This window comes from Balaenoptera borealis (genome assembly GCF_965194805.1).
Source record: "Balaenoptera borealis genome assembly, chromosome: 1".
In the NCBI taxonomy this organism is placed as follows: Eukaryota; Metazoa; Chordata; class Mammalia; order Artiodactyla; family Balaenopteridae; genus Balaenoptera; species Balaenoptera borealis.
Genome location: NC_138860.1, coordinates 96,939,583 through 97,083,761, shown reverse-complemented (window position 1 = coordinate 97,083,761; position 144,179 = coordinate 96,939,583). Strand labels below are relative to the sequence as shown.

At 39.0% G+C, this 144,179-nt stretch overlaps 3 protein-coding genes and 1 long non-coding RNA gene across 23 annotated transcripts; 2 read left to right on the top strand and 2 right to left on the bottom strand.

Annotated features, from left to right (window-relative positions):
• Nucleotides 1-44,127: 44,127 nt before the first annotated feature.
• Nucleotides 44,128-66,992, bottom strand: DRAM2 (DNA damage regulated autophagy modulator 2). Of its 4 annotated transcripts, none has more exons than XM_082366107.1 (9): nt 66,361-66,463; nt 65,608-65,733; nt 59,386-59,530; nt 55,868-55,935; nt 53,867-54,006; nt 47,237-47,414; nt 46,645-46,727; nt 45,569-45,661; nt 44,128-45,060 (listed from the first exon to the last, which is right to left on the bottom strand). In XM_082366107.1, exons 3-9 carry the CDS (start codon nt 59,514-59,516, stop codon nt 44,953-44,955), a joined length of 801 nt encoding a protein of 266 aa, XP_082222233.1. In that variant the 5' UTR covers nt 59,517-59,530; nt 65,608-65,733; nt 66,361-66,463; the 3' UTR covers nt 44,128-44,952. The 4 variants fall into 4 exon arrangements, with proteins under 4 accessions (XP_082222233.1, XP_082222234.1, XP_082222235.1 ...); XM_082366108.1 differs by having other exon boundaries at nt 65,608-65,730; XM_082366109.1 differs by lacking the exons at nt 65,608-65,733; nt 66,361-66,463 and adding an exon at nt 66,812-66,992.
• Nucleotides 66,437-102,841, top strand: CEPT1 (choline/ethanolamine phosphotransferase 1). Of its 5 annotated transcripts, none has more exons than XM_082366060.1 (9): nt 66,437-66,527; nt 73,338-73,747; nt 78,339-78,486; nt 80,426-80,567; nt 93,683-93,767; nt 100,093-100,224; nt 100,696-100,854; nt 101,341-101,466; nt 102,064-102,841. In XM_082366060.1, exons 2-9 carry the CDS (start codon nt 73,409-73,411, stop codon nt 102,181-102,183), a joined length of 1,251 nt encoding a protein of 416 aa, XP_082222186.1. In that variant the 5' UTR covers nt 66,437-66,527; nt 73,338-73,408; the 3' UTR covers nt 102,184-102,841. The 5 variants fall into 5 exon arrangements, with proteins under 5 accessions (XP_082222186.1, XP_082222185.1, XP_082222189.1 ...); XM_082366059.1 differs by lacking the exon at nt 66,437-66,527 and adding an exon at nt 66,972-67,087; XM_082366063.1 differs by lacking the exons at nt 66,437-66,527; nt 93,683-93,767 and adding exons at nt 66,972-67,087; nt 86,848-86,932.
• Nucleotides 96,216-123,575, bottom strand: DENND2D (DENN domain containing 2D). 13 transcript variants are annotated; one of them, XM_082365972.1, is made up of 12 exons: nt 123,112-123,575; nt 118,145-118,367; nt 117,150-117,262; nt 116,025-116,094; nt 115,236-115,313; nt 114,016-114,156; nt 112,627-112,775; nt 110,077-110,254; nt 107,221-107,262; nt 106,727-106,811; nt 106,160-106,399; nt 105,155-105,679 (listed from the first exon to the last, which is right to left on the bottom strand). In XM_082365972.1, exons 1-12 carry the CDS (start codon nt 123,558-123,560, stop codon nt 105,603-105,605), a joined length of 1,845 nt encoding a protein of 614 aa, XP_082222098.1. In that variant the 5' UTR covers nt 123,561-123,575; the 3' UTR covers nt 105,155-105,602. The 13 variants fall into 13 exon arrangements, with proteins under 13 accessions (XP_082222108.1, XP_082222110.1, XP_082222107.1 ...); XM_082365974.1 differs by having other exon boundaries at nt 118,145-118,320; nt 123,112-123,305; XM_082365973.1 differs by lacking the exon at nt 123,112-123,575 and adding an exon at nt 118,893-122,152 and having other exon boundaries at nt 118,145-118,320.
• Nucleotides 117,270-136,114, top strand: LOC309616006. Its single transcript, XR_014237209.1, has 4 exons — nt 117,270-117,823; nt 122,234-122,297; nt 127,003-127,072; nt 131,119-136,114. It is a non-coding gene; the product is annotated as an uncharacterized lncRNA (long non-coding RNA).
• Nucleotides 136,115-144,179: the final 8,065 nt, after the last annotated feature.

The following is a 144,179-nucleotide window of genomic DNA, read 5'->3' as shown; positions in this document are numbered from 1 at the left end:
CATACATATCGATAATTACCTTAAACGTGAATGGATTAAATGCTCCAACCAAAAGACACGGGCTTGCTGAATGGATACAAAAACAAACCAATATATATGCTGTCTACAAGAGACCCACTTCAGACTTAGGGACACATACAGACTCAAAGTGAGGGGATGGAAAAAGATATTCCATGCAAATGGAAATCAAAAGAAAGCTGCAGTAGCATTAGTCATATAAGATTAAATAGACTTTAAAATAAAGAATGTTACAAGAGACAAGGAAGGACACTACATAATGATCAATGGATCAATCCAAGAAGATATAACAATTATAAACATATATGCCCCCAACATAGGAACACCTCAATACATAAGGCAACTGCTAACAGCTATAAAAGAGGAAATCGACAGTGATGCAATAATAGTGGGGGATTTTAACACCTCACATACACTAATGGATAGATCATCCCAAAAGAATATTAATAAGGAAACACAAGCTTTAAATGACACAATAGACAGATAGATTTAATTGATATTTATAGGCCATTCCTCCAAAAACAGCAGATTAAACTTTCTTCTCAAGTGCACATGGAACATTCTCCAGGATAGATCACATCTTGGGTCACATATCAAGCGTCAGTAAATTTAAGAAAATTGAAATAATATCAAGCATCTTTTCTGACCACAATGCTATGAGATTAGAAATCATTACAGGGAAAAAAAACCTAAAAAACACAAACACATGGAGGCTAAACAGTGCGTTACTAAATTACCAAGCGATCAATGAAGAAATCAAAGAGGAAATCAAACAATACCTAGAGACAAATGACAATGAAAACACGACAATCCAAAACCTATGGGATGCAGCAAATGCAGTTCTAAGAGGGAAGTTTATAGCTATACAAGCGTACCTAAAGAAACAGGAAAAATATCAAGTAAACAATCTAACCTTACACCTAAAGGAACTAGAGAAAGAAGAACAAACAAAACCCAAAGTTAGAAGAAGGAAAGAAATCATAAAGATCAGAGCAGAAATAAATGAAACAGAAACAAAGAAAACAATAGCAAAGATCAATAAAACTAAAAGCTGGTTCTTTGAGAAGATAAACAAAATTGATAAACCATTAGCCAGACTCATCAAGAAAAAGAGGTAGAGGACTCAAATCAATAAAAGTAGAAATGAAAAAGGAGAACAAGAGACACCGCAGAAATACAAAGCATCCTAAGAGACTACTACAAGCAACTCTATGCTAATAAAATGGACAACCTGGAAGGAATGGACAAAATCTTAGAAAGGTATAACTTCCCAAGACTGAACCAGGAAGAAATAGAAAGTATGAACAGACCAATCATAAGTAATGAAATTGAAACTGTAGTTAAAAATTTTCCAACAAACAAAAGTCCAGGACCAGATGGCTTCACAGGTGAATTCTATCAAACATTTAGAGAAGAGTTAACACCCATCCTTCTCAAACTCTTCCAAAAAATTGCAGAGGAAGGAACACTCCCAAACACATTCTATGGGGCCACCATCACCCTGATAGCAAAACCAGACAAAGATACTACAAAAAAAGAAAATTACAGACCAATATCACTGATGAATATAGATGCAAAAATCCTTAACAAAATACTAGCAAACAGAATCCAACAACACATTAAAAGGATCATACACCATGATCAAGTGGGATTTATCCCAGGGATGCAAGGATCTTCAATATATGCAAATCAATCAATGTGATACACTGTATTAACAAATTGAAGAATAAAAACCACATGATCATCTCAGTAGATGCAGAGAAAGCTTTTGACAAAATGCAACACCCATTTATGGTAAAAAAAACTCTCCAGAAAGTGGGCATAGAGGGAACCAACCTCAACATAATAAAGACCATATATGACAAACCCACAGCAAACATCATTCTTAATGGTGAAAAACTGAAAGCATTTCATGTAAGATCAGGAACAAGACAAGGATGTCCACTCTCACCATTATTATTCAACATAGGTTTGGAAGTCCTAGCCACGGCAATCAAAGAAGAAAAAGAAATAAAAGGAAAACAAATTGGAAAAGAAGAAATAAAACTGTCACTGTTTGAAGATGACATGATATTATACATAGAGAATCCTAAAGATGCCACCAGGAAACTACTAGAGCTAATCAATGAATTTGGTAAAGTTGCAGGAGACAAAATTAATGCCCAGAAATCTCTTGCATTCCAATACACTAATGATGAAAAATCTGAAAGAGAAATTAAGGAAACACTCCCATTTACCATTGCAACAAAAAGAATAAAATACCTAGGAATAAACCTACCTAGGGAGACAAAAGACCTGTATGCAGAAAATCATAAGACCCTGATGAAAGAAATTAAAAATGATACCAGAAGCTGGAGAGATATACCATGTTCTTGGGTTGGAAGAATCAATATTGTGAAAATGACTATACTACCCAAAGCAATCTACAGATTCAATGCAATCCCTATCACCAATGGCACTTTTTACAGAACTAGAACAAAAAATCTTAAAATTTGTATGGAGACACAAAAGACCCCGAATAGCCAAAGCAGTCTTGAGGGAAAAAAACGGAGCTGCAGGAGTCAGACTCCCTGACTTCAGACTATACTACAAAGCTACAATAATCAAGACAATGTGGTACTGGCAAAAAAACAGAAACATAGATCAATGGAAAAAGATAGAAAGCCCAGAAATAAACCCAAGCACCTACGGTCAACTAATCTATGACAAAGCAGGCAAGGATATACAATGTAGAAAAGGCAGTCTCTTGTATAAGTGCTGTTGGGAAAACTGGACAGCTACATGTAAAAGAATGAAATTAGAACACTCCCTAATACCATACACAAAAATAAACTCAAAATGGATTCGAGACCTAAATGTAAGACCGGACACTATAAAACTCTTAGAGGAAAACATAGGCAGAACACTCTTTGACATAAATCACAGCAAGATATGTTTTGATCCACCCCCTAGAGTAATGGAAATAAAAACAAAAATAAACAAATGGGATGTAATGAAACTTAAAAGCTTTTGCACAGCAAAGCAAGCCATAAACAAGACAAAACAACAACCCTAAAATGGGAGAAAATATTTGCAAATGAATCAATAGACAAAGGATTAATCTCCAAAATATATAAACAGCTCATGCAGCTCAATCTTAAAGAAACAAACAACCCAATCCAAAAATGGGCAGAAGACCTAAATAGACATTTCTCCAAAGAAGACATACAGATGGCCAAGAAGCACATGAAAAACTGCTCAACATCACTAATTATTAGAGAAATGCAAATCAAAACTACAATGAGGTATCACCTCACACCAGTTAGAATGGGGATCATCAGAAAATCTACAAGCAACAAATGCTGGAGAGGATGTGGAGAAAAGGGAACCCTCTTGCATGGTTGGTGGGAATGTAAATTGATACAGCCACTATGGAGAACAGTATGGAGGTTCCTTAAAAAACTAAAAATAGAATTACCATATGACCTAGCAATCCCACTACTGGGCATATACCCAGAGACAACCATAATTCAAAAAGACACATGCACCCCAATGTTCATTGCAGCACTATTCACAGTAGCCAGGTCATGTAAGCAACCTAAATGCCCATTGACAGATGAATGGATAAAGAAGATGTGGTATATATATACAATGGAATATTACTCAGCCATAAAAAGGAACGAAATTGGGTCATTTGTAGAGATGTGGATGGATCTAGAGTCTGTCATACAGAGTGAAGTAAGTCAGAAAGAGAAAAACAAATATCGTATGTTAATGCATGTATGTGGAACCTAGAATCATGGTACAGATGAACTGGTTTGCAGGACAGAAATTGAGACACAGATGTAGACAACAATCTTATGGACACTAAGGGAGGAAAGCAGCAGGGGGTGGGGGTGGTGTTGTGATGAATTGGGTGATCGGGATTGACATGTATACACTGATCTGTATTAAATGGATGACTTATAAGAATCTGCTGTATAAAAAAAGACATAAAATTAAATTTAAAAAAAGAACTATAATTGATATTATAAGAGAGGAGACAAGTGAAATAATATAAAATGTTCAATTAAAATTGCAAAGGGTAGAAAAAGAGTGGAAGATAAAAATGTGGACAAAGGTCAAGGGCAATGAATAGAAAACAGTAACAAATATGGTAGATATTAATCAACTATATCAATATTCGCTTTAAATGTCAGTGGTCTATGTATACCAGTTACAAGATAGAGATTGTTGGTGTTAAAATCAAATATAAAATAAAGACCAGGCTTGAAAGTTTCCTGAGTAGACAAACCCAATTAAGCTATATAAGCAACACTTAATTTAGCTTACTGTGTGAAACAAGTGAAACTTAACTTGAGCCTCTTCTTGTAAATAGTTCAGAAAATCATAAATGAGGTTTAAGCTGTTCTCCAAAATTGGCAAGAAATAACTATTTATAACCAATCCCTTATCAGGAGGAAAACTTTAATGCTATAACCAATTATTGTAAAGAATAAACATCTTCTGCATTTTCACAATCTAAGCTTTCTTCTAACAATATTCCTCTAAGCCTCACTCCACTGTCAATTTGATAGTTCTCAGTTCATGAAATGTTTCTATATGCACAATAAACTCTTACTAATCACTAATTTAGTGATTTAGTAGTTTTGCTTTTGCTATTTCTGGATTTTTGGCATCAGAGTAAATATAAAAATCAAGACCTACATGTTACCTATGAGAAACCCAGTTTAAACATAAGGACACATGTAGATGAAAAGTAAGAGAAGGAGAAAGATATATCATGATAACACTAATCAAAAAAAATCTGTAACAGTTATATCAACCTCAGACAGGGCAGGTTTCAAAACAAGGAAAATCATCAGTTATAAACTGCAGCATTACATAATGATAGAGGAGTCAATTTTCCAAGAAGATACAACAATCCTAAACATATACATGCCTAGCAACAAGGCAACAAAATACGTGAGGCAAAAAGTAACAGAATGGCAAGGAGAAATGGATGAATCCACTAATATATTCAATCCACACTTGAATATCAGAAATGGACAGATCCAACAGGCAGAAAATCACTATGGACATAATTGAACTCAACAGCACCATCAATCAACTGGATATAATTGACATCAATAGACTAGTAATCCAACAGAGGCAGAGTACTCATTCTTTTCAAGCTCACATGGAACATTCACCAAAATAGACCACATTCTTAGATATAAAATAAACCTTGAGAAATTTACAAGAATAGAAATCATACAATGTATGCTCCCAGACCATAATAAAATCAAACTATAAATTAATTGGCAGGAAGATAGCTATAAAATCCCCAAATATATGGAGATTAGATAACATACTTCTAAATAACACATGGATTAAAGAAGAAATTTCAAAAAAAATTAAAAAAAATTTAAACTAAGTGAAAATACAATTCATCAAAATTTGTGGAATTCAGCAACAGCAGTTGTCTTAATTTCGTTTCTTTTTATGGCTGAGTAATATTCCATTGTATATATGTGCCACATCTTCTTTATCCATTCATCTGTCGATGGACACTTAGGTTGCTTCCATGTCCTGGCTATTGTAAATAGTGCTGCAGTGAACACTGTGGTACATGACTCTTTTTGAATTATGGTTTTCTCAGGGTATATGCCCAGTAGTGGGATTGCTGGGTCATATGGTAGTTCTATTTTTAGTTTTTTAAGGAACCTCCATACTGTTCTCCATAGTGGCTGTATCAATTTACATTCCCACCAACCGTGCAAGAGGGTTCCCTTTTCTCCACACCCTCTCCAGCATTTATTGTTTGTAGATTTTTTGATGATGGCCATTCTGACCAGTGTGAGGTGATACCTCACTGTAGTTTTGGTTTGCATTTCTCTAATGATTAATGATGTTGAGCATCCTTTCATGTGTTTGTTGACAATCTTTATATCTTCTTTGGAGAAATGTCTATTTAGGTCCTTTGTCCATTTTTGGATTGGGTTATTTGTGTTTTTTGATATTGAGCTGCATGAGCTGCTTGTATATTTTGGAGATTAATCCTTTGTCAGTTGCTTCATTTGCAAATATTTTCTTCCATTCTGAGGGTTGTCTTTTCGTCTTGTTTATGGTTTCCTTTGCTGTGCAAAACCTTTTAAGTTTCATTAGGTCCCATTTATTTTTGTTTTTATTTCCGTTTTTCTAGGAGGTGGGTCAAAAAGGATCTTGCTGTGATTTATGTCAAAGAGTGTTATTTGTAGTGAGGTGGATGGACCTAGAGTCTGTCATACAGAGTGAAGTAAGTCAGAAAGAGAAAAATAAATACCATATGCTAACACATATATATGGAATCTAAAAAAAAAAAAAGTGGTTCTGAAGAACCTAGGGGCAGGACAGGAATAAAGACGCAGACATAGAGAATGGAATTGAGGACACGGGGAGGGGGAAGGGTAAACTGGGACGAAGTGAGAGAGTAGCATTGACATATATACACTACCAAATGTAAAATAGAAAGCTAGTGGGGGGACTTCCCTGGTGGCGCAGTGGTTGAGAATCTGCCTGCCAATGCAGGGGACACGGGTTCGAGCCCTGGTCTGGGAAGATCCCACATGCCGCAGAGCAACTGGGCCCGTGAGCCACAATTACTGAGCCTGCGCGTCTGGGGCTTGTGCTCCGCAACAAGAGAGGCCGCAATAGTGAGAGGCCCATGCACTGTGATGAAGAGTGGCCCCCACTTGCCAGAACTAGAGAAAGCCCTCGCGCAGAAACGAAGACCCAACACAGCCATAAATAAATAAATAAATAAATAAATAAATAAATAAATAAATAAATAAAAGAAAGCTAGTGGGAAGCAGCTGCATAGCACAGGGAGATCAACTCGGTGCTTTGTGACCACCTAGAGGGGTGGCATAGGGAGGGTGGGAGGGAGATGCAAGAGGGAAGGGATATAGGGATATCTGTATACATACAGCTGATTCACTTTGTTATACCACAGGAACTAACACAACATTGTAAAGCAATTATAGTGCAATAAAGATGTTTAAAAAAACAAAAAAAGCAGTTGTTGCCTTAGTGCATTCGGGCTGCTATAACAAAATACCACAGATTAAGTGTCTTATAAACAACAAACATTTATTTCTCACAGTTCTGTAGACTAGGAAGTCCAAGATAAATTTACCAGCTGATTAATTGTCTTGTGAGGGCCCAATCCTAAGCTCACAGATGGCTGTCTTTTTGCTGTGTGCTCACATGGCAGAAAGGGAAAGGGAGCTCTCTGCGGTCTCTTTTACAAAGGCACTAAGCTCATTTATGAGGGCCCTGCCCTTGTGACTTAATCAACTCCCAAATGCCCCACCCTTAGTTACCCTCACATTGGGAATAATTTTAATCTATGAGTTGTTGAAGATGAGGGAGAGGGCAAACATTAAGTTTACAGTAGTAGCTCTTAGAAGGAAATTGAGAGCTTTGAGTGCATATATTAAGAAATATCTAAAATCAATAATGTGAGATTCTTCTGTAGGAAACTAGAAAAAGAATAAGACTTTAAATTGATTGTAAACAGAAGACAAGAAATAATAAAAGTCAAGGTAGAAATCAGTGACATTAAAAACAAGAATTCAGGGCTTCCCTGGTGGTGCAGTGGTTAAGAATCCACCTGCCAATGCAGGGGACACGGGTTCGAGTCCTGGTCTGGGAAGATGCCACATGCCATGGAGCAACTAAGCCCGTGCACCACAACTACTGAGCCTGAGCTCTAGAGCCCACAAGCCACAACTACTGAGACAGCGTGCCGCAACTACTGAAGCCCACACACCTAGATCCCATGCTCCACAACAAAAGAAGCCACCACAATGAGAAGCCTGTGCACTGCAATGAAGAGTAGCCCCTGCTCACTGCAACTAGAGAAAGCCCATGCACAGAAACGAAGACCCAGCACAGCCGAAAATAAATAAAATAAAATAAATTAATTAAAAAAAATAACAAGAATTCAACAGAGAAAAATCAATGAAACTAAAAGTTTGTGCTTTGAAAAGATCAATAAAATTGATAAGCTTCTAGCCACTAAAAAAAAGAGAGAACACAAATTACTAATATCAGAAATGAAATAGAACCGTCACCACAGACCCCATGGACATTAAAGTATAATAAAGAAATACTATGAATAAGTCTATGACCACAAATTTGATAACCTAGATGAAATGGACCAAATGAAAGACTCAATCTGGGAAAATTCACACGAGAAAAAATAGAAAATACAAATAGGCCTCTATCTATTAAGGAAATTGAATCAATAATTAATTACCATCCAACATAGAAAGCACCAGGCCTAGATGTGTTTATTAGTGAATTCTACCAAATATTTAAGTTAGAAATTATATAAATTCTCTATAATTTATTCCAGTAGATAGAAGAAGGAGGAATACTTCCTAACTCATTGTATGGGGCTAGCAATACCATAATATCAAAACCAAAGACATTACAAGAAAAGAAAACTACAAATGAAGTCTTGGACCATTCCTCCCCTGCCACCACCAACACATCAAATAAACAACAATGCATGGACAAATTTGCTTTGTGAGAAATCCAGAAACTATATGAAAGGCTCCTGCACTCCATGTGACTGCAAACACAAACTCACCAAAAATGGTAATGAGATTCAGGACACCCTCTCCCTGGAGTCCTTGCCCCGGTACACTGTCATATGATCAGAAGGAGACCTCTTAACTCCCAGCTTCTACCAGGGGGGAAAGAAGTTGGTTCACATGTATAGCTCCCCAGCATTTCCCAGGGGGTTCCACCAGGGAATGACCTTCGTCCTGCCAAGACCTTGGAACTTGGATGTCACCACAGGCTGTCAGCCTTGGGAAGAATAGAGAAGGTAACTTGGAGTCATATACATTGTAACTACCTCTCCTTCCCAGCACAGAGCAAGTGGACAAAGAAGCCCACCTCTTAGATTCCCTCTGAGGAGGGAAAGAGTAGATCCTTGAGTACAATGACCGAACTTCTCAGAGAGGGTTCTTCAGAGTACTAACCTCTGTTCTGCCAGTCGTGGAGTGGCACGTGGCTCTGTAACAGTTTAGCAGTCTAGGGGATAATGGAGACCACAGTTTGGGCTCAAAGACACTATTGGCTCACCCTCCTGTTTAGCACAACCCAGATATCAGCTTCCCCTTGGAGAATAAAAGATTAGTCATGTTTACAATGACCAATCTTCCCTTAAGAAGATCAATAGAGGACTGATCTCAGTCCTGCCAGTCTTGGAATTCAGAAAGGTCCACCACAGTCTACCAGTCTGGGAGACATCAGAAACAGCAGCTTGGCCTGGCAGATACTGCAGCTCACCCTCCTGACTCACCACATAGTGACCTGACAAAAACCAGAGGTGCCTGTTTTTACCTGGTGAGGAAAAAGTGTTGATAGAGGCCCCCAGAATCTCTAGTAAGCTGATTGCTGAGCGTCCTTTCTAGTATCATACAAGCCAGTCCATGAAGACTGAGAGAGGTTCCTGCTTTGTTTAAGGTGAAGACATCAACACAGAGAGTCAAAGAAAATGAAAAATCAGTCACAGATGTTCTAAACAAGTAACAAGACAAAATCTCCAGAAACTAACCCTATGAAACACTGGTATACAAATTATCTGACAGAAAATTCAAAATAGCAGTCATAAAGATGTTCACCGAGGTCAAGAGAAAAATGCATGGACAAATCAAGATTTTCAACAAAGAGACAGAAGATATTTTTAAATTCCAGCAGAAATTGGGTAGCTAAAGAACACAATAATTTAACTGAAAGGTTCTCTAGAGGCATTCAACAGCAGACTGGATTAAGAAGAAGTGAATTCAAAGACATATTATTGGAAATAAATAAATCAGAGGAACAAAAACAAAAAAGAATAAAAAGTTATGAAAGCTTATGAGACTTAAATAACTCCAGGAGGAGGACCAATATACACATTATCAAAGTCCAAGAAAGATAAGGGTGGGGAGATCAGAAAGCTTATTCACAGAAATAATGGCTGAAGAAATGGGCATCCAGAAAGAGATGGACGAATACACACAAAAAATTCACACCAAGATACATTATAATCTGATTGGAAAAAGTCAATCACAAAGAGGGAATTTGAAATCCGCAAGAGACACAATAATCATTACATACAAGGAACCCCCTTAAAAAGATTATGAGTGGGTTTTCCAGAAAAAACCTTGAAGGCCAGAAGAGAATGGGATGATATATTCAAAGAGGTGAAAGAAAATAACTGCAACTAAAAATATCATAGCTGGCAAAACTCTCCTTCAAAAAAGAAGATGACTTAAAGAAATTCCCAGACAAAAGCTGATGGAGTTCATCACCAATACACCACCTACCTTACAAGAAATGCTAAAGGGAGTCCTCAAAGTTGAAATGAAAGGGTATTGAACAGCAACATGATAGCATAGGAAAGTATGCTATCATTAGTAACTCATTACTAACTTGTTAATAATGGTAAAAATAAAGACAAATTTAAAATAATGTAATTACTGTAATGGTGATTAGAAAGATAATTACTTTTAATTCAAATATATAAGTAAAAGACAAAAGAACTATAACTATATAACTACATATATGTTTAAAGATACATAATATGAACAGAGGTAAATTGTGACCACAACTAACATAAAGTGGGGGAGAAGTTAAAGTGTAGTGTTTTTTGTATGCAACTGAACTTAAGTTGTTAACTTAAGTTAGACTGTTATAACTATGCAACATGGTAACTGAGAGAACACAAAAACAAAACTATGGAATGTAAATAAAAGAAAGATAATGTATCAATATAAAAAAATCAACAAAACAACAAGGAAGACAGCAATAGAGGAAATGACAGACAAAAGTACTACAAAACTAACATAAAACAAGTAACAAAATGGCAATAGTATATTATTTCCTATAGATAAGCACTTTAAATGTAAATGGATTAAACTCCCCAATCAAAAGAAATAGAGAGGCTGAATGGACAGTAAAAAAAAAGTACCAACTAAACGTTGGCTACAAAGAATTTATTTTTTCCTACAGTTTTATTGAGGTAAAACTGAGAAATAAAATTATATATATTTAAAGTGTACAATGTGATGATTCCATATACATATTCATTGTGAAACTATTACCACAATCAATTTAAAACATCCATCACCCCACATAGTTAACGTTTTATTGTTGTTGCTGAGAACACTTAATATCTACACTCTTAGCAAATTTTCAAGTATACAATGTGGTATTATTAACTACAGTCATCATGCTGCACATTATATCTTGAGAACTTATTCATCCTATAACTGAAAGATGCTACCCCTTGACCAAAACCTACCCATTTCCCCCCATTCCCCCCTTCCTGGCAACCACCATTCTACTCTCTGAATTTGTAAGTTTGACTTTTTAAAACATATTCACATATAAGTGCTAAGATATAGTATTTATCTCTCTCTTTCTGACTTAATTCAGTTAGCATAAAGCCTACCAGGTTCATCATGTTGCAAAGGGCAGGAATTCCTCCTCCTCCTCCTCCTCCTCCTTCTTCTTCTTGGTTGAATATCCTATTGCACATATGTACATGTGCACGTGCGTGTGTGTGTCTGTAAATATATATATATACACACACACATGCAGATACATATATCATCCATTTATACATATATATGTATATATGTATATCTTTACCCATTCATCTGTGTGTATCTGTGTATATATGTACATACATACACACACATAGACACACACACACATATATATCTATAGATAGATAGATAGATAGATAGATAGATAGATAGATAGATAGATAGATAGATGATAGATAGATAGATGATCAGGCCTCATTTCCTCACCTCCTGCTTCCAAAAATGTAGATTCCTGAGAAAGAGATTTATTTAAATAATTGGCTTACATGATTGTGAGGCTGGCAAGAATTTTGTTTTGACAGAATATTTTTACCTCACTTTTTAAAACTAGAAACATGTTGTTCCTAAAAAGCATCTTGGAAACACTTCTGGAATGATAGAGTAAAGACTTCTGAAAATCCATGAAAAAAAAAAAAAAACGAGAAAGAGAGAGAGAGAACACTGGGAAAATGGACAACAGGTTAACATCAACTTTTTCACAACTCTGGAAATTAATCAAAGCCTACAACAATCTGGAGAGCATTTCTTCAAGAAAAAAAATAAACTCAAGCTCAGTAAGAACTGTGAGCTCTTAGGATGCTTTATTCCCATCTACCTCTCCACAAATCAGTGGCAGTCTTGAAAACTAGAGGCCTAAGAACAAGAGTAACTATGAAAAAACAGTGTAGCAGTTACTGAACGGAGAATGAATTTGGAAGCCCCCAAAAGTCCATCACCAGAGAATTGTTACTGTTTAACCTGTATGGAAGCTCTCTGGAAAAGCCTCATTCACAGGGTTTTGAACTGACTCAGAATTCATGCAGTGAGAAAAACCTTGGTTGTTAGTAAAAAACAATTACTGGCAATTATTTAACATTGCAGCTGCCTGCCTGTTGCAGCAAATCTAGTTAGGGCAAAACAAGAATATGGCCAAAAATAATTACATAGGAAAATCCCGGAAACAAATGTCCACAGATGGCAATGAAAGGCTACTATTCCTAGAGGTCTAGATGGCAGAACACATATGAAGGATGTGTGTATGCTTAGAAAGATATGAAAAGACCTTAGTCTTTCATGTATAGTAACACTGAATTATTGCACTAGCAGGAAGGAAAAGCTAAGAGTTGTAAACTGCATTGAAGACATACTGTAATATATACACAGAGCTTCCTGGTAAAGAGTAGGAGTTATCTGCTTTAAGACATTTAAGAAAGTCTTCACCAATCACTAGCTGAGTATGATGTTAATCAAACACTTCATTAGCTTTTCACAATAAAGGATATAGACTTTATGGGATTGATCCAAGAAAGTAATCAAATAGCAAAAAAACAACAATCTTTGGGAAATGGAGGAGTGAAGGGAATGGGACTGATTTTCAGAGTTTCCATATATTACATAAAATAACCAGTTTTCAACAAAAAAATTATAAAGCATGCAAAGAAAAAGGAAAGCATGGCCCATACAAAACAAAACAGAGCATTCAATAGTAACTGTACCCAAGGAAGCTCAGATGTTCGACTTACTAAACTAAGATTTTAAAAAATCTATTAAAATATAGTCAATAAACAAAAATATAGTCAATAAACAAAACAATAAACATGTTTAAAGAATTAAAGAATGAAAATAATATCTCACCATATAAAAAGTATCAATAAAGGAAAATCATTTAAAAAGACCAAATATAAGTTCTGGAAAGAGAAGTTTAATAACTGAAATGAAAAAGCCAGTAGAGAAGCTCAACAACTGATTTGAGCTGGTAAGAAAAAAAAAAAATCAGTGAACTTGAAGATAGCTTAATTGAGATTATCCAAACTGAGAGATTAAAAATAAGAATGAAGAAAAATAAACAAAGCCCCAGTGACCTTTGAAACACCATCAAGGGCACCAACAACATGCATTAAAGGAGTCACAGAAGGAGAAGAGAAATGGGCTGAAGAAATAATCCCCAAAAGTCAAATACATCCCAAATTTAAAGGGAAACATTAATCTACATATCTAAGAAGCTCAATGAACTTCAAATATGATAAAGTAAAAGAGATTCACACCTAGATACATCAAAGTCAAACTGTCAAAAGGCAGAGTTTTTTTTTTCCAAAAAAGGTTGAAAACAGTAGGAAAAATGACATTATATGAGGAATCCTCATTTAGATTACCTGCTGACTTCTCATCAGATACCATGACGGCCATCAGGCAGTCAAATGACATTTTTAAAGTGCTGAAAGAGAAAGTCTGTCAACCAAAAGCACTCTATGTCCAGAAAAACTATCCTTCAAAAATGAAGGTGAAATTAAGATGTTGCAAGACAAGCAAGAACTGATAATATGGCGCTAGCAGGCAAGACCTATAATAAATGCTAAAAGAAAACTTCCAGGACAAAATGAAAGGACACTGGAGAGTAACTCAAATGCACACAAAGAAATAAAGAGGACTGCTAAAGGTAAATACATAAGTAAATATAAAACACAGTATAAATATCTTTTGGTTTGCAACTCTTTTCTTCTATTTGAGTCAAAAGATAACTGCATAAAACAATACTTATAAAATTGTGCTGATGGACTTAAACTGATGGTCTTATAAATGTAATATATATGAAAATTGTAGCATAAATGCATGGGGGAGATAATATAGCTATACTGAAGCAAAATGTTTGTATATGATTGAAATTAAGTGGGTACTAATATGAACTAAAATTGTTTAAGTTAAAATGTTAATTATAATGTACATTGTGATCAGTAAGAAAGTAACTGAAAAATACTCAAAAATATAAGAGAACTAAACTGGTAGACTAGAAAATATTTAATATGGGCCCTTTCAGTTAAGAGAAGTCAGTAACAGAAAAATAGAGAAAAAATGGACATGGAGGTGTAGAAAACAAGGGATTATATCATGGTAAGTGTACAAAAAGAAGCTTCAGGAATCCATCTATCCAGGAAAACAATTACAGAGATGACAAAAACTGTCAAAATCAACTATTTTGGAACTCTGGAGTCTAGCTGAAAACTTGCAATGACCAGTGGAATACTTGTAGAAGAAAGAGGCTGGTAAATATTGGTAAATTTCTATGCTTGACATAGTAGTTATTGTCCTCCAGTCCTAGCCCAGCAGCAGCCAGCCATGGGTATAGTGGTACATATCCTGGTGGGGTTTCTTAACTCCAGGCAGTCAGTAAGGACTTTATCCTCCAAAAGTCAAGTTTGTATATTTTGATCTGACTGGCAGTTCACTGAAGAAACAGCACAGATATTGGTCGTTTCAAACTCCTTAGTCAGAATTGATTTCCAGGTGTCTAAAGAATTCAAAGTGATGAAACAATTTTCTTTTATTTTCCCTTTGGATCCAGTATTTAAGGAAATCTCTTTCAGGTCATTGGTTGATCATGTAGATAGGGAAACAGAGATGTCAGTAACCACACATGACAAGGAATACAGTCTTTTAAAAATAGTTCAAAAAGACACTAAAGACCCAATAATTTTGGTCCTCATCAACCAACAATAAAACTCCCTGGGCAGGGGGAGAATCTGGTTTCCAGATTCAACACATTACAATATTCAATATGTCTAGTTCTCAACAAAAATATTTTACAAAGCATTCAAAGAAACAGGAAAGTATAGTTCATTCAAAGGAAAAAAGAAATTGACATAAACCATGCCACAGGAAGCCTAGACATTAAACTTAACACAAAGACTTTAAATTAATTAAATGTGCTAAAAGAGGTGAATAAAACAATGCACAACTAAAGGAAATCAGCAGAACAATCTATGGGCGTATCAAGGAAAAGAAAGAAATTTTAAAAAGTAACCAAATATAAATTCTGGAGCTAAAAAATATAATAGATAAAATGAAAAATTCTCTAGAGGGATTCAACAGCAGATTCAAACAGGCAGAAGAAAGAATCTGATAACTTGAATATAGAGCAGTTAAAATTATGTATTCAGAGAAGCGGAAATAAAAGAGAGTAAAGAAAAATGAACAGAGACTAAGGGACCTAGGGGGCAACATCAAGTGTATGAACATACATATTATGGAAGTCTCAGAAGAAGAGAAGAAAAAAGAAGTAGTTTTCCTCTACTTCAAAAAAAAGTTTGAAGAAATAAAGATAAAACTTACCAATTATGATAAAATATATGAGTCTACACATCCAACAACCTCAACAAATTCCAAGCAAGATAAACTTAAACAGATTCACACCAAGGCACATTTAATCAAACAATCAAACTGTTGAAAAACAAAGTCGAAGAAAGTATCTTAAAAGCAGGAAGGAAGGGAGAAGCAACTTATCATGTAAAGAGATCCTCAACAAAATTAACAGCTAATATCTTCTCAGAAACAAGTAGAAAAGAAAGTAGTAGAATGATATATTTAACAAGCTGAAAATAAAAATCTGTCAACCAAGAAATCTATAACCAGTAAAACTATCCTTCAGAGATTAAGGAAAAATTAAGATAGTCTCACATAAACAAAAGCTAAGGAGTTTGTCAATAGCATACTTATGATAAAACACGAAAGGGAGTCATTCAGGGTGAAATGAAAGGACAATGGGTGGTAACTCAAATCCTTTCAAAGAAATAAAGATAACCAGTAAGGGTAATTACACTGGTAAATATAAAAGATAGTATTATTGCTTTTCTAGTTTGTAAATCCTCTTTTCACACCCAATATGTTTCAAAGACAAATGCATAAACATTAATTATAAATCTATGTTAAAAGATGTAATTTGACAAAAACATAAAAGAGAAGATAGAGGGACTTCCCTGGCAGTCCAGTGGACTCATACTGCAGGGGGCATGAGTCCGATCCCTGGTCGGGGAACTAAGATCCCGCATGCTGCGTGGCCAAAAAAAAAACAAAAAGAGGGGATAGAGCTGAATAGGTGAAGCATTAATATATACTTTGAAGTTAAGTGGGTATCAATTTAAAGTATAGTTTTTAAAAAATTTAGTATGTTACCTGTAATCCCCACAGTAACCACTAGAAAAATAAATATGCAGGAAAGGAAATGAAGAGAGAATTAAAATTCTACACCACACACACAAAATCAGTTGGATACATAAGAAGACATCATTGGAAAGAATTGAGAAAGAAAAAAGGTATAAAGCATATAGAAAAAAATAGTATAATTACAGAAGTCCTTAATTGTCAATAATCACTTTAAATTTATTTATTTAAAAAAAATTTTATGTTTTTAATTCTTTTAATTATAGATTTTTTTGGAGTATAGTTGATTAAAAATGCTGTGTTAATTTCAGGTGTACAGGAAAGTGATTCAGTTATACATATACATGTATCTATTCTTTTTCAAATTCTTTTCTCATTTAGGTTATTACAGAGTATTGAGCAGAGTTACCTGTGCTATACAGTAGGTCCTTGTTGTTTATCAATTTTAAATATAGCAGTGTGTATATGTCGATATGAAACTCCCAATCTATCCGTCCCCCCAATCACTTTAAATTTAAATAAAAATCAGAATTAAATGACAGAGATTGGCAGATCCAATTTAAAAAATCCAACTATATGCTACTTTCAACAGACTAACTTTAAACCTGTAGATAAATATCTTGAAAGTGGAAGAATGAAAAAAAAATATTCCATGCAAATAATAGCCAAAAGAGAGTTGGGTGTCTATACTAATATCAGAATAAATAGACTTTAAATTAAAAACTGTTACAAGAGATAGAGGTACACTATATATTAATAACAGGATAATTCACATCAAGAAAAAAAATAAACATATATGTACCAAACAATGGAGCTCCAAAATATGTGAAAAAATATTGACAAAATTGAGGGAGACATAGATAGTTTCACTTCAATACACCACTTCCAAATATGGATAGAACATCTAGACAGATCAGTGAGAAAATAGAAGACTTGAAGAATATTATAACCAACTAGACTTAACAGACATATACAGTAACCTCCATCCAACATCAGTACACATTTTTCTCAACTACACATGAAACATTATAATGATTAGACCATGTTAGGACATAAAACAGTTCTCAATAAATTTAAAACAATTAAAATCATATAAAATGTCTTCTCTAAACACAATGGAAATGAACCTAGACATCAATAACAAGGAAAACTGGAAAATTCAGAATTGTGTGGAAATTAAACACACTCAAAAAACAAATGGGATAAACAAATCACTATGGAGATTAGAAAATAGTTTGAGATAAATAAAAATGAAAGAAACATACCAAAACTTATGTAATAAAGTAAAAGTTTTGCTTGGAGGGAAATTTTTATCTGAAAATGCCTCTATTGAAAATAAAGATCTCAAATCAACAACCTAACTTTACACCTTAAAGAACTAGGAAAAGAAAAAGGAGCAAACTATCCCAAAGCCAATAGAAGAAGGAAATAATAAAGATTTTATAACATATATAAATGAAATATAAAATGGAAAAACAAAAGAGAATCAATTAAACCAAAAGCTGATTCTTTGGAAATAACAAGAAAATTGACAAAAGTTTACCTAGACTGAATAGGAAAAAAAGAAGATTCAAATAACTGAAGTTAGAAATGAAAGTGGAGACATTACTAACAACCTTAAAGAAATTTAAAAGATTGTAAAAGAGTACTACAAATAATAACATACCAAAAAATTAGATCATTAGATGAAATGGACAAATTCCTAGAAACACAAAAATTACCAAAACTGACACAGGAAGAAATAGAAAATCTCACTAGATCTATAACAAGGGATTGAATCAGTAATCAAAAACCTTCCAAAGAAGAAAAGCAGATAGCTTCACTGGTGAATTATGCCAAACATATAAAGAAGAATTAAGGCCAATCCTATTCAAACTCTTATCAAAGCTTACAGAGAAAAACAGAAGATTCAAGCTACTAAAATAGGAATAAAAGAAGGGATATCTCTAGTAATAAGAATATGAAGAGGAAATACTATGTACTGCATGCCATGTTCCTAGAAAGACAGAAACTACCAAAACTGACTCATAAAGAAATAGAAAATCTGACCTATAACAAGTAAAGAGATTGAATTAGTAGTTTAGAAAACGTTTGCAAAGAAAATCCCAGGTCCAATTGGTCCAATAAGTGTTTCTGAAAAATTACAATCAATCTTTCACAAACTTTTCCGAAAAATAAAAGAGTTAAAACTTCCCAAATTATTCCATGAGGACAATCTTACTCTGATAACAAAGTCAAACAAAGATCTCACAAGAAAAGAAAAATACAGACCAATATCTGTTAGGAATATAGATGAAAAATCTACACAAACTACTAGCAAATGAAATCCAGAACACATAATAAAGGTTTAAACAACAGGACCAAGTGGGAGTTATGACAGGAATTCAAGGCTATCTAACATCTAATATTCAATGTTATATATATTATCAATAAAATGAAAGACAAAAATTACAAGATTATCTCAATAGACACAGAGAAAGAATTTGACAAAAGTCAATAACCTATCATAAAATGTTAATATTCAACAAACTAGGAATAGAAGGAAAATTTTCCACCTGATAAGACACATCACTGAAAACTTTACAGCTAACATCATACTTACAGTAAAAGGGTGAATTCTTCCCACCTAAGATCAGAAGGAAGAAATGTCCTTTATCAGGGATGTCCACTTTGTCACTTCTATTCTACATTATACCAGAGGTTCTAGCTGAGGCAATTAGGCAATAAAAAAGGGAAAAAAGTCATCCAAGGTGGACAGGAAGAAGCAATACTATCTTAGCTCATAAATAACGATTTTGTATTTAAAATCTTAAGGAACCAGTTGTTATTTCATGTTTTTCATTTCTTATTTTATTTATTTGGATCCTCTCTCTTTTCTTCCTGGTGAGCCTAGCTGGAGGTTTGTTGACTTTGTTTATCGTTTCAAAAAACCAGCTTTTGGTTTTACTGATCTTTTCTACTGTTTTACTGATCTTGTTTTTTTTTAATCCAATCTGCCACTCTACGTCTTTTGATTAGAGCATATAGTCCATTGACATAACGTAATTATTGATAGATGTGTACTTACTGCCATTTTAAACCTTGTTTTCCAGTTGTTTTTGTGGTTCTTCATTTCTTTTTTATTTTTTTTTTGTGATTGGATGGTTTTCTTCTGTAGTATGCTTGAGTTCCTTTCTTTTTGGTTTTTGTGAATCTATTGTATGTTTTTGATTTGTGGTTACCCTAGATTTCAAGTATGTTGACCCATAACTATACCTATTTGCTTTAAACTGATAGTTGTACAAGTTCAAATACATTCTTAAAAATCTACATTTTATACTCCCCTCCCCCACATTATGTGATTTTGATGTCCTATTTCGCATTTTCATGCTTATCCTTTTGCTGTTCATTGCAGTTATAAACGCATTTACAAATTTTTTATTGTTTTTTTACTCTATGTACTGCCTTAAGTAAACGTCAACCCTTTAATATACTTCTGATTTTCCCATTCCTATAGATTCTCGCTTCTTTTCAATTAGGGTAGATCTTTCAACATTTCTCTTAGGTTAGGTTTAGTACTGTGGAATTATTTTAGGTTTTGCTTGTCTGAGAAATTCTTTATCTCTGCTTCTATTCTAAATTACAATCTTGGACTTCTCTGGTGGTGCAGTGGTTAAGAATCCGCCTGCCAATGCAGGGGACATGGGTTCGAGCCCTGGTCAGGGAAGATCCCACATGCCATGGAGCAACTAAGCCCCTGCATGACAACTACTGAGCCTGCTCTATAGAGCCCACATGCCACAACTACTGAGCCCATGTGCCAAAACTACTGAAGCCCGTGCACCTAGAGCACATGCTCCACAAAGAGAAGCCACCGCAATGAAAAGCCCATGCACCCAACGAAGACTAGCCCCTGCTAACCACAACTAGAGAAAGCCCACTCCCAGGAAAAGAAGACCCAATGCAGCCAAAAATAAATAAATAAATAACAATTTTGCTAGGTAGAATATCCTAGGTTGTACATTTTTTCCTTTCAGGACTTTAAATATATCATACCTCTCCCTTCTGGCCTGCAAAGTTTCTGCAGAGAAATCAGCTGATAACCTTATGGGGTTCCCTTGTAATAGACTCTTTGTTATTCTCTTGCTGTCTTTAGAATTCTCTATTTTTTTTAAATTTTTTAATTTTATTTATTTTTTTATACAGCAGGTTCTTACTAGTTATCCATTTTATGCACATCAGTGTATACATGTCAATCCCAATCTCCCAATTCATCACAACCCCCGCCACTTTCCCCCCTTGGTGTCCATACATTTGTTCTCTACATCTGGGTCTCAATTTCTACCCTGCAAACTGGTTCATCTGTACCATTTTTCTAGGATCCACATATATGCGTTAATATACAATATTTGTTTTTCTCTTTCTGACTTCACTCTGTATGACAGTCTCTAGATTCATCCACGTCTCTACAAATGACCCAATTTCGTTCCTTTTTATGGCTGAGTAATATTCCATTGTATATATGTACCACATCTTCTTTATCCATTCATCTCTCGATGGGCATTTAGGTTGCTTCCATGACCTGGCTATTGTGAATAGTGCTGCAATGAACATTGGGGTGCATGTGTCTTTTTGAATTATGGTTTTCTCTGGGTATATGCCCAGTAGTGGGATTGCTGGATCATATGGTAATTCTATTTTTAGTTTTTTAAGGAACCTCCGTACTGTTCTCCATAGTGGTTGTATCAATTTACATTCCCACCAACGGTGCAGGAGGGTTCCCATTTCTCCACACCCTCTCCAGCATTTGTTGTTTGTAGATTTTCTGATGATGCCCATTCTAACTGGTGTGAGGTGATACCTCATTGTAGTTTTGATTTGCATTTCTCTAATAATTAGTGATGTTGAGCAGTTTTTCATGTGCTTCTTGGCCATCTGTATGTCTTCTTTGGAGAAATGTCTATTTAGGTCTTCTGTCCATCTTTGGATTGGATTGTTTGTTTTTGTAATATTGAGCTGCATAAGCTGTTTATATATTTTGGAGATTAATCCATTGTCCATTGATTCGTTTGCAAATATTTTCTCCCATTCTGAGGGTTGTCTTTTCGTTTTGGTTGTAGTTTCGTTTGCTTTGCAACAGCTTTTAAGTTTCATTACGTCCCATTTGTTTATTTTTGTTTTTATTTCCATTACTGTAGGAGGTGGATCAAAAAGATCTTTCTGTGATTTATGTCAAACAGTGTTCTTCCTAGGTTTTCCTCTAAGAGTTTTATAGTGTCCAGTCTTACATTTAGATCTCTAATCCATTTGGAGTTTATTTTTGTGTATGGTGTTAGGGAGTGTTCTAATTTCATTCTTTTACATGTAGCTTTCCAGTTTCCCCAGCATGACTTATTCAAGAGACTGCCTTTTCTCCATTGTATATCCTTGCCTCTTTTGTCATAGATTAGTTGACCATAGGGGCATGGGTTTATCTCTGGGTTTTCTATCCTGTTCCATTGATCTATATTTCTGTTTTTGTGCCAGTACCATATTGTCTTGATTACTGTAGCTTTGTACTATAGTCTGAAGTCAGGGAGTCTCATTCCTCCAGCTCCGATTTTTTCCCTCAAGACTGCTTTTGATATTTGAAATTTTTGATATTTCCCTCAAGACTCCTTTTCCCTCAAGACTGTCTCCATACAAATTTTAAGATTTTTTGTTCTAGTTCTGTAAAAAATGCCATTGGTAATTTGATAGGGATTGCATTGAATCTGTAGATTGCTTTGGGTAGTATAGTCATTTTCACAATATTGATTCTTCCAATCCAAGAACATGGTATATCTCTCCATCTGTTGGTATCATCTTTAATTTCTTTCATCAGTGTCTTATATTTTTCTGCATATAGGTCTGTTGTCTCCCTAGGTAGGTTTATTCCTAGGTATTTTATTCTTATGTTGCAATGGTAAATGGGAATGTTTTCTTAATTTCTCTTTCAGATTTTTCATCATTATTGTATAGGAATGCAAGAGCTTTCTGGGCATTAATTTTGTAACCTGCAACTTTACCAAATTCATTAATTAGCTCAGGTAGTTTTCTGGTGGCATCTTTATGATTCTCTATGTATAGTATCATGACCTCTGCAAACAGTGATAGTTTTACTTCTTCTTTTCCAATTTGTATTCTTTTTATTTCTTTTTCTTCTCTGATTGCCGTGGCTAGGGCTTCCAAAACTATGTTGAATAACAGTGGTGAGAGTGGGCAACCTTGTCTTGTTCCTGATCTTAGAGGAAATGTTTTCAGGTTTTCACCATTGAGAATGATGTTTGCTGTGGGTTTGTCATATATGGCCTTTATTTGGTTGAGGTAGGTTACCTCTATGCCCACTTTCTGGAGAGTTTTTTTTTTTTTATCATAAATGGGTGTTAAATTTTGTCGAAATACTTTTCTGCATCTATTGAGATGATCATATGATTTTTATTCTTCAATTTGTTAATATGGTATATCACATTGATTGATTTGCATATATTAAAGAATCCTTGCATTCCTGGGATAAATCCCACTTGATCATGGTGTATGATCCTTTTAATGTGCTGTTGGATTCTGTTTGCTAGTATTTTGTTGAGGATTTCTGCATGTATATTCATCAGTGATATTGGCCTGTAATTATCTTTTTTTGCAGTATCTTTGTCTGGTTTTGGTATCAGGGTGATGGTGGCCTCGTAGAAAGAGTTTGGGAGTGTTCCTTCCTCTGCAATTTTTTGGAAGAGTTTGAGAAGGATGGGTGTTAGCTCTTCTCTAAATGTTTGATAGAATTCACCTGTGAAGCCATCTGGTCCTGGACTTTTGTTTGTTGGAAGATTTTTAAACACAGCTTCAATTTCATTACTTGTGATTGGTCTGTTCATATTTTGTATTTCTTCCTGGTTCAGTATTGGAAGGTTATACCCTCCTAAGCATTTGTCCATTTCTTCCAGGTTGTCCATTTTATTGGCATAGTGTTGCTTGTAGTAGTCTCTTAGGATGTTCTGTATTTCTGTGGTGTCTGTTGTAATTTCTTTTTCATTTCTAATTTTATTGATTTCAGTCCTCTCCCTCTTTTTCTTGATGAGTCTGGCTAATGGTTTATCAACTTGTTTATCTTCTCAAAGAACCAGGTTTTAGTTTTATTGACTTTGCTACTGTTTTGTTTCTATTTCATTTATTTCTGCTCTGATTTTTATGACTTCTTTCCTTCTGCTAAATTTGGGTTTTGTTTGTTCTTCTTTCTCTACTTCCTTTAGGTGTAAGGTTAGATTGTTTATTTGAGATTTTTCTTGTTTCTTGAGGTAGGCTTCTATTGCTACAAACTTCCCTGTTAGAACTGCTTTTGCTGCATTCCCTAGGTTTTGGATTGTCGTGTTTTCATTGTCATTTGTCTCTAGGTATTTTTTGATTACCTCTTTGATTTCTTCAGTGATCTCTTGGTTATTTAGTAACGTATTGTTTAGCCTCCATGTGTTTGTGTTTTTTAAGTTTTTTCCCCTGTAATTGATTTGTAATCTGATAGAGTTGTGGTCAGAAAAGATGCTTGATATAATTTAAATTTTCTTAAATTTACTGAGGCTTCATTTGTGACCCAAGATGTGATCTATCCTGGAGAATGTTCCATGTGCACTTGAGAAGAAAGTGTAATCTGCTGTTTCTGGATGGAATGTCCTATAAATATCAATTAAATCTATCTGATTTATTGTGTCATTTAAAGCTTGTGTTTCCTTATTCATTTTCTATTTGGATGATCCGTCCATTGGTGTAAGTGAGGTGTTAAAGTCCCTCAGTATTATTGTGTTACTGTCGATTTCCTCTTTTATAGCTGTTAGCAGTTGCCATGTGTATTGAGGTGCTCCTATGTTGGGTGCATAAATATTTACAATTGTTTTATCTTCTTCTTGGATTGATCCCCTGATCATTATGTAGTGTCCTTCTTTGTCTCTTGTAATAGTTTTTATTTTAAAGTCTATTTTATCTGATATGATTATTGCTACTCCAGCTTTCTTTTGATTTCCATTTGCATGGAATATCTTTTTCCATACCCTCACTTTCAGTCTTTATGTGTCCCTAGGTCTGAAGTGGGTCTCTTGTAGACAGCATATATACAGGTCTTGTTTTTGTATCCATTCAACTAGTCTGTGTCTTTTGGTTGGAGAATTTAATCCATTCACATTTAAGGTAATTATCAATATGTATGTTCCTATGACCATTTTCTTAATTGTTATGGATTTGTTTTTGTAGGTCTTTTTCTTCTCTTGTGTTTCCCACTTGGAGAAGTTCCTTTAGCATTTATTGTAGAGCTGGTTTGGTGGTGCTGAATTCTCTTAGCTTTTGCTTGTCTGTAAAGCTTTTGATTTCTCCATCGAATCTGAATGAGATCCTTGCGAGATAAAGTAATCTTGGTTGTAGGTTCTTCCCTTTCATCAGTTTAAATATATCAAGCCATTCCCTTGTGGCTTGTAGTGTTCCTGCTGAGAAATCAGCTGTTAACCTTATGGGAGTTCCCTTGTATGTTATGTGTCATTTTTCCCTTGTTGCTTTCAATAATTTTTCTTTGTCTTTAATTTTTGCCAATTTGATTACTATGTGTCTCAGTGTGTTTCTCCTTGGGTTTATCCTGTATGGGACTCTCTGCATTTCCTGGACTTTGGTGGCTATTTCCTTTCCCATGTTAGGGAAGTTTTTGACTATAATCTCGTCAAATATTTTCTTGGGTCCTTTCTCTCTCTCTTCTCCTTCTGGGATCCCTATGTTGCAAATATTGTTGCATTTAATGTTGTCCCAGAGGTCCCTTAGGCTGTCTTCATTTCTTTTCATTCTTTTTTCGTTTTTCTATTATACAGCAGTGAATTCCACCATTCCATCTTCCAGGTTACTTATCGGTTCTTCTGCCTCAGTTATTCTGCTATTGATTCTTTCTACTGTATTTTTCATTTCCGGTATTGTATTTTTCTTCTCTGTTTGTTTGTTCTTTAACTCTTTTAGATCTTTGTTAAACATTTCTTGCATCTTCTCAATCTTTGCCTCCATTCTTTTTCCAAGGTCCTGGATCATCTTCACTATCATTATTCTGAATTCTTTTTCTGGAAGGTTGCCTATCTCCACTTCATTTAGTTGTTTTTCTGGGGTTTTATCTTGTTCCTTCATCTGGTACATAGCCTTCTGCCTTTTCATCTTGTCTTTCTGTGAATGTGGTTTTTTTTCCATAGGCTGCAGGATTGTAGTTCTTCTTGCTTCTGCTCTCTGCCCTCTGTTGGATGAGGCTATCTAAGAGGCTTGTGCAAGTTTCCTGATGGGAGGGACTGGAGGTGGGTAGAGCTGGCTGTTGCTTTGGCAGGCAGAGCTCAGTAAAACTTTAATCTGCTTGTCTTTTGCTGGGTGGGGCTGGGTTCCCTCCCTGTTGGTTGTTTGGCCCAAGGTGACCCAACACTGGAGCCTACCAGGGCTCTTTGGGGGGCTAATGGTGGACTCTCGGAGGGCTCACACCAAGGAATACTTCCCAGAACTTCTCCTGCCCATGTCCTCATCCTCACGGTGGGACTCAGACACCCCCTGCATCCACAGGAGACCCTGCAACACTAGCAGGTAGGTCTGGTTCAGTCTCCTATGAGGTCACTGCTCCTTTCCCTAGGTCCCGATGCACACATTACTTTGTGTGTGCCCTCCAAGAGTGGAGTCTCTGTTTCTCCCAGTCCTGTCAAAATCCTGCAATCAAATCCTGCTCGCCTTCAAAGTCTGATTCTCTAGGATTTCCTACTCCTGTTGCCACACCCCCAGGTTGGGAAGCCTGATGTGGGGCTCAGAACCTTCACTCCAGTGGGTGGACTCCTGTGGTATAAGTGTTCTCCAGTTTGTGACTCACCCACCCAGCAGTTATGGGATTTGATTTTATTGTGATTGTGCCCCTCCTACCATGTCATTGTGGCTTCTCCTTTGTCTTTGGATGTGGGGTATCTTTTTGGTGAGTTCCAGTGTCCTCCTGTTGATGACTGTTCAGCAGTTAGCTGTGACTCCGGTGCTCTCGCAAGAGGGAGTGAGAGCACGTCCTTCTACTCTGCCATCTTGAACAATCTCTCCTTCTTTACCTTTAAATTTTGCCATTTTGACTATGATATGTCTTGGATTCATCTTGTTGGGACCCTCTGTTGTTTCCTGTACGTGAATATCTGTGGATATCTGTTTTATCCTTTAGGTTAGTAAGTTTTCAGCCATAATTTCTTTAAATACATTTTTGATCCCGTTTTCTCTCTCTTCTCTTTCTGGAACCGCTATTATTCGTAGGTTGGCACACTTTATATTATCCCATAGATATTGTATGTTGCTTTCTTTTTTTATAATTTGTCTTTCTGGCTGCTATTCTGATTGGGTGATTTCCATTATTTTATCTTCCAGATAACTTTTTCATTCTTTTCACCATTTAGTCTGCTATTCATTGCTTCTAGATTGTTTTTTATCTCAGCAATTGAATTGAGTAATTTTGATTGGTTCACCTTTATAGTTTCTAGGTCCTTGTTACAGTGATCTGTATTTCTATCGATGATTTTTCTTAATTTCTTTAGCATTTTTATTACCTCCTTTTTGAACTTGGGGTCTAGTAGACTGGTGAGGTCTCTTTAATCATTTCTTGTTTCAGGGAATTTGTCTTGTCCTTTTAATTGAGAGTAGTTCCTCTGTATTTTCATTTTACGTAACTTTCTCCTTCTCTATGAATTTAGGAAAAATGGTTATCTAGTGTGGTCTTGAAGGAGTGTTTTTATGTGGGAGTACCCCTGTGTAGAGTGTGTGAGTTCAATATTTTTGGTGTGAAGGCTGGTTTTGGTATGGATGCCAGCTGCATCTTTCCTCAGAGTGTGCTGGCCATTATTCCCTTGACAGAGGGCGGAATTTGTGTTGTGGTATTCCGAGCATGTGCTGGATGCGGGGTGGAGCCTCCTCTTTGCTCTGTGGCTGTCAACACCCTAAGGTAAAAATGGCCATACTATTCAAAGCAATCTACATATTTAATGCAGCCCCTATCAAAATACCCATGACATTTTTCACAGAACTAGAATAAATAATATTTTTAAATACCATTTTTAAAGGTTACTTTCATTTACAGTTACTACAAAATACTGGCTATAGTCGCTGTGTTGTACAATACATCCTTGAGCCTATCTTACACCCAATAATTTGTATCTCCCATTCCCCTATCCTTATATTGCCCCTACCTCATGACTGGTAACCACTATTTGTTCTCTGTATCTGTGAGTCTGCTTCTTTTATGTTATATTTACTAGTTTGTTGTATTTTTTAGATTCCACATATAAGCAATATCATAGAGTATTTACCTTTCTGTGTCTGACATTTCATTTAGCATGATGCCCTCCAAGTTCATCCATGTTGCTGCAAAGGGCAAAATTTTGTTCTTTTCTATGGCTGAGTAGTATTCCATTGAATATATATGCTACATCTTCTTCATCCATACATCTGTTGATAAACACTTAGGTTGTTTCCATGACTTAGCAATTGTAAATAATGCTTCTATGAACACTGGGGTACATGTATTTTTTTGAATTAGTGTTTTTGGTTTTTTTGGTTACATACCCAGGAGTAGAATTGCTGGGTCATATGGTAGTTCTATTTTTAGTTTTTGGAGAAGCCTCCCTACTATTTTCCACACTGGCTGGACCATAGAACAAATAATCATAATTTATATGGAACCACAAAAGACCCAGCATTGCCAAAGCAATCCCGAGGGAAAAGAACAAAGCTAGAGGCATAACCCTTCTGGACTTCAGTCTATATGACAAAGCTACAGTAATCAAAACAGCTTGGTATTGGCACAAAAGCAGACATGTGATCAATGGAACAGATTAGAGATTCCAGATATAAACTCACACACCTACAGTCAATTAATCTATGACAAAGGATGCAATCATCTACAGTAGAGAAAAAACAGTCTCTTCAACAAGTGGTGTTGGGAAAGCTGGACAGCTACATTTAAATCAGTTGTAATTAGAACACTCCCTCACACCATATACAAAAATAAACAAAATTGTTTAAAAACCTAAATACAGGACGTGACTCCATAAAACTCCTAGAAGAGAACATAGGCAAAACATTCTCTGACATAAATTGTAGCAATATTTTCCTAGATCAGTTTCCCAAGGCAAAAGAAATAAAAGCAAAAATAAACAAATGGGACCTAATTAAACTTAAAAACCTTTGCACAGAAAAGAAAATCATCAACAAAATGAAAAGACAACCTACAGAATGGGAGAAAATATCTGCAAATGATGTGACCAATAAGGGATTAATATCGAAAATATACAAACAGGTCAGGTAACTCAATATTGAAAAAACAAACAACCCAATCTAAAAATAGGCAGACGACCCAGATAGACATTTCCCAAAGAAGATATACAGATGGCCAACAGGCACATGAAAAGATGCTCAACATCACTAATTATTAGAGAAATGCAAATAAAAACCACAATGAGGTATCACCTCACAACTGTCAGAATGGCTATAATCAAAACGCCTACAAATAATAAATGCTGGAGAGGGTGTGGAGAAAAGGGAACCCTCCTAAGCTGTTGGTGGGGAAGTAAATTGGTGCAGCCACCATTGAAAACAGTATGGAGGTTCCATTAAAAACTAAAAATAGAGCTACCATATGACCCAGCAATCCCACTCCTGGGTATATATTCAGAAAAGTCAAAAACTCTAACTCAAAAAGATACATGCACCCCAATGTTCATAGCAGCACTATTTACAGTAGCCAAGACATGAAAACAACCCATGTGCCCATCAACAGGTGAGTGCCTTAAGAAAATGTGGTATTTATGTATCTATCTATTTACAATGGAACATTACTCAGCCATAATAAAGAATGAAAAATTGCCATTTGCAACAACATTGATGGACTTAGAAAGTGTCATAACAAGTGACGTAAGCCAGAAAGAGAAAGAGAAATATTGTATGATATCAGTTACACGTGGAATCTAAAATATAATACAAATGAATCTATATATAAAACAGAAGCAGGCTCACAGACATAGAAAATAAACTTATGTTACAAAAGGGGAAGGAAAAGGGGGGGAGGGATTAATTTGGAGTATGGGATTAACAGATACCAACAACTATATATAAAATAGATAAGCAACAAGGATTTACTGTATAACACAGGGAATTATATTCAGTATCTTATAATAACCTATAATGGAAAATAATCTATAAACTATATATATAATTGAATCACTTTGCTGTACAACTGAAACTCACACAGTACTGTAAATCAACTATACTTCAATTTTAAAAAATCTTAAGGAATGCACACAAACTGTCAGAAGTAATAAATAAGTTCAGCAACTTTACAGGATAAATTTATAAAAACAATTGTATTTTTATACAGTAGCAATAAATAGCATAACATGAAATTTAAAAAACCAGTTCCATTTATAATTGCATCAAAAATACTTAAGAATAAATTTAACAAAACAAGTGCAAGACTTATGCACAGAAAACTACAAAACATTGCTCAAAGGAATGAAACAAAACCTAAATAAATGGAAATGTATCTTATGCTCATGGGTTGTTAATGTGGCAGTGCTCCTGAAATTGATACACAGATTCAACACAGTCCTTATCAAAATCCCAACTGTTTGTTAGCAGAAATTCACAATCTGATTCTAAAATTCATAAGTAAATGCAAGGGACCCAGAACAGTCAAAACAATCTTTAAAATAAAGAACATAGTTGGAAGACTCACACTTCTCAATTTTAAAGCTTACTACAGCTACAGTACTCAAGAAAGTATGGTACTGATACGGGGATTATCTATCTATCTATCTATCTATCTATCTATCTATCTATCTATCTATCTATCTGTCTGTCATCTATCTATCTCACTGGGAATAGAATTAAAAGTAGAGAAATAAACCCATACATGTATCATAAACTTATTTACAATGGGGAAGCCATGACCACCTGATGAAGAAAGAGTAGTCTTTTCAACAAATGGTGCTTAGACAACTGGATATTCACATGCAAAGGAATGAATTTGAACCTGTACCTCACATCATATACAAAACAATTATTAATTTTGCATGATAAAATTTAAGAGCTAAAATTATAAAATTCTTGGAAGAAAATTTAGAAATCAATCTCTGTAACTGGGTAAGGCATTGATTCCTTAGAAATGACACCAAAAGGGGCTTCCCTGGTGGCGCAGTGGTTGAGAATCTGCCTGCCAATGCAGGGGACACGGGTTCGAGCCCTGGTCTGGGAAGATCCCACATGCCGCGGAGCAAATGGGCCCGTGAGCCACAATTACTGAGCCTGCACGTCTGGAGCCTGTGCTCCGCAGCGGGAGAGGCCGCTACAGTGAGAGGCCCGTGCACCGTGATGAAGAGTGGCCCCCGCTTGCCGCAACTAGAGAAAGCCCTCGCACAGAAACGAAGATCCAACACAGCCATAAATAAATAAAATTAAAAAAAAAAAAAAAAAGAAATGACACCAAAAGCATAAGAGACAAAAGAAAAAAAATAGATAAAATGGACTTCATAAAAATTAAAGACTTTGTGCGTTGAAGAATACCATTAAGAAAATGAAAATAATCCACCGAATGGTGAAAATATTTAAAAATCACATAACTAATAAAGGACTTGTATCTAGACTATATGAAGGATTTCTACTGCTCAACAATAATAAGGACAACTCAGTCTATAAATGGCTGAAGAACTGAAATAGACATTTCTCCAAAAAGATATACAGATGGACAATAACCTAATGATAAGATATAATACATCACTACTTATTAGGGAAATGCAAATGGGATACCACTTCACATTCACTAGAATGATTTGTTTTAAAAAGGCAGATAATACAAGTGTTGAGGAGGATGTGGAAAAATTAAGATCCTAATTTATTGTTAGTAGAATTGTAAAATAATGTAGCTACTTTGAAAAAAAAACTTTGGAAGGTCTTAAATATATTAAACATGCTTACCACATAAACCAGCATACCTTAGTTGTATACCTGAACAAAGAAAACATACATCCACAAAAAAAGTTGTATTCAAATGTTCATAGCAGCATTATTTATAATAGCTCCAACATGGAAACATAGATTTCCATCAAGTGATAAATGGATAAACAAATGTCTTATATCTATACAATGCAATATTGTTTGGCTAAAAAATAAAAGAAAGAGATGAAGTAATGGGTCATGCTATCTATGACACGGGTCCCAACTTCTCCACAGCCTTATCAGCAGTTTGTTTTCTTTCTTTCTTTTTTTTTTTTTTTTTTTTTGGTCATGCAGTGTGGAGTCTTAACCACTGGACTGTCAGGGAAGTCCCAGCACATTTTGTTTTCTGTTTTTTGTTAGTAGCCATTGTAATAGGTCTGAGGTGGTATCTCACTTAAATTTCCCTAATGATTAGTGGTGTTGAGCATTTTTTCCTTGTTTATTGAAAATATCATATTTCTTCCTTTGAGAAATGTTTATTCAGGTCCTTTACCCATTTTTGAATTGAGTTATTGGTTTTTGTTGTTGAGTTTTAGGAGTTCTATATATATTCTGGATATTAACCCCTTATCAGATATATGACCTGCAAGTATTTTCTAATATTATGTGCATTGTCTTTTTACTCTGTTGTTAGTGTCTTCTAATGCATTATTTTTTTGAAAAAAAATTTAAGAAACCCAACTGGTCTGTTTTTTCTTTTGATACCTGTGCCTTTGGTGTCACATCCCAGAAATCATTGCCAAATCCAATGCTGTGAAGGTTTTGTCCTGTTTTCTTCTAAGAATTTTATGTTTTAGGTCTTACATTTAGGTTCTTGATACATTGTAAATTTTTGATATGGTGTTAAGGGTCCAACGTTTTTCTTTAATATAGGGATATCCAGTTTTCCCAGCACCATTCATTGAAAAGACTGACATTTCCCCATTGAATGGTCTTAGCACCCTGTCAAAAATCATTTGACCATATATATAAGGATTTATTTCTGGGCTCTCTCTTCTGTTATATTGGTCTGTAAGTCTGTCCTTATGCCAACACAGCACTGTTTTGGATTACTGCCACTTTGTAGTAAGCTTTGAAATCACTGACTTTGACTTGTTCTTATTTTTAAGGATTGTTTTGGCTCTTCAGGGTCCCTTGAGATTTCATATTAGTTTTAGAATTGGTTTTCCTATTTCTAAAAAAAAAAAAGAAAGAAAAGAAAAAGAAAAAAGTCATTGGCGTTTTGATAGGGATTACACTGAATCTGTAGATCACTTTGGGTGGTATCAACAATTTAGCATAGTAAGTCTTCCAATCCATGGATTATAGGATGTGTTTCCATTTATTGATGTCTCCTTTATTTCTTTCAGCAATGTTTTGTAGTTTTCAGTGTACAACTCTTTCATTTTTTGGCTACGTTATTTACTAAATATTTTTTTAATGCAATTTCAAATGGAATTGCTTTTGTAGTATCCTTTACAGATTGTTCATTGTTAGTGTTTAGAAATGCAACTGGTTTTTAGGTGTTGGTTTGCACCCTGTTCCTTTGCTAAATTATTAGTTCTGAGTTTTTGTGGAACGTTTAGGGTTTTCTATACATTAGATCATGTAATATTCAAAGCAATAATTTTACTTTCTCCTTTCCAATTTGGATACCTTTTATTTTTTATCTTGCCTAATTACTCTGCTAGAACTTCCAGTACGATTTTGAATAGATGTGTTAAGATGTGTTGTTCCTGATCTTAGAGGAAATGCTTGTAGTCTTTCACCAATGAGTATAATGTTCACTGTGAGTTTTTCATAAACGGCTTTTATTATGTTAAGGTAGCTTCCGTCTACTCCTAGTTTGCTGAGTGGTTTTATCACGAAAGGGTGTTGAGGGACTTCCCTGGCAGTCCAGTGGTTAATATTTCTCTTTCCAATGCAGTGGGTGTGGGTTTGATCCCTGGTTGGGGATCTAAGATCCCACATGCCCTGAGGCCAAAGAAACAAAACAAAAAACCCAAAACATAAAACAGAAGCAATATTGTAACAAATTCAATAAAGACTTTAAAAATGGTCCACATCAAAAAAATCTCTCAAAAAAAAAGGGGGGTGTTGAATTTTTTCAAATGATTTTCCTGAATCAAATGAGATATTCATGTGGGCTTTTTCCCTTTCAGCCTGTTGATATTGTGTATTACATCGATCAGTTTTCATATGTTGAACATCCTTGCTTTCCAGGAATAAATTCCATTTGCTCATGGTGTCTAATCCTTTAAATATGCTGCCAAATTCTGTTTCCTGGTACTTCGTGGAGGATTTCTGTATCAATGTTCATAAGGGATATTGGCCCATAGTTTTCTTGTAGTGCCTGTCTTTCTTTGATATAAGGGGAATGCTGGCCTCACAGAATAAGTTAGTTAGTATAGTCTTCTATTTAATTTTTTTGATAAGTCTGAGAAGAACTGCTGTTAGTTCTTCAAGTGTTTGATGAATTCACCAGTGAAACCATCAGGTCCAGGGCTTTTCCTTTGTTGGGAGATTTTTGATTACTGATTCAATCTACTTATTACTTTTAGGTCTATCCAGATTTTGTTTCTTCATGATTTAGTCTTGGTAGGATTTTTGTTTCTATGAATTCGTCCATTTCTTTTTTTTTTTAAATTTTTATTGTAGCATAGTTGATTTACAATGCTGTGTTAACTTCAGGTGTACAGAAAACTGAATCAGTTATACATATACATATATCCACTCTTTTTTAGATTCTTTTCCCATATAGGCCATTACAGAGTATTGAGTAGAGTTCCCTGTGCTATAGAATAGGTCCTTATTAGTTATCTATTTTATATATGGCAGTGTGCATATGTCAATCCCAATCTTTCAATTTATCCCTACCCCTCCTTACTTTCTGGTAACCATAAGTTTGTTTCCTACATCTGTGACTCTATTTCTGTTTTACAGATAAGTTCATTTGTCCATTTCATTTAGGTTATCCAATTTGTTGGCATACAATTTCTCATAGTACTCTCTTATAATCCTTTTTGTTTCTGAATCAATAGTAATGTCCCCATTTCATTTCTGATTTTAGTAATTTTAATCTTTTCCCTTTTTTTCTCAGTCCATCAGGATAAAGATCTGTCAACTTTGTTTTGATCTTTCCAAAGAACTGTTTTATTTTCTCTATTGGTTTTCTATTCTCTATTTTGTTAAGCTCTGCTTAAATCTTATTTCATTTTGCTACTTTTGGATTTAGTTTTTTTTTTTTTTTCTAGTCTTTACATTGTAAAGTTAGATTGTTGATTTGTTTTAATAGAGTACTTTATTACATTTTATAATATAAACACTCACAGGTATAAATTTCTGTTAGCACTTCTTTTTCTGGGCCCCATAATTTTTAAAAAATTTATCTTTATGTGTTTTCTAATTTCCCCTGTTGACTTCTTTGTAGACCCATTTTTAAAAAATTATGCTGCTTAATTTCCACCAATTTGCAAATTTTCATTTTCCGTTATTAATTTCTAACATCACCCCATTGTGGTCAAAGATACTTTGGATGATCTCAGTCTGTGGTATTTTGTTATGTCAGCCCTAACAAACTAATACAGATTTTAGTACCAAGAAGTGGAGTATTTCTACAACAAATATCTAAACAAAAAGTGGCTTTGGAACTAATTAATGAGTGGAAGCTTGACGAGGTTTGAGATTCTTGTTAGAAAATGCCTAGATTGCTTTGAAAGGACTACTGATAGAAATATGGATATTAAAGGTATTTGTAAGGACTTCCCTGGTGGTGCAGTGGTTAAGAATCCGCCTGCCAATGCAGGGGACATGGGTTCGAGCCCTGGGCTGGGAAGATCCCACATGCCATGGAGCAAGCAAGCCCATGCACAACTACTGAGCCCGCATGCCACAACTACTGAAGCCCGTGAGCCTAGAGCCTGTGCTCCACAACAAGAGAAGCCACTGCAATGAGAAGACAGTGCACTGCAATGAAGAGTAGCCCCCGCTCGCTGCAACTAGAAAAAGCCTGCACGAAGCAACGAAGACCCAACGCAGCCAAAAATAAATAAATAAATGTATATATATAAAAAAAGCTATTTCTGAGACCTCTGATGGAAATAAGGAATGTTATTATACTGAAGAGAAAAGATGATTCTTGTTATAAAGTGACAACATCTTGGCTAAACTGTTTTCTAGTGCTTTGTGGACAGTAGAATTTGTAAGGGATGAACTTGGATATTTACCTGAGGAGATTTCTACTCAAAGTGTTGAAGTGGGCTGGTTCCTCCTTATGGCTTATGGTAAAATGTGAGAGGAGAGAGATAAATTGAAGATGAAGTTGATAAGCAAAAAGTAACCAGAACTTGATCATTTTGAATATTCTCAGCTCATCCATATTGCAAAAACAAAAAACAAAACAAAAAAAAACAAGCACGTTTTGAGAGAACATTAAGGGTATGGCTGAACAGTCATTTGAGAAAGAGATTACAGGTGTGCTACAGAGTGAGTGCTTGTGTCAACCCAAATTCATATGCTGAATCCCCAACATGATGTATTTGGAGTTAGAGCCTTTGGGAGGTGATTAGGTGATGAGGGTGGAGCCTTCATAATGGGATTGGTGTCGTAAAAAAGACACCCCAGAGAGCTCCCTTCCCCCTTCTGCCATGTGAGGACACAGCAAAAGGACAGTCAATTATTAATCAGGAAAAGGGTCCTCACCAGACACCCAAACTGCTGGCACTTTGATTTTGGATGTCCCAGCCTCCAACTGTGAGAAATCATGTGTGTTATTTATAAACCATCCAATCTATGGTATTTCTGTAGCAGCCTAAATGGACTAAGAGCACCAGTGTTATTCATGGATCCAATTAGCTACCTCAGCAGAAGTCAGGAATAGAGATGGGGTTACACCCAGAAACACTGCTAGCTTGGACTAAGGAGGACAGAGATGGGACAAAATGAAGGCAGGCTATCAGACTTCTGGGATACTACAGAATTGGACAGAACTGTACATCTGTGAACATGTTTTATCCTTCAAGAAAAGGGAAGAATGACTCTGAAGGTAACTCAGAAATCAGTACAGGGCTGCCACTGCCACCACGGGATCATAGGGTACAGGTCCAGGTGCCAAGGCTGTTTCCTCTTTGATTACAAATGGCAGAGCCACCTCCAGGGTTTCAGTAGGCCAGACTGCTGCCCAGGGTTGTAAGGGCAGGGCTGATACCTAAGGCCTCAGGCTGGACTACCTCCCCAGTGGGCCTGGAAGACAGAGCATTGAGACAAAAAAATTATTCTCTAGTCTTAAAAATCTAATGGAATGTTCCCTGCTAGGTTTTCAACTCCCTTGGAACCAATGACTCCTGTCTTCTGATTTCTCCCTTTTGGAATAGAAATGTCTATCCTATGTCTGTTCCAGCACTGCATTTTGGAAGCAGATCTTATCTGATTTCACAGGTTCACAGCTGGATAAGAATTTTGCCACAGGATGAATCATACTTTGACTCTTGCCCACCTGATTTAGATGATATTTAGATAAGACTTGGGACTTAGAGTTGATGATGGAATGGTTAAGACTTTGGGCAGTTGTGATGGGGATGAATGTATTTTGCCTATGAGAACATGATTTTCAGGGGTCCAAAGAGTCGAGTGTTATGAGCTGAATTCTGTATCCTCAAAATTCATATGAAATCCTAATCCCCAGTTCCTCAGAACATGACTGTTTTGGGATACAGGTCCTTCAAAGAGGTGATTTAATTAAAATGAGACTATTAGTTTGGGCCCTAATCTAATTTGACTGGTTTCCTTATCAGGAAATTTGGACACACTAGGAGACACCACTGATGTGAATGCATAGAGAACATGTGTGGAGACACAGCAAGAAGGCAACGAACTGGAAGCCAACGACAGAACTCAGAAGAAACCAAACCTGTTGATACTTTGATCATGGACTTCTAGCCTCCAGAATCGTTAGGAAAATAATTTGCTGTTCAAGCCACCTAATCTGTGGTATTTTGTTATGGAAGCCCTAGCAAACTAATACAGGAGTGTATGTCTCTATGTTATACCTCACACAAAATTTTGGTTATTTTATTTTTCTATCAAAATAATTAACACATAATGTTGAGGTTCTCTATTCTACAGAAATTGGTTGGTTTAAATTTTCTATTTCAAAATAGATCAATTTTGATAAATTATATATTTTTGAGAACTGCTGAAAATATCATTTATTTCTATAAATTTATATATTCTCATTACTTAAAATTTTTGCTTTTTCAACTATTTCTCCTTAATAGTTCTCATTTTGTACATTTGTGCTTTATTTTTAAAAAGGTTAGCTAAAATTTTATCTATTTCACTGACTTCTCCCCAAAGCATCAGCTAATTGTCTTATTTGTTGTTTTTCTATTTTCTTCTTTTATCTTTTCTTAATTAAAATAAAATAAAGGCATGTAGATCTTAAGTGTTCAGTATAATGAACTGAAAACTGTATACACCTATCACACACATCTACTTCAAGATGGAGAATGTCTGCATCATCCCCAGTAAAATTATTATATTAGTTTGCTAGGGCTGCCATAACAAAGTACCACAGACTAGGCGGCTTAAACAAATTTATTTTTTCATAGTCTTGGACACGAGAAGTATGAGATCAAGGTGTTGGTAGGGTTGGTTTCTCCTAAGACCTCTCTTTGGTTTGTGGATGGCCGTCTTCCTCCTGTGCCATCCTATGGCCTTCCCTCTGTATATGTCTATGTTCTAATTTCTTCTTATAGAACACCAGTTGTATTGGATTAGGCACACCCTAATGACCTTATTTTAACTTAATCACCTACTTAAAGACACCCTCCACATATTCATATTCTGGGGTGCTAGGACTTAGAACTTCCAACATATAAATTTTGGAGGGATGCAACTCTGCCCATGATAATCTCTTATGCCCCTTTCCAGTAAATCTTTCCCATAAGGATAACTTTCTGACTTCTGTCACCATAGTTTTTGCCTGCTCTCGTGCTTCAAATAAATAGAATTATACTTTATATATTTGTGTCTGTGTGTGTGGCTTCTTTTTCTCAATACAATGCTTTTCTGATTCATCCATGTTGTTGTGCGTATCTGTAGCTCATTTCTTTTTACTGCCAAGCAGCAAGCCGTTACATAAATACACCTCAACTTGTTTATCCATCTTCATATTGATAGTCACTAAGGTTATTGCCACACTCGAACTATTACTAAGATTGCTGGAAAGATTCTTGTTAGTCTTTTTGTGAACATGTTTTTATTTCTCTTAAGTAAATTCCTATGAATGGATTTTTCAGGGTCACTGAGTAAATGTAAGTTTAACTTTAGAAGAAACTACCAAACCATCCTCCAAACTGGTTTATCAGCAAGACAAAAGGTCCAGTTTCTCATAGTCTTATCAACATTTGGTGTTGTCAGTCTTTTATTATAACCATACTAGTGAATATGTAGTGGTTGTGGCATTTATTTCCATTACTCTGATGTTGTACATCTTTTTCAAGTCTATTTGTGTATTTTATTTTGTGAACTATCTGTCCTTTGCACACTTAATTGAACGTGGACTTATTTTTGATTTGTTGATGTTCTTTATATATTCTGTATACAACTTCTTTGTAAAATATACATACTGTGAATATGTTCACCCAGTCTGTGGTTTGCCTATTCAGATTCTTAGGAATATCTTTTGATAAACAGAAATCTTAAATTTTGAAAAAGTCCTTAATATCATTTTCTTTGGTGTTTCTAAGAAAGTTTTGCCTCCCCTGATGTCACAAAGATATCCTCCCAGGTTTTCATCTAGAAGCTATATGGTTTGGGATCTTTCTTGTAGGGTTGTGATGAACCTCAGTTATGTCTGTACAGGACTCAGATAAATGTTGCAGCTCATTGTTTGGATATTCTGCTGTAAGAGCATCAGCTGTTGAAGACTTTTTCTCATTGAATTTTCTTGGACCCTGGCTGAAAATAAATTGACTATGTATGTTTGGCCTATTTTAGGACTCTATCCCATTCCACTGGTGTATTTATCTATCTTTATGTCAATAAATACATTGTCTTGTTTATTTTAATATTATAATACATCTTCAGATAGTGTAAGACATGCAATCTTTTCAAGACTGCTTTGACTATTCTAGATGCTGTGAATTTCTAAATTTTATAATCAGCTTGTCAATTTCTTCAAAATATCCTGCTGGAAGTTTGTTAGGGGTTACATTAAACCCACAGACCAACAAATAGAGAGTGGGCACCTTAACTATATTGAGTCTTCTGATATATGAACACGGCAAAAATGTTTCAGGATTTTAAAATTCTTCACAGCAACTTTTGTAGCATTCAGTGTAAAGGTCTTATACATCGATCATTAGATTTATTCTGAGGTATGTGACTTTTATGCTATTGTAGATAGCATTCTTATAATTTTCAAGTGTTCACTGTTAATATAGAACTGCAGTTTATCATTATTATTGAACTTCTAACCTGTGACCTTTCTAAATTCAACTATTAGTCCAAAATTAGTTTTGAAAATTACACAGGATTTGCAAATATACAACCATTTTTCCTTGTCTCTTAATCATTTTCTTGCCTTTTTGTATTAACTAGGGCTTCTATTGCAATGTCAAATAAAAGATTGCCTTCTTTCCAATCCTAAGTGAAAGGGATTTAATATTAAACCATTAATTATGTTATTAGCTGTTAGATTTTCATAGATGTACTTTATCAAGTGGTGGAATTCTATTTCTAGTTTGCTGGAAATTTTTAATAAGAATGTTCAATTTTGTCATTTTTTTGTGTCTGTTTTTCTCCTTTATGTTAATGTGGCAAATTATATTGCTGGAATAAACCCCACTTAGTCATGCTATCTTTTTTTTCATTGCTAAGTTCTATTTCCTACTATTTTATTAAGTATTCTTAACATCAATATTCATGAGAGATATTAATCTTTTTCTTTTCTCATATTTGGCAAGTTTTTTACCAGGGTTATGTTGGCTTCATAAAACAAGTTGAAAAACTCTCTATTTCTTGAAAGAATTTGTGACCTTAATATTATTTGTAACTTAAATATTTGACAGAATTCAACAGTGAAATAATCAAGGCGTGGAGTTCCTTTTGGGAAAGATATGTAATTATAAATTCAAAATTTTAATAAATATGGAGCTTTTTTAGATTTTCTTTTTCTACTTGCATCACTTTTGACAAGTTACGGTTCAAGAGGCTTTTGTTCATTTCATAAGTTGTTGAATTTATTGGCATAAACTTGTCCATAACATGCTCTTCCTATCTTTAATGTCAATAGGCTATGTAGTGATGTCCTTTTCATTCCCAATATTAGTCATGTGTTTTCTCTTTTTTATTTTTAATTTTTTTAAAGCCTCCTAGGATGTCATGACAAGTCACCATAAAGAGGGTGGCTTGAAACAAAAGAAATTTATTCTCTCACATTTCTGGAGGATAGAAATCCAAAATCAAGGCTCCCTCTAGAGACTGTAGTGAAGGATCCTTCCTTGTCTCTTCCTAGTTTCTGGTTACTGGCAATCTTCGGCATTCTTTGGTTTCGGGCTGCATAACTCTAATCTCTGCCTCTGTCTTCATTTGGCCTTCTTTTCTGTTTCTTTGTTTCTATGCAGCCTTCTTATAAAAATACAAGTCACTGGATTTAGGGGCTCATTCTAATCTAGTATGACCTCATCACAACTAATTACATCTGCAAATGTCCTACTTCCAAATAAGGTCACATTCTGAATTTCTGGATGGACATGACTTTTGGGGGAATACTATTCAACACAATGTATTAGTCTTGCTAGATGTTTATCAATTTTATAATTTCCAAAACCTCAGTTTTGATTTTGTTGATTTTCTGTTAATTTCCATCAATTCTGCACAAGATCTCAGTCAATATCTTTCAAACATTTCTTCAATACCATTCTATCCTCTTCTTCTGAAACACAATTATAAGATTAAGACCATTTAATTTTGTCTTCAAAACTCAGTCAATTCTTTTTATTTTCATTTTTTTCTCTGATTTCCAGTTTTTATACTTTCAATTGCCATCTTCAAGTTTATCAATCCTTTCCTCTGCGTAGTCATATTATATTCAATTCTAGAATTTTCTTTTTTGTTTTTCAAAATCTACATGTCTGCTGAAATTCTCCTTTTCATGCATGTTTTCCACTCTTTTTATTAGCTCCTTCAGCATTTTTATCATAGTTATCTACCTCTGATAACTGCAACATCTGGGCAATCTCTGAGTTTGCTTCTATTGACTATTTCCTGTCTGGATCAAATTTTTCTGCTCCTTTGCATGTCTTTATAATTTCTTACTGTTTGCTGCATATTTTCTATAAAAGAACAGTAGGTATAAAAATAATAGTTGCCTCTCAAAAGGGTCATCCCTATTTTTTGTCAGGTTTATAGAATGGGAGGCTGAGTTAATACGATTTGCAGTTGAGGTGGAGATGAGCTTTGTTGTTGCTCTAGTTTGATTCACTTTATTACTTGCTTCAAACATTTGAAGTGAATAGGATTTCCTTTCAGCAGGGATTGGGATCTGGTCATTGGTGAGATTCTACTGGAACCTTCGTGCTTTTCAGTTGAGCTGCCAGCTATCCAAACATGGGGAATTCCCCTCTGTACTACATTCCAACTGCATATTTTAGAATTTCTGAGGTATTCTCTTTTTATACTCCGATAAGGCCTTCTGAGTAGGTGAACTCTCAGGTGAACTCTATTTCAGATTACCATGCCTTTTGGAGGATACAACTGTTTACACTGTTAAGACCCATAATGCCTCAGAAAGTTTTCCTTTGTTTTGGGTCTATTCTACATTCTTGTCTTCTTAATAAATGAGTACGTTGTTTCTAAAACCAGCACTCTGGCTGGTTGAAAAAAGGCAAGAGTAAGGACAGTAATCCAACATTTACTCAACTTCATTTCACAGTGAATCTGTACAGAACACTGCACAAGAGACAAGAAAAGTTGTCTTTCTCATTCATAAATCCATTGAGCATTTACAATATGACACTATTCTAGAAATATACAATATAATCTTAGGAATTAGGATAAATAAAAACAGAGTTCTTAAATTATGTTAGATCTTTAGTTTGGTATTCTAAAATCTGATTAAAAGTGGACTACTTCAAGCTCCTACGTGTGATTCTGCCATCTCCTAAAAATCTTGTTGTCATCAATATACAAATGGTGTAAAGAGAAAAAACTAGGAAAGAGCATTCCTGTTTTTCAAAACCTTAATACGAAAATAGCAAACACATCCAATTAATTTACATTTCACTGGCTAAAATTTGGTCTTATGCCTATACTTAATTAAAAGGGAAATGTAGTCTTGCTGTGTCTCCAAGGACATAGGAAATATCTGCTAATTTTGCCAGCTTAAAACCTCCTATTCTTAAAGCTAAACATTCAAAACAAAATTGATTGAATTGAACTACCTTATCTGTTTATCTAAGCTACTATATCTGACAGTGTTGGCAAGGCATATTTTGAGGTAGGATATGATTGTCTTCCACTAATTCAGCCTTAAGATGAGGGATGAAGGCACATTCAAAAATCTCTTTATTTATAATCCCTTTTTGAACTTACTCATATTTTCAGCCCATGTTATTTCTAAAGGTAAAAGTTAAATAATGGAATTAAAATACTATCCAAGTAATATTTTTTGTTTTAAAATAATTTAATGTTGTTAGTATACCTCTAAGTCTAATATTCTAGCATGGATGTACAAGTCCATGTTCTTCCCTGTGCCATCTCCCCCACACATAATTTATAATCTTATAAACTTTGATTCTATCAATTTGCCTCTTACCATACCATGGTCCTTCACAATTTGGAATTACATTTCCTTGAGGGACAGCAATCAGGACTAGATGCTGTTTCCCAGATGTGGTTGCACCATGATTTTCAGAGGCATGATAAAAATGTTTTATGGTTTGTATTGACAATTTTTTTCTAGTGATGCCAGATTTCAATCAATGTTTATTGAAATGTCTCCCATGTTCACTGTTGCTTGATATAGCTAAACAGTATTTTATTCTATTTTCTCTCTTATGAGTCCAGAAGTCTTCAGAAATATTATTTAGAGTCCTATAACTAGCAACCTTTTCCTAATTGAGATCTATGTTTCCACCATATAACCATTTTTCCTTAAATTGCTCCCTCTTACACTTTAAACTTTTTCTAACCATCTTTTATTCTGGCTATGGACCCAATTCTTCTAAAAAGATAAACCTTGTTAATCTTCTTCAGAGATTCTTTTGCAAACCAGTTTGTCACTGGGCACCTTCCAGATGAGCATTTTCTTCTTTTGAATTTTATCTGGGATCTGTAAACCATTCTCTATCTGCACAGATAGGGATCCAAGTAGAAGCTATCCAATCACTTGCATGACCAGACAGAAAGAAAATTATTTTGGTAGATGCATGTATCACAATTATTCTGTACCTAGTTTTTCTGGATTGCTGATATTGTCCTTTGGAATTTGGGTTGTATAATACAAAGATCACATCCCATTAAAAAAGGCTCACCATTTGCCTGTTCAAGGCTACTTTTTCAAGTAATTATAATTTGCTATAAATGAAAATCTTCAGACACTCTTGAGTGCAGCTTGAGGTGACTTTTATTTTAATTATACTTGCTGTTATTCACATACTTCTCAGACTTGTGTAGGAACACTAACCATTGTTTTATGCAAAACACAACTGGAGTAAATTTACCTATAGCTACTTTTCTCATTCATTAGTAATTAAAATCTCATATCAGAGACTAAGCTTCATGAAACTATCACAAGCATGTGTATAGACGAGTTAGCATACTATCTGACCTTGTGGCAGGAATCAAATCAATATCTACAGAATCTCTTGTGCAAAGCTTAAGCAATAAAAGTGCTCACATGAATTCAGGTCTGCTTCCCTTTAAAGTTGGATTCCAGAGGAAATAAATTTTATAAAGACTATAAGAAATGTATTAATATGGTAAAACTATTACTTCAAAACCCAATTTTAAAGCTGTTGAGCATTGCTGATTATTTGGGGTCCTGAAACATATCTCACATAAGTGCTCCAAACAAAACATGGTTTGTAATGTTTTTAAAAATGTGAAAAGCTGAATTTTGCAGACTGCTTGGTGCACTTCTGGTTGTTTCTCTTAAAAAAGTAGAAAAAAATCTACAATTTTGTAGTCCTTTGGTTTTACTTTCTGGGATAGAAAAGTATAGGCATAAATGTTTTTTCATGGTCCTCTTGAAGATATCCTTTAAAACAACATCAAATGGCTTAATTCATGTCTCTTGATTATCAGGATTCTTTGATGTCACTGTCAGCCTTGATTAACTGGTTGAAAATTTCAGAGCAGAATAAGTAACTTTCATGAACATTTCCCCAATCCCTGAGAATCATAATCACCATAGGTATATTTTGTCCTTTCATCATACATCTCTGGAAAGTAGCCGTGTTCGTTCATTGTTAATAGGGCAAGGAGCAGTGTCATAGAGGGTTAATCCGTGTAAAGTGGCTTCTACCCGTAAAGAAATTTTCTGGAACAGAAAAGAACATTACATACAGAAGTTTGCTCCTTAAAGACAGATCACGTGTTCAATATTTTCTGAGGAATATCTTTTGGGATTAGGAATGTAAATCAATTCTAATGAGTAACAAGAGAGAGACAGCTGTGGTACTGCTGTAGTGCCAACAGAATTGGGAAAAATAAGCTTCTTTCCTCAGAAGTTCCTTGGTGTTCTTTGGTTTCTATGAGGAATCGGTAAAACTAAATGTTGAGGATGGCCTATGTAAATGTAGGCAGAGTTGATAAAAATTCTCTGAATTTCTGCAAATTCGGTTGTTTTACAACCCTATTTTCAAGACTGGACCTTGCTAACAAAACACTATTTCTCAAAACACAGAAACAATTCACCTGAGAAGTTCCTCTTCTGGCATCACTGCTTAAGAAGTTAATTTTCAAAAAGGCAAGAGTTGCTATAGAAAGCTTTCTTATTCCACCCGAAGGAGGTTTGACTGCATAAATCTAACTCTACATTTTCTTACCTGAAAATCACGAATATAAGTCAGGAAAAAACCGAAGAAGGAAAGTGACATAGACCATTCTGCTGCAGTAGTGATCATGTGAAGCACATAACCCTTAAGTGACAACAAAAAAAGAATAATTCTATGAAATGTCATTCCAATGATCTATAATTTTTCTCAAATAAAAAACCTGTAACATTTATAAACCAATCTGTGTTCTGAATATCAACCCCTGGTTTATTTAACGTATCTCTAGAATTAAAGGCAGACATTAGAAAAACTCCTAAATGATCTGTCATAGTTTCATCCACAGCAAATAAAATTTTCATTTGAATAACTAAGACAGGAGAACTTCTACTCTACAACCAAGAAGTTACTACCTTTCCCAAAGCCACGAGTCATTAAATGCCACTAAAAAAAGTTTAAGTAAACGATGCTCATGATAAACTTAGTGCTATTTTTTGAGCATTAAATAGTATATGGATTCTAATTAGGAGAACCTAGTAAATTATTTCATTTAGTCATTCTCACAAACATGTCCTATCTAGGGCTGATTCTTTAAAAATAATTTAAAATAAAATGCCACCTGAGTGGTTTGTGAAAACAGATGAACTCATTTTATTACCTATTCAAGTATATGTCCCACCTCGCTTTTTCTCAGGATCAGAGATTCTATGTCCATTCAGATATCCACTATATTGGAACCCAAATGCAGAGTCCATAATAATAAACTTCCAGATAACAAAAAGTAGGAAAAGAAATTTTTTTCAATTCAGTAAACAAGTATTCTACTAATAAAAGATTTCAGTCAGGTATATTGCATGCTATATCCACCTTCAGAGGAGTCAATTTCTGAGAAAACTCTTTGCCATCACAATTCTCTTCAGATCTTGAAAATGTTCACAGACCACAACATGACAGGAGAATATGGATGGTTCTACATAAACTCTATCATTTATAGAAAATAATCCTAATACATCACTGATTTTTCTACTGAAAAACTTTCATTGTTAGTAGTGAAATGAAAAATACATCAAAATCAACCAAAACAGTCATCTTTACTATAAAACTAAGTTTTATAGACTCTCAGTTCTTACTTTGTCCTCAGGATTCCAGTGGAGTTTCTGTACTATATCAGCGCCAAAACTGCCACTGTACAAAAGTGATGAACAAGTCAGCACTGTAAAAAAAGTAAGTCAAGGAAGAATCTCAGGGAAGACCTGTAAGTTTAATTCAAAACAAAACAAAAATCTCTTTAAAGATCTAAAAGGATTACACATACATTTGTTTCCAAGGTCCAAACCCATTTTCTTGAAGACTTCATGTTACATGGCAGTAGTAAAATTTAAAATGTGCCCAGAAGATTACTATGATGCATAGTCAATCCCTCTTTGCTCAATAATTCATTAGTTCTATCATAAGCTTTTGCTGCATAATTGTTCTCAAGGAGGGCACTAACTCATCCTTCCTATCTTGGAAGTATGATTAGGCTAGACATTATCTTTGTTTCTAGCTCAGTTACTAGGTCCCATGTAAAAATTTGAATTTCATGTTTCAAATTCTTTAATTTAGGGTTTACTAAACCCAAGAATATCACCCACAAAAGGCCTACTTACAATATGCCAACAATGTTCACTTAAGTTTTGTTATTCAATTCCAAGTGTAGCCACATTTCACAGCAAAGGATACTGCTAAATGCACTTACTCCACACCAGATAACCAACAGTAGTCTGATCCAGAAGACTTGTTTGCCGTGAATTTTGGGCTGCATTTGGTAGGAAAGGATAGTCTGAACAAACATGTATAATGAGCCAATGCCAAAGGTGAGCACAGCTCCACATACATGTACAGCAAAAAAGGTGGTTTTCTGAGAAGTAAAAGGAAGAAATAAGTAAATAAAAGAAACCCCAAACGCATCGACAACACAATATTTAAAAGCACAAGCCCAGCGATTTCAATAGGACATTCACTGAGTGGAAAAGCTCTGCAGATTCTACAAATTATTTCCTTAAGTAATTTTCCCTCAGTACTCAGCATAAACCTGAGGATTACAGTAATCCAAATTACTTCATATGCTACTAGTGAAAACATGATAGTAATTATTCATTTACACAGTAAATAATAAACTTTAGAAATAAGTAAATTCCATAGTATACTAAATGGTGATATGGGTTATAGAAAGAGTAGAACAAGTTAAAGAGGACTAGGATGCTTGGGAATGCAGGGGGTAGGGAGTCTCAACTTAAACCTAATTAAAATCTAAATGCAATTTAAAGGCTCAAGAAATTAAAACATCCCCCCCTTGTCTCTAGCTAGATTGGTTTTGATAAATTATACAATGAGGGATTACCATAAATTGTAGTTATCTTCTCCTTTACTCTTTGTTTTTACTTTTTAATTAATTTTTTTCCTTTGCCTTACTCTTACCAGTATCCGTTTACATTTTACTTTTTACTCTCTATGCCCCTGTTTAAAAGTGATGACAGTAGTTCTCCAAAAATTCTACTATCAAAGGCCTTTGGTTGAACTGTACTTTTCTAAACTGATGCTGTCTGTATGTCATTTGCTTGAGAAGGTACTCTGCAGCACTTGGTAAAGAGGGTATGACGAAGGTAACAGGAGAAGAGAGGTTGGGTTAGGGGTTGGTTCCCTCCTTCTACAATCAACTGTGCTAATTCACATAGAGTCCACTTTTTTAGCTGAAGGTGTAAGAAGTTTCTAGTATAAATAAATAAAAGGTAACAATTTATTTGCCAATGGCATTGGTTTCCTTTTGGAGAGAGAGAGTGCTACTTCGATAAGGTTTGGGGTGTTTTAACTGGCAATAAGTTATGAGCATTGGGAAGGGAAAAAAAGTCACTGTTACTACCACTCTGGGTAACAAAGAAAAAAAAAACATTCAGCACCCATAAAACATAATACAAAATGGTAATATCTTTTTGGTTCATGTGAATTTACCTATATATATAGATATATGGATAAAGGCTGCAAAAATGAAATTGACTATTTTAGGGCTAAGAGCAAGAATATGAGTGAATTTTTCTCCTTAAAAATATTTTCACATATATTTGTCGACTGAAGAGAAAAAAAACACAACCTAAAAGTTGAGAATTATATTTTATTTGGCAGACTTTCTGAAGACTTCAAGCCCAAGAGGCAGCCTCTCAGATGGCTCTAAGGGACTGCTTCAAGACAAAAGGGAGGAGCCAGGACATATAGGAGTTTTGCAACAAAGAATATTACTGTTAATTAAAGAAAACCAGGTATCTCAAATTAATTTTGCGCTTTTCTATGTTTGGGAAGATGCAAGAGTTGGGGCTCACTGAAATCATTCCATTGATAAGCACCTTAGCTGTCTAGGGCCAGTATCCAGCCCCATCCTGAGTCCCCTCAGGGTGCACGGTTGAGGGGTGGCTGCAGGGGCTGAGGGCTTGGCAGCGGGCCACCCATTTGTCTCCATCCTGAGTTTCCTCAGGGCTCACTGCCAGGGTGGCTGTAGTGGCTTGATGGCTGCAATATCCTTTGTTTACTGAAATGGCAGGCAACGTTTTTCATTCACATATTGATGAAGCTAAATACAGATAGAGCCTGATCAATGCCCACATGTGATCAGTACACAGTTCCATCAACAAAATCCTGTAGTTAAAAAGAAAAATAAAGAATGGAGAGCATTTACTACTATAGTTTTATAATCAAAAGAGAGGTATATAAAACTGGTTTTAACTGGCCAGCACTTCTGCTTAATCCACTCAATTTTGTCATTTTAGAGACTAGGAAAACAGCAAAAGATCTTGAAATGGGCAAGAGATTATTCTTTCAATGGAATACTAGAGCCTCTGGGAATGGTTCTACAGAAGTGTGAATTTTACTTGTCTTTGATTAGGCTATTTTGCAGAGACAACTTGTGCAATGATGGACATTATGTGTATAGACAAAAGTTAACTTACTGAAAATGCATAATAACACAAATAATCCATATGAATAGAAATGCATATTGTGTCCTATTGAATGCAACTGACTATCACTCTGTGAATAATGACCAGTTTTGCTAGCTTTGCATCTATCTGTAAATTCATTTGAGCATTCCTTATCTGACTATAAATGTGTGGTACTTTGATTTCTCTTTTGAACTGGTTTGTAGTACCCACTATTCCTCTCATTAATAAATTAAATACAATCTTTGACATGTACAAAAGTCACGATTTTATCTTCTTTAAAAATATATCATTTAACAAAGACAAAAATGTATTCTTTGACAAAGACAAGAGAAATTACAGAGATATGTGTGGTCGGGGCAAATGTTTGCTATAGAACTTAAAAACTATGTATTCAGTGGCCTGTAATCTTCATGTAAAAGCAGTTAATGAAATTTAAGAACTAATCTTTATTCCTTCCAAAGTCTCCATGAGGATAAATTTTCTAGGAAGGGAGAATGCCATGTGACAATAGAGGCATAAATTATAGAGTTAAGCTGCCACAAGCCAAGAAATGCCAAGAATTACTAGAAGCTGAGAGAGAGACATGGAATAGATGCTCCCTCTGAGCCCCCAAAAGGGAACCAACCCTACCAACACCTTGATATCAGCTTTCTGGCCTCCTGAACTCTGAGAGAATAGATTTCTGTTATTTTTAAGCCACCCAAATTGTAGTATTTTGTTATGACAGCCCTAGAAAATTAACATAGATTTCTGCCTAGTTATCCCTTTCAAGTTTCCTTGAGGATAAATATCCTAGTGCCAACTAAAGAATGTCACTCGCCATCTGGCCCTACAAGGATTGAGTCACTAGCCACGGTAGTCATTGACCCTCAACATACTCTGAAAGGAGCTCAGGGCAGAGATCAGGAATGAGGCACTCTGCTCTGTGGAAACCGGCAGAACAGGCCTTCAGACAGTTAGATGTTTTCAGGAGACAATCTTATGAACCCAATTTCTTGCATCTTCCCATACTTAGAAAAGCACTAAAATCATTAACTAAGATATCTGTGCCTTGTGACTAGCATCGACCTTCTACTGAGATGTGTGTTTGACAGCACGTACCCTTTCTCCAATAACACATGTATTCCGACCTCCCCCCTTAACCTCTTTGGAGCAGTCTCTCAGAGCTATCTCAGAGGCTGCCTCTGGGCTATCATCCTCAGTAAGTCCCCAGATAAAACTGCAACTCACATCCCTCACGCTGTACCTTTTTATTTCAGTAGACATTAAGAAGGGAAATATTCCTAGGCACTGAGGACACATATTTGTTTTGCTGCATGTTTTTTTTTCTTTTGGCTGTGCAGTTTGCGGGATCTTAGTTCCCCGACCAGGGATCGAACCCGGGCCCTCAGCAGTGAAAGTGCGGAGTCCTAACCACTGGATCACCAGGGAAGTCCCTTGCTGCGTGTTTTTATACACACTTGTTTTCAAAGAAATTAAATATGTATTTTTTTAAGTCAGAGTTTTTGTGCTAAGTACTATGTTAGATGCTGGATATACAACAGTGAACAAAACCACTGAGCTATAATTAATGGAAATATATCAACTAAAAAATTTTAAAATAAATCTAAAACACGTAGATAAAAAATTAGACTACAAGAAGTGCTGCAAAGAATTAGTTTCCAGAGGCTTGGATAACACAAAGAAAGAAAACCTGAAATATATAGGAGGAAATCTATTGACAAAAAAGACTTCCCTGAGGAAATATAGTCTGCCTACATCTATTTAGGCTTGGGGCTGTGGAATGTGCAACAGAAGAAACAATGTATGAAACAGAGTAAACCGGTCTTATTTAAGGAACACAGAAAGACCCGTGCTATGTACAATATTAGGAGGGGGAATTATGTAGAATGAGGCCAGACAGGTAGACAGTAGCCAGATCACAAAAGACCTTTGAGTTAATTAAGCAGTTTGGCAGTTTAACAAATTATTTTTTGCTCTCTTGATTCTATCTCTTTTCACGTGACCTTGGACCTGTGAGCTTTAAGCAGGGGTACAAGGAAACAGAATGAGGTGTACATATATTTCCAAAAGATTACTTTGGCTGAGGCATCAAATTAAAGGGATGTAACAGTGGATGCAGAGGAACTATTAGGGAGGCTAGGGCAGTAATCCAGAGGAGAGGTGATGAAATCTAAACTGGCTGAGAAGGAGATGGTAGAGACAACAGAAATGAAAATGGAGAGAAGCAGATGCTTTCAAGAAATAGCTAAGAGATAAAACCAACAAGTCCCTACTTTAAAACAAAGTGCTTGCCTCTCTTCCAAGTTAAGCTCTCTAACTGTAAACCATTTATAGACCTGGTTTGTGTACAATTTTTCCATATATGAATCAACTAGAGTTTGTCTCTGCAAGAGAGAAGTGGGGACAGGAGAAAGAGACAATGCACTCACCACTTTAAATAAGCAGTGAAAGTTTACATTAGAAAGGAAGGAAGGAGAACTGTTTGATATGTAGGTAATGCTACAGGGTCTGCTTATAAATAGGGTCCAGCAATGAATCCATCAGTAAAAGACAGAGCACATTCACTCAACAGGTCCGAAGCTGCATGAAAACAGATGTTTTCAGGAGGAAAAGGTAATTTGATTCAAAATTACAAGGTCAATGGGACCCTTGTGATGAATGTGAATTAGAATGAAAGCTGAAAACAAAACAAAGAATGTACATAAATATAAACAGTTTTATAGCTGAATATCTAAAGGGAGAAAGGCAGTTTGCATGGGTGCTATTAGCAACTGCCACTGGAATTTACTGGGCTGTGTAAAGAAGTATCAGTTACTAACAGAAGTAGTATGTTATCTGTGGAGGTCACTTTGGAATCCATTTTTACCATACAGTCATGAGAGAGATTGTTAAACTGATCAAGGGATAACTGGAGCAAAGAATCACTATCCATATACTAAAAACCCCCAAATGCATTTTTTAAACACTGAGCTATACAAACTGATTAGGGAAGGCAGGACCCTATTCGTGGTAGACAGCTAGCTAGTTGTCCACAAAAGTTTTTGTGTCCCTTCCATAGTACAGGCTTGCCCTGGGAACTGATGCCCAGCAAGATTACATTTCCCAGCCCCTCTTACATCCAGCAAAAAGGAATGTCAGTGGAATGATGTGAGTCACTGCCAGGTCCAAGTTTCTAAGAAGTAGGAGTGAATTTTGCATGTTCTCTTTGACTGTTTCAGGCAGCTAGATGCAGAAGACCACAGAGTTTTAGGGAATTGCAGGGCCCAAATATGGACATTGTCTGGGCCTTAAATCACTGTGGGAGGAAGGCCATCTATCAACCAAAAATACCTGCACTGGATGCATGTATGTAAGAAATAAACTTCAATTGTGCTGTATGTTTACGGCTGATTTATTTTGTTGTGCAGTGGCGGCTAACACAACGTTATAAAGCAACCATACTCCAATAAAAATTAAACAAACTTCAATTGTGTTAAGACACTGAAATTTTGGACATTGTTATAGCAGCAAGCATTACCCTAATATCCACTTGGATTATACTTACAGAGTTTACTAGTATTAACCATTACTAAAAAACTGAAAAATAGGGGCATTCAATCAGAAGCATTACAGGAATGGAGAACTTTGAATAAAAAAGAGAGATGGAATATGCCTTTATACGTGTATTTGTATGATGAGGGTGTGTTTGTATGTCTGAATAGTTACTAGATGTCTAAACAGGTTATCAAATGTATAAATTGAAACTTTAAAGACTGCAGGGGTTAATAAAAAAAGCACCATATGCTTAGGATGCAGCTGGTATTACCAAAGACTCCTCTGAAAGAATGTCAGTAGAAAGGAACGTGGAGACTTTGCAAATATTTGCTGAAGGCTGACTGCTACCTTAACATAAAGAATTCCCTAAGAAAAAAACTGAAAGCTATAGCTCTTCCCTTTACTTCCTCTCATATAAGTGGCTGGGCACCTAGGGATGCAGGCAATAAACAGGAACATCTAAAGAAGAATATAAAATAGGTAAATGAGTGTAACTTGTTAGGCATAATAAAAAAAGAGTTTAAATCTGTAATTGTGTCACTTATAACTTATGTCAATTCTCTCTGGTCTTGGAGTAATCTCCAACTAAGTAGCAATAAAGAATCTAGTAAGTAAAGAGTCCCGAGGATCTTTAAAAAGTTATAATAATTTGTATTTGTTCAGGAGATTACTGAGAATGAATTTTTCTAATTTCTGAGAGGGTCAAGTAATTTAAAGGCAGTGGATTCCATTTTGTTAAGGCAAAAAACAATAACTGCATGTAACTGAATCTTTCAGGTTTTCTTTTCTAGCATGTATTTTTATGTACTTCAGAAAAATACCTGTGCTGAGCTAAAACACAAACCTGGAAGTTTGCCACAATAGAAAGTCCTAAACAACTCAGTAATCCAAGTACAAGGCCAGCCTTGTTTAATTTGATGATACGACTCTCTTCAGGATTCAGAGCATGAACTTGCTTATAACGAACATAAATGGTCGCAATGCCTGGGAAGAGATAATCGGAAAAACAACAAAGTAATAAATAACTAAGGAATAAAGTTGCCAATAAAGAGCTCACAAAGGTCACTGCTATCCAGAAACATAGTTTCCTTTTAAAGCTAATCTGATAGAAGAAAAAACAATAAAAAAACAAACAAAAAAAAACAGCTGTAGATTTTAAAGAACCTTTAAGGTTGCATTGTGAAACTACTGCTACCTCGACTGAGCAAGTCGTTTGCCTCCCGTAGCCCTCATATTAAAAATATTTAGGAAAGGGCTTCCCTGGCGGCACAGTGGTTAAGAATCCGCCTGCCAACGCAGAGGACACAGGTTGGAGCCCTGGTCCGGGAAGATCCCACATGCCACGGAGCAACAAAGCCTGTGCACCACAACTACTGAGCCTGTGCCATAGAGCCCACGAGCCACAACTACTGAGCCCGCATGCCACAACTACTGAAGCCCGTGTGCCTAGAGCCCATGCTCTGCAGCAAGAGAAGCCACTGCAATGAGAAGCCCGTGTACCGCAACGCAGAGTAGCCTCCGCTCGCCACAACTAGAGAAAGCCCACGCGCAGCAACGAAGACCCAACGCAGCCAAAAATAAATAAATAAATTTATTAAAAAAAAATTTAGGAAAAATTTAAGAGATAAGTTTGATGCTTTCTGAAAATCTCTAATAATAAATTTTACATAAAACACAAAATATTCTATATGATTAGCATTAAAGTCTAAAGTAATTAGTTCTAGAATACGGATAAAATGAACATAGGCAAAAAACACCGAAGGATTATTTGCCTCGCTCCCATTTCATTTTATTTCAAATTACTACAACTTGGCTCAATCAGATATAGCAGTCAGTTACACAGAAAAAAAAAAACACCACTTGACTGTCCTTATTGGTTAAGAATCATTTTTTTAACTTCAATGTTTGACCTGACCAAATAATAAACATCATATGGAACAATGTAAATATTTAAAACAATCACAATTGATGGAAGTATTATTTTAGTAAACCATTAATAAAAAAATTGGTTCAGGGACTTCCCTGGTGGTGCAGTGGTTAAGAATGCACCTGCCAATGCAGGGGACACGGGTTCGATCCCTGGTCCGGGAAGATCCCACATGCCGTGGAGCAACTAAGCCCGTGTGCCACAACTATGGAGCCTGAGTGCCACAGCTACTGAAGCCCATGTGCCTCGAGCCCAGGCTCCGCAACAAGAGAAGCCACAGCAGTGAGAAGCCCGCGCACCGCAACAAAGAGGAGCCCCCACTAGCCACAACTAGAGAAAGCCCACACGCAGCAACGAAAACCTAATGCAGCCAAAAATAAATAAATTAATAAATTAATTAATTTCCAAAAAAAATAATGAACAGGAATGTAAAATACTGTAGTAGAACTCCATTTCTTTGGCATTAGAATATCACTCAAAAATCAAAACATGGTTCCACAGCTATTCTCAAACTTCTGGAGTGTTTATCTTAAAGGAATTTTGTTGGGGTCAGCTGTGGTCAGTGTTTACAGCTCTTTGTCCTTTACTGGTTGCTTAAGAAATCCACTTAGGGCCTCAAGGTATATTTGGTTATACTTTACAACTTCTATAAGCAAGTATATTTGGTTATACTTTACAACTTCTATTTCTATAGTAGTCAAATAGCCTTATAGGTATTTTTAAAAGATTTATTTCCATAATTAAGCATTTCTAGAAATTGTTTTTACTTTAAAAGAAACATATCTGTGATCAATGATTTAATGATAACATTCCTTCAATTGTAACTAGAAAGTAAAATAAATAACCCAACAGTGTTGAAAGAAGAAAAGGGCAATACAGCTATTAATATTGATTTTTAAAACCACTCTCACTACTTACATAAAACTGCGGCAATATTTAACATTGCCCCAAACAAGCATTTTTCTGGAGCTACTGTACCAGTGTCACTGAAAGAAAAAAAAAATAGGTATGAGGATTTCTCATATTAGATTTAGTATACACATGTATTTCTTCTAAGGGATAAGAAGCAAAAGGGGTTATTTCAAATCCTTTATCTTTTTATAAATCTGTGAGCTCAACTTTTACAAAATTTTATAACAAGAACATGATAATTTGAGCTTGCAATACTTGCCTTGTTCACTTTTTTCTTATATCACTTATTTCTTTTTCACATAATAGAAATCACTATGAACTGATAAAAAAGCTATCCTTATCATGTTAAGGCTGCGTTATTAACTTACATCAGTCAGGCGGCGTGTTTACCTGTCTCACCTGAATGTTCCCTAAACACCAAAGGACCTTTCATGATTCTTTTGGTGTCTGTTATTCTCTGCCTATAATTCAATTAACACCTAATCGTTTCCTGATTAATTTTAAAAAATATTTATCAAGCACCTACCAGCATTGTCAGACAGCATTTTAGGGACAGGAACACAGTGGTAAGTACAAGAGACCAAGCCCTTGCCCTTCTAGAGATTCCATTCAAGACAGCCTTGCTGACTCACACAGCTTTCAGTCCAGACTTCTATTAAAATCACAGATCAAGCTGTGCTGCAATGTGTCTGTTACATGCCTGTCTTTCAGTGCAAGGTGAAATGCATAGATCCTGATTAATAGCCCACCATTTACTACTAACTGGGGAACCTTGAGAACATTCTTTTATATACCTAAGATTGTTCCCTATCTGCGAAATGGGGCTATCAATTCCCTCCCAGCCTCATCAGATCAACATGAGGAAATGAAACTGTGGTTGTGCATGTTAAGTGTCTAGCACAGCAGCAGACACACAAGAGACACCCAGTAAATGTTAGTTCCTTCTCCTTCTCTCAAACTACTGAAAAGATCAAAAAGACAAAGTCTTTAGCCTCAAATTGAAGTACTATAGGAAAGAGGTAAGAAGGATCTCAACTCAGACAATGTAATGGGAATAAAAAAGAAATGGAAAGTCATATCCGCTAAGGAATCAATAAGATTTGGCGAACATTTGGATTACGTTTAGGAAAAGTAAAGCATCAAATATGAATTCTAAGGATTGCTCCTTCCCACTCTAAAATGTTTCTTCAGACACAAAAGATTTTGTTACTCTTCCATCATCTTCAGGGAGTGGGGATTATGTTTCGTTGTTGTTCCTTCTACCTTTCAAGTTTTCAAGAATAATGCATATGTATTATTCTTATAATCAGAAAAAAAATCCATAATTTTAACAGTCATATTCCAAATGATGCTCCTGTTTTGGATTACCCCATAGGTAAATAACAGCACGCACTTCCAAGATGGCTGGCTAAGTGCGCTCTGGATCGGAATGACAAACTGGCCTATAAGTGAAAACACCCATCAGCATCGCACTTCAACTCAGTAGTCATCAAACTATTTTGATCACACACCGTCAAAAAAAAACTGTCTGATCATCATTTTATGTTATTTATCATATTATTATACATACATTAAATATAAGTTTAAATAGTTATTTTTTTTTTGGCCACACCAAGTGGCTTGTGGGATTTTAGCTCCCTGACCAGGGATTGAACTCAGGCCCTCAGCAGAGAGCGTGTGGAGTCCTAACCACTAGACTGTCAGGGAATTCCCAAATATAAGTTTAAATATTTTGAAATAAAAAATACATAGAAGTTCTAAAAAATTCTTCTTATACCCCAGTGGCTAGTCTCATGCACCCTACTTGAGCATTCACTACTTGAACTAAGAGAACACCTGAAGCACACTTGCAGTGGAATTGTCTTTGAATTGTGAATTGTCTTTGAAGTGAAATTTATATTTGGTTATGTCCTTTGGGGACTTTAATAATTAAGCCTTTTAGGTAGGGTCTATGAACTGAAAGAAATTCTGCAGAGTATCTAGTCTAACTCAATCATTTTTCAGATGAAAAAAATAAGCCTAGGAGAAGTAAAAATAACTACCATTGAGTTTAAATATATTAGAATGTTGGAGAAAGTTCCCCGTGCAACAATACTAAGTTCATTTGCAAAAAAGTTAAAAGGTAGAAGGACAGAGACAGAAAAGGAAGTGCCTGGGGTTATATCTATCAGAGAATCACATGCAGTACCATTAGAGAACTGAAACTGAAAAAGAACTCAAACAGACAAGTTCCCTAAGGGGAAATAAAAATGCTGAAGGACTCTCAGGAATATGTATGCTCTCCTAGAGTTACTAAAGAATGAACTGGCTCCTGAAGCTGCATGTCCCTCTAGCAGAGTGGTAAACAGAGGTGACTACTTATCAAAATTATTCCTAGAACTGGAAACTTAAATTCTAAAATATGTTTGGATTTTGTAAATCTTCCTAAAGTGGACTCAATTTGTTGGTGTCCTTTGTGCTACACCATACCATTGTGGTAACAACAAATGTAATGGCAATGCCCTGACCTCTTCTTGACATTTAAAAAAGATAACTTTAGCCTTTTGGTTTATCATCCTTTAAAAGTTCACTATTTTCTGTGTTGGAAAGGTTACTTTTCAGAAGGTAAACAAATAACTAAATGAAACAACTACAACAAACAACAAAACAAACCAAACTCTGCAACGAAATCAACCAAACCATTAATCACCTCTGGAAGGGCAGGAACTAGAGGGAGGCTGGAAGAGTCTTTCACTTTTTATTTTTATAATCACTCTAGTACTGCTTAAAATTTGTTATAATAAGCACATATTGCCTTTATAATTGGGGGGGGGGGAGAAGAAGAGGGTTATGGACATAGCACATGCAACTGAGTACCCATACTTACATCATGAGTAGTTTTGAAATTTCAAAACTATTATCAATAAATTTAGATACTTAATGTGTCAGAAAGATCTAGGCAACATGTCATAAAGAGTAAGAGCACAGTCTCTAGAATCAAATGGCCCAGTCAAACTGAATCTTGGTTCCATTAATTACTGAGTCATGTGCCCTTGGACAAACAATCTCCCTGGACCTTATTTCCTCCTCTACCAAATGGGGGTAATAGTTCCTGCCTCAAAGGGTGGCTGTAAGGATTCAATTACTTAAGACCTGAAGAATGCTTAGAACATTACCTTGTACACGGTAAGTGGATCAATTAATGTTTGTCATTACCATTATTTTTTAATATTATTATCGTTGCTCTAGCATTTTTTAATGGTAAGGGGAGAATAATTCCAATTCTATCTTCTGAGACCTCAAATAGTTATTTGGAAGACAAGGCGCTGAGGTGTCACGATTCACTAAATGAACCTTAGCCCTCTGTCTCCACATTTCTCTGTCACATAGAAAGAGCCAAATACAACTTCCTTTTTATGTTCCTTTCACTGTTGTAATATCAAACATAAAAGTTGAATTTTAAAATGTTAAAATTAAATGTTGAGTTCATTGTTAACATATGAATGAGACATACCATTCTCCATACAAGAATACATTTCACTGACCTGATATAAGGCAAAACAGGGTCAACATGGTGAAGTGTTATAGCAGTGATATATGAAAATATGAAAGCAGCAGCCGTCCAAATTACAAGGGCTGAAGGAAGGAAACTGAGGCCTTGCTGAAACCACCACATCTCAAACAGGTCTCCTGAAGCAGAGAAAAACAAATTAGAAAAGATTATTCACACGTATTTCATCTATTCTACTTTAGCCATCCCATCCCACAATCTTGTACTTATCATCCTCAGCTGTTTCACTTCTCATCGGCCCCCCACACCATCTACTGACACCTGCTCTCCTACAATTTCTCAGTTAATGGAACCAACATTCACCCACTTGCCATATCTAGACACTATCTTTCTCCCCCATCTTTCCACACATAACCAAGTACCAAGGACTGTTTATTCCACCTCCTAAATTTCCTCAAATCTACCCCTTCCCTCCATCTTCACTGCCACTACCCTCCTTAAACCACCATCATTTCTTGACCAGATAATTATTATAACCACCTAGACTTGACTTTAAAATCAGAATGAGGGCTTCCCTGGTGGCGCAGTGGTTGAGAATCTGCCTGCTAATGCAGGGGACACGGGTTCAAGCCCTGGTCTGGGAAGATCCCACATGCCACGGAGCAACTAGGCCCGTGAGCCACAACTACTGAGCCTGCGCGTCTGGAGCCTGTGCTCCGCAACAAGAGAGGCCGCGACAGTGAGAGGCCTGCGCACCGCAATGAAGAGTGGCCCCCGCTTGCCGCAACTAGAGAAATCCCTCGCACAGAAACGAAGACCCAACACAGCCAAAAAAAAAAAAAAAAATTAATTAATTAATTAAAATATTAAAAAAAAAAAGTTTGATCCCTGAAATAGATTAAATATTTAAAAAAAAAAATAAATAAATAAAATCAGAATGAGTCTTCTAACTCTAAAATACCAACCTGACCACTTTATTCTCCTCCAAAGAACCTTTCAGTGCCTCCCCTATGCCATTATAAATTGTCCTTCCTCCTTAACATGTCTATAAGGTCTTTTTATTGTCCAATCTCTACTTAACCTTTCTGTATTCCTCTCTGGCCAGTTCTCTGTCTGCTCCTAGTTCCTTGCCCTAGTTATCATCATCTTCATCATCATTACAAAAGCAAACACAGTGTTTACTGTGTCACCAAGGCTACTAAACACCTTAAATACATGATCTTGTTTACTCCTCAAAACAGAATTATAGAGGTTAAGAGAATTGCCCAAGGTCATAGGGCTGCAGTAGAGACAGGACTCAAACTCAGGCAGTTCCAGTCTAACACCAATCACCATGCTATACTGCCGCAGCAAACTTCTTTCACATCGTCAAGTGTGTCATGCCCTATTGCACACCTTTGAAATTTTATGCATGTTGTTTTGCCTGGATGACTAGACTACTATGGTGTCACCCCTCCTGCCCCACTACCACCAGTTAACTGCTATACATTTTCAAGTCTCAGCTCTTCCAGCTTCAGCTGAGTGTACCTGCTTTGTTCCCAACAGCAGCCTCACTTTCCCAACCAGGTCATTCATCACACCTAACTGGTACTTGCTTGTTTGGTTTTATCTTCCTCAATAAACTTGAAAGGGCCTACATATACACATACCACTCATCACCATTTTCTCTCTTAAATTCCAGACTGACGATGTTAGTAAGTAGTAAGAGGTCAATAATACGAATTAGAAAATATTAATGTATTTTCATGCATTTAATTTAAAAAATAAATACAGAAATATTTTCAAATTATAAGAAATTACTCCTACGCATGTGAAAATAATTTCGTATTTGGAGGAGTATTTTTTCATAGTGTGATGGACCGAAATTTAGTATTTCCCATGGACTCTGTAAAAACTTACAATTCTAATCTCCACAATCCTCCAATGTGCTCAGCTTCCTCATCTCAGACTGACCTTCCAGACAATAAAACCTCAGCCATTTTTGACTTGTACTCGTCATTTACTCTGATCATCTGACTTGCTGCTAAACATGTACATTTAAATCTTGCCAAATAAGTTTCTTTTCCTTTATCCCTAAAGTCACCATTATACACTTGATTTGAGTAATTTCCTGTCTGAATTGTCATAATCTCTTCTTTTCTGTTTTTTTTTTTCCCTGTCAGCCCTTAACATTCCATCAATTTTACTCTTCTGTTTAGCTAATCATGACAGTTCCTTGCCAAGTTCCTATAGGACTTTCCCCAACATAAGTTTCTGGGACAATAATTCTCAATTTCAATAAATTTTGATTAACTTCTAAAACCTTTCATGTTTCTCCTTTCATCTCTTTAAATGTTATTTTGTTTCTGATAAATTCGATTCTAAAATCTTTAGGAGTCTAGTTCCGTATTTGATGGTTCTGCCAGCCCTTGTACATGTATTTTCCTGTTTTTGACTATGAGCTCCTGTTTGGATGATCTTAACTGGGAGTATTCTAAGAGGCTTAGATTAAGGGTGAATCATTCCAGGAAGGGTTTGTATTTACTTTTGCCAGGCACTCTGGCACATTACGAACCTAGGCCGACTTTTAATTTCTTGGCTTCCAGGTTTATTAGACCATGTAGATAAGTAAATTTGAACCCTGAATCTGAGTGATGACAGGCCCTGTAGTTTCAAGTTCTTATGTGGTTATCTTTATTCCCCCACCTGGAGCTGTGGTGAAAATGAACAAATTTCTTTGTGATCCCCCTTTGCCAGGAAGGAGGTATTTTTCCTAGCTCACCTTTCATTGAGTGTATAGATTTTTGAGGGTCCTGGCTGATTTGCGGGGAGGTGGTTCTCCAAGGCCATGAGTTGTACAATTTCAAGTAGAAATATTTACATTTTACTTTTTATGAAAAAGTCATCCCCTGACACACAGGCATCATCTACACAAACTATATCATGTGAATGGTGTCTCTGGAAGTTGTACACCTGGGAGGTCAAAGGGGTATGAATTCTATCTCTCTACCTTGGGTGGTGAGCAGGGGGAGCCTATCATTTATCTTTGATTGTACTTTATTTCAAAGGCCCCAAAAGAGACACACTACTGGTTTACTACTCTGGTGTCAGCTCTCTTCGACTTTTTGGTCCTGAGAATTTCTGTTTCTTTCCTACGTGAACTGCTATGCATTTACAAGGCTAATATATTCAGCATTTCGGTGTTTTGGTAAAAGGGATTTTCAAAACATTTTGTCCACCCCATTGCTCTAAGTATGACCTCTTTTTTTTCAAAAAAAAAAAACAAAACCACTACAACTCCCAGAATTCTATGGGTCGCATTAGTCTCTGGTATGTTGGAAGGTATGGTCCCAGCCAGGTTCCAGAGTAGGAGATAATGTCAGAGAAGAGAGTGGGAGTGGTGGAGATAGATGTCGGAGGATTTCACTGGAGGGACAAGTAGGCGATGGTTCATTTCAAAGTTGAGGGAAAGCACTGTCTTCCTCTAGGGAGAATGGGAGAGCCTATTTTATTTTATTTTACTTTTTTTGGCCACCCCACACAGCTCACGGGGACCTCAGTTCCCTGACCAGGGATTGAACCTGGCCACGGCAATGAAAGCCGGGTATTCTAACCATGAGGCAACCAGGGAATTCCCACATGACCTCTTCCTTTAATTGTTTTTTCATGTCCAAATCCTTCCTATTCTTCAAAATCGAGCTGAAATACCATCTTCCACACACAACCTTCCCTAATCCCTTTGCATCTGGAAATAAACACCCTTTCCTCTGAGAACATTTGATTTGCACATCTCTTACAGTTCATTATCTTCTATAGTATAAAAGTTTGGGAGGGTGTCTGAAGTGGATAAAATCCTTGATGAGGGATTTCGCTTCTCAGCCCAAGCAGAGAAGACGGCCTTGCTCATAAAAATTACTCAATAACCCAAACCAAATCCTCATAAACCCCAAAAAGGTTCATTATTTTTCCATTTCAGTTAACAGTACAGGCGATCCCCGACTTAACGACAGTTCAACTTAGAATTTTTCCACTTTATGATGGTGCAAAAGCAATAAACATTCAATCGAAACCTTACTTCGAATTTTGACCTTTTCCCAGGCTAGTGATATGGTACAATATTCTTGTGACAGCGAGAAGCAGCTCTCAGGCAGACACAAAAATCACAAGGGTAAACAACCGATACACGTACCACCATTCTGTACCCAGACAACCATTCTGTTTTTCACTTTCAGTACAGAATTCAATAAATTACATGAGATATTCAGCACCTTATTATAAAATGGGCTTTGTATTAGATGATTTTGCCCAACTGTAGACTAATGTGTTTTGAGCACGTTTAAGGTGGGCTATGCTAAGCTACCATGTTCCCGTAGGTTAAATGTATTAAATGCATTTTCAACTTACGATGTTTTCAGCGTACAATGGGTTTATTGAGATGTAACCCCATTGTAAGTGGAGGAAGATCTGTTCGTACTACTGTTTTTCCAGGCTATCCAGATTCTAAGGCCTCAGAGTAACCTTAGGTTCTCTCATCCAAAGCCCTCACATGTTGTCACTAAATGACAGCATTTCTACCTTCAGTCATTGGGAACCATTCTTCTTCCTAGTTGCCAGTGTAAACACTCAAATCAGATTCTCAATTCTCTTGGCCTATTTTTTTCTTCCCCTCCATCCATTCTATGTGCACTGCCAAATTAACAGTCCTAAAACATTCTTCTGCTCAAAAACGGTTTTTTAAATAAAATTGTGCAAACTTGGGTAAACGTCATTAATTTCTCTGAACCAGTTTCTCCTTTGAAAAATGGCAATAATATTATTGGTAAAAGCTGCACTGTCTAATATAGTCACCACTAGCCACATGTGGCTATTTAAATTAAAATTTCAATTGATTAAAATAAAATAAAATTTAAAATTTCAGTTCCTCAGTTGTACTAGACACATTTCAAGTGCTCAAATGCCACAGGTGTCTAGTGGCTACCATATAGGATGGTGAAAATATGGAACATTTCCATCATCCTGGAAAAGTTCTATTGGACTGGGCTGGATAATTATTGCAGGAATTACACTGACATAGCACAAGTAAAGAACCTAAACACATTGCTGATACCGGTAGCTTTTAGTAAATGGTCTAAAATAATACCCACTTCAGAGAGGTTTATTCAAGAACTAAATAAGATAATATATGTAAAGATGCTCTCATAGGTGGTCAATAAATGTTTGTTCCTCTTTTAGAATGTAAAAGACAAATTACCTGTTTTACAAGTTCACAAAATACCAGTCTTCAAATCTACCCAAACCTGCACCTTTTGTAAATCCTGAAATCCACATACAAAGAAAATAGAGGTTGTTTCGACCCACAGGCTTTTAAAACATGTAAAATTTCAAGTCAATGCACCAGGATTGTTCATGGATAGAACACTATGCTATAGCATTATTAACATTTTTTCTTTTTCTTTAAAGAGTTGATACTTGTGTATTTTATAATGATGTACCATCTGGAATTAAATAATATTTTAAATCTGGGATATCAATTTTCTCATCCTTTCTCACATTAGACATCTTTCGCTGATCTCAAAAAGGATAAAATAAAATGAAAAACACTGAGTTCCTTCCCACAGAAGGAAAGACAATAATGAGGAAAGAATGATAGCTTATTATTAAGCCAAATAAAGCACTGACTAGTCTCTGTGATGCAATGGAAAGAACACAGCTGTAAGATCAGATTTATCTAAGTGCAAATCCTAGCTTTATCACATCCCAGCTGTATGATTTCTGGCAAGTTACTTAGCTTCTCTGAGTTTCAGTATTCTGATTTGTAAAGTAGCTGTTCCTTAGAGTAGTACAGAGTAAGCATACAATATAGTAATGAAAGGTGATTTATCAATTCTGTACAACCACAATTAGCCACAGAGATGGGGAATGACAACACTTCATTCTTTGTATATATTAATCATCTTGGATTCCTATCTCCTTAGGCTTTGAGAGTTCTAGTTATCTAAACTGACAATTTAGAGGAAAAGCAGGGCTTGAAATAGTTTACCAGTTTGCTAAGGACTACTGAGAAATTTAAGTGCACCGACTAGGTGAGGAAGACTACTATTGCCTATGTATTATCACACTGGAAAGCTGGAAGCATGGCTGGCTAACTGCCAGCCAAGCAAAATTAGAATTTTAATGGTTAACAATTTAAGAAACGTTTCAAGATACCTGAAAATATGCAGGAATAACCTTCATATAGTAGTGAAAGTGTTTAACAAAATGTTCTTGCATCTCTCACCTATCTCTGCTTTCCTTGAAGATCCATGAATCAGAACTGCAGTTACAATTTTTGAATTTCACAAATATTTAAATGCCACCGGTAAAAAGATGAATTCCTTACGCTGTCTCCTCTAAGTGGTGACTGCTTAGGAACAATAAAAAAGTAAATTCTGGATATTCCAAGTGAATAAATAAAGCCCTAGGTACACAGAATCATGCCCAATGCAAAGCGTAAGAGTAAATGGTTATTTTTCTGAACTCTAATTTGGCCTTCTAACAAATATAATATTCTCGTAACGGTTAAAAATTAAATAGTCTAGAGAATTAAGTAACTGTTTTACAAGTTGGATCAAATGTTACAGGGAGAGAAGTCGGGGAGAATCTGATGATGCACGGCAAATTAGAGCTGCATTTGGGTACTGATTTACAAATTTAAATTTGGGAGAACTGGAAAAATGTGGTGTTTTGTAAATGTATCCTAATGTAAGCACGGTTGTGAGGATACAAAGGACCAGCCATTTACCTTTCTGTATTGGGCGCCCCGCGACAAAACTCCGCGTAGACTTGAGCTTCGCGTAAACACAAGGTCACCACATATGTCAATTTCAAACCTTCCTCCCCCCCCTTCACCTCCCCCCACCCCCGCAAAAAGGAATCTGAGCCCAGGAGTGACAAAGGGAATGCATACTCAGCCACAGTTTTTCGTGGGACTGGGGCTAAGGTTCTCGGTAACCGCTTAAAACAAATAAAACCAAAGATTATTTACACCCACCACTGCCTTCTTCCGGAAGCGCGAAGCACTTGGACGAAGAGCTGGATTAACGCGTTGTTTGGTGCCGGGAAAAGATGCGGGAGGCGGAGCTCGGTCGGGCTTGGGGCAAACGGGGCGCGGAGAGGAGGGGAGATGGGGGGAGAGAGAGCAAGAACCCGGACATAAAGGTGAGTAGGGGAGACTTGAGCCCAGCCTGCACCCGCTCCCGGCCCGCCCCCCTCCCCAAGGCCCCCTCGCAGCCCGCCCGCGGCTCCAGCCAGCGCCTGGTCCCTCTCCCGCGCGTCGCACATTGTAATCTTTGGAGGCAGGGCGAGCTGGCACGCGACTCGCGCGCCCATCACGGGGTTGGGGCGCTCCCGGCAGCGTCCGCGTCCCTACCCGCCCGATCCCAGTCTCTGATACACACCCCTTAGTGGGAACTGGGGCCAGTCCTCATCCCCTTTCGGCCTACCTTGCTTGGATGACCCTGCCCGTACGGACTGCCGGCTCCGGAGGCTGCAGGCAGGACAGAGATGGGGCAGGGCCCCGAGGCGCGCACCCGAGCAGCTAAGCCGGCCCCGGGGCGCGCTCACCACTCGGAGGTGCGCGCTCGCGCCGCCGCCTGTTCCGACCCTATATCCCTTTACGGCAATCGCGAAAGTGTCGTGAACGTGCTGCCGCGGATCAGAGTCACCCAGTCGGCTGGAGGCGGAGGTGTCTTTCCAGGGGTGTGCGTTTGGGGGTCGGGGTAAGGCTGCGGGGCTCGGTCTTGGGAAAACGGCCAGGGTGTGAAGGATATGTCCGGGGGCACGACTCTCAAGAGGGCTGGAGTGACGGCTGCAAGCTCTGGGGTGGGGCATTGGAATATAGCTGTGTATGGACTCGCGCGAGGCAAACGCAGTCCTGCCTCGCGCGCGCTTGTGGGGAGGGCGAGGGGCGACTGCTCCTATGGCCCCGGATGGAGAGATTGATGTGGGGCATTGCCAGCGGTAGAGTCCGGGGGCTGCTGTGCTGGGAGTCGGGGTGGGGAAAACCTCGGCGGCCCGGACTGGGCGGGCCGAGGGCGCTGCCCGCGCGGAACCGACCTTGGCTCTCAGGTCCACACCCTCCTGCTCAGGTGCTGTCAGGTCCACAAACGTATTACATCCTGTGCCAGATTTGCCTTCCCTTTGGAATACGGTGCTGGTGATTCGTGGCTAGGGCCGCATTTCTTGGTCAGCAACTTTTCTAGAAATTTCAGGATATGTTGACAAGCTCTGAGGTTGCCAGCTAGGGTTTATTTCAGCAGTATTCTTGGAAGGAGAAAGGACAGGAGGGTTTGCTAGTCTTTGCCGGTGTTCCAAGAATACTGGATGAATGGGATCTTTACGTTTAACTTGTTTTTTCTCCAATTCGGTGCTTGGCGTTTTTATGTCATTTTTGACGTTTTGCATCATTGGTATTAATATATAATTTTGCTTGAAGTCTCAGTTCATTGATGAATCCTTGTTACGGTAGTAGGCAAATTCATAATTATCTTTAAACAAATATTAGTGTCTTGTATGTGAACCAAATAAAGATTCGGTTTCTACTCTCATACTAGTAGGCATGTGTTCAGTGGAGGTGTTGAATTGACTAACAACCCAAGTAAGACTGGTGAAGGCCTTTAGGGCGTAAGGACTTTAGAACCATTGGCGTTCACGTAAAATTCCAGAAATTGAAGTTCTAAAAGCAGTTTGCTACATATTCGTTTTGTGCTGAGCAAAAGCTAGTCAGAAGCCCCTTGTACAACTTGTCTTTACAACCCTGCCATTTAAGAAATAAGCTAGATAAATATGCCTCTTGTATTAACCTGTTCTGACAGAGGTGTCTTTATTTGTTGTCCAGTTAATAGATTATTATTGAATATTTACAACTGTGGTTTCATAACTTCATTCTTCCTCTCCCACACCCAGTCTCTTAAAATTTACATTATAAACACTATTATATGTTTGATATTTAACTGTAAACTTGTTTTATAACCCCAATTATATTTTATTGCACAGTCAATGTGTTTTCTAGGCAACAGTAGACTTCTTTAAGCTGGCTAAAGTGCTGGTGATGTTCTTTTTGAGGGTCACGCTGTGCTGTCTCTTTCAAGGGAATCGGAAAATAATCCACAAAATGCTAGGCTTTGGCTTTGTTTGTTTGTTTCTGGAGGAAGTTGCTTCCTTTTTTTTAAAGGAATGCAAGATTTCACTTCAGCAAAACAGTAGATCTAAATTGTGTTACACAGTACTGTTTTAGCTTCCAAGTCTGCTGAAAAGGCTTTTGTTTTTGCTAACTTGTTCTATGTATCACTTGTTAGATAATGCTGAATGTAATCCTGTGATCCTATTAGTTTTTTTTTTTAACTTGCTTTTTATAATTTGCTCTGCCTCCCAAATATTGTTCGCCATTAGTATTTTCCTCTAGTCGTGCCATAAAAGTGGAAAGAGCTGTGTAGTCACCAGTTCCTGTGAGAGGACTGTAAACATACTGCTGAATCAGCACAGCTCAAAACTTGGAACCCTTAGACATGGGAGGATGGGAATTCTGGAATTTCACACTACAGGTTGGATATTGTGTAAGCTTACCTTATGCTCTGCTGAGCAGTTGGAGATTCCTTTTTTAGTGTGATACTTGTCAGGTGTTCCCCAGTGCTGAACACAGGAATAATGTAGGCAGCATGCTATTATCCTCAGCTGCTATAAGCACAGATGTCCTACATCATAGATTTAAGGTCCACAGATTTTGTATAATTTTAGTAAAGGTATTCATTAAATATCTCTGATTTTATTTTTTGTACCTTTGTTGGACTTTTCACATAAATATTCGTGCCTGCACAAGGAAGAATTTGGGTAGACCATATGTGCCCCCTCCTCTGGACTCCCACAACAGTTTGTTCACAGTATAACTTAGCTGTTTACAATACTCCCCACCACTACTTTGAGCTTGAGAGCATGGATGGCATATTTCAATCCTTCTGTTTCCTCAAGGGTCTAGAACAACTAGGTGTTCATTAAATGCTAGATGAACCATATTTGTTCATTGTTCCACAAATAAGTACTGATTACCTACCTAATGTTAGGTATGGTCTGAGATTCTGGGAAAAGAATATTAAGACATGCATGGCCCCTGCACTCCTGTGTCTTACTGTCTGTGTCAGTGTGGGGAAAAGACCAAAAAACAACAACATCTAACAAAAGAAGTTCAAAATGTGGTAAGTGCTATGAAAGGAGTATCACATTTGAGCCAAGTTATAGCAGAGGAGGGGAATTTGCTGATTACTCATGGAAAGGTTACAATAGGTATAGGACAGTGATCAGTATTAACATAAACTGAATTCCAGGTGATGAGAATTTTTAAACGTTTAAAATACTCACTTTTACTGTTACAGTTTATCAAAACATTTCCTCAGTTAACAAATAGGCTGTGCTACAAAATTATAGGAATCTTTTCAAGCTAATTGATGGCTTTCTATAACATCAGAATAAAATCTTAACTCCTTGCCAAAGTCTATAAACCTCTGCATTGTCTGGCTTTTCAAACTTTATTTTATCCCACTCTTTCACATGGTTTACTATTGCCCAGCCATAGTGATCCCAGAGGTATGAATAAGAAAGATAAGCTCACTCTTGGGTCAGGGCCTGTTCTCCCTTTCTTGGACTGTTCTTCCTCTTGCTTTTGGAATGGCTAGCTCCTTCTCTTCCTCTGAATTTGGTATAAATGCTTCGTCTTCATAGTCTTCAACCACCTTATCTAATAAAATGTGCACCCTCAACTATTTCCTGGCTCCATACCTTGTTTTCTCCATAGTGCCCATCACAGTGTGTAATGTTATTTGCTTGTTTACCTTCTTTTAGTTATTTTCCCATTGGACATGGGAGCTGGGACCATGTCTGTCTTGTTTACTGCACTCAGATATCGGTTGAATGCGTTTGAAACTTGGAATCCATTTGCTCATAAAAACTTATGACTGGTGGCTAGGTTTCTAGGCTAACCAGCAATAATTTTAATTTCTTGAATTAATTTTTTAGTTCCTTATAGTGTGGGTAGAAAAATGACATTTTCTCCTCAACCTTTTGCGCATAAGCTTGACATTAGATAAAAATCTCAAGTGGCTAAAGTAATTTTTGTAATGTTTGTACCTCCTTTCCATATTCCCATCCCACATCCTTTTCCTCTTTCTCTCCATAGAGTCTGCTCTTCTATTGTAGCAACCTACACTGTCCTGCTCCCTTGGTATGCTTGGTTTTCACTTGCTGAAATTCAGAAATGCCTCTTTTTTCCTGATACGGTTGTCGTGGCAATAGCCTCCTGGTCTCAGGTGATGGGAGGAAGGAAGAGTGGAGATGGATCTGTGGTAGTGACAGCAACCTCTGTGGCTACCTGTTGAAAGCAAAGTAGCTAACTATATGTCAGTGGCAACTTGTATCTGAATTTTTATTTGAAATCTTGTTACTAATAAGCTTCATGGAGACAGTGTTCCAAATTGAAATATTCTTTTTTTTAATGTATGAATTATATAATGACTAGATCTAGAAAGGTTTGTCAAAATGTAGATTTTTCTAAAAGAGAAATAGAAGGGAAAAAAAAAATCTAGGTCAGAAGGGGAAACACTTAGAAAGAAAGTATCAGTTTATCAAATAGTCCTGCCAAATGCTCAAACTTAAAACCATTAGGATCAGTTGCTTGTAGCTGTTTAGTGCCGAAAGCAGGCCAGCATCCTCAATATGTCACTTTTTAACTATAGGAGAATGGAACACTGCAATAATAAAATATAAATTGAGTTGGCTAAACTTTTTATTCCCATTTTAAGTGGAAATCCATAAGACCTGATTGATTATAGCTCACCAAATATGAAAATACATCATTCAATTTGACTTTTGAAAATTTGGCTGCTTTATAGTACAGTATTTTGGTGGTTATCAGTCTGTCATTTCATCTAAAATGGTTTTGTAACCAGTTGTTTGACATTGTATAAATATTACTTTAAAACAGTTTTAATCAGTTGCTTTTGGTACAGTTGGGTGTGTGGAAGAATTCTTTGAAATAGTAGGAAATTAGCTTTCATTTGCCTTGGCTTGAAAATTATTACAATATTTTTATTTCAGAGCGCTTCAGTTAGTTAAATTGGGGTACTGATGATTCTTTTGAGATTTTTGAAAATTTATTTAAGTCAGTTAATGACTACAATAACTGTTCTCTAAACCAATTATTGAGATACATGATTGACTGAGGTTTGGGATGCCACTTTAGATCATTCGTGACATTGAAATTTTGGAATTTGTTGGTTTTGGGAATAGAGAGAAGTCGTGGGCATGTTTTGCTACCAGGTCCATTGTTGAGATGTCCTAGACCCTGCATCACATTCTGTGTTCCCACAGTGCAGCATTTCCGGGAATTTCATATTGCATTCTGGATAGCTTTCTGCCAGAAGATCAGAGTACACCTGTGTTGGTTCAGTGCCACTACCCTTTTAGTTCTATTAAGATTTTCTTTTTTTGTTTCCTTTTTTAATCCTTTTATGGCTTCTCTTCCTGCTCACTAACCCTGAGTTTCCCACAACGTTCTTTATTCTTTTCCTTTTCTCTTCATACTTAATGCCTTCAAGAAATTTTCTACTTTCTAGTCTTTAACTAGACTTTAGCTTCCAAGTTGAAAATTTGAAATTTCGATCTCTTACCCAAACTCCAGTCATTTGATTTTGTCTAAAACATCTCTACTTAAAAGTTGCACGTATGTCTTTCCTACTCGCATCCCGAGATGCCCTCTCACCCACACCTGCCAAAAGCCAAAATAACAAACTGATTTTCCTTCCAAACTCTCCTTTTTGACAGTAGTGCCACTAGTCTTTGACTGTTGGTTTCTTTTTTCTTCTACTTATTTACCCCTCATATCTAATTCCTAAGTACCTCCTCTTGATTCTTCCTTCTAAGTAGAAATTACTTATAGATTTGACTGTCTTTCATATTTCCATTTTTACCACCCTACTCTAGGCCCTCACCACTTCAAACCTTTGATATCACCATACTGATTTTTAAGTGTTAAACTTATTGTTTTCTTACATTGGTTAATAACTTATGATAATTATGTTATTTCTGATCTTTTCGAAGTCAAGTGCAAGTACTTCAGGGATTTAAATTTAAGTTTTTTTATGAACAGTCACACTTAATGCAGTTACAGTTTTTTCTTATTACTTCAATTTATCAGGTCACTGCTAACACATAAATAGTGTCCTTGTAAAGTTAATTTTTTTCATTGTTGTTTATCCCCTCCTGGAATATCATCTATATCCCTTTCCACTAATAAGATTTATCTTTTAATTTAAACAGAAACCTTGTGTTTGTTTGAACCTTACTTACCAGCTGTATGAGTTTGGACAAGTTAATTAGCCTCTCTGTGCCTTAGTTTCATTTTCTGTAAAAATAGGGATAATTAATAGTCTTTACCTTCTGTGGTTGTTGTGAGGATTAGATGAGTTAATATATAAAACTTGCTTAAAGTGTTTAGTACATAGTAAGTGCTCAATAAATATTAGCTCTTCACATTAAATAAATATCTAGTTTAAGACCCATTTGATTCAAGTCATTCCTCCACTATTAAGACTAATTTGCTAGCTGTCTTTGGGTATGCCTTGGACCTCAGTTTCCATATATGTGAAATGATTAGGTCATTTCTAGGATTTTCTTTCGATTTATACTACTGAAAGCAGTGTGAGATAGAAACAAGAAGATCATGAGCTTCGAAGTCAGATAAACTATAAGGTAACAGGAAGCATATTGCTATTAAAATTCTTAATATTTTTCACTTAAAGGTGAGGTTATAGGACTTCTTTTGGCTTACATCATCAATAAGAATTAGAGCTAAAAACAGATCCCTGGTTTTCTGATCCCTGTTTAATATGTAATATTCTATTACCAGTTTGATTTTTTTTTTTAATTTACTGACATTGATATAAATAGTGGCTGATGAATATATCTTTTTTTTTCCCCCAGGTAAAGACTATCCACAAAAACCTATAAAACAAGATAAATTATACTCCCTAAATTAAAAAAAGGCAAGATCCATGAGTGGGCATCGGTCAACAAGGAGACGATGTGGAGATTCTCACCCGGAGTCCCCTCTGGGCTTCGGGCATATGAGTACTCCAGGGTGTGTATTAAATAAATTGTTTCAGTTACCTACACCACCATTGTCAAGACACCAACTTAAGCGGCTAGAAGAACACAGGTATCAGAGTGCTGGACGGTCCCTGCTTGAGCCCTTAATGCAAGGGTATTGGGAATGGCTAGTTGGAAGAGTTCCCTCCTGGATTGCCCCAAATCTCATCACGATCATTGGATTGTCAATAAACATCTGTACAACTGTTTTATTAGTCTTCTACTGTCCTACAGCTACAGAGCAGGTAAGAGGAATTTCTTTAATAACAGATATAAACATTTATTGCATGCCAGAAACCCTATAATTGGGATTTTTTCGGTCATTTAACTAAAGGTAAGATAATCTAACAGCTGTTTGTCAGCTGTTTTAAAGTATCCTATCATATATATCGTTAATAAAGCTCATAGCTACAACCTACTTTATATACACTATGCTTATGAGAAACCAGAAGCAAAGTGTGGACTCTGATCCCAGGAGATAAATTAATGTTAGTTGAGATTAACATGTAAAATATTCCTTTAAAATCAGTAAGTCTCAATTCTTTAAAAAAGAGTTTTATCCCATTTTTTAAAAATGGCTAATAAAGTCTTAGCAAAGTTTAAAATGATCAGAGAGGAAAGTCTGTGGTAGTAAGATGGCACAGCTATAAATCAGTCTTATCAAAAGTATTCTCTTGATTCCAGTAAGAGTTGTTGAATATCCCTTTTCCCTTCCTGTAAACATATGTGGCTGATAACCTCAGGAGTATCTCTCTTATTCTAAGAAGGCAAAAGAAGTGTAAGAAAGAAACAGTATAATGTATTTCCTGCTCTGTATCCTGCTATGGCTGCCATTAAAAAAAGGGAAGCATGGTATTGCTTACAAAGACTCTCCCTGGGCCTTCTCAAATATAAGTCTCTCCACTGCTATTCCCTCTTTTACCTTCTCTACTCACTTCTTAAAACCAAAACTGAAACTAGAGCCCTTCATCTGAATGGGTAAATTGATGTTTAATTGATTTTAAAATGTTCTTGTCAAAAAGTGAACTAAGGTAGTTAGGTAGATGAAGGAGAATCAAAAACATTTATTGTTCCTGTATTAATCAGAATGATCAGCCACAGGTAAACCAAGAAGATAGAAGGTGATCCTCAACTAAAGCTGTTAAAAGTGACTGAACCATGTAAATCATAATGGCCACAACATTCCTTGTCTTGTTTTAAGCTTGAAGTAATTTTTTTTAATGTAGTCTTTTCAGATGATTTTTTGAGATAAAATTATCACCATTCAATCCTTTATACCTTTCTGTTTTCATTAATTCATTTGTTACCACATATAGCTCTTAAAGTAGCTATTGAGGGTCACAGTTACCTATAAAACATACTTTGTTTTTGTTTTTTGTCTTTTGCCAGATGTTTATTTTCCCCTCACCATTGAATACCTTTATTTTAATTCCTCTTTTACTATACAGGTACAGTTTATACAGATTGTATGGATATATTTCTGGTTTCCCCTCATTTTCTTAACTATCTTGCTTTACATCAATCAATAACCTTAAAAATAAACACCAGTACAATTGTTTAAATATGTCCTGGGATTCTTTATCACATTCTTTGAGCTGTTTTACTCGTGGCTTACTTGAGGACCTGACATATACTTCCAGAGGAATCTGGTCCAGATCTCGCACATCCTTAGAGGTACAGAAGAACAGGGAACGGGATTGGTTCCAGTTGAAGCCTTCTAAGTCCTAAACTAGTTCCAGGATGGGGGTCAGGGAATGAGAGCAGGTTGGAGGGTAGCTTGGCCACGAATAGTCATTTATTCAGCACCCAGAGTATACCAGGCACCATGTTCCCTATAATACTTTTCCTCAGCCTCTCTTCTTAAGTGATTTGGAATTATTAGAGTAACCTTAGAATTAGTTAAATCTTTGGGGAAACTTCCAGAATAGGAACTACACGAATCACAGAGAACTTTTCAGAATGCTGCTGGGAGGAATCAAGGTGGAATATGACTGTTCAGTAATAGTTTCCTGATTGATACATTCAGTGTATCAGGCTCTTAACCCAGCTGAGACCAAACTGGCTCCTGAATGAGAAGGCTTTCTTCTTAAAACACGTATGAGAGTTGTGAAATAATGGAAACAAGGAAGAAATATATAAATATTAGTTTAGCGTTCTACAGATTCACTGGAAGAAAGAAAAGACAAGAAGGCTTTGCTCTCTCTTATATATGTAATAACCGTCTTGCTGTTTTCTAGGATTATGTATATACTAATACTTGAAGTTGTCTCTGTTCCAGAGTAACACTTTTCCCCATTAAAACCCTAAAACCCCCAAGAAGTTCCTTGTTTTCTAGTCCCCTAAAGCAGTACTGTTCAATAGAAATTTCCATCATGATGGTAGTGTTCTGTGTCTGTGTTGTCTGATATGGAGGCCATAGATACTTTTGTCTATTGAACACTTGAACTGTACCTAGCAACTGAGGAACTGAATTTTTGGTTTTATTTAATTTTAATGAATTTAAACTAAAATAATCACAGATGGCTGGCTAATGGCCATTGTATAGGACAGTGCAGCTCTAGAGAGTTACTGGATTCCTCGAAGAGTAAGAAGCAGTAGACTCAAAGTCTAGAAGGTAGAGTTCTTAGTCACATAAGATAAATCACTTAGTCCAGTGTGCTGGCATGTAAACTATGGTTACAGAACCACAGTTACTGTTTTCCATGTTTGTAACTCGAGCCTGGGGGAGGTATGTACGATGATCCTTTTAGCAACCTCAGTGTTTTAAAATATGAGATTCCAAAAAAACGTCTAAGAGAAGATCTTTACCTTTAATAACTGAGATCTAAATAGACCTCTGTCAGAGAGATACCTCTTTGCAGTGCAGAATATACTGAATATTTTTTGCAGCTCTGAGTAGTTTTTTTAAAAGAATTTCACTTTTTATTTATTTATTTATTTTTGGCTGTGTTGGGTCTTCGTTTCTGTGCAAGGGCTTTCTCTAGTTGCGGCAAGCGGGGGCTACTCTTCATCGCAGTGCGCGGGCCTCTCACTATCGCAGCCTCTCTTGTTGCGGAGCACAGGCTCCAGACGCGCAGGCTCAGTAGTTGTGGCAAACGGGCTTAGCCGCTCCGCGGCATGTGGGATCTTCCCAGACCAGGGCTCTAACCCGTGTCCCCTGCATTGTCAGGCAGATTCTCAACCACTGTGCCACCAGGGAAGCCCTCTGAGTAGTTTTAATTTGCAGCCCTGAGCATTTAATACAGTTAACTTGATAACCAATATCTGAGAAATATCTTGTGGTTATAAAAATTTTTTCATGGCCTGGGCATGGGAAAATAGTAAAAAGTGATGCAAAACACGCTGACATTCTTACAGAGAACAAACCAAATAGAAGCTCTTCTTTTTTATTTATTTATTTATTTACTTTATTTGTTTTTGGCTGCATTGGGTCTCTGTTGCTGCGCGCAGGCTTTCTCTAGTTGCGGCGAGCGGGGGCTACTCTTTGTTGTGGTGCACGGGCTTCTCATTGCAGTGGCTTCTCTTGTCGTGCAGTACAGGCTCTAGGCACACAGGCTTCAGTAGTTGTGGCAGGCGGGCTCAGTAGTTGTGGCTCGCGGGCTCTAGAACGCACGCTCAGTAGTTGTGGCACGTGGGCTTAGTTGTTGCTCCGCGGCATGTGGGATCTTCCCGAACCAGGGCTTGAACCCATGTCCCCTGCATTGGCAGGCAGATTCTTTACCACTGCACCACCAGGGAAGTCCCAAAGCTCTCCTTTTTTAATTCACTACATTTAAATTCAATATTAGTGGTTCAGTTTCTGTCTGGGAAAAGAGAAACCATTCCTTGAAAATGTGACCATAAATATTTGAAAAATAATATAAGCACTCTGTCTAGTAAGTAGATCATTATTTTCCTAGTGTTGTTTCATGGAACATTGAAGAGATGTGTTTAAAAATAAGTTACGTGCGGGACTTCCCTGGTAGCACAGTGGTTAAGAATCTGCCTGCCAATGCAGGGGACATGGGTTCGAGCCCTGATCCGGAAAGATCCCAGATGCCACGGAACAGCTAAGCCCATGTGCCACAACTACTGAGCCTGCTCTCTAGAGCCTGCAAACCACAACTACTGAGCCCACATGCCACGCCACCGCAATGAGAAGCCTGCACACCGCAACAAAGAGCAGTCCCCACTCGCCGCAACCAGGGAAAGCCCGCCCGCAGCAACGAAGACCCAACACAGCCAAAAATAAAAAAAATAAAAATGAATAAATTTATAAAAAATAATAAGTTACATGCTCAAATAAGTTTGGGAAATGGCAGGATGTTGTATCCCCCTTGAATATGCACAATATGCATTAGTGAATAATCACAATATGCATTAGCAATCTTAAGGGCTGGAAGAAGTCCGGCAGTTGAGAAATCTGTTTAACATTGTTTAATCCAATGTTTCCCAAGTGAGTTTAGCATGGAAATTTTCTTTTCGTGTAATATCTATAAGCGTCTTGAAAGATACAATTTAGGAAAAACTGTACTGGATTATTCATTAATTGATTCTTAGAATCTATATGTTAGGAGAAATCTTATAGAAGTTACCTAGCCTAATCTCTCATGGGATTTCTGTATTATCCCTGTGAAGTAGTTATCCAGCATCTGTTTGAGTACCCCTACAAAGCAAGGAATTTTAATTCTCTTATAATTCTGAAGTTTTTCATTATGTAGCACCTGGATCTTCTCTCCTATAGCCTCCAACTTCTCTGGAGAATGAAGATAAAATATCTGCAAGTAAAAATACATTAGCCAGATAATAGTAATTAATATGTCTTATTACTCTTGCTTTTCTTATTTTATTTCACAGGCACCTCTGTGGGCGTATATTGCTTGTGCATGTGGCCTTTTCATTTACCAGTCTTTGGATGCTATAGATGGGAAACAGGCAAGAAGAACCAATAGCAGTTCTCCTTTGGGAGAACTTTTTGATCATGGGTGTGATTCACTATCAACAGGTATTGTTGATTTTTTAATATTAATGATTAACAGAGTTAAAAAGAATATGATAAAAAGCGATAATAAGATAAATAAGAGGTTCCTGGTGTTATAATAGTTATCAGAGTAAGTGGTTTTTTGTATTAAAAGTTTTAGTATTATCAAAAAATATAAATCTGGTTAATATTTGTTCATTATTTGGTGGTATTGGGAAATTTAGAAATTAATTTCTACTTAAGTTATTTTTAACCCTAAATATTATTGTTTTGGCACCTGTTGTTTTTAAATTCTAAGGGCATAATTGTTATCATGAAAAAAATCTCATAAATTATAGACGAGAGTTCAATAATGGGAGACTAGGAAATTCGTAGTCTTTGTATTTAAATGGATATTATGTAGACATTTAAAATTACGTTGTAGATTTGGAGTATAACTGTGATAATGGGCTTGGATGAAAAGACTAGAAAAAAATGCACTAAGGTGCTAGCAATAGATAAATTCCTATAATTAGATTATACATGGTATGTCTTTATTTGTACCATTTAAAAAATAATATTTCGGTAGTTTTTTAGAGGGAAAAAAGAAATTTAGAAATTAAGTGACAGCTTCTAACTAGTCTTCCTTTCAAGAAATCCCCTCACCCTGACTTCCCACCCGCCCACAACACACACACACTTACTTTTTATTTAGCAGCTCAATTGGTTTCTTGTCATTTGGCATAGCATTTAAAATATTTTAAAAGAAGCAAACAAAAACCCTTGATGGTTTTACCTTGTGAACTCAGATTCACAGATGTAGGTGTATATTAAAATCATTGTTTCAGTGTATCCTGACAGCAGCTTGCTTAGTAGAGGGGAAGGAATAGCTAAGCTCTTATAAAGGCTAGTTGGGCATCTTGAAAGGCTATTATAATTTAATTAGTTGGCAGCAGAATGATAGGTGTCCTCTGTTTTTTAAGTGTTAGTCATTTTTGCATTGTATTTTGAGTTCCAAACTTTTATAGGAAGTCCTTTTTTTTTAATGTATATTACCCATAATGAAATCTGCTAAATAAGAAAAGACAACCATCTATCTAAAGCTACTAGGTCCCTTTGTGAATTATCTAGGCCTTTTGTTTTTCTTTCTTTTTGACCTTCTGCTTTGTAATTTTTCACTGCCAACTGGTACTATAGAGTTGGGGGAATACAGACATACCTCAGAGATATTGTGGGCTCGGTTCCAGACCACCGCAATAAATATTGCAATAAAGCGAGACACACAAATTTTTTTGGTTTCCCAGTGTATATAAAAGATATTTTTACACTACACTTTAGTCTGTTAACTGTGCAGTAGCATTATGTCTGAAAAAACAATGTATACCTTAATTAAGAAATACTTTATTGCTAAAAAAATGCTATCATCTGAGCCTTCAGCAAGTTGTAATCTTTTTGCAGTCGTAACATCAAAGATCACTGATCAGAAATCATCATGACAAATATAATAATAATGAAAAAAGTTTGAAATATTTTAAGAATTACTGAAATGTGACACAGAGATATTAAGTGAACAAATGCTGTTGGAAAAAAAAAGGCACTGATAGACTTGCTCAATGCAGGGTTGCCATAAACCTTTAACTGGTAAAAACAAACAAACAAAAAAAAAAAATGCAGTATCTGGAAGCATAGTATCTGCAAAGTGTAATAAAATGAGATATGCCTGTACTCCAAAAAATGCTAAAGTATTTTAGTTGCTTTCAAGAAGTTTGGTTCCACTAAGTGGTGTAATGAAAGAAGAGATTGAAATTACAGGGTAAATGATAATGTAAAAGATTATATCCTACTTTCCTGTTTGCATAGATAACTGAGAGAAGATTGTATGTTCACAGCATGTTTTCTTTTTGCCTCATGTAAAATCATTTCCAGCTCAGTTAATGTTTGTTATTCAGATTTTTCAGTTTTCATTGTGATCTTTCTTTTCCAGTTTTCGTGGTTCTTGGAACTTGTATTGCAGTGCAACTAGGGACAAACCCTGACTGGATGTTTTTTTGTTGTTTTGCTGGGACATTCATGTTCTATTGTGCACATTGGCAAACATATGTTTCTGGAACATTGCGATTTGGAATGTAAGTAACACTTAGTGGTGATTTTGTTTTCTCTTTCAAATATGTAGAATGTTGCTTATAGGTATTTGAGTATTAGGACTTGATTAAATCACTAGTTTAGTAAATAAAAGAAGTTTAAAACTCTCATTATTTTAGCTACTATGTAACGGTCTCAGTCATGTGTCCTTCTGTCACACTTTTTAAAAGGAGATATTAGAACCTCCCAACCAATATTTTTAAAGTAACATGAAAAACAGTAGGCCCTTCACGCATATCCACTGAATTTCCCTCAAATTCATTTTTCTTTTTCCCCACTGTTATTCACCTTAACACTGTGTTTTACTTTGACACATGAAAATGTATTTTCAGGAAAGAAAAGATAGTTTATGAAAGCAAAGAGCAACTCTTTATCTCTAAATATCATAGCTTAATTAGATTTTATTCTTTTCACATCATTTTATTTATGAATCTATAAATATCTAAGCTGTTGATAATTTAGTGGATATGAGCACACCATATAGATTACTACTGCCAACAAAATGCCTAACAATTTAAAAAACGAAATAGAAACTTTCTTCAAACTCCAAAGTGAATAGTTCCTACCTGGTGATTAGTACTTTTCCGTAAATATTAATGAGTAAACCAGTCTTGGAACAAGGTTAAGGATGGAATTCACCAACTGGTGTTTAATTAAGTATCACAGATCCTATTTACACTGCTCAAGTTAGTCTTTTACTTTTTCACGGTGTAGGATTAAAAGATAACTTGAGAAAAGACTCAGAAAACTTCATGGAATATCAAAATAAAAATCTTGATGTCAAATGATAGGAGAATATCTTAACCTAATCTCTCATTAAGGCGAATCATTAATGAATTTTAAAATTTTAGATCACTGATAAACTTAGTTTTCTAGGCCTTGAAAAAGCCAGAACGCATAGAAATTTTTAGCTGTTTCCTACAAGTTCACTTCAGGTGATTTTTGCTAACCTTATTTAAGTAGAATTTAAGATGTTCTTATGACAGTAAATGAATAATTATTAATACTTTGGAGGTTAACTAAAAGACATGCCTTGGAAGAATTTAAAAATAAAGGGATTTAGAGAACATGTTTAAGGCACATCTCAAGTGACAATAGTGGACATGAGTGTCCAGTTGAAAACTGTATGCCTGTGCATTCATCAGCAGTTTATAAAATGATCTATGCTTAGAAAATATTGAAGATATCTGATATTAAAAAAGAGCAGTAATCGAAAATATTATATGCAGATTTTTTCCTCAGTATTTCCATAGCCTTTACATTATCTCAGTAATGTTTTCATAGTTTTTTTCTGCTTAGGTAAAAACCACAAATTATGATAGACTTCTAAGATCACTTGGTTTGCCCTAATTCAAACCCTTATTTTGAAAGCTTATCTAGCCCTAATTTATTTTCTTTCCCTTTCAAGTAAAGCAGCACCAGCTACATGGTGTAGGAACTGAAGGAAGGAAAGAAAATGAACCGTGGAAGCAAGGGAAGAGTTAAATAGACAGTGTTTTTAGGAGTGATTTGCTATCACAACTTTCTTTTTGCCGGTCTTAAAATTTCCCTTGCCGTGTATTCCTTTGATGAAATATGTACTTGAAGAACTGCAAGCAGTTCTATATTGTCAAATCATAAGATGCTTATAGGGGTGTGGCAGGAGATAAGGCTGGAGAAGATCCAGAAAATTGAGGGCCTTCTATGTCCTGCCAAGAGCTGAGGGCTTTTTATCCTGAATCTATTGAGAACCTTTGCAGGACCTAAAGCAGGGAAATGACAAAAGTACCTTTTGGAAATATCAGTCTGGCAACAGTTTGGAGGGTGAATTGGAGTGGGCTGTGACAGAAGTAAGAAGATCCCTTAGGAGGCATCAGCATAATTAAATATGAGGAACAATGAAATCTGAACTAGCACAATGACAGTGCTATCGAAGAGAAAGGGATAGGTTGGAGAGAGACTTAAGAGGTAGAAACTGTAGGACATAGTCTGTATTTGGTTATGGAGAATGAATGAGAGAGCAGAGACTGGAATGACTCCCAGTTCCCCTCCTTGGGTGGTTGGATGGAAGGTGGAGAAAGGCCCTGCAGGGAGAGGAGCCTATTCAAAGGAATAGTTTTATCTAGAACATGTATGTGAGGGATTTTAGACATCCAAAGAGAATGAGAATAGCAGAAAACATAGAGAGCAAGCCTAGAAAGAAGCCCATGAAAATTATTGAACAGCCAGAGTAGGAGGAGGCATACCAGAATGAAAAGCCAGTAGAGGGATGAATTTCAAAAGAGAACAGTGCTAAGTGCTGCCAAGACTCAAAATGAGGCCAGACTGTAGGGAACAGAAGTGAACGAAATAAATAAGCACACAGTTAGTACAGGTTACTTATAAAATGTGTAGCTGGGATGGGAAGGAGCAAGGCATCAGTTAGAGGAGCAAACATGGGCTCAAAGGAAGAAGGGGTTTGTATTTTTAATGGGAAAATTTTGAACATACAGAAGAAACTGACTTAGAAAAGAGATTGAAGACACCTGAAGAAAGGGGGGGGGTGATTTATCGAGCTTAGACTGCTAAAAATGCAGGACACAAAGGAGTAGAGTATCAGGCAGTTGGGACTAGATTAGGAGCACACTCTCCCTCTGAGACTAGTGCTTCCTTATAATGGTGTGAAAAAATATCTAGAAATATCGAGACCAGTTGGAATTAATTTCTCAATTTAAATTAAATATTTGTATTGTAAAGGATTTTTTAAAAATTGACTTTATTTATTTATTAAAATTGGCTGCGGCTTGCAGAATCTTAGTTCCCCAACAAGGGATCGAACCCGTGCCCTTGGCAGTGAAAGCATGGAGTCTTAACCGCTGGACCTCCAAGGAATTCCCTAAGGGATTGGTTTTGATTTGGGAAAACTGTATACAATTTTCTGAAATCTTGCATCCACATTAAAGCAACACCGAATTTAGTTATTTTTACAATTAAAAGCAAGCTACAACCTCCATAGAAATATACTGCGAGTGCTTTACATTTAAGGAAATATTTATCAGAATACCAATGTAATGGAAACATATGGAATAATATAGATATTTCTAAAGTAGTTTTAAAACTGCCATTTTAGATTTCACATTTTTTTTTAAGAGCAGATATAATAGGCAGATGTATAGTAGCTTAAATATTGAAGTAAAGTTTATATGTGTGGAAGAGAAAGTCCAAATTTTATTTATTTAATTAGGAAAGGTCAATGCTCAAATATAATTTGAGAAAAGAAATTTTTAAAAATCACTTGCTTTTTCTTCCTCCTTAGGGGAAAGCAGCCTTAGGCATCTTAGGAATTTTATTTTAAAACATTTTTATTTTAATTGTTTTATTTTGATATTTATACACGAATGACAAAAAATCACGAGGTTTCTTTAATATATATATAAAAAATCCAAGTTGTTATATGTTTAATAACCTTATAAAATAATATATTTACCAAAGAAGAAATTTTGTTTGTTTTTCTTAGTCTCCTAATATCCCTATTTTTAGTTTTTAAGTGTACTTGCACAAAAATTGGCATAATAATTTATCCATAACTAAATAATTTTCATTCACAGTCAGGTATTGTGAAAAAACCAATGTGATTTGGATACTTCTTCCCTGAAATTATGAGCTATATCTTTGTTCTGATCACTAAAATCTTGATTTGCTAAAAGCTGCCTTGCACAGAGAATATCAGTACCTGTCGCAGCTAGACAGACCTCTGTTCTGACATTGCTTCTGGAATGAGTAAGTAGACAGCTGATGGAGATGGGTACTGCTCATGGGGACCTTCCAGACCCAGCTTAGACCTTTAGGATTTTTACTAGCTTGGATATGAAAAACTGAGGGAGGGATATGGGCTTAGAGGCTAGAACTTCATAGAAGGATTGGGTTAGTGGAAGAAGAGAAGAATTATGAGTTGAAGCTCATTTGTAAACGTTTGTAAAATATTCTTTTAATGTATATGGATTATATTAAATGGAAGAGTTCACATTTCTTAAGACCTAAACCCTCTATATCCAGATAGTTTTAAATATATAACTTGTAGATGTACGTATAGAATCATTTTTATAAATTAAATGCTTAGAAACCCTAAACAATCTATAATAAGGCTATATTTATGTAAAACATAGGTCTTAAAAAATCTTACACACTGTGAAAGGTAAAACTCTTAAGTTATCGTTTCAGAAAAAAAATACTCTTGTTATCTTTTTGGGAGAGAATAAAAGAAAGGAATTATAATAGATTGAACTCAGGCCAGTGTGTCTTGCCTCAAGTGTTATCTCCAGATTATCTGTATATCAGCTTGGGCAAGGCCCATGACTTCTGTGGGCCTCATTTCCCAATTTGTAACGTAAGAGTTTTGGATTACGTGATATCTAAGGTTCCTTCTGAGAGTCTATTACTTTTACAGATATTATTTCTAGTGTGCTTATTATTTATAGTTATAGCAGACAGAGTATCTTCACTTTATGACATTTTTCAATTCATGCATCTAGGGTTTCACATTTACATTAGCTAAAAAGCCTGCCACCAACATTTATTCCTATGTAAGTAAATAACATCTGGCTTTTTCTTTTCTGTAGTTAATTGAAAAAAGTTAATAGGCTGTGTATTTACTACTAGTAGTGTGACAAATGCAGTTCATCTTCGTATCCAAATAACCTCTAAAGAATAAGTATTCAAAGACCTCCTACTTCCAAGTAATTAAAAACTGTTGTCTGTTATATTGGGTTGGCCAAAAAGTTTGTTCGAGTTTTTCCGTAAGATGTTATAGAAAACCCCGAATGAACTTTTTGGCCAACCCAATACGTAATCCACTTTCTGTGGATTAAGAATTAGGAAATTTTCTATATATAAAATAGATAAACAATAAGGTCCTACTGTATAGCACAGGAAACTATATTCAATATCCTGTAATAAACCATAATGGAAAAGAATATGAAAAAGAATATATATTATATAACTTATATATTTATAAAGTATGTTATATAACATATACATACTATATATACATATTATATTATTTTATATATACATATTATAATATATACATATTATATTTTATTAACTGAATCACTTTGCTACACACCAGAAACTAACACAACATTGTAAATCAGCTATACTTCAATAAAAAATAAAAGAATTAGGAAGTTTCCTACTGAATTCCTGTATAGGATCTGCCTATCTTTAAATGTTTAGGATTTATCACATGAATTATTAAATACCAGAGATTTTCCTTTTAGTTTCTAGTTTACCTGTTTTGTTTTGTTTTTTTCCTCAGCAATGATTCATTCATTTGGACTCTGCCCATTTAAATTTTATCAAATTATTATAGATAATATCCTAAAACAACTACAGCATTTGTATTAATGTAAAACCTAGATTGTAGTTTGAACTCTCAGATCATCAGGTAAAATCATGGACCTCTTTCTATCTCATTAGCATTCTTCAGTTCTTAATTTTGATTATGTAGTTTTTATTTGAAGCCTGTTCTATACTGCTCCTCTATTTCTGTCACCATTGAATTGGATGTTTTAACTATTTTTACGACTAATAAACTAATCCAGTATAGTAGAGAGTTATAATGCTGATGGGGAATTAAGGGAAGAGAAAGGAAAAGGATAAGATTCTTAAACTAGAGGTTATCAGGAAACAGGATAAGGAAATGGCCAATTTGATTTTTGCTTTGGCCATATCAAAAGAAGTCATACTTTCACTTTCCCTCTTGCCCTTTCCACATCCATGTGGTAATTTTACTGAAATAGCAGAGGTAGGAGCAGGATGAGGTGTGGAGAAGTGAAGTGTATAAGATGATTAGCGGTTTTTCAAGCACATAGATAGATGACTGTCCATTGGGGCTTCTAGGAAGCATTTCTATCCACAGGGAAGTCTGGATAGGTTCTGGCACTGAGGGGACCTATGTCACAGACAGTGTGATTATTTGGCAAGTAGTATTCACCATTCCTAGGTAATTAAGAATTGACTGCATTTTTAGTTCCAGTGTTTCCAGCTGCCTATTTATAAGTCATTTGTTCAGTGTATTACAGTTTTAAATTTTAAACTTTTATACTGTTTTGATTTGGGTAAGAAGTATACCTGTATGCATAAGGATAGTAATTGTACTGTATAAATTGTTTCATTGAATCTTTAGATGTCTTTATAAGGAGAATGCTACATTTTAAATCTATTTTTGCTACCTTGTTTTAGTAGGGCTCTTTAGCAAAAGCTCTGAGTAAAGTTATTTTGAAATGTTTGTTTCCTTATGCATAGATTCGATGTTACAGAGTCCCAGATCATAATTATAATATGCCAGCTTCTCACAGGAACCCTGGGTCCTTGGTTCTGGAACTTCACGGTAACTGCTAGAATATTCATGCTGTCCAGCGAACAATGGCATGAACTCAATAAAGACAGCACCTTTGTCATGCACAGAGTAATTTAAAAACAAAAATTCAAAAGTCTTCTTGTGGTATTTCACAGACAAACAGGTTATTAGAAAACAAATAATTTTAATATATAATAGGGCAATAAAAATCCACCCTATTAAACAAAATTTTTTGAAATATAATATTTCTGGTGATTTGATGCTAAAAACAATTCTCTCTCCCATTTACCTACTGTACCTTGTAACATTTTTGCTCTATGAAATATTTTTGAAACAAATACCTTTCCACCATTAAACAGAACTTTTTCGTATTTACATTTTTAACAAAATAAAGCAAGCAGAGTTTTCCTTAGATAGGTAAGTTGAGAGGACTCTTTATAGTAATGTAGGAAAAATTCTGTTTATTCTCTTAATATTCTTTAAGAAACCTGGTACTAGTTTTTCTGCTTCTATTAAATGATCTTGGTTTAAAAAAAAAAATTTAATGTTAGAAGCTATTCTCACTTCTATTTGTTTTGTTTACTATTTTCCTCTCTTAGTTGTGCTTTAAAAACTAAGTATTCTTAGCTTTTCATGTTACTGTAGTTATTCTTTGAATACCCTCCTTTTTCTGTTTTGTTTTGGTAAATACCTATTTCCTTAATTAATGCTAAGAGAGTAAGTAATAATATCTTTTTTTCTTTCATATTAGAATTGTAATTTTGGCCTTATGACTTTTGAAAGTTTAAAAAGAATTATTAAGAAATGGTTTCCCAGTGGAATTTTCCAGAATCCTTCACACTTTAGTATGAAAAGGTTTATTTACAAGAAAAATAGATTTTTTAAAGAATTTTGCAGTTTAGGGAGTACTGGGGAACTGTTTATATTACAGATCATTCTATCAATACAAGGCTGCGTTAGGTTTTGTGCATTGAGTCCCCATACCCAAACGTGCTTCAATAATATGATAGAAATAGTGAGTCTCTGATAGCAGTTCTTTCTGAAAGGTATCTTGTAGCATTATAAATCCAGTTATTCAATGGTAGTAATGATGGCTTTGGGGACAAATCAGTAGTGAGGGATATCCTACATCATTTTTTCGAATAAACTTGGAATACGGAGTATACCAAAAAGTACTATAGGCATGTTTTAGGAGCAAAACTAAAGCCACTTTCAATTGCATTTACAATGTATTGGCATAATTATTTGTGGGATTCCCACCTAGAGTAGAATAATGTGCATAGCTCAGGATGTGTCATTCTTTAGCACTCCTTTACCCTTAACCTGTTTCTGGTACTTCCTCTAAAGACCTGAAGCTTTATGCTCACTGCAGTTGTCTAGATTTATAATTTTTGATAGCTCATTTATTAATATTAATTAAACTTACAAAAGGTTTTTTTCGACCAATGTTCTAAATGAAATTAATAGTCAGGATACTGACTTTTATTTACCTTCAGCTTGTCTGTCAATGATAACAAAGTACCCTCGGTTTATAGAGCCCTTCCTATTAAAATGTTTCTAGAACTAAAGCATTTTAACATCATGAAAAATGTTTTGGAAATACATTTTTTCTTCAGATATACTGTCTTCACTTTTATCAGTTGCTAACTTGCAGAGATTTTCCTTTGCTTTTAATGTGTGTTGCTTTAACTGATTTGGTGATTGAAATGAAATTGTCAGATGTACTTTCTTTTTTCTTTACAAAGTCAGAGGAAAATATAAGCTTCAGAAAGAGTTGTTCTTTGTCATTTGTTTCCAAATTATTTTAATTTATTAGCATCTAAACTTCCTGTGTTAGCTATTGCCTGTGGTATTCTGCCATTTTAGGGAAAACTGTGTTAGAATGCAAGAACCTTCATCCTGAAACATACAGACATCTTAGTGATAAGTTAAAAACATATGACAAATGTTTGTCCCAGTTGATTAGCAGATTAAAAATTAGAAGAGTTTTAGCACTGTGTAGGAACAACACTAATTCCTTTCAAGGCTCTGCCACTTATCATTTCTGTAACCTTTGAAAAGTCACTTACCCTATCTGACCAGATTTCCTCATCTATAAAATGGTGGTAATATTTCCTACCTCCTAGGATAGTTGTAAAGATTAAAAGAGTAAAACATGTTATGTGCTGACTACAGTGCTTGTCATAGTGTTTATAATCATTATTATTATATTTTAAGACCTGTGTTAGTAATTCCCAATAATTTCCAGATTTCTTTCAAAATTGATTGTGCTATTTTGAGAGGAAGAATATGTCCATGATCCCTTTATTTAACTCTGAGATTATTACTAAATGAGGTGAGAGGACTGTTTCCTAATTTTTCTGTTTCCAAAGGTGATAAGGATAGGCTGCCCCCTTAAATTTGAGACCTAAACTTTAGTTCCTCTTAGAGGACTTGTTCTATTCTAGCTTTTGCCTATTTTTCTCTTATTCAAAGTCACTGGGTGGGTTGTTGTTTTGTTTTAGTCTTCTCAGATAGTCTAAAGATCTGTATAGTCACTCGTGGTAGATAACACTGTTTTAAATAATTCAGCTTATCTCAAAAATAGATGCTTAGACTTTCTCTGTATATAACACTTGACTTTAAAATACTCATAGTTGTCACTCAGCTGTATGGTTAATGTTATTAACATTAAGCTTGTCATGCCCAGTTTGCCCCTTATGAAGGGTAGGAAGTAAAATATTGGAAGGCAGTATGTTGAATTTCTAGGTCAATCTTCATTCCAGTCTACCAGTACTTCACCCACCCTGGTAAAATATATAATGAGTGCCATATTCTGCTTATGTATAAGTTCCCTAGAACATCAGATCCATTTACAAATAATTGCAAATCTGTAGTTAACAGCAATCTAATCCTTGACTAGGACTCCAGCCCCCTTCAATGACTTCCTAAGCAAAATGCTTCTTTTAAAATAGTAGCTAACAAGTCAAATTGTACAAATCAGAATTTCTGTGACATTGCGAATCTAGCCCTAGTGCGTATTCTCTGTTAAAACCAAGCTAGTAGCCAACCCAGTTACAACGAAATTATATTTATTATGTATAGTTTAATTTAAAAAATTATGTTTCCAAATTAACTGCAAGTATATCTTTGAAATGCATGTGCCATATGTAGATGAAAACTAGATTAAATTGTCTTATTTCTGATATTAAAAATGCTAGGAAATGACGATTAACATGCTTATCAACGCTCACAGAATGTCAGTTAAATCCCTTCACATTCCTCAGTTAATGCTGAGTCTTGTTGGAATTCAAACCAAATGCATTTGTTAGGAATCTCTCTGAACACTAAGAAATAAAAATGAGACATTCAAAATAGAAATTTTCTTTATAGTTAGCTAACTTAGATGGTTTGGAGTTGTTACACCCCTTAATCACTTTTAAAAGCTATACTTCTCATGTAATAACTGTCCTGATCAGGGAACTTTTTAAGCTGTCTTTCTCTGGTGATGAAGCCTCCCTAGGATCCTCACTCCAACTAGAAAGCTTCTATTTCTTGTTCAGAAGTTAAAATTACTCATATTTATTTAGGACGCCTTGATATCTTTACCTCTTAATCAGTTAACCATTAGGATGTTGTAAAGAGTGATGGGCCCAAGGGATTTGTTATGAGTGTTGAAGGTTATTTTCACTATGGACTGCCACACTTACAGCTTCCCTGTCAGAAAAATGGGAGAGCTCAATCTCCACAACTGGTTTGCTTTTCTCCATCTTTCTTCTGTGACAGCCATCAGAATGGGTTGTTTGTTGCTGGCTTGTTGTAGTAATTCAAGTGTGTTCTGACCAGAGTACTCATGGATTAAACACAGCAGTTGGGGAATTTCTTTTTGTCCTTTGACAAAACCTATACTAAAATAAAGTAGAAATAAGAAATTATTTAAGCAATACCAGTCAAGATATTTAAATACTTTCATGGTTATAGAAAATTATGTTTATTATCGTCTAATTTCCCCCCTCTGAAACTATTAGGCTGTGAAAATCTAATGCTATAGTTAAGAGATTTGTTTTCCCATGTCTTTTTTAAAAAGTCACTCTGGTGTTTTAGGTGGTTTTCTACCACATAGCCCTTGTCCCTTGAAGGGCTTATTTTTGGTGTAGTTGTGGAGGTTGATTTTTTTGTTTGTTTTTGTTTTAGAGAAATAGTTCCAACACTTGGAAATATTATCACCCATGTTATTATTTTGAAAATAACAAGTGACTACAGAAATGCCAAATTCCTGCCTTATATAATATTCTCCCTCTAGATAATTATGTCTTTCCTGCATAGCCAAAAAGCGTAAAATGAGCCCCCTCCTAATATGTGTTACAGTAAATTCAACCCATATTGAGAGACTTCTTAGTGGAAGGGTGGAAAAATGGACTGTCAGGTATCCACTTCTCTTCTAAACAGAATCATTAACTCTTGTTCACTGTTAATCATTTCTGCCACCTGTCCCACTTAGCTTGCTTAGTTTCTCTCTTTGGGGATGGCCTCACACTGCATGTTTTTTCATTGACAGTCAAGATTAGAGCCACACATCCAGAAGTGGTGATAGGCAATTCTCATGATTCAGAGCAGGAGGGCTTTATCCTGGAGTACAGAGTATTCCGCTAAATCAGATAATCACACAGGAAAAAATGTTCTTAACTAATTACCAACTGGTAAGTAAGTTTTCCCTGGCTCTCCCTCCTAACATTAAGACATTGTTGATCTAAATTCAGTGATAGTATCTGAACGGTTTACAGAATTCTGTCTTCCAAAATTTCCAAACAGGCTAATCCATAAAAATTTCCCAGGAATCCCAATTTGGGCTTTGTAAAGATCTTTCATGTTTCCTAATCTCTTTTACTTACATTCATCCAAGGTACAAAGATTAATTGCATGAGGTTCCCTCCATTTTTATTTTGTAATTCTATACTTCTGGCCCTTCCCCTCCCAAAAGGCTACTTCACATATCCAGCAAAATGTTGTAAGATGTCTACCCTCCTCCACCCAAGACAGAGTCGATCATCTTTGACACCTGCTTAGTCTCCTGAGTCTGCTACTGAGTGTAATTCCCCTTATTGGCAACATCACTCACCAGGTCAGCTCTACAGATTCTTTTTAGCCTAATTCAGTCCATTTTTTTTTCAATAAATGTGTATATCAAGATAACTACATCACTATATGTTTGCAGCTTAATATGCTTCTATTTAAAAAGCATTCTTGAGCAATCAAAGATAATTTTTTTTAGTTGTGAGAGACTGGTTTCAATCTGGTTATTTATTATGAGCATAAAACTTACATATCTTAAGCTCACATGATAGATTGTCTGCTTGAAGTATCAATTTTAGAAATGGGGTCTCTATTCTGCTCTGGGATTTGAACCCCCTTGCTGTTGTTGCTATCAGTTTTCTTAGATTGACTTTTTTTTTAAGTTTACCTTCTTAATAGATAAATTATTCACTTTGCTTAAAAACTAACATTATAAAAAAGGTATGCAGTGAATAGTCTCCTTCTCATCCTCATCTCCAGCTCTCCAGTTCCCACACTGTCCTCTCCAATAGGTACCCACTGTTCTTAGTTTGCAATGTATCTTTCCAGAAATTTGTTATGTAATTATCGGCAAAAATTAAAATGTAATATTATTTTTCTTCTTTTTTTACGCAAAAAGTTCATATACACATTCTGCAGCATTTTTCTTCACCTAATATAACTTTGATATTTTTCCATGTCACCACTAGAGAGCTACCCCACTCTTTTTTTAAAAGCTACCCAATAGTTGATTGTACGGAAGTACCATAATTTCTATAACTACTCCCTCATTGAGAGATATTTTTAAAGTTTTGCAACTATTAATAATGCTGTAATAAATAACTTTGTACAGACATTTTGTGCAAGCATATCTGTAGGGTAAATCAGTAAAATTAAAAGGCATTTGGATCCAGTAATCTGAGAATGACAATCTCAAGATTATAAAAAGTGCTAGTTTACAGAGGGAAAGGAACACCAGTTTTTGCTTTGCTCCTCAGTCTTCAGAATATGCCCTTACTCTTTTTTCAGACTTTCAGGCTTCTAATTTCTACTGCCCTGTTTTTGTACCAGGTTTGTCTCTTCTTGACTGTAAGATCATTTTCAGCAACCTCAAAGCTAATTCTTGGCTGCTTTCAGTATCTTCTTTCCAGACGTCTTAAGAGTAGTTGACCTAATAAGCATAAGAATTTGATTGAGAATTGGGTGAATTTTTTTTTCACACCCATATCATGGAAGGCATTAAATGAATATATCTAAAGGGCAGTAAGTTTTGCCAAGGTTATCAGAGATTTATGTTACTTTAGTAAAAGCTCACCATTTCTTCCATTTGATACTACAAAGCACTTATTTCAAGATCTCATATTATATAGCAGTACAGTGCAATCCTCTGCTTGACATTCAAAATGTAATACACACACACTTTTTTTTCTTTTCTTTGTTTTTTTTTTTTTTTTTTTTTGGTGAGAAAGGTTAAGCTGTAGTTTCAGCCCAACTTCAATGAGTCAGAAATTTTCTTTAGAAAGGAGGGGTTTTTATTGCTCTGTGAAATTCATCAAATTAAATTAAAACACTCTGGATTTTACTTGATTTTGCTCATAACAAATTTTTGACACCTCCTTTTCCCCTTTCCTCAATATTTGAGATTTTTTTCTATTGTGCATGATAGAGGAATGCTGCTAAGCTTGCAAGTAATTAACTTGAAACTGTTTTGAGTAATTCTGCTTTTTTGGATTTTTTGTACCTAATCAGAATTGATGTGACTGAAGTGCAAATCTTCATAATAATCATGCATTTGCTGGCAGTGATTGGAGGACCACCTTTTTGGCAATCTATGGTAACTCTGCACATTGTGTATCCCATGTAATGCATGTTGTCTTTTGCTTGTGTTTTTCTAATATAGTATAATCCAGTTAAAGGATGATATGTAAAATTATTTTATTCTTTCTGAAAACAAAAAGTCACAGCAATGATAGGACACAAACTTTTCTTTAGGGCATAGTGAATTTTACTACTTGGAGTTATGTTGTATAGTAGGTCCACTTCAGGGTTATTTTTGAAGGCTATCAGAATTATTATGTGTCATCCTATTTTACAGCTGAGGAAACAGCAGGTAGTGTATCAAGTTAACCAATGACAAGATTAAACCAAATCTTTTATTCTCTTTCTGAGCTACACGAGTCTACTAGTTTCTCCGTTATATGCTTAAAGCTGAATAACAAATTTTGGTAGTAAATTAACTCTGGCCCCAGAACAGAATAAGTGCTTATTGAAACCAGTGCCTTAGGATTGTTTTCACAAGCCAGGACCTTGATTTTCAACTTGACTTGAAATACAGTCACCCCTACAAACACAAGTTCTTTTCCACAAACTTCTGAAAGAGCGAATATATATAATACGGGGGCCAAGAACACAGTCTCAGGAACCAGACTGCCTCAGTTTGATCCTGGCTCCACTGCCTACTGTATGAACTTGATCTGTTATTCAACTCTTGTGGCTTAGTTTTCTTCTCTGTAAAATGAAGACGATAATAGTACCTGTCTTATAAGGTTATTTTGTGTATTAAATGAGTATGTGTAAAGCACTCAGACCAGTGGCTATCAAATAATGAGCCCTCAATAGAAGTTGTTGCTGCTCTTACAGTTGGCATGTTTGCTACTCCTAAACAAACACAGTTCTTAAAAATCAGATTAATTTTAAAGTATAAGGGAAATTTACTGAGCAAGATTTTTCCCTTACCTAGCTCACTTTATGATGGTAAATTAGATACTTAAGGAAGTGTAATTAACATGCTTCCCGAAGTATCTATTACCAGAAATTGTTTAATGCCTTTTGTTGGGAGGATAGCGTTGTGAGGAGGGAGAAGATGAAGGAATAAAGATAATCCATAGTCAACCAGGAGAATTCTGAAACTGTTCATTCATGTACATAATATCATTCAAAATCACATCTTTTTTTACACATTAGTTTCAAAAGTCAATACTGTCTCTAGTGAAATCTGAGGTCTATAGATAAATACACACTGTATACATATGTATCTATAGATCTCGGATTTCACTAGAATGTTATTACTTTTGCTCTTGTGTAGGTTAAATAGTTAACAGTTATAAATAGCTATAAAACTATTAAATAGTTAATAGTTTTAAACAATTTGGCTGTAGAAGAAGGAAAGAAAAGATTTTCTTTTCCTGAAACTAGGTAATAAAGCCTAAAACCTACCTCCCACTTAATTTTTTTTTAATTTCTTCACTATATTGATTATTATTTTCATAGGCTTTGCGTTTTATACCAAAATCTCTCCCCCTCCAAAATTATTTTGCATATCTTACACACATATAAATTACCTTTAATGTTTCAGCATATCAGTAACAAAAAAAATGGGATTTCTGGCTTAATCATCCAAAATCAAGTCAGCATCAGGTATATATCCCTAATTATCTGTATAAGTATGGAGGTACAGAAAGCATTGTTTTCAGTGCAGTTATGTATTCATGCAGGCTATACACACTATCCATAATTTTTAGGTGGTGCCTGGTAGTAAATTTGCTTCAGGTAAACTTGTCACCTTTCTTTATTAGGATTTATACACACAATCTATACATGTACCTAACAGATGTAATTTTTTTTTCTTTTAAAAGGATCAAATATTTTGTCCTATCTTTATTGGCAATTAAGATATTATAATCATTCTTTTTTATTATATGTTTTAAAAAAGTAATCTGAGGAACTCTCAGATCCAAGACTGAAATGGAGGTTGCAGTAGGGAAAGAGATTCACGGGCCACTGTCTTATTATTAGCATCATTGGTTCTACTGTTACCATCATTAAAATAAAAGGAAAGGACTTGACGTCTCTGGTGATATTTGGAGGCTTAGAGAAATACTCTGGGTTCTTTGAGCAGATTTCAGTACAGATTCCCATAATTGACTTCAAACCACTGTATTTCTTTTTTTCTTTATTCTTGGCCCTGTGGGCTCATTGCTGAATATGCTGTTTTGAATTGCATTGTGTTAGTTCAGGAAAGACTACTACATGCAGTGCTCTGATTTATTTGTGTGCCAAAATGGAGAGAAGATATTTATCTAGGGCCCAGCTGTGAAATTTTTATCTCTTTTGAGGTTGAGGCCATAAAATGGAAATTGCCTTCCAAATCCTCATTAAAAGACTTTTACTGATAAATTTAAGAAAGCAGCTTTATAGTAAAAACAAACAAAAACAGTACAAATGTCTTCTTAAAGCTGATTTTAGAAAATCAGCTGTTTTGCAAAGGTAAGTGATTTCTATCTACTGCTTATTGATTACCCATTTCTTGCTTTTTTTTTTTTTTTTTTTTTTTTAATTCAAAGAGATGTTTTTTTACCAAAGGTTGTAGTTAGTTTTTGTTGGTTTTGGTTGGTTGGGTTTTTTGTGCGTGCATGGTTTGTGTTTTGGGGTCCCCCCCCCATTTTTTACGGAAAGAAATTATTTTCATGCACAAAAGTTAGTATATGGTTTGCACATTGCAAAAAACAAGACTTTTTTTGTGTATTGCTTCCCTAAAAGAATATATCCTTTTGGGATGTCTTGAAACTATCTTCTATCATATATATAACTCTTTAAAAAAAGAATGTCATCACTTTGGAAGGGACCCATAAAATCCCCTCACAGTTACTTTCACTGACATTTGATTCTTTTAAAAGTAGTAGCTGAGGACTTCCCTGGTGGTGCAGTGGTTAAGAATCCACCTGCCAATGCAGGGGACACAGGTTTGATCCCTGGTCCGGGAAGATCCCACATGCCACGGAGCAACTAAGCCCGTGCACCGTAACTACTGAGCTTGCGCTCTAGAGCCCGCAAGCCACAACTACTGAGCCCGTGTGCTGCAACAACTGAAGCCCACGTGTTCTAGGGCCCATGTGCTGCAACTACTGAAGCCAGCGTGCCTAGAGCCTATGGTCCACAACAAGAGAAGCCACCGCAATGAGAAGCCCACACACCACAACAAAGAGTATCCCCCGCTCGCCACAACTAGAGAAAGCCCACGTGCAGCAACAAAGACCCAATGCAGCCAAAGATAAAAATTAAAAAAAAGAAAAGTGGTAGTTGATTAAACGTGTATTAAACCAGGAGACACCTTCTGGAATCCAGTTAAGGCAAATGGTGGGTGTTACTACAGGTGAAGTTTCAGAATTCATGAGGTAGAACTGAAGACTTGCTATATAGTGTAATTTATTTGTATCTCATTCTTAAACTAAAAGACTTAAGTAGTGGCTTTATACTTAACTAAATCAGACATTATAAACAGGCATTCCCACATTCTTTGGAAGGAAGTATCTAATCTCAAAATGATACTTTCTGTTTCTGCTGAAATTTACAAAGCCTGTAAGAATATTTTATTATGCTCATAAGAAAACTAGTCTAACAGCTTAGTAACTGATACTCTGCATTAATCCAAACGATTAAACCAAAACCTGTGTCCATTTAATCTGGTACACCTGAGAATTTAAGATTTTTTTTAATCTCTGAAAAATGAACTACATTAGATTGATATTATTTGGCTACATAATTTTATGGCATGAATCCAGAGGATTTTACCCTAGCTGTAGAGCAGACACCATGACCCAAGGGAATTCTTATTCTTCCCAGTCTCAAAGACTGTCGACCTTCTGGGTAGGCCTGAGATAAAAGCGTTTTTAGTACAGCTTTCTGGCTGTTTCTGTAGAGTGGATGCACTTTGATCACCCTGGATATGTTCCAGGAGGATGAGGACAGAAAGAGAAAGATTGGGAAGGACAATGTGTCCACCCTCCTTGATCTTGAGTGTGAGGTGAAAATGGCAATACTTCTAATACTTTTTAAAAGTGATTTGAGTCAGTGCTGATTTTTAAGTGATCACCTGGTGAGACTTGGGGTTCCTCTGACTTCCGCTTTCCCTTCACGTTGCCTCAGATTTTCTTGTAGCTAACTTCCTTTTTCCTTCTTAATGTGGGGGCAAGGTGTGTCTTCATAGTATTTCAAAAAAGACATTCTACGTAGAGAGAGAAAGGGAGAACATCTTAATCTATTTGATAAGTTTATACTGAGCACTTACAATATCCAGGGTTCTAGAGAGAATATAAAAATCAATTCAAACATAAACCTACATTCAGGAGCTTATGTTTTGGTGTATGTAGCTATCATACATGACAGAAGTGAAGAGGGCCCTAAGAATGTTTATGATATTTTGCCCCTACGTCTATAGCTTGCTTACTTGGTTTGTGGTCCAAGCCATTTACTAATTTGCCTGGCTTTTGTAATGTTGCTGTTTATCCTTTGTTCTTTCAGAGAGCAAAAATTTCCATTATCCTAAAGCATTTTCACCAAATTTTAAATACAGTTGTGATGCAATGCAGTTCAATTGTGGCACAGATTACTGCTACACTAGAGTTGGCACTCGTTTAGTACCCTGGCCTTAATACAGGCATGCCCCTGTAATGGATTAATGCTTCGCTTCTTTTGAAATCTAAGTGAGTGTAGTATTTCCTCCTTTGCCAGACAGGTCCTTTGTCTTTGGAGGGAAAAGGAAACTAGACAGAATATTGAATTTCAGCCAGGTGCATCAGACTTAGATTGTAATATCCTTAGTTTTCTGAACTGGAGCAAAAAAATCTCTTGGAGTTCAAAGCAACCATGGTGTTGATTTTCTCCTTTATTGAAAACAAGCTTTGAATTTGGACTGTAGGGTTTGGAGATCAGTTAGAGAAGGAAGGCGACAATTTAAGATGCTCCGTGAAGTTCTGGGCTTAATTTTTAAGTTGACCTATTTCATTTTAGAAAATTAAACACTGCCACAGTACAACTTGAAATTTGAATAGTTGATTTCCCTTTTTTTTTAGACTGCAGTTTTGCAAGAGGTCATAGAGTTGTGTAAATAAACTGAGTTCTTGAGAGTTTTAAAGAAATAGAGTAGCTAAACATTAAATTTTATATCTATCAATTTTACTGGGGTTTTATACATACAAAAGATAGGAAGTGTCACATTCTTATTTGATTTTAAAAGTGTAAGCAGATGGCATCCCTAAAAAGTGTAGACAGCCCTGATTAAAATGTCTTCATTGTAAGAACTCATTGCCTATTAAACTACTGTGGGCTTATGGAATCTTATTCCTAGAGTCATTTGTTTCACTTAATAGAATCTATCATTTTACTGTTCCTTTCTTTTCAGTCCATATTGGACAAAACTGGAGACTTCAGAAAAGCTAAAAAGAGATGTGCAAAAAGAAAGAAAATCTTAAATGATTTTTAAGATTTAGTATTGTACAAGTGTATTTCATTTTAAATGAGGTATACTGTGTTCACAAGGTTAGATACATGATCTCAATGCACTCAGCCCCCCTTACTTTAGGTAAATCAATTCATATTTTCAGTATACTGTAAAAATTTATTATTTACTTCTTCTGAAAAGTAAACTTATATGTTAAAGTTTTAGATTCACAATTATAGAGCTGTACCTGCTTGGGTGTGCTTCACATATTTTTCGTCCTGTCCCTGAGTTTGCTCTGCTCCAACCAGAATCTCTTGACATCAACATGGGAGCTGTTTTTACTCTTATGTGAAGCTACAATTTGAGATTACAGAAGCTCCTTGAATATGAATGCCTTCTTAGTTGCTCTCTACTTTTACTAGCTGCCTGTATTCTAACAGTTTGGAATTGGGAATTCTCTAGTTTGCAGATTTTTTAAATCTAGTTGCAAATATTTCTAGTCCTTTATGCTCCGTGTTTTCTCTCATAACAATTAGTAACGAATTACAGATTTAGCAGTAGAGTTCAAAAAATGCACAAAGATAAAGGAAAAGTACACTTCTTTTATTAAAAGGCCAGAAGATAGCCTGGTTCATTATTGCCAGATTTCTGGGATGCATTAGGTGAACTTCATTTAGCTATGACACGAGCTAATAAAGTTGGATCAGTTATTTTTTTTAAAGTTGGTATCAGAAGTCAGATTAATTTTTATGTAGTCTCTCATTTCTTGAGACTTTTTATATTGTTTATAATGGAAAGGTTAGGGAAACTTCCATCAATTTAAGTATTTACTAAACTAGAAGGAATGGAGAATATATCAGAATATGAATCAAATGTTTGCTTTGTTTTCTTATTTTGATTTATATATATATTAATTGTTTTCTCTCTCTACCCATTAAAGATTCCAGTGCTGAATATTCAAATGAAAATTTTTCCTGCGCTTTGTACTGTAGCAGGGACCATATTTTCCTGTACAAATTACTTCCGTGTAATCTTCACAGGTGGTGTTGGAAAAAATGGATCAACGATAGCAGTAAGTATTTCTTAAGATTTCCAATGATTGTGCTAGGACTTAGTTTTGTAGTCGCTTTGTTTTTCATTTGAATTAATTAAAATCATTGTTAATTGAGAGTTTCCACTTAGTCTTAAAGAAAAAAAACCCTGAAACTTCTCAGTTTTATTTACACATGTATACATTTATATGCTTATATTTGCATATTTTTTGTGCATGCAGACACACACTTTTATACACACATATATATATATATATTTTTTTTTTAAGTGCGATCTGCTTTGTAAAATGTCTGGCCTCTTAAGTAAAATCCTCAGTTTGTGCCTAACTAATCCATGCTGCTGCTTTTCCTTAGCTGTTCTGGTATTCAGTTATAAAAACTGCTGGCTCTCAGACACCGTGAGGTTCTTAGAAGTTCAAGTTGATCTGTCTTCCATCAAGCAAATCGGTATAGAATACCACTAACTCCTCACTTCTCTTTACTCTGTACAGGGAACAAGTGTCCTTTCTCCTTTTCTCCATATTGGATCAGTAATTACATTAGCTGCAATGATCTACAAGAAATCAGCAGTTCAGCTTTTTGAAAAGCATCCCTGTCTTTATATATTGACATTTGGTTTTGTATCTGCCAAAATCACCAATAAGCTTGTGGTAAGCACCAGAGTTTTTGTCTGTTTTCTTTTTAACTTTCATCTTATTTTGGTTTTATGGCCATAGTTTTCATTTCATAACTTCCTAAGCAGTTCTAGAGTTTGCTGTCCTCTAATCAAAATCTCTTGACATCAGTATGGGAGCCATTTTTACTCTTATGTGAAGCTGCAATTTGAGATTACCAGAAGCTCCTTAAACCTCTACGACTCTTCTTTCTATCCACATTCTTCATTCTCATTCTGTACGCTCAAGTTAAGGCTCCTTGTGAAAAGCATATTTAGGGGGACTTAGTTGGCATGGTATATACCTTCAGTGTATAGCTTTCACACCCACTTAGTGTTGTTGTTTTAGTTTTGAAAATTCAACAGATATTGCTAAAGAATTCTTGAAACTTGATATTTGATCACAATACTGATTTACTATGTAGCTCACGATTGCTTTAATATGAAAATGCCTGCCTACATCACCGATTCTCTTTATTCATAGGTGGCACACATGACTAAAAGTGAAATGCATTTGCATGACACAGCATTCATAGGTCCAGCACTTTTGTTTCTGGACCAATATTTTAACAGCTTTATTGATGAATATATTGTACTTTGGATAGCCCTGGTAAGTTTTGTACCGTGTTCTATTTCATGATTTGGAGGTTACTTGTTTTCTTGTTTCAGTGGGCCAGTCCTGAGAGATAGATCATATAATTGTAATGATTTAGAATACTAGAAAACCACATTTATGGGACTTCGTGGGAGTTCCTCGTGGCTTCATCTCTGAGTCATTTTTTTGTATTATTCTTACTAGTCCTGCCTACATCCTGGCTCATAAATTCCATATTTCTAACTGTAAAGCAGGAGTTGGCAGACTACAGCCTGTGGGCCAATGGCCAGTTTTTGTAAATAGTTTTATTGGAACACAGTCATGGCCATTCATTTATGTATTGTCTGTGGCTGCTTTCATGCTACATTGGCAGAGTTGAGTAGTTGTGACAAAGAGAATATGGTCCACAAAGCCTAAAATACTAAGTTTGTTGCTCCTTGGTGTAAAGGAAAAATCTTTGAGGAAATTGAGTTATTAAATTTTATGGAATTGAAGGTGAATTTCAAAAGAAGAGAAGAAAGAAGCCTCTCCTCTTGGCTTTCAGGAATCTTAGGGATGGCCTAAGTAGATTCCTGAGAATCTAATAGTACCTCTCTCTCTTTTTTTTTTTAGGTCTTCTCTTTCTTTGATTTGATTCGCTACTGTGTCAGTGTTTGCAATCAGATTGCGTCTCACCTGCACATACATGTCTTCAGAATCAAGGTCTCTACAGCTCATTCTAATCATCATTAATGATGTAATTGATGTTATAGGAAACTCATGTTTTCTGCCCGAAAGAATCTGAACATATTAAGGAGAATGGGGTGATTAAGAACAAATATAATTTATAATAACCAATGTTATATATAACTTTTATTCTTTGTTATTGGTAACACTCCTTAACTATCCCTGTGTGAGAATGGGAATTTCAAGTTCCATCCCGTAAATTGTACATGTTGTCAAACAGGGTTGGCCCAAGAAAGCATGCAAGAAAAAAATGCCATGTGTTTGTAATTATCCTGGATTCATAGTAAAATTGTCATGGGGAGCAGATCCCCAGTGGTGGAGATTTCTAATGTAGAATATTTGCAGGCCAAAAGATGGTTGCTTTATAATTTTAACAAATCATCATCTTTTAGTGACGTCCTTGTTTAGTTATCTTCTCAAGCTTTCTTTACTGAGGAGCTCAGCTTGTGGCACAGATATATCTTGTGAGGTGGAACCTAGTGATAAAGATCTTGAATTTGGATTGAAAGTTTTCCTATCTTTACATTATTGAGGAAGTCATTTTTTTTTATTGCTCAAGAAATGGTATCTCATGGGCTTGGGAAATCCTGTTAGCATGCATAATAATGTGGTAACTTTGTCGATCCATTTTATTTTTTTAAATAAATATATGATCTGAAAGCCAGTTTTCTTCTCAGTTTTATTCAGTGGAAAGATAAACTAAGTTTTAATGTCGTTTTTAAAATTTTTAAGCAAAATTTATTTCTATTCTTTAATAAATGAGGAAATTCAGTCAGCTACATCATCATTATGTGTCCTGTGACCTTTCTATTTTGTATAAAACTGTTTAACTTAAAACACAGGAGTGCTATGTTCATTTTCCCTCTTGGTAGATTTTTTTGGTTGTGGTTGTCACCCGTGAGATTATAAATCTTTTTTTCCCTTTGAGAAAACAGAATCATAATCTTAAAAGTCCAAAGGGGTTTAATAGTCACCTGGTCTAGGAATCTCAAACCCTTCCCCCAGATTTTTAATTAGAGAGGCTTGGGCCTCTCTAGGCAATTACTGAAAATTTGCACTTTCCTTTTCTGGCTACTCAGTATCTGTACAGCAGTTTGAAATGAAAACCAGGTGTCCTCAGTAACTATAAACCAGATCTGTTTCCATTGTATATAGTTCAGTTGCTTGAATGAAGAGGGAGACAAGCGGAAAGGTTTAAGCTATTGACTAAAATGAGGTATCTTATTATTGATTTTTATTTATATCCTGTTTCCGTAATCATGGATACACAATAGCTGTGCGGCCTTGCCTGGCAACCAGAACTCTTCCTTACACTTTTAATGATTTCATCAATTCCATGTAATCTTGATTAGCAATGACTGTGAAACCTTTCATTTCTTTGCTAGAATGTAGCAGGAAGGGGAAGTTTCTCACTGCCTTTGCTTGCTAGCAACTTCTCCAGCATCTGGGGTAGAGAAGTACATACAGGAAAATGCTAGGGCGGGTCAAATGTTGCAAGCTAGGACAAAGGAAAAAGAAGGAGGGGTAATTAACTAAAGTTACATCATTGTCTTATTATATTAGATAGACAGAGCAAATGTTAATTACCTACAGTGGAAATTGAGGTCTGGAGAAGCTAAATGGCATACCAGTGTCACAACAGTTACTCCTCTTCCAAATGGGCACTAGAATCCAGATCTTCTGAATCCTAATCCATTGTTCTCTCCTACACCACACTAGGTTTTAGTGGGCTGAAGCTACAAACTGAGATTCTAGAATCTTTTTCAGTGTAAAGGAAGTCTGGAAGACGTTCAGGTATTTGGTGTGTGTTTCCTTCAGCTCTCGATAACCATCCGCATCATATCAAGGGTACGTTTATAGTAAACCTCAGCTGGTCCTAATTCTTCTTGTGATCATATTATATATGATTTTGATACCTAACCAGGTATCAAAATCATCTGAAGAATTTTAAAAAATACAGGTTCCCAGGTCCTATCTCTAGAGATATTTGGTAGGTTTGAGATGGGGCCTCATATTTTCATAAGCTCCCCAGGATTCCAGTCCTTGTTAAACCTTTTGAGTTACAACTAGGCTTAGGAACCACTGCCATAAACTACCTAAAAAGGTGCAATAACTCTTGGAAGCTGTGAAGAGTAGCAGCATAGTTAGGGGTGGCATGTGGACGGTAGAACATGTGCCACCTGCAGTAGGTCTCTGTGACCCTAAAATAAAATTATATTGGCTTTAACTTCAATTTGGTAACCTTAGTCCCCATCCCACCCTCCAACAACATTTGTGTTCTTTGAACAGAATGCAGGGGCCTCTGAGAGCCACACATACACACGTTAAAAAGGTGGAATTTTTGAAAAACAAGATGCTTCTAAAAGTTTCCCATCCCTTACAGTGTTTAAACAGAAACCGTCCGTAGAGATACACAGGGAAGATGGACCCGGTGACTACTAAACTTGTTTCAACTGCTAAGATTTTGATTCTCTTTTCTCAAAGAGAAAAAACGTCAATGCGGGGATCCCTCTACCTTTAGCTAAAGAGTTGAACTGGGCTTCTCAAAATATTGAAGTTGGAAGTAGGATGTCTAAAATGGAAAGTTCCAAACTGGAAGTGATGGGCAGACAGACCTATTGATGGAAACAATGTAGTGTTCTTCACTGGCTTCTGTCAACTGAAATTCCTACCCTCAAGTTACTCGACTGCAAATGCTTCACTCTGGCTAGCAGCCTGTCCTCCCAGGATTCTGGAAAGCACACAGAACTAGAACCAAGAACTGCTGCCTTGTCCCCAGTGCTGTTGCTGCTTTTACCAGTATCCCTCACCCTTCCTATTAGAAGGCTCTGCTGACCCCTGTAATTCTACCACTCCAAACACAGTCCCAGAGTTCTGGGCACTACTGCCAGGTCCTCTACTTCTAGCACAGTTTATTCTCACTTCTATTGCCTTGTTTTCCTGGTTCTCTCTCCATAGTGGAAGCCAGAGATACGCATTCAAAGAACAAGAAGATTTTCGTCTTTATTCTTATCCTCACATGTCCACAGACCTCTTCTTTTATGTGGAGAAACTGAGCCTTTGGGCCACAACTGCTTTCTCTGTTGAGGATTTTGTAAGAGAGGTTCCTGGGAGAGGGCAGTTACAGCAACTTCTAAGACTCTACAACACCTCTACCACTGTTTCCTGCACGGTGTCACCTCTGCAGGAAAGGCAGCTTTGTGCCCAGCTCTGTGAGCACAGAGGTCAGAGCCTTCCAAAGTCTTGAGAAAGCTGATTCCAGGGATCCCAAACTCAAGACACCAACTTGAAGCAAGACCTGGTTACCAGGACTCGGAAGAAGGCTGTGGATTCTGGGGGCTGAGAGCTTCACATCCTACCATGCTGGCAGGGGCCAAAGTCCACAACTGGCCTATAGGTCTAGTTACTTCTGTTCACCACAGCTCTTATTTCAAAGTCTTTTCCTTTGGTTTCTTCTGTTTCTTCCGTTCCTCGTATTCAAGTATTTTCTGTTGGAAATAGCCTGTGGGTTCAGATACATGTGTTAGAGACATCTAATCTGGCCAGGCAGACTTAAGATGAACTCCGGAGTGAGGGTCAGGAATATCCTCTCTGCTGCCCACGCTCCCTGACTACACCCACATTCCTGCCAGGATGCCCAAGCCCTCACAGGCCTTTGGAGGTACAGGTATTTGATTTGGCCCCAGAGGGGGCCTAAAACAAATAATAATTAGTAGGAATTAGCTCCAGACTAAAACAAAGAGCATACGGCCTCCTGCTGGCCGATGAACAGAGCAACTTCTGCAAAGTATCAGCCCAGGAGGCATTTTCTTAGGCTTCAGGTTCTTTCCTTCCAGCCCCACTCGGTAAGATTACAGCTATTTTTGTGGGCCTCTAGAGAGAAATGCTCTTTCCTCCCCTCCTCTCTTCATCGTAGGGCCACACCTGACTTGGAGGCAGTGACCCTCTGGGCTTGGATTGATAGGGGCCTGTCACTGTATACCTGCAGGAGGGTTCTTGCTCTTCTCAGCTTCCTGGATGAAAAGGGAAAAGAGCTGTGTCTTCACAAACTTCTTCACAAATCGGCGGTTGGCCTTGGAGGTCAGAGCCTTATAGAAGGCCCGTTCTTGGAAGTGGCTTTGCCCATTTGCTTCCCGCTTGATGTAGGAAGCATAGTGGCCCACAGTCTTGACAAAGAACTGCACAAAAGGGCCTGAAACATGCTCATTGATTTGTTCAGAAGCTGCAGGGAACAGAGACCATCTCAGGATAGTGGAAGGATGAAACTACCCACTCTTACCTCCAGTGGCTTTCATTGCAAGCTGAAAGCTCTTAGAGAAGGGGTGAGGTAGGGTTCATGACTACTGATTGACTGATTAAAATGGGAGACTAGATATGGGTTCACCATTGCTTAGGAAGAATAAAATCTCATACTCGCCCTAGAATCAAGGCCTCTGGGACTAGCCCAGGACTGCTGAGTGAATTTGTTTTAGTTCTGGAAGGGAATTATTGGGAATCATGCCCTCAAGCTCTTAGGAGAAAGCCAAAATAAGAGGAACCTAGGACTTACTCTGTGACCCCTTGATCCCCTGACCAAGAGATTCTAAGATGTCCTCCTGAAGCTTGGGTGGTAGGATGTCTTTTTCATCACCAACCTAGGAGACGACAGAGGCAGCTCAGAGGTTAAGCAGTCAGGGAGGAGGTGTGGAGTGAAGTGTTGGCAGAGAGTGTGAGGTGGGGATGAATTCTACACCCCACTCTACCCCCCCAGATAATTGGCCACATAGAAGAGAAGCAACAGAAGCTTTGACTCTAAACACTAGCAAGTTTCTCTGTCCCTCTGGTACTTGGTTTATATCCTTGCCCTAATTAGGCACTAACACCGACTGCCTTGTGAAGTCATCTGTCTTTGTCATGGGCTCCTTGAGAGAGGAGAGATCTTGTTAGCATGGGTTCTCACTCAACAAAAGTACTTAAAGTTTGGTAAAGTAAGTGGAACATCAATGAGACTAGAGCAATTGAATTGGTGGTGGGTCTGCAGGGGATCTGAACCCAGACACTTACTGACATTAAGAAGGTTCCTTCACAAAGATTCACCAACAGGACCTGAAAAAAACACAGAACACCTTGATCTCTTCCCCTTTCTCCATTTCTGCCTGTGGTTGTAACTTTCAGCCCAAGTAGCAATAAAATCAGCACCTTCAATTCTCATTTCCTGTCTGATACTCTCCTTTCTCACCACCCCCTCTTTCCTGGGGAAAGGGTGTGAGGGTGTAGGAAGCAGGAAACAGGAGAGAGCTAAGGAAGATGGGATATACAATATGGGTAAATCATAGCCAGTCACTCCCTTAATAAGAAATTGATCATGCTAATGGCTTCTATATAGGCAACATTTAGTACATGGCACACATGGTGCTTTGCACATTTTATCTCATTTAATCTTCCCAATGCTCCTGTAGCGGCAGGTACTGTGCCTGTTTTGCAGATGAGGAAACAGACCCGAAGAAGCTAAGCTGCCTGAGGTGATACTGCTAACAAACAACAGTTTCCAAGCCTAGGTTGTGCTGTCCTTGGGACCGCATCTTTCTCCCTACAACTCTCCTTCAACGCCCTTCCCTCTGGTCATCTTCAGGACAGGGATGGACATCTTTTGATTTTTTTAATGCTTACAACAACTTTATGTACAATTGCCTGGAGTTCCATTTTTAAAACTCCCACAGAGCTTTGGGCCTTCCAGCAGGAAACAGCAAGAGGAGGAAATGAGCCCAGGGTCAACAGGAAGAGGGAAGGAAAGGCAGTAACCTGTGTCTATAGGCTGCAGGTAGGACAAGCACAGGGCTGGAACTTGCGAGACCTGAGCTCTAGCATCAGCTCCATCACTGCCTGAGAGGCCTTCAGTCCAGACTAGAGATGACAAATAGGCATCCTGCTGGTTGGAGTCCAACCTACAGATCTGTTTCTTTTTGCCTCAGAGAATTTTTAAATAATTGAACTAGTTTCCAATATTTAAATTGGAAAATTTCACATAAAATTTAGATTTGGGGCTTCTCCTGAAAACTCAGGAGCTCTAACACTGATCCACGTACAGATGGAACTGAGTTACAGCTGCCCCCTTTAGTCAAGGCCTGTGCTCAACAGTTTGTCATAATCCCCCAAAGCCTGCTGGGTCCCTCTTTTCAGTTTGTGACCCTTGGTCTCGACAGGTGGGTGAGTGATCCCTGCATGCTCCCTTCTCCCAAATAAAAAGAAAGAGAGGAACTGGGAAGTGTGCCAAGAGACAGAGCAAGCACTGTAATTATCCATCGTCAAGGGAGAAAAGTTGAACTAGTTCAGGCCTGAAACCACTCGTATACATAGGCTCAGATGCCTTCACTCAGGGCAGGCTGTTTACTTCAGGGGCTGGGAGGTAAGAGTGTGTGAAGAAATTTTTTGTGAAGTTCCCAGAAGTCTCTCCAGTACTTGGAAAGACTGTCTGTCAAGCGATCCCTTCCAGAGAGCGGACGTGGGGAGTCAGGGAATCCCCCTCCCCTTCCCTGGCCCCTAGCCCTCTCCTTCCTCACCCCCTGCCCATTTCACGGAGCAGCTGCAGAGGAATAAAATAGGCCAAGGCTCTTAGAGGGCAGGAGCTGGAGTCTGAGTAGCCTTCGGGTGTCTTCCCGCCGGGCCAGTGGAGGAAGAGCCACAGCTTCCGAGGAGACGGAGCTGTAGCATCAGGAAGTTTCATAACTTCTGGGTATGGGGCATTTTAAGTCATCGCCAAACATGGGGCTGATACTCTGTCCCAGTTAGTCACAAGGCAAATACTGGCTCAAAGGGCATGTGTACTCAGCAGTCCTGAGGAGGGTTGAGCCGGCCAGCAAAGCAAGGAAGGGAAACAGAGCCTGCTTCTTTACCTCCCAGCAGCACTCTGTGGAAGAAAGGCTTTGGTTCTATCTGTGCTAGATTCCATCCTTGCCTGTGTGGCTTCAGATAACTCAGTTGAGTTCTCTGGACCTCAGATACTTCTTATGTAAATGGAGGAAGTCCTCCCACTAGGGTGGGTTGCACGCCTTCGATAGCTTACTTCTAGGCCCTGCCTCTCCCCTTGGTAGGCCCTTTGTCTACACAGAGGGAGTCAGTGGTTAGCCCGTGCAGACAAACCTAAGCAGCTCTTCTGGCTTGAAATTATAATCACGTGCTATCTCTTGAAAGTTCCTATTGACAACTCAAGCAAAGCACATGTTTTGAGTTGTTCTTCCAACACTGGAGATAGATTTATGTTATTAATGCCTATTTTCACCACTGAGCTTTCTGGTGTATCTGGAGGCACTGCCAAGAAATAAGAAGCTGACAGAGATCAAAGGGGATTTGGACCTATATCCTCATTAGCCAACTGAGCTCTGAGCTAATCAGAAAGATGACCCTTGCTACAAAAAAAAAAAATCTGCATTTTCAAGACTCACTGTTTGCAGGAAGGCTATGTCAGTTCACTTCCAAGCACTGTGAACAGCCCCCAGTGGGGTGTGTGTTGTATAGACCAGCTGTTGTATAGACCAGCTGTGCTCGTCCATTCAGAAGAAAAATGGGACACCTGGGTGGGCCCTGCTCACTAGGACTAGCTAGCCTAGGACAGTCGGGTGAGCCCTGAATAAGCCACGTGCTGCCCCTTAAGCCCAGGGAAATCATTCAGGAGGAGGGAGCAGACACTTATTGAGTATCAGCTATATGTCAGGCACCATGCTAGGTACTTTATGCAGATTCTTTTCCCCCTAGGATCCCTAGGAACTGAACATTGTCATTCTGATATTACAGATGAGGAAGCTCAGGCTTAAAGAGGTGAAACAACTTGCGGCAAAATCACCCAGCTGTTAGTAGCAGAGCTGGGATCCGGATCCAGATCCGCCTGGCTCCAAACCATGCCCTCTTCTCGCGGCGTCATACCTCTTCCATGGGGCTCTCCATAACCTCCTGCCGAAAGCGCATTTGGACTCCAACCATGAAAGGAGTGGGGCAGCAGACAGTGGCCAGAAGGCTCTCGGGGACAACAGGGATGTAGGTGTGGGCCCAGCTGAAGGGGTAGAGCAGCGCCGCAGCAGCGTGGATGCACTGAGACAGTGTGCTGGGGACAGGGCACAGAGGGTGAGAGTCAGAGGGGCCTCCCTGCGCCTCCACCCCCATGGACCCACCCCTACAGCCCACCACTGACAGCAGCTGCTCAGGCTGCCTGTAAAAGCTAGTCTGGGAGCCATGCCGGTCACAGAGCTTGTGCCTACTTGTAGCTGGGAGGAAAGGTACAGAAACTGGGAGAGGCTGAGACTCCTCTCATCAAGGATGGGGCCTCTCTTTGATCCTTCTTTTCCCTGTTAGTCTTCTCAACTCACTTCCGGGGTGGGGGGTGGGGGGTGGGCCGGGGGAGTGACTCTAAAGAGGGGAGGGAAGAAGAAATGGCTTCATTGTTCGAGTCCCTTCTCTGCGCTTACCACTGTGATAAGGATGTAGATACCAGGAAGCGTAAGACTGGCTCTGCTTTTAAGGAACTCAGTGTAGTTAAGGAGACAAACGTGTAAACATTGGGGTGCAGCAGAGAGGTCAAGCCTATTTCCTCCTTGTGTCTCATCCTGAGTCTTTAACTCTCACAGCTCCCTCTGACCACTCGTTATTTCAAGTTACCAGGTTGGTGCCTGAGTTTGCTTGGGAAATTCCTGGATTCCAGGAACCTCTGACCAGCAATTCCTACCCGGAAAGTCCCACAGAAGTGGCTCCTCCACTCTTCCCAACGAAGCATTCCCTGTGTAATTATTGCCTAAGTCACAACTCGGGCCCAGCTCCCCCCAGTCCCCCCCCCTTTGCCCCTCCAACACACACACACAACCCCCCTTTCTGTCTTCTCTATTCACTAACTTTCATGGCTCTTCATTTCTCCAAATTACCCCAAAGCCAAAGCCAATCAAAACACAGAGGCAGAAACCTTGTTTCAGCTCTTGGTATGGAGCTAGCGCTTCCTGAGTTAGAAAGATGGAGTCTCTGAGAGTCTCGCCAAGGCTTAGGCTGACTGGAAGTCCCCTTCCTGCCTGAGCTGCAGAGATCTGAAACACTCAGTGTAGGAAGGAAGTGGGGAGTGGTGGAGTCTCCCTGAAGAAAGTTAACGCCTGAGAGATGAGTCTTGCCAGCCTTTGCCCATGTCCAGGCCAGAGTCCCCCTCACTTCCTAAACACTGATCTTAGGGGAAAAAGGCCCAGAATCCCAGCTCCAGCTGTGACAGAAACTTCTCAGTTCCCTACAGGGCCGAGAGTGGAAGAGCTACTTCCAAAGCAAAAGATTACACCACTTCCCACAAGGATTGGCCTACAACTGGTGCCTTTTTGGTTATCACTGATTTTTACAGAATTTTCAACCCACAGACCCCCATTGCCTGCCCAAGCTTCCTTTCCTCTAAAACCCATGACATTCACCTGGCCCTCTGGCCTAACATTTGGGTCCCTAATATCCTTTTCTTCTTCTTCCCTAAAAGATAAAACCAGGGTTGTCAGCCCAATATAAGCAGCTTTCTCCATCCCAAGACATAAATAGGTCAACCTTCTACTGTCTTATGATTTTTCCCCCTTCTCTATTCTGTCACACATCTCCCCATGTCTTTCTCAGACTTGAAGCCCCTAAGACGTAGAGACCAAGATATGATATTATTCTGCTTCAACTATACACAGGGATATACTCAACTATGAACTTATTATTAAGAAAAACAACTAGCGCTCACCAGTGTGTGCCTGGCAGAGTGCTAGTTACCTAACGTGCATTACTTCATTTAAGTCTTACCACACCCTTATGAAGTAGCTACAGATCTCCATTTTACAGATAAGGAGATCAGGACTTCAAGAAGTTAAGATCCTAACCTAAGGAACTCCATGTAGCTAAAGGTAGAAGAAAAGAACTTGAACGTTGTCCTGCTAATTTCAATACCTGTGCTTTCAAATGGGGATAATTCTACATTCCCTTAAGGTCTAGGACCATGTCTTATTTGTCTGTATCTTCCTGATGCTTGGCATCTGGTAAACAGTTGACACACAATAAGGGTTTGTTGAATGAGTGAATAAATGGACAAATGACATGTGTTTGCCACTAAGGATAGTGTGCTTAACCTCCATACCACTCTATGACTTCCTGCCCTGTCCTCCCTCATCCTTTCAAGAGCAGAATCGTGTCTGCATCCACCCTAACTGGTCTCCTCCTGGGCTGTCACGGGAATACTTCATGTACTTCTCAGAGCTAAATCACAAACCTCCTTCAGGCTTAGGCAGTAATCAAGTTTGGAGGCAGAAACAGGGAATTACAACAGCTATTTTCTAGGCTTAGTGCAGATCAAGGCAGGGTGGCAGGAGGGTGGGGAGCACCCAGGTCCTACAGCCTGATTTCCTTCGAGAACCCTCCGGTCTATTCCTTGGAACCCTGGGATGCCAGTCAGTTCGGGTGACCCCGCTCGGTGGCTGGACCAACCTGAGACCTTCTGCCAGGAAGATGATTCTTCTCTCCAGCACTGCAGAGGCAAAGATCTGAAGAATCTGCTCAAAACTGAGACAGCGCAACAGAGAACTAAAATCCACGTGCTCTAGGTGGGAGTCCAGGGGCCGCGTCAGTGAAATGAACTGTGGGGAAACCAGAGAGAGGGGGAGTCACCACACCGAAAAGTCACACAAACCCCAGAAAGCTGGGTCTCTACCAGCCTCCACCCTATCTTCCCCAAAGGAGTACATCTGACCGTGCCTCCCCACTGCTAAAAACCCACCCATGGTTTCCCTACGCTCTGAGGATGACACTGATGTAATCCCCTGCGTGGCCCACAAGGCCCGCCTCTCTCACCACCCGCCTCACCTCGCTTCCCCACATCAACTCCTTCCCGTTCCTTGAGCATGTCATGCTCTTTCTTGCCGGAGGTTCTTCCCTCCCCTGGGTTGCCTTTCACTCTTTTTTTAAAAAATCACCTTATTAGTTTTTTATTGAAATATAGTTGATTTACAATATTTTCTCTCTCCATTCTTATCCTCTTTATGTCTCAGAGGCCTTCATTGGCCACCTAATGCAAGGTGTCAACCTGTGTTTCTCTTCATTTTCCCATGTAGCATCCTGTTTTCTTTTCATCACAATCATACAATTTTTAATTATTTATGTGTGTGCTTACTTATTTAAGTCTTTAGACTTTTAGCTCCATGAAGTCAGGGACCACATTCATTTTATTTACCGCTTTGTAGCCGGAAAATAGTATAACTTGGCGCATAGCTAGCCTGCCACACTTATTTTTTGAATAAGTGAACAAGCCTAGCCCCTCCCCTTATTCTGATATGGGGAAGCAGAGGACACACAGATTATCCAGAGTACCAGGGGTCAGGACTGGAATTCTTAAAACAATGTTCTACTTGCTGCTTTGTCTGCTTAGTGTCTTAAAACAATAGCATCCCCACTGTGGCATGGGTGGGGACTCAGGGGTGGGGATGTGTGATAAGAAAAAGACAGGTGGAGGCCATAAGGTAGAGATATAGGACAGACACAGGAAGGTAAGTGAGGTAATGGGGAAAAGTGGCAGTCTGGCGGCTGGGGGCAAAGGCCATTCTAGTACCAGGAGCCTCAGCTTACATGGTTTATTTATTACAAATAAAAGTCTTGGTGGCTTAAACAGTAACTAGGTCCTTGTGAGCATCAGGTTGGGAGGATCAGAAAATTGGGGTTTGACTTTCAGCTCTGCCGCCAATAATTCGAGCCAAGCCCCAGTGCCTGCCTGGCTCAGTTTCTCGGCATGTTAACCTGGTGAATGGGAGCACCGTGACGAGAGGTGCCACAGGAACACGCCCCCTCCAGTCAGGGAGGGTCTTGTCCATTTTGCTCACCCACCTCAGTGCCTGAGTCGGGGATGAAGCTCTTGAGGGTGACGGTCTTCCCAGGAGCAGGGAAGGCTGCCTCTCGGAGGCCCTGCATGAATGGGTAGATGACTGCCATGGAGATCTGATGCCTCTTTTCCACTTCATCCAGGATCTGTACGGGAGAGGACCACGGGAAACATGACTCAAAGGGATGCTCCCAGGCTGGTAGCTGAGATCTCATGTGTGAGGCTGCTCCCGCCAATCCTTAACTGGTTCTTTCCTCCCTGGCAGAAACCAGTCTGCTGTTTATCTCCTGCACAAGACCTGCCTTTTCTCCTAGCCTTCTTTTCATCTTCTCTCTACCGATCCGTATTCCTTCCTTCTCCTAACATCAGCACGAGTTACCTTCCCCAGGAAGTCATTCTAGAGTAAACTCATCATCCCTGGTGGTACCATGTTCATTTGCGCTAGATGGAGTGGGAGACTAGAAGCTGGGCCTCTTGGGTGCCACTCTGCCCTCCAACTTCCACCAGAGACTCCCCAGGTCCGGGGATGGCCTTCATCCACAGAACCCTGCACAGATGAACCATCCACCCAAGCCAAGGCTGATGGAGTATATTACCTTCATCCTTCAAGGGGCCTGCCTGGGGCAGAGCACACTGATGTCCTTTTCTGGCCACTAAGACATGCTGCATCCATTCTGAAGGACTCCTCTCTGATCCCAACTCAGGTGTGCTTGCACTCAAATTAGCTCCAGCAGAAGTCCTGGAGACCTCAACTTCCCCCTCTACCCTGGAAGGAGTCAGAGGGAGTCCCCCAAGCCCCACTGTATAGTTGTCTTTATATCTGTTTAGTATTCTGTCTTCTTCATGTATCATGTCATCTGAGCCTCACACCAACCCATGAGGTAGGAAGGTGAGGGATCATTACATGCATTTGACAGATGAGGAACTGGAACTCCCAATTCCTAACCTGGAGCTCTACCCATGTCCCTCTCCAGCTGCATTCTTACCCGACTAGACGGGGAGCAGTGGGCTTTCTGCAGGGGAGACAGCCCTCTAGCTTCAGTTCCTACTTTTCCCTAAAGCCAAGTCAAGCCCAATCACCTCTCTGCCTGAATCTCCCCAGGGTGCCTCGCCTGACCCCGACTGTGGGGGAGGAGCACAGGGAGCACGGGCAGGGCCGGCAGCCAGGCGGACCTGGAGGCTGAACAGGCCCAACAGGCTCCGAGGAATCCCGTTCCACCCCTACCTTGGAGAACAAGCCGAAGCAGCCAATGCAGCTGATGATGCAGTACACCCTGGGGAGGCGAGGACCACGGCCGGCGGGCTAGGGAGGGACGGACAGGCTCCTTCAGTGCTGCAGCCTCCCCAGGGCCTCTATGCAACTGGGGCTGATGGGGCACAGGGCTGGTGGCTGGGGCTGGGGGATCCATGGTGAATGGTGGGCTGGAGGGAGAAAGACCTGGCTGTGCAGAGGTCCCACTCATGGGAGAGGCAGCAGGGAGGCCAGAACGGTCACCGAAATCCAAAGAAAATGGCCTTGAGGGGGCTGGTTGGCTCAAGGGCGAACACTGCCTGCATCGGCACCAACAGTATCAGGGGTGAGCAAAGAAGGAGCAAGTGTGTTGTAGAGACGAGGAAACAGCTAGGGAGGAGAGCGCTATGAAAGTGACTTGAGAGCCCAGGGACTGAGCCTCGTTGTCCAAATCCCAGGCCAGGCTGTGGGAGGCAGGGGCCAAGTCAACGAGGCCTGGATAGAGAGGGCGGGGAGCAGGTTAGAATGAAGCCTCCCCCCGAGCTGGGGAGAGTAGAGACCAAAGCATGGCAGCAAAGGTGCCCTGGGTGGGTGAGGAGGGACGTGTGTCCCCATTCTTGTGAGGTGGCACAGGGCACTAACATGGCAGCAGGTACTGGGCTGTGCTCTCTCTACAACCACCTCTGCAGGGAGCCTTGGCTTTTGCAACTGAGGCTTGAGCAAACCCAGCTGTGGAGCAGAACAGGATTCAGAGAGGAGGGGGCAGTTCTGAGCTGCACAAACCAAGAGGCGCCTGCAGTATCCAATCTTCCTGCTGCCATCCACGTTGGTCAGAACGAACGAGAAGGTCTCCCTGAGGAAGAGCAGACAAAACCTGGTTTTCACTTGCTCACTAGGTTCTTTTTTTTCCTTAAGATTTATTTATTTATTTATATTTATTTTTGGCCGCATCGGGTCTTTGTTGCGGCATGCAGGCTCTTCGTTGTGGTGAGAGGGCTTCTCTCTAGTTGTGGCGTTCGGGTTTTCTCTCTCTAGCTGTGGCACGCAGGCTCCAGGGTGAGTCGTCTCTGTAGTTGTGGTGCGAAGGTTCCAGAGCACGTGGGCTCTAGTTGAGGCATGCGAGCTCAGTAGTTGTGTCTCGGGCTTAGTTGCCCTGCGACATGTGGGATCTTAGTTCCCTGACCAGGGATCAAACCCGTGTCCCCTTCATTGTGAGGCGGATTCTTTACCACTGGACCACCAGGGAAGTCCCTGCTCACTACATTCTAAAGCAGGAAGGCAGTCAGCATCAGAGCAGGGCTGAAGGGGGTAAGGAGGGTAAAGGGGAGCTGCTGATTAATCCTGAGAGTAATCATACCATCAGTAATGTATTTAAAGTGCTTATTGGTGTCAAGCTCTAAATGTATCATCACATTTAGTTCTCAAAACAACCCTTTGAGGTAGGGTCAATCACTATTCCCACTTTAAAAATAAAGGAACTGAGACTCTGAGGGAGTGTTTCTTATCCAAGGTCATTCAACTCATAAGTGGTAAAGCCAAAACTTGAGCTCAGGCAGTCAAATTCCAGGACTCATGGTGTAAAGGGCTCTGCCATATAAGGGACTCCTTAGAGGCCAAAGGACTTCTTCTAAGTCCATCTTCTGCCAGAGGCAGTCAAAACACAGTGACTAGCTCCTAGGACAAGTGAAAGAACCTCCCCGTTCTGTTAGAAGGGACTGCTTAACCTGGTTACCTGAGCTCTCTTGCCTCAGGGTGTCCCAGGCAAGATGTTTAGAAATGAATCAACTCCAGCCCCTCCCCATCAGGAAGGAAGCTGGTGAGAAATCCAGTTGAGGGGGGTGCAGGAACCACGTGGTTCGCCCTTCTCCTCCAATCCCAGATTCCCCCGTCCCAGGGCTGAGCGATTACCTGGGATACTCAGTGAGTGGGGCCCACTCGTTCCCATCTGGGAAGCAAAACAAGGGGATGGCTCCGAGAAGCCGCTCCTCCTCCTCCTGTTGTCCCCGAAGCAAGTTCTCTCGCTACAAGGAATAGGAAAAGAGACAGGTGGATGTGGAGGTAGGAGCAGGTGGAGAGGGCTTGGGGGCTGGCGGGCTACTTTGGAGGCTCTAAAGCAGTCTGAGAATAAGCTTTTCCACTGGTGTGGGACTCAAAGCATGCCTCTGTGCCCATCACTGCACAGAGACTGCGTTCTGGGTCTGGCTGGAAGAACCCCAAGGCTGAAACAGCCCCTCCTGGGCCAAGTCTACATGAACCTGAGTTGGACTTCAGTATCCTAAGGATCTACATAGTCAGGAAGGGGGCCAGGACCACGCTGAATACAGAAAGGCCCAGAGACCTCCCGGCTTCCTGGGAGGACCACATCAGAGAGATACCGCATCTGAGAAGCGAAGCAGCCAGCTCAGTCGCCTCGCTGTCAGGGTTAATGAGAAAGATGCCCTAACCCCACCCCTTCACCCGCTGCGGGACCAGACAAGAAGGAGCCTGACGCTTGGGCTGTGGCCACCAGCTATGTGCCTGCCCCACCCTTTCCCTCTCACCCACCCCAGGGAGGGGATTCCTGCAAGGACCTCTGGCAGAAGGTAAGCTTCTCTACAGAGAAGGGTGGCTGAGCATAGAATTTGGAAGAACTAGGAAGTCCCCCAAACGGCAGAAGAACTAGCCTAGTTTCCCAGCTAGGGAGCCTAGGTCAGTTCGTTACAGAGGCCAGACCTAGATTCTGCGGGTGATAAGAGAAAACAGGGCTGGGCCTGAAGGAAACAGGAGCAGTGGAGCTCAGGGCAGCTCCAGACGAGCCCCCGCAGGGTGGGGGGCTGGGGGTGGGGAGAGGGCACCCCCCCCGCCCATCGCCTCTCAAACACCCGAATCCTCTGTCCCCCATTGCCCCTTCCTTCAATCCTTACCTTGGGGAACTGGTAGGTGATTGTGGGCTCATAATCATCCACCGAAGGCTTTTTTTTGAGAGAAACCACGAGGAGGTATTCAAAGAAGTGCTGCCCTCCGGCAAAGTTGGGTAGACAGTGCTCCTGGGCCCTTTCTGGTTCCTTTACAACTTCCCCCAGATTATCCTGGGGAGGTCCTGAAACCAAGACACCAGGGCCCGCTGGTATCTCGTTGATCCAGGCCCTGAGTGGAGGATGTGAGACTCCAGCATCTTCGGCACCTCTAGGCCGTCATACCGACACCAAGGTCCCTGGAGCCTGCCCAGCACCTCAGGTCCCGGCATGGGATCAGAGCCAACTGGGCAGTTTCCGTGCCTGCCTGGGAGATTTGGAACCACCGGTGGGGCCAAGAGGAGGAAAGAAAGCACTGATTCGGAAGCCAAGGAAATATACTGGGGAGGTCACCTGGGAGGCCCGAGGCCCCAGGGTAGCAGAAACTCTGCCTAAGTGAAACAGTACGCCCCGAGTTGACTTGGACTCAAGAAATAGGAACAGACCAAGGGCCACGTGGCTGTGACCACACCAACCCCCGCAGAGGGCATTGACCGGCTCTAAAAATCAACAGGGGAAACCTCCTGGCCCGGTCACATGGGGAACCAGGGAGAGGATGAGATAGAAAAGAAAGAAGAAAAAGAAGTGTTTCAAGGAAGAAACAGCCCCATCGAAGAGGGCCACCCTGGAAAAAAGAAGTAGCTAATCCAGTCCAGACCTGCTCCGTGTCGAGGCAGCCAGTTGCGGAAGTGCCTGAGTATCCCGCCTACCACTTGTCTTTCCATCTTCTTGGGCCTGTAAGGCATGGAGTGCTTCCCTTTCCTCTGACAGACTGGCTACAGAAAGCCTGAGAAAGCGGCTGCCGTTTCAGTCTCCAGCCACAACTCTATGAAGCCAAGCCACGTGCTGTCTTCCAAATAGGGGAGAGCAGTTTCCATCCTATGCACCCAATGGTTGAGCAAGAAGGCTGTGTGATAGGACCCAGAAAGGCAGCAGAACGCCCGCACTGACACAGGCAGCATCCTGGCACTGCAGCTCAGACCTCAGCTCCTCCCAAGAGCCCCAGGGTGTGGTGAGAGAAAAGGTCATAGGCAAACACCTCCAGAGCCCAGCTGCTTCTGGGCTAAGGGCTTTTCATTCTGGGCTGAAGGTTGTGCAATGGGTTTATTTACAACCCCTTGACAGTGAAGAATGCCTGATAACATAAGACTGTGAGCACGGACCTTGCCAGCCTCAGGACAGGGATCTTATATCTCCATAACTGATTCCTAACCTTTCACTTCCTAACTGGGTCAACGGCAGCAGATAACCTCTGACGGCCCCCTGCTGCGCTCTGGGACTTCCAGGACTTCAAGGCTGCAAGCAAGAGCACGGGACCAAAAACTCCTCACAGGAAGGTTGCCCCTGCCTCCCCTGATTAAAATCAATAGACTTGACCTCATTCATTACCTAAGTGGAGAAATTGTTCTAGCAAGAGGAATTCCTGGATATCAATAGGAACCTAAAAGCCTCCTCTCCTGGTGGTGAAATAAAGAGCAAAGTCCATCTCTGGGTTGGAGAGTTCCTGATATCTCAGCACGATCTACAATGGTGCATCTTTCATCCCCTGCAATATGTCCTAAGGCAAACTTGTCTCACTGGCACCTGTTCCAGGGCTCCAGCAAAGAATCCCTCCTCCCAGGTAGGAAGCACTGACTTAGGACAGTCTCCCTGGCCTACAGTAGGGGAGTGGTTGCATCAGTAGCCTGAGGGGCACTCAATGGAGTGGAAAGCATCTGGGTGATCTCCACCCCACCCCCACTCCTGCTCAGTCTTTTTTCCTGGTTTGTCCAGGTCAACAGTTCTGCACAAGCTAAGAGCAGAGCAGCTGGGCCCTGAGGCTCCAGTGGTGCTGTGTCTGGAGGCTGGGGAAGAGAGACAGAATAGCAGTAAATCACCTGGGATTCTCACATAAACCCTTGAGTGTGTAAATGCACGTGGTAAGAGAGAAGGACTTTTGCCAGGAGGCTGCCCCTAAGAGGAGCCAGGAGGCAAAAGGGTTTGGTGCCAGTGTCTGCCACGGCCTGCAAATAATTAATAGACCTCTGGAAGAAAGTGTGGTGCTGAAATAGGGGACACAGCTGCTTGCTCTTAATAGCTCCAGACCTGGCTTCTGTGGACTAGTAAAAGCCAGTACTCAGTGGCTCAGCCATGACTCCTGGGGAGATCACGGATCACAGGAAATAAGAATGTTTCAATCCCTGTAGGGACTTCCCTGGTGGCGCAGTGGTTAAGAATCCGCCTGCCAATGCAGGGGACACGGGTTCAAGCCCTGGTCCGGGAAGATCCCACATGCCACGGAGCAACTAAGCCCGTGCACCACAACTACTGAAGCCCGTGTGCCTAGAGCCCGTGTTCTGCAACAAGAGAAGCCACCGCAATGAGAAGCCTGCGCTCTGCAATGAAGAGTAGCCCCAGCTCGCTTGCCTGCAACTAGAGAAAGCCTGCGTGCAGCAACAAAGACCCAATGCAGCCAAAAAAAAAAAAAAGGAATGTTACATTCACTGCAATGGTGAGAACAGTGACCTGGAATACTCGGATCTGTCACCACACCTTATCTGCAACCTGCACAGACTGGCTGCACAATCCTCGCCACCAATCTGAGAAACAAGCATCTCCTGATACAGATGGGGAAACTGAGGCACAGAGTAATTCAGGGACTATTTGGGGAATACAACAGAATCTGTTGCGGGTGGGAATGATGAGACTTTCATGTTCATGCTCCTGCCTTCTGGATGCAGTACACACCAAACATCCCACAAATGTGGATGCCTCCTGTTTGCAAAAGACCTTGAGAAGCAAAATCTTTTCCCTGGGCATTCCAGAACCTCAGGAAATGATTTCTTTCCCTAAATCCTTTGGGTTGCATTTTCAGCCCATTTCTTCCTGCTTTATCAGAAGAGCCAAGAGAACAGCAAAACTCACAATCGCAAACAAAAGAAGTTACTGGACTTTGGGTCTCAGGACCAAGAAATCCAGAAAAAAGACTTCCCCCTTTCAAAGAGGGTTATCAACAGAAGAGAAAACCTCCATCAAACACACGTTTAATATGGGTCTTCTCATTTAATCCCCAGTGCCCTAGAAAGGAATTATTATCCTGAATTTTCAGTTTAGGAGGGAGCCACCCTTTCTAGGGAAGTCAGGAGTCTGGTTACACTTGTTCCTCCACCAGGAAGCACCTCCCACAGCCCTCTGACAAAAGTCCCAGAACCAGCTGGAATATAGGTGAAGGGACTTTCTGGAACCCTGATCTGGAAAGCTGGCCCCTCCTCTTCTAGCTCAGCTGCTCTTGACCCAGGACCACCACCACTGCCAACCCTCCCACCAGGAGGGATTTACACCCATGCATGTGTATACACATACACACACACACATCCTCCTACCACACAGTTGCCTTGGGGCCAAAAGGGCAAAAGAGGGAGGGGGAACTCCCGGGAAAGGTGGAGGATAGTATGGAAGATGAAGAAGGCACACTCTCCTGCCCGGTAGGTGCCAGACCTCAGGACATGTAATACTGGCTGCACATCTCACAGTCCCTCACTGTCATCAGGCACAGTCATCAGCCCTGTTTTGGGAACAACTAGAATGTTTCCTCTGGGCTGCAGGGAGCAGATCCCTTCCATTCACACAGGCTTCTGAGGGTCGAAGGAGACCAGGAAAGACCAAGCCAGTGCTCTCCAGAGAAAAGAGGCCACCAGCCCCACCCTGCATCTGCTCCTGCCACCGCACGCTCCCAGGCAACTGTCCCCACCCATGGTCTCTGACCTCTCCGCCTCAGTACAGGTGGAATGACCAGATAGATACTGGAAACCTGTGTTCAGGGAGAACAGCGAGGGCTAGGGGTGGGGGACAGGGGTAATGGCAGAAGGAACACTGATTTTCCCCCCACCCAGGTCTCCCCAGCTCTCGGGCTTGGAGTAAGAGGGGGTCTCGCTCAATCTTTTGACCGCCAATGTTAGAAGGGGTGGACTGTCTTGGTATGACCCCTGCTTACTTTCCAATCGGTTCCCTTCTTCTCAGAAGGTGGGACCTCTGGACAAAGTATCTAAGGGTTGTGACTGCTCAGCCATCGGACTGGTTAATGGTAAGCAGCAATAAATATTTGTTGAATGAATGAAAAAAAAGAATGAATGAATTCCTAATTCCCTTCCTTCCAAAGCCCAGCGTCCCTGCTGAGAAGAAAGGAAACGAATATTGACTTCTAATTTAATCCCTACAACCCTGTACGGGAGGAATCATTCTTCCTTCCGTAACGGGGGACCAAGGGATAAGGGAGGCTTGTCTTGTCGGGTTCGCACACTCTAAGGAAGCAGCTGAGCAGGCTCTAACCCAGCTCTGCTCGAGGCCACACTCTCCAGGGCTCCTCGCCGCCCCTGGGGGAGGGGGGGGGGGTGACGTCGCAGGGGAAGGGCAGTGCTGTGGCCGGCGGCTGTGTGCGGGGCAAAGTCGCGGGCTCCCACGAGTGGAGTCCGGGGGCGGGGAGGCGGGCGGCCGGGGGCTGAGGCTGTGTCTCCCCGGCGGGCGCCGCGGCCCGGGAGCTACAGGCACCCTGCGGTTGCCCCACAAACTTCCTGGCTGGTAGGACACGTGGCCCCGGGGCCCCACAACGGTTTCCTTTGGCAGGCGACCTCCCCCTTGCCCCTGCTGGCGTGGCTTCTCCTCTGACCTCCGACCCCTTCCCCACCAGCCCGTTTCCACCTCTGCCTGCGCCCTTTCTCTCCAGCTCACCTGACCCCTGCCCAGCACTCCCGGAATGCCCCTCAGACTGCTCCCAGATCGATCGCGACCCTCCGCACCGCCCTGCCTTGGCCCCTCGTCCCCGTCACCTCCTGTCCTGGCCCGCGGTCCCCCCGCTGTGCCCGCGCCCTCGCCCCGGCGCGCCCCGGCCCGGCACTAACCCCCACGGCCGCGCTTCAGTCTCAGGCTGGCTCGGAGGCGGCGGCCGAGCCCATCCATGGCCCCTGGAGTACCCGGCGCCCGCTCCCAGGTCCGCGCCGGCCCCGCCCCCCAATGCGCGACCTCGGCTGGCAGACACTTTCACTTTTCCGCGGGGAAGAGGCAGAGGGGGACGAGCCGGGACGCGGCGGCACACCTTCCGGACTCCGGCCCAACCCCCGGCGCACCTGGGCGGGCCCGCTCTTCCCTGGGCGCAGGGCAGGGCTGCGTGGGGTGACAGAGGGCGCTCGACGCGCGTCCGGGAGGGGCGGTGCCACCTGGCTCCCACCCTCTGTGGGGCGCCCCGGGAAGCTTGACTTTCCGAGCCCCGCCGTCCGCAAGTGCTCGGGGTCGCCACGAAGTCACCCTCTGCCTCCGCGGCAAGCGCGGGGAGTGCCCGCCCGGTGGGCATCCGTACACCTTCCAGGTGGCTCGGGGACTTATCCCAGAAGGAGAAAGAGTTTTCAGAATCAGCACACCTTTCCAACCTCTCCACTTCGCCCCCTGCAACTGCGTTAGCCTCGGGCCATTTCCAGAGCTCTTGCTGTATTCGTCCTTCTTCTCCGTGGGGCCCGTGTCCCTGCGTTGCTCTTTTCCCTATTCCACTCCCCCAACGAAAGGACCTAGGCCCTGTGGGCTCTTGAGGAGGGACTGGAGATGTAGCTTAGGGCCTTGACCCTGCCTTCCATCCAGCCTGCTCTTGGGCAGTTCAGCAGAATGAGAGTAATCCCTGCCCTGCCACCCTGCAGAGACGTGAAAGTCAAGGAATAGAAAGCTCTTTGTAAACTCTTATGTGATACAAATTTAAGGGATGACGATAATAATGATGACAATAGTGATGATGACAGTTGCAGCTAGCCACACTCCCCTTCTTCTAATCCCAAATCCCGATAGAGCCATTCAGCTTTTCCTCTGCCCTTCTCACCTTCATTGGCTTCCTTACACTCCCAAATTTCAAGCTTCCTTTGTCAGAAATGAAAATTTGCATTTGATAAGCCCCTCTTGCTCCTAGGGGATCTGCCCTGGCTCCCCTCTGCCTCCCAGGACCTGTAGGGTGGAAAGGATAGAAGAAGTGCGGAGTCCATCTGAAATTTCTCCATTCACAGAGGTTTTAGCCTCTGTTTCAGGTATGGGTGGCAGAGGGAAGAAGACACTGTGGCAGAAATATGTCTAGGATCTATAGAAACGACCCCCAGACCCACAGCCCCCTTCCTCTCCCATGCATGGCCTCCAGGTGACTCTTCTGTCACAGACTATGGGTGAGCAAGAGTGAGGAATCCAGCCCTGGTATTAAACTGTCTAGTCTTAGCCCAGAGGTTCTAAAAGTTGCCTCTACCCTGGGCCCATGCAATTTTGTACTTAATTACACAGTCTGTTTCTGTTCCCTATTCTCTGTGAATTTCCACACACGAGGACACATCTCTTTCTCAAGTACCTTCTCTTGGCTCTGCATTCATGTCTTCTGCATCTCCGTGTAAGTATAGTAGTTGTTCATGATAAGCTTGTCCAACTGGTTGAACATAATTGTGCCTTAATTTTCCCAAACTATTTTATGGTGGCCTTAACCAAACTACTTCCTTCCTGTAAAAACAGATGAAGAAGTATGTGTATAGGTACAGCAAAAAGATATGTACAAGACTGTTCATGTCGAATCTTACTTGAAATAGCCTCAAACTGTAAATAACCTCAAACGTCCATAGACAGTGACGTGGATGAGTTAGAGCATATTCTTACAATGGAGTACTATACAGCAGTAGGAATGAATAAACCATGACTGTATGCAATAGCATGGCTACACCATACAAACATAATGTTGAGCAAGACAGTCGGACACAAAAGGGGACATAATGTAAGTTTCCATTTATGTAAAGTTAAAAACAAGCAAAACTAATATATGGAATGAGAAGTCAGCATGATGCTACGTTAGGGAGGAGGGAGGAAGTAATGATTGGGAGAACACCATAGGGCTTCTGGGGTGTTAGTAGTGTCCTATTTCTTTCTTTTTTTTTTTCTTTAATAAACATCAAGCCATTTACTTTCATTTATCTGTCACTTTTATTAAAGGATTTCATGATAATGTATGTTTCTTAAAGTTTAGGTGTGAATGCAAATGAGCCTTTGTGTTTAGAAGTATATACAATACATCTTTTAGATGGTTTATTGTCCACCTTTGATTATGAACTATTACAATGAAAATGAAAAATTGGGCAACATTGGTACAAGCTGTGGCTTTCGCATGCCTTACCTTGCTTCTTTTTATCCCTGTCTTCTCTTCGTTTATTTGATGTTTTCTGCCTCACCACGACCATTTCAGTTGGTGATACTGTGATAGTGAAGTTATTTGCCAGTTGGAAATATAAACCTTGCTCCCATTACGATTTGTTTCACTGCTGAAGGGCTTAATAATTTTTCTCCACCCAACTTTTTCTATCTGTGGCAACCAAAGTAGTGTTATGAGAAATTCTCTCATGAATAAAGCTTAACTTCTGAATCTGGGGGCAGGGAGTAGAGTCCTGTTAGTCAAGTTACTGATTTCTCTAGTTTATCTTTTTTGGTAACTAGAGCGCTCAGAACAAAATGGTAGCCAACAGGCATTTCCCAGAAAAGAGGAATTCAAAAAGGAGTTGTCCACGATGTAGTAAGGACTCTTAGGAATTCGCAGGACTTTTATAATCGGTATTTTCTCTCCTCTCTCACCATGACCCTTGTATATAAGGACAATATTGGGCCATCAATGTCCTATTTCTTAACCTGGTGGCAGATACATAGGTGTGGTCATTCTTTGCACTGTATGCTTACATGTACTTCTTTCTATGTATGTGAAACTAAATAGTTTTTTTTAAAAAAGTATCCATTAGGACATTAGGATGACATAAATGGAGGCATAAGCTAGTTGAGAATGAATTGAGAAATTATTGGGATGTAAGGAAGTGGAGTTAGCAAGTATAAATCTACATTTTTGAGAATGTGGATAACAATAGGAAAAATCGGTCCATAGTTAGAGGGAGATTTGGGTTTAAAGTGGTGGGTTAAGATGGGAAAGATGAGAGCATATTTATGGGCGTAGGGGCAGGAACCAGCGGGGAGGAGATGAAGAGTACAAGAGAGTGGCAGGTGGAACAAGATCTGAGAGGGGGGAGAAGGTAGAAGTTGGAGGCTTTGGCAGAAGACTGGCTTTAAGTGGGAAAAAGAGCTTTATTTGTGGGAAATGGGTATAGATGTTGATTAATTTGTAGATGAGGAAGTGGGAAGTTAAAGGATAAAATAAGAGGCCTCAGTTTCTACTAGAAGAAAAGTTCTTTTCCCCCTTTTCTTCTTGTAGTTGTGTTACTGAGTCCAAACTCGCTCTGCTTGCCGCACGACAGGCCAATAAATCAGAGACGAGGTGTTGAGGCAGGGAATACGACTTTATTCGGAAAGCCGGCAGACCGAGAAGATGGCAGACTAATGTCTCAAAGTAACCGTCTTATCCAGCTTTGGATCCCAGTTTCTTTTATAGCACAGAGATGGGGAGGAGATGAGGAAGTAAAATAAAAAGGCCATAGTTTTGCAAATGTCCCCTGGAATGGCCATCCTCGGGAAGGGGATGTGTTCATTTCTTCTCTCTTGCAGCCATCCACAGGTGGACAGGGTCGGGATGTTTCCCTGAACAAAGGCACCCTGGTTTAACATTCAGGCAGAGGGGCAGGGTTCCCCGAGGCAGGCCATTATGTATAAACAGTATCCTTTCACTGAACAAAAGCAACGGGAAGCAAAGGTTAAAGTAAAATAAACGGATCCAACCTGGAGTCAGATTTGGCTCTTCCCTGTTACATTTGCTTCCTCCCTCTCTATCCCTCTGCCTGTTCTCCCAGAGTCTGACTGTGGAGTGGAAGGAAATGAGCCAGCCTTCTTTTCTTGAAGGTCTTGAAAGGAAGTCCACAGGTAAGTTTTATTCAGGAAGGCAGCATGGCACAACAGAATGACCTTGGGTGCATGGACTTAGCCCCAGGATGATGCTTACTTGCCCAGCAGCCTTGGGTTAGGCATTTGCTATACCTTACTCTCCTAAAATAAATAAATCACTTTCAGGGTGCTTGTGAAAACTAGAAAGAATAGATTTGTAATCCAAATGTCCGAACTTCACATATCCCTTTAATGCCCAAAACACTGTAATCTCAAATCGTCTCTTTTCATTGCAGAAGTACGGTCTATTACCAGGCTTCTCTTTCCGGGGATTTCCGGGCAACCTTTAAGAAGTGTTTACACGTTCCACAAACCAATTCTGGTAGTTGCTTGTCATCAGAGTCCATAGTAGGGATCCAAACTATTACTTCCTCCTTCCTCAGTTATGCGTTTGTCTCCCCTGTGCCATTTTGCCCAACTTGGACATTGGCCCTATCTCCAATTCAGGATGGTGATAGCTGAGGTCAGGAAATAAGATTTGTTAGGATTTTGCTGACGGCTTTGATAAGAAAGGATATTACAGAAAAGATAACTTAAAAACGAAGTATCACTGCTCTTGGGGTCCACAGAGGGGTCCTGCCTTGGCACTTCTCTGCCTGCCCCTAGAGCTGCCCCCATGTTGCAGGGACCAGCAGACTTGACCTCAGTGGAAATGCCCTTGAGTCTAGCTTTGTCTCTGTGTTCACATATTCCAGAATGATCTACAGTGGCAAGGTTTATTACATTCGGGGGGAGCCCTGCCCCTGAATGTGATCCTGTCTTTTGGCACAAAGCATCAGAACAACAACAACAACAAACCCCACAAAACACCTCCAAAGAATGGGTCCTTCAGTACAGAATAACACTGTCCATAGTCCTGTACAGTTCTTCTTCACAGCTTGAGGTGCACAGAAGCTCAACTATCTGTCCTTCAGGCCACCTTGGAGTCTTGGTTTCTAATCTCCTGTGAGAAACAACTTGAACAGTGACCCACGCCTCTGCTAGGAATAATCAACAATAGCCAGGATTAGCAAAGGACCTCTGAGTGCTGGAAACAAAGACTACCTTTCTTTTTTTTTTTTTAACATTTATTTATTTATTTGGCTGTGCCCGGTCTTAGTTGTGGCATGCGCCTCCTTTAGTTGCGGCCTGCATGCAGGATCTAGTTCCCTGACCAGGAATTGAACCAGGCCCCCTGCATTGGGACCGTGCAGTCTTAACCACTGGACCACCAGGGACGTCCCACAAAGACTACCTTTTACATTCCCACAAAGAGATCCTGGAGCCAAAGTTCTCAAACCTCTCTCCTGGACAAGGGTCTCTGCTCTATATTTGGATAATTTTGACCAAACCTTGACCTCCCTCCTCCCCATTTAAATTAGATCCTCCTGTTACAACCTCAGATCACATTCTTTCCTTTGTTTTCTTAAAAACACTTAACGATTTATAGTTAAACATGGATTTCTGAAATTAGTTGTTCAGCTATTCTCTCCCTTTCTAGAATCACCCCAGGAGGCATGGATCGTGTCTCTTTTGCTCATCCCTGTGTCTCCAGTGCCAGCACAGTGCTGGGCACACATTAGATAATCAGTAAACATTTCTCCATTGAATAAATGAGTGAAGGACTAGGGGGGGTAGTCCATCTCTAAGGAGACAGAAAATTACTTGAAACATTTTTGGTCTTCCAAGTTCTATCAGGGCTAACACTTAGATTGCTTAACACCCATTCTGACTCTTTCTTTGCTGGATGAGTCTTTGATCAGAGGTGTATCAGATCAGTGGGATGTGATCATGGTGGTCGCAGTCTTCTTTCTTGAGAATGATTTGTAGTGGGCAGGTGACTCAGCTCTGGCCCAGTAAAAGGTAAGAAGGTGTCTGTCCAAGTCAAGGGGGAATCTGCCGGGGACTTCTGGTATAGGTTTCTCTAGAAGGGATGGTATTTTTCTGCCTCTGGACATCACTGAGTTTGGATATGATGACAGGAACTGCTGAGATGAAGCCAGCACATGCAGCAGAACAGAGCAGGCCAGCTCTCAGAGCAAGGGGACCAGAGCCAGGTACAGCTGGGCTGGCAGGAGCCTAGAGCTGCCTCAGCTCTGCACTTCTTGTTACCCAAGGTATCAACTCTTCCTGCGGATTAAGGTGGTGAGCTTTCTAAGTACATTTTACATGGCGTCCAACACAATACACACACAGGTAACATACAAAAAACACAAGCTTCACAAAACAATACCACTCCTACTATATGCATTGTATTTCTGCTTTTTTTCTTCCATTCTATTATTGCATTAAAAATATGCTTTTTTAAGGCACCCTAAAATGATTTCATCACCCCAAATGTGTGTTACCTGCAGTTCAAAACACTTTGGAGTTTTCTGGTACTTTTAACTGCAGACTCTGGGGCCAGACTACCTGGGTTGGTATCCCAGCTCTGCCAATTACTAGCTTTGTTACATTGGACAAGTTTCTTAACCTCTCTGTGATTTGATTTTCTCATATTTGATGGGGATAAGACTGACCTACCTCATAGGGTTGCTTTAAGGATGCATAAATGAGTTAATGCACCCAAAGCACATGGTAAGGGAAGGCATTGGGAGGTCTGAAGAGAAGACTGACATGATCTCACAAAGATGAATAAGCCATGGTCCCTGTCCTCGTGGAGTTTACATTCTTGTGGGAAAGATATAACGTAGAGGTGCTGAGATTAAGAGAAATCCAGGACAGTCCAGAAACATGAAGGAGAAGCATGCATTCTAGCTGTGGAATCAAATCTAATCTCCAGGAGGTAGGACTGGGAGATAAAATGAGTTGTGAAAATTCTACTTACTTAAAAAAAAAAATAGACTCATTTTTCGAGCAATTTTAGGTTTATAGAAAAATTGAATGGAAAGTATGGACAATTCCTACATATATCCTTCACTCCCACCCTCACACACAGTTTTCCCTATTATCAATATGTAGTACATTTGTTAAAGTTGATGAGCCAATATCGATACACTATTATTAACTAAATTCCGTAGTTTATATTAGGGTTCACTCTTGGTCTTGTAAATTCCGTGGGTTTTGACAAATGTATAATGACATGTCTCCACCATTACAGTATCATATGGAGTAGTTTCATTGCCCTAAAATCCCCTGTGTTCCCACCTATTCATGCCTCCTTCCCTCCCTGGCAACCACTGGTCCTTTTACTGTCTCCATAGTTTTGCCTTTTTCCAGAATGTCATAGAATTGGAATCGTACAGCAAGTAGCATTTTCCGATTGGCTTCTTTCATTTAACACTATCTACTTACATTTTAAAAACCTCTCTGAATACAGAATACATTCAGAAGAAAAAGAACAAAGAGTAAGAATTTGAAAGTATCTTTCATCACTATTCAGGGCTCTGAGCAACCAATAGGCATAACCAATGTCCTTGACAAGCATCTGCTTAATAAATATTTGTTGAATAAATATGAATAAATTCCCAGTGCTATGACTGCAACATTAGTACATGGCTAGTACATATATCTGCTGAGGGGAACTACAGTCCTAACACCTTGATTTTAACTTAGGAGTTTCCCGGTTCTCCTTGGCCATTCACTTAATAGGAACAGACAGTTCTCATGGTTTGAGCTCTTTATATGTTCCAGGAACGATGCTAAGCATTTCACAAATATTAATTCAAATCAGCATTACTAATAATCCTTTGAGCTAGGTGTTACTATCTCTGCTTTATAGATGAAGAAACAGGTTCAGAGATGCAAGGTCACACAGCAAAGGTAAAGTGAACCTTTCATTCGCACTCAGATGGGAACGTTATCTCCAGGTTCTTGAGCCACCGTCAATGAGTCCACCAGCACTTGCTGTGGAGTCTTCTATGCAGTTGACAAGTGGTCTGGCCCTCAAAGCCTTCCCTGATGTCCTCAGACAGATATCCTGTGTGATTACAGTCAGGCCAGTCTGCTCAGTGCTCCTAAATTGCCCTACCTTCCACACTGAGGAATTCCCCAAAGTCTACGTGGGTTTCATTGTTGTGGTTGTTGCTTTTTCTTGTTTGGGACAGAGGCTCATCATTATCGGTGTCACAGCTACTAAAAGTCCTCAGAGATGTGAATGATCCCCTAGAGATAAGGCAGACAGTTCTACTGAAATGCTAGGAAAATAAGCCCACCATTCACCATTGTATGGGGAAAGAAGGGGCCCTGAAGATCATGTATGGCTTTGTAATTCATCGAGGAGCCTTAGACATTTCTGCATTTAGAAATTTTAAATGACTGAGTTCTCCAACGCTTCAAACTTCTGGCAGGGAAGACATATTAATCCAACAAGCAAATCTTCTAAACATGTATATGAGTCTTGCAAATCGAACATATCGACCTGCTAAATGTGGCAAGCAGACAGAAGATAACCAGAGCAACACCATGAAGATAAGTCACTTTACCTGAATGAACACAATTTACCAAAAGTACTGATCCCACAGTCATCTATTTATTGTCTCCTTGTTTATCTGTACATTTTCCCAGAACTACATTTTTTTCTCAGCCAACCAAGGGAAACTTAAAAACCCTCAGTCCCATGACTACAGTAACTGACATTTCAGAATCAGAGTTTGGTCGGAGACTCTGGATAACTAAACAAGGCTTACACAGTAATTCTAAGATCATTCTAGATGAGCCATAAATAAGCTGAACTCTTCTTAAGTCTTTTCAATCCTATACCTTTTCTTACAATATAGTGCATCTTGTATCACCTTTTTGATATTTTGAACAGTAACGTTTTATAGCACTTTTACTGAGATATCTTCCATGTGAAGTTTGATTGACTAATTTGAACTTCTCCTTGTCTAGTTTTCAATGAAATACCTTTATTGCCTGCAGTGAAATCTCTTTGTTCCATTCCCTCTTTGTTTCTCTACGTCTCATTTGTCTCATTAACCATATTCTGGGCATTTATTGACAGAAAGAACCTAAACTTGTAAAATGTCCAGTTAGAAGGAACAGGATCAGAGGCATTCCTATGCCCCAGGCTGGTCCTGTCAAGGGCTGCCACCTCTGCAGGCACAGTCTCAGCAATAGGAAAATCCCCACCTTGAGAACTTAGAGTCTGCCAGTACCTTGCCTCCTGGGCCATGTGTGCGTGTGTGTGTGTGTGTGTGTGTGTGTGTGTGTGTGTGTGTGTAGCCTTGTCATCATACAGCTAATTAGTGGCTGTCTAAGGACAGGCTCTGTCCAAGCCCTTGTCTTCAGCGCAGTGAAGAGGTCTGATGGATAACTGTCTTCATTTTTTTCCCCCTTTTTCCCTTAATGAGCAGATACCACAGAAAGCAGTGAGCACTCAGCACAGCCCTAGAACACAGAGATCAGTAAATACTTGTTCATTGACTGATTCATGACACTGACCCCCAGCTGTCCACATTCACCGTAACAACAGAATCTAAGAATATATGAGCCCCACACCCCCATGGGTCTCTTCCTCTCCCCTCACGCCTGCCCAGTTCAGAAAGGAGCTGTGCTGAACAACCTTGACCATGGCCATCCTGTAGTGGAAGCTAAGGAAATGATGAAAGGCTTTGAAAGACAAGTATGTGAAGAAAGGGGGAAGGTCACAGTGGGCAGGGACCTGGAGGGAAGAGAGAAAGGCGGCCGGGTAGAGAGGCCGGGGGCAGGACTGGCATCCCCCTCACAACCAAGGCTGCCCACTTGGGTCTCAGAGACTGCTCTCCTTTCCTTCCCTTTGGCTCCTGCAGAAAACATTATTTTGTCTTATGTCTCGGTCATATTTAACTAGATGGATGCATATAGGTGTAAGTACGCACACATACATATACTCACACAGGTGCCCACATGTCTATTTAGCTATACATACCAAATTGACACCTGTCCCCAAACTGGACTCTGCTGAATACAGCCACTCAAATTCAGTGCCCTCAGGGAGCCTGCACCCTTGGGATGACACATCGACTCAAGGATAAGGGCCAGCCCCCCCCCTTCGGTGGATGCCTATATCAGACTTTTCTAAGAGCTGAAAAAAACCACAGCCTACTTCACCATTTCTCCACTTCTCTCCTCACTTTACATCTCACGCTAACATTTCTTCATGCAGCTGCCATTTCCTGAGTGTCTCCTGTGTCCCAGGCACGCTGCTGGGTGCTGTGGATTGAACCACACAAACTTGAACCTGGCTCCAAGGAGGTACTCCCTCAGCGCTCAGAGGAGTTTCCACAACCAGTGCAAATTGCTGGCTTCTTGTGAGGACCAAGAGAGATTTTAGTTATGAAAATGCTTCGAGTAATTGGAATACCCGAGCTAATATTTTTGCCTTATACTTCAGTGGTGTGTATAACAGAGCTCACCAGTGTTCTTGCAGCTGAGAGGAAGCAGAAGGTACCAGTACTCAGCACCTTCATGGACCACACGAAGGGTGTGAGGTCTGAGCAGTCAGGTTGTGAGTACGTGAGAACCCGGGAGCATCCAGGTCCCATAGTGAATGGGACTGTGCGCTTAAAACGCACTTTGTTTTATTTTTGCTTTCTTTTATTTCCCTTTTTGTAATATACAAAGGAAACTAAATGCAAATTGGTACTTACTCTGTAGGGGTCCAGATACCAGTCCCCTGCTTATCAGGAAACGGAAAGTATCGGTTGCCCTAGCAACAGAGTCCTGGTGGCAAGAGACCTGGGGGCAGGAGGAGGGGCTATGGTTGTTTACCAGCTTGTTCTGGGGAAGGAGGTGGAACCCTCACCCACAGCACTAACCAGAGGAAACTGTCTGTTCCCCAAGGTCATTATGGGCTTCCTGCCAGAGCACCTGAAATTTCAGGTCACGAATGAGGTGGGCCTTCACCTCAAAGTCTTTCCATAGATGGAGATGGAAGGGTGGGTGGGTTTGTAAATGACCAACCGTTTCCCAGCCCAAACTTGAACTCCTTCGTGCTGACTGGAGGAAACTGCAGGTAGAAGGAGCACCAGCCTTTTGAATTCTGCCTTTCAATCCTGGCTCTGCCATTTGCAAGCTGTGTGGGGAGAGGGTATAAAGTCCATTGGCTATGAGGTTTACATAACTATCTCCCATCCATTTTAATTTTTCCCCTTTCCTTCCCAGTTCCCAGGATCCCTTTATCTCTCCTCTTGTGCAGCCAGTCAGAACTCAAAATTCTTCTTACTTTATTTTGCAAAGCAATTTTGTTTTCTTTGTTTCATTTTTTGCTCTCTAAACCAGATCCTGAGACCTAACTTTTCAGAATTGAGCGACTATGTAAGTGTTATGCTAACAACAACAATAAAATTCTTCTCCAAAAGGAATTCTGTCTCCAGCTTTAATACAACATTGATTTTTTTTTTTTCCTCATGGCTATTCTGGTGGTTCTTCACTCTATACTTCCCTACCTCCCTTGCTCCTCAAGATAACCTAAAATGAATGAGAGAGCCAAACTGGCCTGCCATCTCTACAGACTTTTCCCTGAAGATCATGTATGACTTTGTAATTCATTGAAGATCCTTAGATATTTCTACATTTAGAAATCTAAAATGACTGATTTCGGGCTTCCCTGGTGGCACAGTGGTTAAGAATCCACCTGCCAATGCAGGGGACACGGGTTCGAGTCCTGGTCTGGGAAGATCCACGTGCCGCGGAGCAGCTAAGCTCGGGTGCCACAGCTTCTGAGCCTGTGCTCTAGAGCCCACGAGCCACAACTACTCAGCCTATGTGCCACAGTTACTGAAGCCTGCGTGCCTAGAGCCCGTGCTCCGCAACAAGAGAAGCCACCGCAATGAGAAGGCCGCGCACCGCAACCAAGAGCCAATGCAGACAAAAATAAATAAATAAATAAATAAATAAAATGACTGATTTCTCCAGTGCTTCAAACTTTTGGCAGGAAAAACATATTAACCCAAGTCCCCAGGGGTGGAATACTCCTCACAGGCCTTTTTTCGAACAATCTGAAACCAAACATGCCCACCCTTCTCCCCTCCATCTTCCTCCTGTGTCTTTCTTTCAATCAGCTTGTTAATGAAGTCTTCCAAAATCAGTCTGCCATCTTGCCAACATCATAGCAGTACATGTTTATTATATACGTCTGCCAAACACTGGCGGGGACTGGGGGGAAGGGGCGGTTTTGTAACAAAATTGCAAAAAGCAATCTATGATAGAAATTGTCCATCACCAACTTAACATTCTTCCTGCAGCATGCCCCTTCTACTCTGACAATAGAACCTTGATGTGTTTAGCTGCCAGTAGAAATCTTTTGACTTTAGGGAGAGAAGATCTCTTACTCTGGCCATAAGGAATGAATTGCAATTTGCCTGGACCACACATAGTAATCTCATTTTCCTAAGGTTGGCTACATGACCCAACGAGATATGAGGGGAAGTTTGCTGGATGGGGTTTCCAAGAAAGTTTTTGCTTTCTTGGGTAAAAAGGGACAAAGTCAACTGGGGGTCCCTTTTGTCCCTTTGCCATTGCTTCTTTCCTGGAATCCTGACATCGTGCCTGGAAGTACAGCAGCCATCTTGGGACCATGAGGCACAAGAAAAAGGACAAAGATACAATCTGTTATGTATGGTTTAAGAGAAAGAAAGCAAGACCCTGGGATACTAATGGTAACCTTGAGTAGCTGACCATCCCTTGTCTAATCAGTTATGTGAAACAAGCCTCCATTTGTTTATGTCCTTAGGTTTTCTGTCATATGTATCTAAATGCAGTCCTAACTGATATATAGTTCTTGCTCTCAAGAAATATTTAATGGCTCTTGAGAGCCATTAATGTATATGCATCTTGACATCAATCTTGATTCCAAGTTCAGTGCATGAAAAAAATCCCATCTGCTCTACTAGCAAAATATATCCCAGATTTCAACCACTTCCCACTGCCCTGCTGCTACCTGGTTTAAGCCACCATCCTCTCTCAGAATAATGTAGTATTCTCTTGACAGATCACCTATGTCTGTTCTTTTGCCTCTTCAGTCTATTCTCAACACAGCAGCCAAAGTGATTCCATAAAATGTAAGGCAGACGGCATCACTCCTCTCATCAAAACCCTCCAATGGTGTCCATGTTACTCAGCTTAGAATGACCTACAGGGCACCTGCATGATTTTGCTCCTGGTTTTAGATAGTTTCCGTTACTCCACCTTCAAGTTCACTGTTATTTTCTTCTTCAGGCTCTAATCTACTTTTATGTCCATCCAGTGAATTTATCATTTTGAATATTGTATTTTTCAGCTCTTGAGGTTCCAATTTTTTACGGTTTCTATCTCTCTCTTCATTACATCGACTGCAATAAAAATGCACAGTATGAGAGATGTGAGTTTCAGTCTTATTTGGGGACTTACTGAGGACTATGACCCTGGAGACAGTGTCTCAGATGGCTCTGAGGAACTTCTTGGAAGAGGTAGGGGGGAGGCCAGCATATATGTGATTTTAGAGAAGGGGTACATGCAATCAAGCACACATCTTGGTGGAAGGTTGCTACTAGTCAAGAGAAACAGCTATGATTAGTGCTCTTCTAAGTATGGAAAGATGCAAGAATCCAGGTTCATAAAATTTTCTCCTGAAAATATCTGACTCTCTGAAGGCCTGTTCTGCCCGTTTTCCCAGAGCACAGTGTGCCCTGTTCCTGATCTCTGCCCTAAACTCCTTTCAGGGTGTGTTGAAGGTCAGTGACTTCAGTGCCTAATGACTCAATCATCGTAGAGCCGGATGGTGAGTAAAATTCTTTAGTTGTCAATTATATTTATGTTTCCCTTTAAGTCCTTGAATATACTGATTATAGCTGCTTTAAGGCCTTTGCATGTCAATCTCCATTTTCTAAGCCTGTTTTTATTTACACATTTTCATCCTGGTTATTAGTCATCCTTCCTGTATTTTGGCATAGCTAGTAATTTTTTATTGGATGCTGAACACTGTAACTGTTATGTCACTGAATGGGTAGATTTTGTTGGCAGGCAGTCAATTTACTGGCAGATTGGCTTGAGTGTTTTGCAACTTGTGTTCAGGCTTTGTTAGGGATGGTCTCGAGTGGTTGTTTAGCTTTCAGCTCTCTAGTGGTGTTTTTTCCCTTGGTGATGGATCTTCATCCATTCTTCTGGAGTTTCACCCTTGGTACGTACAGCTTGGCATTCAGCAAAGATTCAGAGGAACCACACAGATTTCTGAAGCTCTTTTTCTGTATTGCTCCCTTGTCTCTGGGATGCTATTGCACAATTTCCATACATCCCAGCCTCTTCCAACTCCAGTCTTTGTCCTCTCAGCTCAGTGAGACCACCACGCTCTTCATAGGCCCCCCTTCCTTGTGCTGCAATCTGGAAATGGTCCCAGGGCAGAAATCCGGGGCAGCAGTAGGGTTCACCTCATTTGCTTTCCTTCTGTCTGGGTCCACAGTCCTGCACTGCATGTTGCCTACTGCCTGCAAATAATGGTTTCACATATTTAAACTAGTTCTCTAGTTTATGGCACGAGGGTTACTCAGTCATAACTGGAAGTGGTCACAAACCCTTCCTAAATGTGTAGTGCATTTCAGCCTCTGTGCTAGTTACTAGGATATGAAGTTGAGTGTAAGTACAACTCACACGTGGTAGAGGAAATGAAACTCAGAGCAGGGAGATAATTTGCCTAAGACAAAGCTGTCGTTGGTACCAGGAGGAGTGTCCAGGTGTTCTACATTCTCATGCTGTTTATGCGCAAGCCATATCATTTTTCCCTCAGCTTAGCTCCTCTGAGCACTTTCTCCCCCTCAGTCCCTGTCTTCTAACATTTGGAATACTGACTCCTTCAACCAGCTCCCCTCCAACACCTCCCCAACCCCTCTTTCAGACTAGCTGGGAAAGTTCTTTCAGGCCCATATGTAACAGACCATTTAGAAGGATTGAGACCTATGCCATCATGAGCCAGTGGGTTGAGCTTTGTGATTCTCTCCACTTGGACATCTGTTTCAGATTTGCCCCAAAGGCCCTTCATGCCAACATGCAACAAGATGAGCCCATGTAGAGGAAATTGTGCCAAAAATAGCAATGCCTAAGCAAATGGGATTCATCAAAAAATAAGCAGAGTAATAAACATCTGCCTCTGTGTGTCAGGCCCCAAGGGGCTGAGGGTCACAAATAAAAGGCGTCTTTTCTCCAGGAGCATTCATTCAAGGGACTGGCGTTGGCAGACACCTCCTGCTGTTGGTTTTTCAGGGTCTGCCTCAGATAGAGATGTCCCCGTTTCCCAAGGTCATGCCCTTACCAGGGCAGCCCACATCTGGGGACAAAATTAGGTGGGAGGATAAAGGTCCAGGTATTTTAGTCTGAAGCAGGACAACTCAGATGGACACCACTTGTTCTAGAGCTCCTGACCAGGTTGGCCGAAGCTTTGTCAAGGCTGCGTCATGACTCAGCTTCTCCCTCTGCCCTGTCCTGCCCCTTCTCCCTTCCTTTCACGGGTGATGATTCCTGATAAACGACTTGTGCCCAAGCTCTGACTCCACATCTGTAACCAGACTACCTAAACTGTGACGTAGGAAGCCACCACTGGGCTTTGGCAGCTACATAGAGTCCAAGTTCCCTGCAGCCAGGGCCTCAAGGTCAGGCAGTGGGCGATGACCCCACAGGAAGGTCACCCCGATACACAGGTTCTGGCTCCTCACAACTCTCCACCTCCCTTCTTTACCAGTGTGACAGAAAATTGAAATGAACATCCAGAATATATTGGAAAATAACATTAGATATTTACTGAGTGTACATTCTGATCCAGGCACTATACTAAATGCTTCACATGTGCGATCAAATTTAATCCCCACAGGCAATCCCACACGGGAGGTCATGTTATTGTCCCTATTCTCTAAAGAACTTTCCTCTTCCCTGGCCTGTGTCTGCAAAACATTGGGGCAGGTCCATGGGCAGGTGATGTATGATTATCTCAGGCCCCCTCCAGGAATCTGGCCCCAACTTCTAGAGCACGAGCCCCTCACAACAGCTTCCTTTCATGTCTGGCTGGTGCTTACGTCCTTCTTTTCCTCGTTCCTCCCCCAACTTTCAATTCTTCAGATCTGGCAGCTCCCCGCACGGGGCCCACTGACAAATCAGAGGCACTTTCAGAGCTCCACCCCCGCCCTCAAAACTAGGAAGGCGAGAAGCGCTCAGCCCACATCCTGTATTTGAGCCCAGTTCCCACCAGTGGTTCAACCTAGGCAAGTCTTTATGCAACAGGTTTCAGCTTCCCTCCAGCTTAGCAACCACCCACTTGGGGCCCCAAGAAGTCACTCATTCACTCATCCGTTTATCAATGATGCACTACAGTGGTGGACCTACTGTGGACAGGGGCCGGCTGGAAGGACACAGATGAATGACCTGTTCATTTATTCTTACACTTGTTTATTTAATAATGACTTACTGAGATCCTATTCTGTTTGAAGCACAAGTCCTAGAAATATGTGGGGGGAGAGCAGGGAAGCAAGAAACAGTCTTTATTTATTTATTATCGAAGTAGAGTTGATTTACAATGTTGTGTTACTTTCTGCTGTACAGCAAAGTGATTCAGTTATACATACATATACAGTCATTTTTATATCCTTTTCCATTATGGTTTATCACAGGCTATTGAATATAGTTCCCTGTGCTGTACAGTAGGACCTTGTTGTTTATCCATTCTATATATACCAGTTTGTATCTGCTAACCCCAAACTCCCACTCCATCCATCCCCAACTCCCCCTCACCCTTGGCAACCACAGGTCTGTTCTCTATGTCTGTGAGTCTCTTTCTGTAAGAAACAGTCCTGACCTTACACTCCACTTAGCGGAAGGGAGAAGGGCTACAGTCCATGATTAAACTACTTTACCATAGTCCCGTCTCACACACAAAGTCCAGAAGAATGGGCAAGACATTTTTAGTTCAGGTTTAACAGCAAAAGGGGTTCTCAGAGAGGTGGGTGGTTCTTTTGGGGGCCTGAGTCTTTCTATTTAGATCCTCTGGGTGCGTCACAGGCCAGTTCCTCTCACCAAGGAGCAAATACCTCTGTCTGAACCTGCTCTCTCCCCTCCCACTAAATGAGGACACTTGGCCTCATTTAGCCTCCCTCCCAGCGTCCTGCCCCGTAGTTGGGCCTCTCTCAGCACACATCGCATGTGTCTCCAGGCTGACGTGCTGAAAGAGCCTGTCTCTTCCTCTGACTTGAGGCACATTAACAAAAGCCCCCTCAGTTACACCAAGTGTAGGCCTGAACCAGGTCCCAGAAAGCAAGGTGGGAGGTGCCAAGCCTCAGGAATGTGTGCAAGTTGGGACAAACAAGAAAAACCCATTTTGCCATATTTAGAACAGAACATCTCTTTATCCTTTTTCTGCATTTTTCCCTTCTAACTTCCCTGGCATTCTGCCTCTGCTTCGTCCATTTTTCCAGTCCATACCTATTTCCACAGTGAGCTGGGTCACGGACTCATTCCTATATCCCTATTCCTATCCCCATTCACCCTCCCAGCTTTTGGGAGACATTCTCTATCCCAGCAAGAGACTTGAGGGGTTGGGGGACACAGCACCTTCTCAGGCCACAAGCCCAGGTGTTGAGCCACCCACCAACCACCACCAGAGGGCGCTACTCCCCTTTGCCTCCTGCTGCCAAGGCACTCTCCCAGTCCAGGCTGGTGGTGGTTCAGCCCAAGAGCAAGGGCCTGGACACAGAATTCTACCTGGACCAGTGACAGTGCCTCACTTTCCTCACTGGCTAATAAAAAGCCATCTTTCACTTTTTTTTTTCAATAAAAACATATGTATTGCCCATTCCACTTATTTTCCACTTCTTTTTTTTTTTTTAACATCTTTATTGGAGTATAATTGCTTTACAATGTTGTGTTAGTTTCTGCTGTATAACAAAGTGAATCAGCTATACATATACATATATCCCCATATCTCCTCCCTCTTGCATCTCCCTCCCACCCTCCCTATCCCACCCCTTTAGGTGGTCACAAAGCACCGAGCTGATCACCCTGTGTTATGCAGCTGATTCCCACTAGCTATCTATTTTACATTTGGTAGTGTATATATGTCCATGTCACTCTCTCACTTCGTCCCAGCTTACCCTTCCCCCCTCCCCGTGACCTCAAGTCCATTCTCTACATCTGCGTCTTTATTCCTGTCCTGGCCCTAGGTTCTTCATAACCTTTTTTTTTAATTTTTAGAGTCCATATATATGTGTTAGCATACAGTATTTGTTTTTCTCTTTCTGACTTACTTCACTCTGTAGGACAGACTCTAGGTTCATCCACCTCACTACAAGTAACTCAATTTTGTTTCTTTTTATGGCTGAGTAAAATTCTGTTGTATATATGTGCCACATCTTCTTTATCCACTCATCTGTCGATGGACACTTAGGTTGATTCCATGTCCTGGCTATTGTAAATAGTACTGCAGTGAACATTGTGGTACATGACTATTCTTGAATTATGGTTTTTTCAGGGTATATGCCCAGTAGTGAGATTGCTGGGTCGTCATATGGTAGTTCTATTTTTAGTTTTTTAAGGAACCTCCATACTGTTCTCCATAGTGGCTGCATCCATTTACATTCCCACCAACAGAGCAAGAGGGTTCCCTTTTCTCCACACCCTCTCCAGCATTTATTGATTGTAGGTTTTTTGATGATGGCCATTCTGGCCAGTATGAGGTGATTGTAGCTTTGACTGTAGCTTTGATTTGCATTTCTCTAATGATTAGTGATGTTGAGCATCCTTTCATGTGTTTGTTGGCAATCTGTAATATCTTCTTTGGAGAAATGTCTATTTAGGTCTTCTGCCCATTTTTGGATTGGGTTGTTTGTTTTTTGGATATTGAGCTGCATAAGCTACTTGTAAATTTTGGAGATTAATCTTTTATCAGTTACTTCATTAGCAAATATTTTCTCCCATTCTGAGGGTTGTTTTTTCGTCTTGTTTATGGTTTCCTTTGCTGTGCAAAAGCTTTTAAGTTTCATTAGGTCCCATTTGTTTATTTTCATTTTTATTTCCATTTCTCTAGGAGGTGGGTCAGAAAGGATGTTGCTGTGATTTATGTCATAGAGTGTTCTGCCTATGTTTTCCTCTAAGAGTTTGATAGTGTCTGGCCTTACATTTCGGTCTTTAATCCATTTTGAGTTTATTTTTGTGTATGGTGTTAGCGAGTGTTCTAATTTCATACTTTTACATGTAGCTGTCCAGTTTTCCCAGCACCACTTATTGAAGAGGCTGTCTTTTCTCCATTGTATATTCTTGTCTTCTTTATAAAAAATAAGGTGACCATATGTGCATGGGTTTATCTTTGGGCTTTCTATCCTGTTCCATTGATCTATATTTCTGTTTTTGTGCCAGTACCATACTGTCTTGATTACTGTAGCTTTGTAGTATAGTCTGAAGTCTGGGAGCCTGATTCCTCCAGCTCTGTTTTTCTTTCTCAAGATTGCTTTGGCTATTCAGGGTATTTTGTGTTTCCACGCAAATTGTGAAATTTTTTGTTCTACTTCTGTGAAAAATGCCATTGGTAGTTTGATACATCCTTCATTTTTATTTCCTCCTGTGGCAGAACTGAGTTCTGAATTTCCTCCTCAAGCAAATCCGTGAAAAGCTTATTTCTGACCAAACCTTGGGTTAATAAGTATAGTTTTTTTCCACCTTTAGGGATTCAGGTCTTCCTTGGGGTTTGAAACAGAGCTAGATCTTCCCTTCCTGGGTCCCTGTAAATCAAGCTGACCCAGAGTTGGCATTGAAATCTGGCCTTATAACCAAAATGGACATCCTCACGCTCCCGCAATCTGGTGATTCTCAGTTCCTATGATGCTCATAAAGTCTCTCAGTCACTCTTGCTCCCACCTGGAGACTTGCTTGAGATTTGGCTGCAGTGCACGTTTCTGACTCTTCTCTGCATCCTAGCAAAGCCAATGTCCTCTTTCTAATCCTGTCTGAAAGCTTGCTTTCTGAAGGAAGCCAGCCTGGTTCCTCCCAGGGCACTGCAGCCATTCTCTAGCCACAGTCCTCCATGCCATTTGCACTGCTGTTCTATGTGTATATTATTCCCTATTCCTTCATCCTGCATCTGACACAGGTCTCACCTATGTCCTCTTTCCTGGGTTAGATGCAGAAGCTATAAATAAAGATCGACAGATCAGACTTCAAAAAAAATATTTTTAATTGCACAAAGAAAATATAAACAAAATATAAAGTGAACAAAATGGGAAAAATATAAAATAAATATGAGAGAGAAAAGATTAATGTATATATAATAGAGAGGAAACTCCTAAAAAGCAATACCAAAAAGAAGGACAATCCAGTAGGAATGGGCAGGCAATAGTATTGGCCAATAAACAAATAACATAATTGCTCAATGTTTAATTTTAATATAAATTAAAATTAAGACATCATTGCTTAATATAAAAGATATAAAAGACTGATAATAACTATTATTTGTTAGAATGTGGGTGATGGGCCCACTCCACATATTGTTGGAGGGAGTATAAACTGAGGAACATTTTGAAGACTAGTATAGAAGTAGTAAATGCATGTTTTTTTGGTACAAACTCATGTCATTGCAGTATTTACTGTAATCGTGAAATCTGGAAACTAAAACATCCATCAGTGGGTAATTGTAGCTGTTGAAAAAGGCATATAAATTGATATATCTTCACTGGTGACACATAAGGATGCTTTATCACAAATTGTTGAGTGCACGTATGTGCATGTGTGTGTGTGTGTGTCTGTGTGTGTGGAGAGAGAAAGAGGAGAGTTAAGAATGATATACCTTATAGCCACTATGGAGAACACTATGGAGGTTTCTTAAAAAACTAAAAATAGAACTACCATATGACCCAGAAATCCCACTCCTAGGCATATACCTGGCAAAAACAATAATTTGAAGAGATACACGCACCTCAATGTTCATTGCAGCACTATTTACAATAACCAGGACATGGAAGCAACCTAAATGTCCATTGAGGGATGAATGGATAAAGAAGATGTGATACATATATACAATGGAATATTACTCAGCCATAAAAAGAATGAAATAATGCCATTTGCAGCTACATGTATGGACCTAGGGATTGTCAGATTGAGTGAAATAAGTCAGACAAAGACAAATATCATATGATATCGCTTATATGTGGAATCTAAAAAAAAATGGAACAAATGAACTTAT

Coding starts and splice junctions, on each gene's coding strand:
- DRAM2 (XM_082366109.1), bottom strand. CDS start 59,516: ATGTGGTGGTTTCAGCAAGGCCTCAGTTTCCTTCCTTCAGCCCTTGTA. Junction 46,728..47,236: donor TGGAGTAAGTGCATTTAGCA/GTATCCTTTGCT, acceptor CTTTTTTTACAG/TGCTGACTTGTTCATCACTT. Junction 45,662..46,644: donor ACTGGAATCCTGAGGACAAA/GTAAGAACTGAG, acceptor TTGTCACTTAAG/GGTTATGTGCTTCACATGAT.
- CEPT1 (XM_082366060.1), top strand. CDS start 73,409: ATGAGTGGGCATCGGTCAACAAGGAGACGATGTGGAGATTCTCACCCG. Junction 80,568..93,682: donor GGAACATTGCGATTTGGAAT/GTAAGTAACACT, acceptor GTACCTAATCAG/AATTGATGTGACTGAAGTGC. Junction 100,855..101,340: donor AAATCACCAATAAGCTTGTG/GTAAGCACCAGA, acceptor CTTTATTCATAG/GTGGCACACATGACTAAAAG.
- DENND2D (XM_082365972.1), bottom strand. CDS start 123,560: ATGCCCACCGGGCGGGCACTCCCCGCGCTTGCCGCGGAGGCAGAGGGT. Junction 110,255..112,626: donor TTCCTGGCAGAAGGTCTCAG/GTTGGTCCAGCC, acceptor CCCTGTCCCCAG/CACACTGTCTCAGTGCATCC. Junction 105,680..106,159: donor GAGCAAGAACCCTCCTGCAG/GTATACAGTGAC, acceptor CTGAACCCACAG/GCTATTTCCAACAGAAAATA.